At 37.0% G+C, this 144,179-nt stretch overlaps 2 protein-coding genes across 2 annotated transcripts; one reads left to right on the top strand and one right to left on the bottom strand.

The window, feature by feature from the left end:
- Positions 1-40,922: 40,922 nt before the first annotated feature.
- ABHD17B (abhydrolase domain containing 17B, depalmitoylase) lies at positions 40,923-80,162 on the bottom strand. The gene is made up of 4 exons (XM_054583024.1): positions 79,803-80,162; positions 47,327-47,796; positions 44,663-44,842; positions 40,923-42,436 (listed from the first exon to the last, which is right to left on the bottom strand). The coding sequence occupies exons 2-4, from the start codon at positions 47,791-47,793 to the stop codon at positions 42,217-42,219; spliced, it is 867 nt and encodes a 288-aa protein (XP_054438999.1). The 5' UTR covers positions 47,794-47,796; positions 79,803-80,162; the 3' UTR covers positions 40,923-42,216.
- Positions 80,163-80,837: 675 nt separating this feature from the next.
- On the top strand, positions 80,838-132,570 carry CUNH9orf85 (chromosome unknown C9orf85 homolog). The gene is made up of 4 exons (XM_054583264.1): positions 80,838-81,022; positions 113,169-113,275; positions 131,411-131,524; positions 132,000-132,570. Exons 1-4 carry the CDS (start codon positions 80,921-80,923, stop codon positions 132,145-132,147), a joined length of 471 nt encoding a protein of 156 aa, XP_054439239.1. The 5' UTR covers positions 80,838-80,920; the 3' UTR covers positions 132,148-132,570.
- Positions 132,571-144,179: the final 11,609 nt, after the last annotated feature.

Raw genomic sequence — 144,179 nt, 5'->3', positions numbered from 1 at the left:
TAAATAATTGAATTAAAAAATTAAAACAAAAGATTTTTTTCCTGAAAGTTTGGGCCAAAAACGTGAGTGTGTATTATATACAACAAAATACGGCACTCTCCTGAGAAACTAAAAAAAACCTTCCTAATTTCATGTAGAAATTACTTCTATGGTTTCTATTATTTTGAACCTTCTATTTGCTGCTTTCTGAAATTTGACTGCTATTTTAGAAACTCTTTCCAAAAAAACCCCCAGATTTGGCTACATAGCCCAGCTGATCTTGCCCCAGCTCCTTCTCAGAATCCACTGTGATTGCTCCAAGCAGACTTCAAATTTTCCTCACTGGGCCAACATGCCATGCAGCCTGCTTTTTCTCTTGGTTTTCCTAGCCACTCTGACTAGTTAAAAATTAATTTCAAGTTGAGGCAAGCCAAGTGTCTTTCATTGACACCAATCAGAAAATATCTTCTCTGAATGTGCAACAGTGTCTTCAGAGCAGTAAGATAGAAGGAAAGGGAACTCATAGAGGATAAAGAGTAACGAAGCAAACACATTTATCCTGTGCTTTTCATGTGCCCAGGGACTCACTTACGCCTCACAACAGCCCTAGGAATTAGATATTAGCATCCCCATTCCAGGTGAAAAAGCAGAGGGTCAGGAGCAACTTGCTTGGTTGGAGTCACACAGCCAGGAAATGATGGAGGTGGAGTTTGAACGCAGGCTAGTATGTTTCCAAACTCTTTACAGTAAATCAGCCCACGCTCTCTCTCAACTGTGATCTTAATGGTATTCAAATGATAGAGTACCTCCTAATGCAAAAAAATTAAAAAATGAAATAAACAATTCCTACAAGATGGTGTAGTCACATGTTTGGAGAAAAAGACATCCATTATGTAATTCGCTAAAGAAGTGTTGAATGACTAGGTGTTGTTATTAGGGTATTACATTTCAATCATGAAGACCCATCCCAAGTACAGTAAGTGATGCTTCAGTATTTGTAATAACATTTTCCAGTTTTGTGAATTATGATTCTTGTAACATAAGAAAAGAGAGAAAAATTTAATGGATGAAGGAAGTTCATGCAGAGGATGTGTAGTACATCACATTTGGACGATTTATAGAGTACATCTTAAGGCCTCTCTCTCGCCCACTGCCCCGATATATTATTATATAGAACTTTTCTCTAAAACCAATCTCCTTATAATTGATCGAGTCATTTTTCATGGCCTTTTTAAAGGTTCTTGTTCTTCACCTCCCTCCTCTGGCTTCTTTTCAAAGCATTTTTCCAGTCCACTTACAGTTTAGAACAGATGTAGATGCTGGCCTGCTCCCAAAATCTTGCTGCTAAATCATGACTCCTCCATTCCCCCTGGACTGAGTAATGCCAAAGTAGAAAATGACTTCAACCCACGGCAGAATCTGTGTTGCTGCCAATCCAATTTAAGCCCAAAAGAATCAATTCTATTTGCAGTACTTTTTTTTTTTTTTTTTTAAATTTTCAGTCCATGCCGAGGATGTACAGTACATCCCATTTTGACAATTTATAGAGTCCATCTTAAGGCCTCTCTCCCGTTCACTGCCGCAACGTTGTCAGTTGTCAATTCCCCAGACTGGAAGAGCAGCAAGAGCTACGTCTGCAGACAATCTGAGAAAGCAGACTAACGAGAACTCAATGAGAAAATAAAATGGGTCTTTAAGAAAATAACTGCAAATCATGTAAAATGTGACTAAGTTAGAGTATATGACCCAGAAGATTAATACAACATAGCTCTGGGTTCTCGCATGTACTAGTGTCAGCTGAATCACTTTCCCATTACTGATGAGTGCGGGAAACTGTACTGTGTTGATAAAGAGCAGATGAGTAAGGGAAGGGCTGTCATTAACTCAGCCGACATTGTAGCAGAACTATTCCAGAAAACCCCAGGCTCAAAAACCTGTAGCATGCAACAAACAGCAGGAACACAAAAGGAACCAAAAAATATCGCTACAACCTTCAATTCCAGAAACATCTGGTGAATATCCACCAGGAAAGGCCTTGACGAGGTGCAGCTGAACATTATTACAGAGCAAGCAGAGACATCAGGTAGTATCCTGATGGCAAGTGTGGGGCATCAAAGAGCCTGTCTCTTCAGGGTTCTCTCTTTCACTTGCTTCAATATATTTAGACTCTTTGAGCTCTGACATTCCCTCCAAACAGGCTTGTTGACCTCATTCATTTAATCACTCACCAAATATTTGTTGAGTTTCTACTAGGGACAGGCACTGTCCTAGGCACTGGAACTGAGTATCAAATAAGAAAGACAAGGTCCTGCTAATGTAGAGTGTTCATGCCAGAGGCATACTTATGTCTCCAACAGGCATGATTTTAAGCAAGAGATCTATTTCATCAGTGAAGAAATTATTCATTCCTCACAAGCGGTATTCCAAAGTGAATGTGTTTTACTGCCAATGTCAAGATTTTTCTCCTCCAAGGGATCCTTTTTCTTTTAAGCCACAAAATGTATTGTTTTGAATGGTAGTAAAAAGAAGTGATGAAAACTTGGAACTTAAAGAAGGGTCATTCATTGCTCTCAACTGTGCTAAGCTTGTCCTACCCTAAAAATCTCCATAGACTGAAAACATAAGAATTCAAAGGGGACACACATTCCCTAGTGGGGCACACTGATCTCTGACTTATCTACCTCTCAAAAAATGACTTGTTTCTATTAACGTTCGATGAACTTTGGCAAAAGAACATGAAGAATTTAATGACATGAACTGTCTTGATAGGAAACCTAAGCCAATGGAACAGAAAATAAAATGAAACTAGAGTTAGGGAACAGAATTTGCCCTTCTAAAATATGCCTCTTTGACATAAGGATTAGCTTGGGCTGATAATTTTTGAGAAGCTGCAGACACAGGAGAAGCTCTGAAACAGAGTAGAAATTGCTCTTTTGTGAGGGAATTGACACTTACAAGGGAAATCTCCATTTGTAAGTGTGTCTCCCTCTCTCTAGCATGAAAAGAAGGGTGAGACTCTAAATCTCCAGAAACCATCATTTTGGAGAAGATCTGACTAAATCTGCATCACAACCTTACCCTTGTTTATCTTGTTTTTTGTGGTAACCTCTCATAACCGAACCCCCTCCACTATGTTTCTTTTGTTATTAGCTAAAGATGGTATCTAAGGTGGTGACCTGGGCCATTTCAGGGAGTACTCAGTTTTCCTAGGTATCTACCATACATATAGGAGGTATCTATGTTATTTAATTTCTGATTTGTTTTTCTTGTTAATCTGTCTTTTATTACAGGGAAGTGTAGGGGAACAAAACTAATTTTTCTTTGACCATTCTAGGTTCTCAGCTGAGACCCCCTCCTTATATACCATCTTTAGTTAATGACAGAAAGAGACAGCTGGGGGTAGGGGCAGGGCAGTTGTGGAGGGTTATCAAGAAAAGCCTGGTAAGCAAGGGTAAGGTTGCAATTCAGATTTAATTTGGACTTGCTCCAATGATAGAGTTTCTAGAGACTTAGAGTCTCATCCTTCTCTTCCTGTTAGACAGAGACACCCTTAAAAATGGAGATTTCCTTTATAAATATAAATGGCTCTCACAAACTAGTAACTTCTGCTTGGTTTTCAGAGTTTCTCCTATGTTTCCTGTTTCTTAAAGATAACCAGCTCAAGATAATCCTTATTCTAAAGGCTTCAGAAGTCTCAGCCAAAAGCATAGAAGAGTAGAAAGAAAATCATTTTTCCTCCCCTGCTTAACTTTCTTTTAAGGGATATTGGACTAAAGTGTGCTCTTTTTATAGATGAGGAAACTGAGTCTTCCAAGAGGTAAAAGGACTGGCTCTAACACACAGACTCAGAGTAAGGGAAGGAGGTCACTGGGTTGGAGGGAGCTTTATAAATAACAGCGATGACCACCAGATTTCAGCCCATCCCCACCCCATCAGCAAAGGCTCACTTCCTCCTCACGGGGAAAAAGCTTTGAAAACAAGTCAGGAGCCAAGCTTCAGCTGAGAACAACAGGAAGCAGCAGCAAATAAAATGTTATTGTGGCCACTTCAAATGGCAAAAAATGACAAACCAGCAAGGCCTGGCAAATAAAAATATTTGAGCACAAGAGGACAGAAGTTGGGATTTCAGGCTCTGGAATGCCATACTAAATAGAAATGGGGGACTCTGTTTTGCAAGAACTCTGAGTTTATTAGAGGAAACAGACTAATTACACTACATGAAAAAAGGGCACAGGAGTCAAAATGAGAAACACAGCCCAGGGGAGTCAGGTGATTAATTCTGTCAAGTAACACAGGCATTGTACAGGAGGAAGGGACTTTATCCTGCGTATTGAACTGTAAGTAGGAGTTTTCCAAGTACACCGGTGGGTGAAGACCACAGTACTATCCGTGGAGAATGAGTTCTTGTGGTATCATGAGGAAAAGGATTTCCTGAGACATGCACGGGATGATAATGTTCCATAGTAAACTTTATTATTTTTTTTTATTTTATTTTTTATTTTAGAGAGAGGGTAATGGAGAGAGAAAGAGAGGAGAAACACTGATGTGAGAAAGAACATCGATTCTTTTCATACCCTAGGGACCGAACCTGCAGCCCAGGCATCTGCCCTGGCCGAGAGTCAAACAGGCGATCTTTCAGTTCACGGGACAGTGCCCAAACAACTGGGCCACACCAGCCAGGGCCATGGTAAACTTTATTGATGATGTAAAATTAAGGGGGTTCCTCTCCTGACTTCCCAATGTCCCATCTCCATCCACCTCACCATGGAAAAGGTCCAATCTGGTCTTCAGTAGGGTCTGTACAAGGGCCGCTGCCTAGAATTTCTACTCCATATTAAAGTCCAATCCAGTTCGGCATCCAGCTAGCTTAGCGTGCGTTTTCAGCTGCCGTCAACGGCCGTGCTGCAGGATTCAGGCTCCCTCCTGGAGCCTGCGTGTGGAGGTCGCGCAGCCATGGACCACGTGGCTGCCAAGGCCGCATGGCTATGGAGAGAGGACTTGCGAGTGCATGGGAGTGCATGGGGCAAGTGCAGGTTATGAGCAAAAGCGGGGGTTCTTGGGGGAGGGGGGGTGCTTCTTGGTTCCCCTGGGATTATATTAGCTTGGGCTTGGAAAAGACCAGAAGCTTTTATAAACTGGCCAATGAACTTCCTAAGCTTTCACAGGCTTTTTGATGGGTCCACGCCCCCTAGAGTGACAAGCCTCTTTGGTCAAGTTTCTCTCTCTGTGCCCTCCAACAATCTGGGGTGTAGGGGGGTCCACGAGAGGGGAAGATGAATCCCCTTGGCAGAGCACAATGTTGTGGTCCCCAGGAGTGTGAAAAGCTGTAGCTTCCTGGTAAAGCAAACAGGCTCATGCTCCCCCTTTTATTAAGCTCGATGTCTAAGTCCTTTTGCTCCCCTTAATAATTAAATACCTGCTGTAATATTAGCATCCCAACTTAGAGAACAGCAAGTGCAAGGATAATGAACTAAAATCACATAATATGGCCCTGACTGGTGTGGCTCAGTTGGTTGGGCATCATCCCAAAAGCAAAAGGTTGCTTGGTTCAAGTCCTGGTCAGAACACATGCCCAGCTGGGGTGTGGGCAAAACAACTGATTGATGTTTCTCTCTCACATCAGTGTTTCTCTCCTCTTTCTCCCTCCCTTCCTCTCTCTCTAAGAGTAAATAAAATATTTTATAAAATAAAAATTAAAAAAATTAAATCATATATTACAGCTGAAACTTAAATATTAAGTGAGAAAAACAGTAGGAGACATGTCTGAAGAAGTAGGTAAGAGTTTTGGACATTTTTCTGAGGAAGTCAGTGCAATGTTTTTGTTACCATACAGAAGCTTCCTTTCTTTCAACGTGACCCTTTCTCCCTTCTGTCTGTACACTCCCTTCCTTAATCATTAAACCCTTAGGGCATCAAATTCTGGTCAGTATCAAACTGTCTTAAGAACAAAGCTTCAGGTCTATTGGCCCTGCCAAGACAGAGTAATGATAATAGCACAACAACAACATGAATAATTTACATATTTTTATGCTCATTATGTGCTAGGCACTGTTCCAATGCTTTAGATGTGAGGATTAACTCATTTAGCCCTCACAACAACTTTATAAGGTTAGTCCTCTTATTAACTTCATTTTACAGATAGATGAGGGGATAAAAAGATACCTTGAGGGCAAAGATGGTGGAATCAGTTTCTGAGGCAGTAAGGTCAAGAGAGTAAGTAGACTTTCTATAAGCCTCCAAGAAAAAAGCAAGAGAAATGTCGAGGTCATGGGTCATGGGATTGTCTAAGAAAATTTGGAATATTTGGCCTTCATTCATGTCAGAAGATGGCTTGCCACTCTTCAAGCCTCCAACCTTAGCTCGAATACAGAAGAGCTAAGATTACATTAATTTTATATGTGCGTAATGCCAGAAAATTTAAATATATTAATACAGTTTTAGCTTACAGAGAAGAAAAATTAAACCCCAAATACCAAAGAGTAAGAGGTACTTTCAACTAAAAATTCATTTTAAATTATATGAACTAAAATTAGATATGGAAATGGCAAATCAGCTTTATTTTTATTTTAATATTCAAAGTAGGTTTAAATCCCTGAGATGCAAATCACCATCTCCCAGGTGCCCCCTTGTGGCACAGTTTAGTGATTCCCAAAGATATCAGATGGACATAATTTACCTAGAGAACTTTACAGAAATAGTTTTCAGGGCTCGGTCCACAAATGATTAGAGCAGGGTAGGGGGAGATCTGTGCTTTTGAAAGCTCTCCAAAGCAGCTCTGAGGACAGCCATTGTGGATACCAGCAACTTACTCCTTTTTTTTTTGTTCACCTGAAATAACTTCCAAAACAAAATTTTTAGAACCAGAAGGAAACTTAAAGATGATTTTGTTCCATTGTTTAATTGCAAAATGATTAAAAGCTGTGAAAAGGCTGAAATTAAAGATACGAAATGGCTTGCTCAAGCTCACAGGGAATGTAAACGGCAAAACCCGGAGCAGGATCTAACATCTCTTGGCTCTAAATTCAATGTGATTAATTGGAACAATTCTGTCTAATCCAATCCATCTCCACATGTTTATCCCTCAACTCACAGAGAGCTCACCTATGTCCCAACACTCCACATCACTTCTGACTAAGGAGAGCACAGGCAGGGTTGCCAACAGATATTCTTTGGAGAGAAACTTCCTTTTTTAATATTTGAAGTATCTTAAAGATTGATTTTTCAGGAAGCCCCAGGAATTAAGCAGGATGAAATAGTCCCTGTAGGACAAGCCACTTGAAATGGCAGAGTTTCTTCTCTTCTCCAAGGTTTGTCTATGTCTGATATCGAAAGAATGTTACCCAGGAACCCCTCCCCACAAATACCGAAGTATGGTCTGTCATTTCACATTTGAGTTTTGCTTCTTTGGATCTTGAAATTTGAAGGTGCAGCTGAAAATGCAGCTTCCTGGGAAGGGTAACAAGAAAAACCACCTTCCAGTCTGCCCTAAGGGAAGGATTAGTTAATCTGCGGAGCTGTGGGCTGAGGCATGGGAGAGGCAGCTGAATGAGGAAAGGAATTCGGAAAGTGGGGAAACAGACCTGACAAAAGTTGTCTGCCTCACTAGTTTGCAAGGTTTGGTTCTGTTTTTCCCCAGCACAATTAGGGTTCTGCCACTCCTTTGCCTCTCTTCACTCTCATCTCTCTCAGTGCCCACATCTACTTTGAAATGTTCTGGGCTTATGTAAAACCTGTCTTTTTCAAAAGTCAGACCAGCAGCAGCCTGGGTATCCCTTGGGAGCTAGTTAAATATGCAGAATCTTGGGTCGCACACCCAACCTACTGAAAGAGAATTGAAATTTAATGAGATCCCCAAGTGATTCACATGCACATTAAGGTTTGAGAAATTCTGCTCTAAAAGATAAATTGCAGAATCTTGTGGCTCTGAGAGAAACAAAAGGTTGCTTAGGCCAGCTCACAGTTTTCTGGACTGTATTACAATTTAGGGTTTTATCAAAAGCTTCCCTGGTTCCAAGAAGCATAATTATGTTTTGCTAACATTGTTGAATATATAAATATTTTAAGCTTGAAGACTGCATCAGAACTCACTTCTTTTCCTTCCTTTATATTACACACTTAACTTCACCTACAATGGGCATTTCTTTCTAAATGCAATCAGAGAACTAGTTCAAGCGTTGTCCTTTGAAGCAGAAAATGTGAGATGTAAACAGCTCTCCGTCTGCAATGAAGTACATGGACTGCTGCAAATCACTTGGTTTTCTTGACTGTTAGTCACTACATCAGTAACATGGAGACACTATTGTCTTGTATGTCTCCCAAGAATAGTAAGGAAGCAAAAGAATTCTCAGTCTCTGAAATAGCACAGCTGATTGATTACTTAGTGGATCCAAACAGAATTGGAGAAGCCATCTGTGACCTTCCTCTCCACTATTTAGTTTCAGGCTTATCTCAAAACCTTCCATTTCTTTTATCCTCACTGCCACAAATCTGGACCAAGCCACCTAAACCAGTGACCTCTGGCTCTCCTGGCCATCATCATTTACCCTGAAACTAGAGGGCTTTTTTCAAAAGACACAATTTCAGTCAAAAAATTTCCCTACCTAGAACTCTTCAGTGGTTTTTAAGGGTTGTTAGGAGAAAGTTCCAAGCACTCATGTGACTTGTGACTCATTCTGCCTTCAGATCTGGCCCTTGCCACCTTCCCTGTAATTTTTTCTCTTGCCACTCTCTAGTTATATCGGTTTTAAAAATCAGTACTCACAGAACATCATCAGGAAACAACTTAGTATCTTTTTCCCACTGTCCCTTTAACTTTTCATGTGACTGTCTCTTCTCTCACACTTGGATGAAAGAGCCAACAGTTTTAATGACTTTTTGGTTCCCCCTTGGGTAACAGAAAGCATTATGGTCACTTCCAGTGTTATGGCACATTCTTAGTTCAAAATTTCAAAATATCTATGGTTATATACTATATAACAATGACAATACCACACTTGATTTAAAATTAAATTGTGGCTCTGGCTGGCGTGGCTCAGTGGATTGAGTGCTGGCCTGCAAACCAAAGGGCCATTAGTTCAATTCCCAGTCAAGGAATGTTCCTGGGTTGCTAGCCGGGTCCCCAGTAAGGGGCGTGTGAGAGGCAACCACACATTGATGTTTCTCTCCCTTTCTTTCTCCTTCCCTTCCCCTCTTTCTAGAAATAAATAAATAAAATCTTTAAAAAAATTAAATTAAATTGTGTGCCTCCCCATGCTACAGCGCAATGTGGGCTGGACACTTATGGAGGAGGGGGATGGGACGTGGTCCTTTCTTCTCTTTTTGTACCACATGGTAGCAGTGTAAACTGATCCAAACTCTTTAGAAAACACTTTGTCATTTGCCTCATCAAGGTGAACATGTGCATACCCTACAATTCAACAATGTGCTTCTAGGTAACATTTACTTTGACAAACATACATGTGCTCATGTAAGAGTGTTCATGGAAGGTAGCACTGTTTGTGATGGTCAAAAACTAGACACAATCTAAATGGCCGTTGACAGAATGGGCAATAAATCATGATTTGTTCATACAATGGGATCCTGTACGGCAGCGAAAATGAATGAGCCACAGCTTTGTGTTACAAAATGGATAAACCTCATGAACATAATGTTAAATTAAAAAAGCGAGAAGAAAGAACATGTATGAATGACCCATGGCCATGGACAACAGTGTGGGCATTGACTGTGGGAGCGGGGGGTGGGATGGGCAGAGGAGGGCAAAGGCAGAAAATGGGACAACTGTAATAGAATAAGAATAAAAAATTAAAAAAATAAATAAAATAACCATTTTCCAAAAAAAAGCAAGAAGAATTGTAGACGAATACTTGCACTATAATACCCTACATAGAAAGTTTAAAAACGAAGTTAATAATATATTTTCTACATACATATACAAAACACATATTAAATCATAAAGGAAAAACAAAGGAAGGATTAACAAAACTTCAGGCTAGTGGTTACTTCTGGGTCAAGAGACATAATGAAGAAATATATACACAGCTGGCTGATGAGCACATTAAGTGTTTGTTTTATTATACTCTCTAGATTTATCTATATTCAATCTATATTTTATATATAAATGATATATCCACAAATGATATGATTTTATATATACAAAATATTTGATAAAACAAAAAGTACAGAGGTATAGGGTACTTATTTCTCCCTTTGTCATAATCAGTTGTCTGTTATTTCTTTTTTTTTTAAATGTTCGCCCGAGGACATGCTTATTATTTTTGAGACAAAAGAAAGGAGGGAGAGAGATGGGGAGAGAAATATTGATGTGAGAGAGAAACATCAATCAGTTGCCCTGACCGGAAATTGAGCCTGCGACCTGTCTGTCTGGTCCCTGGGATGACTTTCCAACCAACTGAGCCACCCAGTCAGAGCTGTCTCTCTTATTTCAAGGTAGGTCCTATGATTTCTTGAACATCAACCTGTTGCAAAGCCACAGTCTGAGTCCAGTTCTGGGGAGCCTTTTTGCCCACACACTAAATCTGGTATTAGCAGGGAAAATGAAAGAATAAGAAGCGTGTTCTTATTCTGGCTCTGCCATTTATCAGCTGTACAATTTTAGGAATCTCAGCTTTAGTTTTCTTGCCTAACAATGGGACTAACAATTCTAGCTTCACAGGGTTGTTGTGAGGATTAAATAAGACGAAGAAGCACAAAGCATTTAGGGCATAGTAAGTGCTCAGAACACGTTAATTTAAAAGAAATAGCGAAGGGTGTGTGTGCAGCCCTGACTGGTGTCGCTCAGTAGGTTGGGTGTTGTCCTTCAAGCCAAAAGGTTGACAGTTCGATTCCCAGCAGGGCACATGCCTGGGTTTTGGGCCACATTGAGAGGCAACTGATCGATGCCATCAATGTTTCTCTCTCTCTCTCCTTCCCTTTCCCTCTCTCTAAAAACAAATAAATAAAATCTTAAAGAAAGAAAGAGCATGTGTTCAAAGTGGTGTACGACTATCATTCTTATTTACAAACTAAACTAAGGCCTGTGTATTACTGCAGTCAATTCATTATTTCATTCAACAGACATTTGTTGATTGGTCACTATGCACCAGGCATTTTGATGATAGATCTGTAGTTTCAACCTTGCAAGTAAAAAAAAGGCATTTTTTCCAACCGCAGAGGTAGGCCTAATGAAGAGATTTCTAACCCACGCCTTGCATTACATAAGGATGGAGTTTCAGGGACTTAGGCTGTGGGCAAGTAAAATGTTTAATAAATAATGAAAATACGACCCTTGGCGCCAGTATGGTACTTAAGGCCATTCATGCTCCCTGCCATCCGCTGAGTCATTGCTAAACTGGGGAAACATATCCTGCAGCTACCTGGAAGGCTGGTTATGTCATCTCTGGTTGAAATGGATCCCAAAATATATGTCATCTCCTGGGGCTGTGGGGGTTAGGGGAGAAGTTTTAACTCCTAGGAAGTGAGATATTACTTTTTTCCAGTTTGCAGAAAAGACCTGTTAGACTCCATTCCCAGAAACTGTCTCCTGAATGACTTAAAGCAGTGCTAAGGAAACAGAACACCTATTTTTAATTGATTCTGTCTTTCTTTGAGCAGAGCTTCAAGTAGCCTAATAAATTTTTAAGTTCCCAAAGAGCTAGTTGCATTCAGAGTGACTCCAAAAAACATGTTCTAATTTGGGATACTGCAGACATGGCAGCCATAAATCATCACAAACAAAATTCCTGCTCTGACTAATTGGGGGCTAGATGAAAGGCCGTCCTCTTCGTCCTCCGCATCTGCCTCCTCCTTTTTCACTTTATTGGGTATCAGTTATCAAAATTAGGGATATGAATCGGATCCATCCTTCCATTAATAATTCAGACGTTAGGTCACAGAAGGACCATAGGGTTTTAGAGCTGGCAGCTGGGGCTCAGCGTGCCCGCCGGCATTTCCAAGGTCACCATCTCAGGCAAGGGGCTCTCAAGCTGTAGCGTGTAATGGAATCACTGGGGGGCTGGTTAAATGACAGGTTGCTGCGCCCCATCCTCTGTGTTTCTGATTCAGTATGTACGGGGTGGGGCCCAAGACTCTTCATTTCTAGCAAGTGTTTAGGTGTTACTGATGCCTCTGGTCCAGGGACCACAGTTTGAACACCGCTGTCTTAGTTAACTGAAACATGAGGCATAGAGACCAACCCTCAAGCCCTCTAGTATTTTCTCGAAGGGGGCTCTTCTATAGGATTTAGATTTTATGCTAAAGTTCCATAATCCAAGGTTTCCTCCTGAAAGGGGAGAATTGCATTGGAGTTAAAAGTAAAATCATGAGCTTTGGAATCAGACAGACCTCATTAAGGGATCAGCCAGTCCACAGTTTACTTTTGTGACTTTGAGCAAGTTGCTTAGCTTATTTGAATCCCAGCTCCTTCATCTGTAAATTAGGAATTATTAGTTCTTCTCATAATTTGAGACTTCTGAAGAATAGTTCAAGAACTGCTTGACAGAGCTTTAGGACTTTAAGCCATTAATAAGCATCTACATTTAGTTTCTTTTCAGATGTGGAAACAAATATGGAGGGGAAATGTCTAAGATCTCGCAACACATGGCAGAAAGAGGAGCAGCATCTTGGTCTTCTAATGACTTTTGTTTTAATCCTTTACGCTGGATGAATATTTCCAAACTACACATTTCAAAAACACTTTAATAGTGAAAGTTTATTCATATGGCAAAGATGTAGGCTGAGCACCAGCATTTTTGAGATCCATATTAGCCAAGCTCTGTGATTTAATCTACTTTTCAAAATACCATTTCATGTGCAATGTTACACTTTATCCACATACAGTGGAACACATAATATGGGAAGATAATAAAGAATTTATTATCACTGGCCAGATAGCTCAGTTGGTTAGAACATCTTCCCAGTACACTAAGGTTGCATGTTTGACCCCTGGTCAGGACACATACAGGAATCAACCAAAGAATGCATAAATAAGTGGAACAACAAATTGATATTTCTCTTTTTCTCCCTTCCTCTCTCTAAAAAATCAATACATAAACATTTTAAAAATATTTATTCTTTTCACCCTTAACTACTAAAAGAAAACATATTGCAAGTCCCCAAAATTGATTTTTATTTTTCCTTACAGTGGATTTTCAAAGAGTCTTTCTTGTGGCATAATAATGTTTTGCAAAAGGGTTGTGGCTATTTATAGAATTCTTGTCTTTGCTGTTAAAAATGAGTACATTTGAATAAAGAGAGTTTAGTAGGTGGGAAATCAATTTCCAAATGAAGGAGATAGAAGTTTTAAATGTATTAAGAAAATTATAGTAAACATTTAAAAGAAAAAAAATGCAACTCAAAGGACATTACTCGCTCAAACTGTATTTGTTTGGGATGTATGAAAATTAGAGTGTTTTAGAGTTAGTTAAAGTTAGCTAGAGTTAGCTCATCTAGTAGAAAACTGTATATTTTGTAACACTTATGTAATCCAAGGAATTTAGAACTGTCACTCTGAGAAGGGATATATCCACTTCGTGGGCACTACCTGGCCAATTAATGGTCCCCTTCTCACAACTCTTTAGTTACCTGTTTCGACCTTCAGTATCCAGATTTAATCAGTGCTGCAACATTTCCGAGACAGCAGGGATTTTCATTTGCCTTAGACAGACATTCTGATGTGTCACAGGTCAGCAGGGGAGTGAGGATGGTTTTGTTCACAGCTAAGAAACAGAATTGTGCACATCAGGAAATCGATCTTGTCTGCCCACCACCTGATAATTAATAACCTTCACTAATGGAAAGGTGCAGTCCCAGGGAGATAATGGAAAATCCCTTTAAAGAGCCAATTTGAGACCCCAGCCAAAATTTGCAATGTGTCCTCCTACCTCAGATGATTTAGAGCTCACTTTAATAGGCCTGAGTCTTTGAAAATTTATTATTTTGAAGTGATGATATAAATTATGTATGAGTATCAATTGAGTATTCAAGTATAATGGATTTATGGAATACAAGAGAGTGTTTCTTTTGAGATGCTGCTACACTGCTATTGTTAGGTTCAGAGCCCAGCTGATTGCTTATAGGGAGCCTTTGTGCAATTTGAGAGAGGCACTTGCTCTGGGTGATGCCGCCCTGTGGGTACATCGTTTGGCAGGCAGAGCCTGGGCTGGAGCTGAGCTCCCTTCTGTCCCATTGGCTGGGTGCCTTTGTGTAATGCACAAACCACACTCACTTCCTTAAGTGGCAGCCCCAATTGCTACTTGAAATGTGTGCCAGCAGAAAGGATTTTAAGGCCTGAAGGGCTTGTGTTGGTTGTTAGAGAGTGCGTTTGAAATCTATAAATGTGATGGTTTCTTCTCTTACCTCAATTCAGAAGTTATCCTTTACAGATAGTTAGTTAAGCTCTAAAATGCCCTAAAAGCAGATGGAGCCTTCATGATGGAGAACAGACATCCTCCCTCGGCAGGTATGTTTCCTGAAGAAGCACAGCTGGTGGGGCCATGCTTCCCAAACCAGAAGCAAACAACCCAACGCCTTTGAAGTTTAGATTTCTAGCCCCAGAACTGGCTCACTTGCCGCCTGATACACTGACCCTGGAAGAGGAAAATGGTACTGTGTTGAGAGTGGAGCTAAAACCCTTTATATCCATCCAGATGGACTGGGACTTAGGGGTGGTGGGCATTAGTAATAAAAAGTATGTGGACTCAAATGTCCACTTTTCTTTCTGGAATCACTGCCTTTTTGTGTCACAGCAGTGAGAGCAGAAACACAGAAATTCAATGCTGAGTTCCCACTTCCAGCACACGATGGAGTAGACACACGCCTCTCGGCTCCTTGGCTAAGAATAGCTGAAGGCCCTGGGCATGGTACGGGGGCGGGGCAACAGTGGGTTAATAATAATAACAATAAATAATACAATAATGAGTAAATAAATAAGAATACAAGAATAAACTGTGTTTCATGTACTCACAACTGCAAACCTACTTTTGCCCATCCCTATTTGGAAAAAATATATAAGAAGACCCTAAAAGAGAGAGAGAGAAGGCAAGCCTGCTATGGATTTCAGGACCTAAAGAACCATTTGGTGACGTGGGTCTTCTTGCCTCATGTAGCCCAGGCTGGGTTCTGAAGAAGCAGGCAGCCTGGAAAAGCCAACAGGCACAGGTTAAAAAAAAAAAGAAGAAGAAGAAGAAGAAGGCCCCAAGAAACGTCAGTTCACTCTTGCCATTTGACAAGGAAAGGAGTAGCATACCAAAACAGATAACTTTTAGAAAATAACTGCTCTACTCCAGCCAAATACCACGGAGGGGATAAAAAGAGAATGGAAAGCCTAGATTCTGCTCTTTCCCAGCTCTCAAGGCACTCCTCCTCCCTCCTGGACTGTGTTGGTTTAGGCCTTTTAGCCCCACATGACAGTAACGAGAGCACCCCATCCTCTGTCCCAGGTTGTCAGTAAGGACCATACTGGGAGCCAGCACTTCCATGGAACCTCACTTAGGTGGTATCAGAGGTGGCTGAGTGGGAGGCTGGGACCCTTACCACGTTCCCACCGTAGCTAGGTTCCCCAGCCCTTGCAGTGTCAGCAGAGACCTGGGGGAAGCCTGAACTCTCACCTCGACCCAGCAATGAGGAGATGCCCTTCTGCTTCCCACGGTTCCCATGGAGACCTGGTGGGGTATCTGGGTGTCCACAACATGTAACTGTAATATAGCTAGACGTCACCACCCTTCCTATGCTGGTATGGTGCTAAAGCAGAAGATTTCAATGTGATTCAGAATCTCATAACAGAATAGCAAAAACATCCCAAGATACAACTGAAAATTACTCATATCAGGAACCAGGAAAATCTCAACTTAAATGGGAAGAGACAATCAATAGATAGTGCTTAATACCAAGATTATGTAGATGTTGGGATTCTCTAACAAGGATTTTAAAGCAGCTATCATAAAAAAACAAAATGTTTCTGCAAGAAATTTCAAACGCACTTGAAACAAATGAAAAAATTAAAATCTTGAATGAAAAAAGTGAATTTGAAGAGTGAACAACAGAAATTACCCAATCTGAACAACAGAAAGTAAACAGGATGGGAAAAAAAAAAAATCAGCAATCAGAAGATGAAGGGGCCTGTGGGACTGTGAAAAAAGATGCCATATTTGTCTTCAGAGTCCCAGAGGAGAGGAGAAAGAAAGCAAGGGTGAAAAAGAATTCAAAGAAACAAATTTGGCAAAAGACAAACTTACAGATTTAAGAGACTGAGAAAACCCCAAACAGAGGAATCTAGCACTGAGCTTTCTTTGGAACCAGCCCTAAAACTGAAGTCAACTACACAGTTAGGTGAGTCACATTAAAGAAGAAAAAAAAGAAAGAAAGAAAGGTTGAGAACGTTGTTTTATAGCATCACTGCCATAGCATTAGGCAAAGTACATTAAAAATAAAAAATTTGAGGATTGATGGCATAGTTTAGAGAATACATCTGCTAACCAAACACACAGTAGTACAAATCATTCAACTGGTGAATCATTAAAGTGGTTTGGGGATAATTTTTGAGGACAGACTGGTTTTCATAAACCACCAGTATGGCTCTTCTCAAAACTTTCTTTTTTATTTAGTTTCTATCATCTTTTTTTTAAACCTCACCTGAGGACATTTTTTCATTGCTTTCCGAGAGAGTAGAAGGGAGGGAGAGAAAGAGAAAGAAACAGGGACTGGCTGCCCTCTCATGCACGCCCTGACCAGGGATTGAATCTGCAACCCAGGCATGTGCCCCGACTGGGAATCAAACCCCAAACCTGTTGGTATATGAGTTGACTCTCCAGCCAACTGAGCCACACTGGCCAGGGCTATTTTCTATCCTTTTTAAGCTGACTGAGCGCAAAATCAGGATGCAAGCATTTAAAAATAAACCCACTGCTATTGACTTAATGTATTTAATAGTGAAAATTGTTTAAATTTAACACTCTAGTGAAACTACCACTCAGAATTGTGGGTTTTTTTAAACTAAATACAATAACCACATATACTATTAATTCCATCTGGAAGGAAGACCATCCTCTTTGCCAGCTTCTGGAGTCAAAGGATCCAAAAGGATACGATCCCTCTGACAAGTTCTTTAAACACTTATTTTTCAATGTGTATTACAAAACGGCATAGCTAATATTCTCAAGCAAATGACATGAAAAGTGCTTGTTGGTTAATAAAAGTCTTTATTCAAACAGTGCTTCCTTCAGTCCTCACAGCAACCCAACAGGAAGAGATTCAGAAGGTTAAGGTATGTGCTGGCTCTCCCCTCCCTGGAGTGACTGGTGACACAAATGATAGAAATCTGATACCCTGTCCACCAGCCACTTTGGTGTCTCATAAAGCAACAAACCCCATCTCATTTTCAGTTCTTAGATACTAATCTATGGGGAAAATATCACCTGATTCTATTTTGATCAAACTAAAATCTTTTGTTAAATGACATAGACAGAAATAAATAAGAATATTTAATGTTTCAGAATAAGTACCCTTATCCCAAAGCTATGTTTTATTCAATGTTTAATAGCTTTAGTGATGATACTTCTTGATTATTTTCCCTCATTTTAACAAACATTTGTGTCTACTATGTGCCAGGTACATAAATACTTTTGAGGAGACTCAAGAAGTTGGGGGAATTTGTTGTCTTGCTCGGTATATTGAGTCTAGTAACAGTGTTAATCTTATATTCTCAGTAATCAGAACTTTGGGTATTTGTGATTCTTTGTATTATGCTCTTTAATTTTTTCTTCCCAAAGCTTCAGAAATCATTACTCATTTTGTGATCTTCTGATTAGTATCCAGAACACTTCTAAATACTTTCAACCAACTTGATGAACAGTTAAAAACTCCAAATAAATCTTTGTACATGTTGTAAAATTTCACCTCTCCATTCCCATCCAGTCATAATGGCCCAACTGGAAATTGTCTGAGCAAGAACCTGTCAATCTGTTATCCTTCCCTCCGCTGAGAATCAAAACTCCTCTCTACTACATGTCTATTTCTCCTCCTCCTCCTCCTGTTTTTTCTCTTCTCTCCTCACTTTTGTCCCATACAAATGAGTTTTGCCATTAGTATTTCCTCTCCCCATTCTTGCCCTAAGAATTTCAAAAACACAAGAAATTGACCACAAGAATTTCAAGAACAGGCTGGAATCCTCAGGGTGTATGCAAAAGCCTTTCAGCACTGTTGGATGAGTTAGTTTCTCATCCTGTTCCCAAGAGGTTAATCTGGGAGAGCTTTTAGTCCCATCCATAACAGTGTGACCTGAATCTGCTAAGGTTTGTGGCAAACACTTTGATTTGAATTTGATTTTATTTGTTGGCATCTTCTTCAGAATCTCTTCATTCTTTGATACTGTGTTTTAAAATGCTAAGGCTTGGACACGGCTCATTGTGTTTGAATTAAAAATAAGATATAATCTAATGTCATATTGGACATGATAGTATAAAGGGACTGTCCTTGCATGATCTCTTACTTTATTTACCAACAAAGTCAAAGCTTGGCAATAGAAGAAAATGTATTCTCTTGGCACTGTGCCTACAACATGCTTCTTAGAACCACTTTTTTTAATGGAAAGGAGGGCAAAATTCGGTGACTTAAATAAACACCTGGCTGGCCCCTTCCCACTGTCACAGCTGTGCCCGAGCAAGCTGGAACTTGCTGAACTTCATGACAGATCAACAGATCCATCAGTAATTTCCTAATAGAAGAGATTTCCCTTTTCACCCTGAGTAATAAGCATGGATTATTTGGTGGTTACTGTTTATTTTTATTCTTCAAGTTAGAATGATATTAAGAGCTTTGTAAAATTACCTATGGTTGACTTAAGAGAAAATTTTGAATGGAATTTAAATGAAGATAAAGAGAGGGAAGAAAGGGAAGAAAGGAAAAAGATAAGGGGTAAAATTGAGAGGTTAAAGATGAAACATGGTTTTTAATGTGTTTAAAGGGAAATGTGGAAAGAAAACAGCTATAGAAAATAACATAGAAGCTATGCTAAAACTTCTTAGATAAAAATTAAGGGTCTCAATCCACAAAAAATATGTTTCTTTTTTTTTCTGATTAAAAAGAAACAATTTGAAAAAAAAAAGACTTCTGGCCAAGATGGAGGTGTAGGTAGATACGCTTTGCCTCCTCACACAACCAAAAGAAGGACGACACATTTAAAAACAAAAAATAACCATAATTGCCTGAAAATCGAACAGTATGGACCTCTGACAACCAAGGAGCTAAAGAAACATTCATTCAGACTGGTTGGAGGAGCAGAGACCAGCAGCTGGGGTGGAGAGGACCTGCGGCAAGGCGGCAGCTGGAGGACCGGGCAGTTCTACATTCATGTGTGGATAAAACAGGAAGACCAGGTAGGGAGTGAGACAGACTACACAATCCAGGGCCCTGCATGGGAAAAGAAAGCCTCAAAATTTCTGGCTGTAAAAACCTGTGGGGATGTGACGGTGGGAGAAATTCCCAGCCTCACAGGAGAGTTCCTTGGAGAGACCCATGGGGTTCTAAAATATACACAAACCCATCCACCCAGGAATCAGCATCACAAGGGCTCAATTTGCTTGTGGGTAGTGGGGGAAGTGACTGAAAGCCTGCAGAGAGCCAAACAAGTGGCATTGTTCCCTCTCTGTCTCCTCCCCCACACTCAGCCTCACAACGCAATGACCTGGGTTGCCCCGCCCTGGCGAATACCCAAGGCTCTTCCCCTCACAACGTAATAGGCAGGCCAAGACAAAGAAATGTGGCCCAAAATGAAAGAACAGATCAAAGCTCCAAAAATAGAACTAAGCAATGAAGATGTAGCCAACCTATAAGATGCAGAGTTCAAAACACTGGTGATCAGGATGCTCACAGAAATGCTTGAGTATGGTCGCAAAATGGAGGAAAAAAGTGAAACTCTGCAAAGTGAAATTAAAAAAAATATACAGGGAACCAACAGTAAAGGGAAGGAAACTGGTACTCAAATCAATGATTGTGAGCAGAAGGAAGAAATAAACATTCAGTCAGAACAGAATGAAGAAACAAGAATTCAAAAAAATGAGGAAAGGCTTGGGAACTTTTGGGACAACTTTAAATATTCCAACGTGCAAATCATAGGGGTGCCAGAAGGAGAAGAGGAAAATCAAGAAACTGAAAACTTATTTGAAAAAATAATGAAGAATTTCCCCAATCTGACCAAGGAAATAGACTTCTAGGAGACCCAGGAAGCTCAGAGAGTCCCAAAGAAGTTGGGCCCAAGGAAGCACACACCAAGGCACATCACAATTATATTACCCAAGATTAAAGATAAGGAGAGAATCTTAAAACCAGCACGAAAAAAGGAGAGCGTTATCTATGAAGGAGTTCCTGTAAGACTATCAGCTGGTTTCTCAAAAGAAACCCTACAGGCAAGAAGGGGCTGGAAAGAAGTATTCCAAGTCGTGAACGGCAAGGACCTATATCCAAGATTACTCTATCCAGCAAAGCTATCATTTAGAATGGAAGGACAGATAAAGTGCTTCCCATAGAAGGTAAAGTTAAAGAAGTTCATCATCATCATCAAGTCCTCATTATATGAGAGGTTAAAGGGACTTATCTAAGAAAAAGAAGAAGACCCAAAACTATGAACAGTAAAATGACAACAAACCTACAACTAAACAACCTAAAACAAAAACAAAAATAAACTAAGCAAACAACTAGAACAGGAACAGAATCACAGAAATGGAGATTAAAGGAGAGGGGCAGGGGGGAGAATGGAAGAAAAGTTATAGGGAATAAGAAGCACAAATAGTAGGTACAAAATAGACAGGAGGAGGTTAAGTATAGTATAGGAAATGGAGAAGCCAAAGAACTTATATGTATGATGCACAGACATAAACTAAGTGTGGGAGGAATGCTGGTAGGATGGGGGTGGAGGGGGCGTGCAGAGCAGAAGGGAATAAAGGGGAGAAAAAAATGGGACAACTGTAACATCATAATCAATTTTATATAATCAATATATATATAACATCAATTTACCATGGCTGGGTAGCCCAGTTTGTTAGAGCATGGTACGGATATGCCAAGATTGTGGGTTCAATCCCCAGTCAGGGCACAAAATGAATCAACCGATTAGCCCTGTCCAGTGTGGCTCATTTGGTTGGAGTGTTGTCCCATGGACCAAAGGGTTACAGGTTCAATTCCTGGTCAGGGCACATGTCCAAGTTTTGGATTCGATCCCCAGTTGGGGTGCATCCAAGAAGGCAAACAATTGATCTTTCTCCCTCACATCAGTGTTTCTCTCTCTCTTTTTCTCCCCTCCACAACCACCACCACCTTCACCTTTTTATAAAAGCAATGAAAAAATGTCCTAGGGTGAAGATAAAAAAAAAAAAAAAGAATCAACCAATAATGCATAAATAAGTGGAATAACAAATCAAGGTTACACTCTTTTTTTTCTCTTTCTCTCTCCCCCTCCATGCTTCTCTCTCTCTAAAATCAATCAATCAATAAATTTTTTAAAGCATCAATGAATCCTTCTTAACATGCTTTTGAAATAGCTGAACAATCCATAATCCATATACAAAAACAAATCAACACACTTGCAGGTAACATTTAAGAGCCTATCAGCAGTATACTGTGTATAAATTCCATTAATTCCTACCTCCTCTGTAATCAGGATCTGCAGTCATTTATCTTTTTTTTTTTTTAGTGCTCAGCAGAGGATATGTGTATTATTAGAGAGAGAGAGAGACAGTGATGAGAGAAACATCAATGGTTTCCTCCCATATGTGCTGTCACAGGGGATCAAACCCACAGCCTAGGTACGTGTTCTCACTGGGGATGGAACACTTGGGTATACCAGGCAATGCTCCAACAAACTGAGCCTCCCAGGCAGGGCTGCAGCCACCTAGCTTCATCTCTAAAGCGAAGAACATAATTTTGGGCAAAAGCTCATTTTTCATATCTGCATTTTCTTGTATGATTTATAATCAAGAGGTGACTATTTTCTTGTGAACTCTGAGAATGAACTATTTTGGAGAAATACAATCTGCTTTAGATTACCTCCACTTTTTCTATGATATCCTCTATCAAATGATGAGTAGATATTTTTTTTTCTGCTTTTATGTGTCATTAGGTAATATGTGTCATAGCACACATTATCAGCCTCAAGTAAAGTGGCATTAGGCATGGAAATCAATTGCCCAATTTATTTCTTTATAGTTTTGATTTTCTTCTCGTTTTATTTTTTTCTTTAAATCCTTGAACATATTGCCCTGGCTGGTGTGGGTCAGTGGACTGAGTGCCAGACTATGAACCAAAGGGCTGCTGGTTCGATTCCCAGTCAGGGCACATGCCTGGGTTGCAGGCCAGATCCCCAGTAGGGGGTACGCGAGAGACAACTACACATTGATGTTTCTCTCCTTCTATGTCTCCCTCCCTTCCTCTCTCTCTAAAAATAAATAAACAAAAAAAATCCTTGAACATACTTACAAAAAAATGCTTTCTACTCCTTGTTAGCTAATTTTATCACTTCAGTCATTTTTGGTATTATTTTTCTCCTGGTTATAGGTTAGAATTTACTATTTTTTGGCATGTCTAGTTATTTTTGATTGGATGGATATTATAAATATATTGTTGAGTGTTGACGTTTTGTTGTCTTCTTGAAAAAGTAGCAAAATTTGCTTTGGTAAGAAGCTAATTTACTTGTAGATCACTTTGATGCTTTTGAGGCTTGGTTTAAAGTTTTGCTATAATGGGTCTAGTTTTGCCTTTATTCTAGGGCCAACAAAGTGTTAGTGCTAACGTGTAACCCCACTCAGATATCCTTTAATGGTCCCAAATAGGGAAAGAAGTTTCTCTGACCGGGACAGATGGAATTCAAATGTCTCCAAGTCCTGTGTGAACTCTTAGCCTTCATTCTTTGCCTGGCCTTGTGGAATTTCACCCTATATACAAATAGGGTAACATTCATCCAAGAAACCAAGGGAGATTTTGTGAAAATTTCTGGAGTTCCTTCCTACAGTGCTCTGCCCTGCCAATTCTAGTCACCTCAGTCTCACCACACAAGGATTTCTGTTTCCTCATCCTAGTGAAATTACTATGCAACATTTGAGTTTCCTCTCCCTTTATTGCAGAGTAAAAATTACCATCAAGTAAGGTTGCTGGATTTAACAACAACAAAAAAAAACCCAATACCACATTTTTACACATAATTATAATAAAAAATATGCATTACGTATCTGAAATTCAGATTTAACTAGACATCCTGTATTAAGCCTGGCAAGCCTACTCCAGGCAGCAAACCGAGAAAATTGTGGGAATCACTTCCATTGTTTTTCTTCTCTTGGGAATTACAATCTTAATCATACTGTGGTCCCATTATCTGGACAGAGTTGTTTCATATATGTTGTCCAGTTTTTTAGTCATTTACAGTGGGAAGGCAGTTCTGTACGTTACTCCTTGGCCTGAAGTGGAAGTCCATAGTCCATCTTCAAGCAAGCAGGCAAACATACAAATAGGACAGGTGCTCTACCTGGAACTGATTGGGGGAATCATTAAGGGACAGTAATAAATGTGTCATTGCCCTAGCAGGGTAGCTCTGCTGGTTGGGACATTGTACCAATACATCAAGGTTGCAGGTTTGGTCCCTGTTACCGGCACAAGCAAGAGGCAACCAGTGAAATGCATGAGTAAGTGGAACAACAAACTGGCGTTTTTCTCTGTCTCTAAAATCAATTAAAAAATTTATATTAAAAAAACCCAGTAAACAAATGTGTCATTTCTACTCATCCTGCAATATGTTATGTAGAGGTGCCCATGTGGGAAAGGCTCAATTCTAGTTCAAGCCATTTGCTTTTCAAAATTCATGTTTAAAATCACCATTTGTTTGTTTGTTTGTTTTATGGTCTCCACAAGCTTAAAATTTACCTCAGTTTTATCAGTTCTAGACAGTGTCAACCTATCTCTTTGGGAAGTCACAAAGATTCTGCAAGGTGAATTCTGGCCACTTCACACATCCTGTATTGTAGGAAGACCATTTCAAATATATCCTCAAATGCCCTATGCAGGCATCTTCACAAGAGAGAGTTCATTTTGTTTACATAGATTATTACAACACTGATACTCATCTCTTGGGGAGTTCAAAGAGATAGTGTTCATCAAACAATAGTTAGGAGGCATGGTAGAAACAAACTGACTTGTGAGGAAGGGGGCAACTAATATTTATTGAGTATTTACTATATGCCAAGTTATTTCCATTCTGTGGTGTGCTAGCGCCAGCCTGTGCCAGCTCATAAGGGCTTGTGAAAGGCAATTGTTAAATTTTCAGGAATCTTGCCAGCCCTTTTTTAAACTGTTGGAAGCTTGAAATTGACAGCAGAAGAAATAGTTATACCATGGCAATCATCATAGGCTACAAATCACGGCTCTTCAGTCAGCTCCAAGAGCTGATCGTTAACCATTTACTAAGCACAACACTGCGATCACATTTTTCATTTTATTTTATCCTCCAAACAAGTCTGGAAGGTATGTATTAGAAGGTGAAGTCTAAAGATAGAAAACAGAAACATGTTACGTAAGTAGCATGTCCAAATTTTCCCAGGGAACAAGAAACAAAAAAACCAATTCTGTAACTCCATGTTTTTCTACTTATATTGTTACACTTTTGAGCCAGGAGATGTAAACAGAGTTGTTGTCCTAACACTAAGTGTAACCTTGGACCAAAACCTTAACTCTCCGAACCATCATTTCTTTATCTGTAAAGCTGAGAGCCCTGAATTGCTTAATACCCAAGGCTCTTTTGGATGCAATTGTCTCCATTGTCCACTAATTCTACATCTGTCCTGCTATGGCAAGAGGGCTACAAGCCCTTGCCAAGCAGCTGTTAGGACGATGGATTTATACCCCTAGAGGCTTCTTGGGACATAACGCTACGATACTACCAGGTTTTCTTTGCTCAAATATCCAACATCTAGGGAATGTAATAGAGGAAATGTGTGTAGCAGGTAGATATATTGAAAATTGGCAGGGCAAGTAACCTACTATAAAATTAACTGTTTTGTTTTTCTCAGCCTTTGACTAAAAGTTACCCACCAGCACCTTCTGGTCCCAAGAGGAAAACCAAACCTATGTGTCACTGAGGGGTTCATCCCTGAGGATGACTGTGTAGATCTTTGTTTTCAAAGAATTCAGTAAGGAGATTAAAAATGAAGGAAGAGTGCTTCAAAGGTAGAAGAGGACAATAGTGCCACTTTAAAAGATGGATATATTCCTAAAATCTGGGAGGAATTGCAGATTTGTAAGATTCAGACTGTCTATGGGTTGTTTATGAGAAAGACTGTGTATTTGCCTATATGAACCAGGCACTAAGTACCTTTCCCTTAAGGCTCCAGTAGAGTTACTAATAATGGGGAACCAAGAGAGTAGAGCTTCTAGAACAACCACTAGTCTTTGAATGGACTGAAAAGTAATTTCTGAAGCCACCATAGACTGAGAACCAGGATTTAGTTTAGAAAAGAGGAGTTCTGAAGATTGGCTGTTTAAATTTGGTGATTAGACCTTAGACCAAATTTAATCTGGTTATCATAGGGAAATGTGTATCTGTTATCTACAAATAGATATAACTTATAGTGCGCAAGTATAATCAATGAAGAGATTCCATGATTAGATCTGTATTGCAGAGTGGGGGAAAATGATCTTAAATGCTAGCATCATAACATTTCTTAGGGAGTATTTCAGCTCAGGCTTTCCAAGAAGCAAATGGAATTATACATGCAATAGATTTACTGGGGAGAAAGATGTGAAGGATAAAAGTGGGGGGACTGGAAGGGATAGAACAGAGTAGGGAAGGAGAGCCTTCAGGCTGTGAAAGGGGAGTAGGAGGAAGAATTTGTAGACTGAACCTCTGACTACAGCACAGTTCTGAGGAAGGTGGCCAGGTCAGTGTGGTGTTCCTGAGCAGAGTTCCATGTCAGGCAAGAATACTGGCCACTCTAGGAGCCTCACAGTGTCCAGTCACTGGTTGCCACAGTGGAGACGAAGTTTGGCACCTGGAGGCTGTTTGTTACATGTGATGCTGGAGCAGCTTCTCTTAAAGGGAGATCAGAGGCATGCACTTCCATGCCCACCATGTTTTTAAAAATTATGTTTTTAGAAATATACCCTGAGGTGCTGCTTTGGAGTGGAAGGTGAGGCCCTGAGACAGCTCACCAGGATAAAAGAAAAGTAAAAGAGTGGTAAAATTTCCACTGGTAGGATCAGAAATTTGGGAACATGATTCAAGAATAAAAGAAAGAGTGCTGTACACCTAAACCAAAACATGATAGTGTTGAGTGCAAACTGTAATTGAAAAATAAAATAATAAAATAATGGAATAAAGGAGAAGAAGCCTGAACAACATGAAATGGCTAAGGGATGTTTTACAGATATAGGAATATCTAATATTCAGAGTTAAAATTATAAATCCACTCTGTCATTCCAAACCTTCAGTAAAATACCTCATGAGAATGTGTGTGTCTGTGTGTGGTATGTGTATTGGAGAAAGAGGGGATGTAAATCAAGGAAAAGGGCAATTTCTACCTCTGAGTCAACAAGATACAAAACAGGGACTTCGTGCATGGAAAAGAAGGACGATCCTTAATTAATTAATTCTGTAGAAATAGGAGTTCAGAGCCAGGGTTGTCATAGAGACCCTAACCTCCCAGAAATTGACAGAAGCCTTGGGGAGAGCCCTGGAAATTCCACAGATTGTTCACAACAGCACTGAATCAGTCTTGTCTGGCTCTGCTGGGGTCCGTGAACATTGACAGCCGCTGCAAGGCCTTCATGGTTATAGCCACTGCCAACCCACAGAGCTATATGGAGATGAGAAAGTGATAAGAATACAGAAGAGAAGCCAGGAAATTACACTGCTTGCCAGGGTTTCTCTACCTCTCTGATCCCTCTGTCTCCTAGGCAGTTTCTAGTATGATCTTGCTAATCTCTCTTTCCTCCTTCTGTGTGCCTTTTCTGCAGCATATTGCCCTTCCATGGTGTGTCACATAAAACCCTACTTCAGATCAGGTAGGGAAGAAATCGTATAAAGTTCTATACATTACTTTTTCTGCAGACAAATTCTTTAACTTAAAAAAGATTTTATTTACTTATTTTGAGAGAGATAGGAAGGGAGGGAGGGAGAGAGGGAGAGAAATATTGATGTGTGAGAGATACATGGACAGGTTGCCTCATGCCCCTAACTGGGGACGTGACCCGCAACCCAGGCATGTGCCCAGACTGGGAACCTAACCGGCGACCCTTTGGTTTGCAGGCTGACACTCAATCCACTGAGCCACACCAGCCAGGGTTCTGCAAATTCTTTGTTTTAAATATAACTGATTTATTAACATTGCTCTCATAGCCAATCATCTGCCTCAGATGTGGAATGCCTTCTTTCTCCACTTACTCCAATATCAACTAGTATCTTGAAGCTTTCCTCAATTAATAATTACAACAATAATTTCTGTATGATTTTCTTTCTATAGATCAATCCACCTAATTCTTTCACATGTATTATTTTATTAGATCATTGAGAAGACCCAGTAAAGAAGGCTTAACAGCTGTTGTGCTCCAGCCACTTACAGATCAGGACATTGAGGTTTAGACAAGATTGCATGAAGTCACACAGCTAGTAAGAAATTTTATTTCTTTGAATTTTAAGAATTAGGCCTGTGTGCACTCAAATAGTTAAGAGTGAGGGAGTATAAGTGAGGCAACAAATGCATCTTATTGGAAACATTAATGGAATATTTTATACATAGTCATTATACTCTCTTTTCAGTAATAATAACAATCATTAAAATTGAATATAGCGTTGCGGTTTTAAGAACTCTTTCATGTGTATCATCTCATAGGTTTATCAAATAGCCCTTTGATGTAAGCAGCATTGTGCAGATGGAAAGCCAGATATAACTAGTAACTTGGTTGCCTATGTTACATTGAACACTTAAGGGTGAATAAATTTTATTCCATGAAGATTTCTCATAAACTTAAATATACTTCTTTCCTTATACTGAGTTTATCATTCTAAGTTCCAGTTTTTCCTATTTTGGGACTTTGCAAATTTTTTTTGATGGGGGCAGTCATGGAAGTAGAAAAATTTTAGGAAGTGTGGGTGATGGAGAACATTTTTGGATCCTACTTTAAAAACTTCTTTCTCCTAACTATACATGCTATGAACAGCATTTTAGAACCTCATTAAACACACACACACACACACACACAAACGTATCAGTTGATGGAATCAGAAAATGAAAACCATGTACAGATGAAGTTTAAATCAAATAAAGTTTGTAAATTTATGCACACTTTGTCATATTAGGTAGTAGAAGAAATATTTCCTTCATTAAGTAGTTTCAGTCAAAGTGTTCCTCCTGCCCTTTCTCTAGGTTCTGGTGAGATGAGCTTTGTTCAACAAAGTCACCACTGAGAAGTATTGGGAGAACTCAAGGGCAGTAGGAAGATTTTATTGATTGACTGATTGATTGATTGATTGATTTTTTTTTTTTTTTTTTTTTTTTTTTTAGGGAGAGAGCAGAAGAGGGGAAGAGAGAGAGAGATTGATTTGTTTCACCTATTTTTGCATTCATTGGTTGATTCTTGTATGTGCCCTGACCAGGGATCAAACCTTGGCACACAGGGACAACACTCTAACAAACTGAGCTACCCAGCCAGAGCCCAGCTGGAAGCCGATTTTGTATTTATTAGCTTGTGTTTCTGGGTAACTAAATGAACAGTAACTCTGCCTGGACAATCCTTTCAATGGGATCGTCCCATATGGGTTGAACTGATGTTTTAGAAATTCCTCCATGTAAATCCACTAATTCTTGGATAAAGCAAAGGAGTGACCCTGTGGTCAAAACGTTATAATAAAATAAAATAAAAAATAAAATACTGATTATGGTGTGAATTTGGTCAAGGTATAATTTGTTGTAGGTTATATTTTTGTAAAATAAAATAAAGTAGGCTGGCCAAGCTGGTGGCATAGGCAGACATAGCTGGCCTCTTCGTACAACCACATAAAAAATACAAATAAAATATAGAACAACCATTACTCAGAACCATAGGAAATTGAGTTGAATGGAAGTCTGACAACTATGAAATTAAAGAAACCACATCCATCCAGACTGGTAGGAGAGGTGCAGACACGGGATGGGCTGGTCTCTCACCCACGTGTGGTGGATAAAAATTCGGGAGAGATATCTCAGGAGTGAGGCCCCACACCAGGCTCCCCAGCCCAGGGTCCCAATGCCAGGAAGATGAGCCCCTACAACTTCTGGCTGTAAAACCCAGCAGGGATTGAGTCAGTGGAAGAAACTTCTTGATCCCCAAATAGTTCTTCTTAAAGCACCCAAACACATGCTCACCTACTCAGACTCATTCCCTGAGGTCTAGCACCAGGGCGGCAGCTTGAAGGGCTCCAGTGGCATACTGGGAGAGGTTGAAGTATCTGGCATAGGGACGAGCAGAGGCCATTGTCCCTTTTCTGAGCATTCCCCCAACAGAGCCATGGAGCTGGCAGGCTGGTGCCATATTTCAGACTCTATCAACCTGTCTGAAATATCTTGGAGATCCCCAGAGACTCCACCCCACCCAACTTACTGCCCCACCCAAGCTGCTTTTCTATAGGAATGGCTGGTCTGGGCTCATGCTTCACAACTTCCTAGAACCTATCAAACAAGCAACAGTGAACTCCAGGCCTCAGTGAACTCCAGGCCGACACTAGCAGCAGCCAGATTAGTTTCACAGCTTGGCTTTGCCTGAGAACCTCCAAACCTGGCACAATAGCAGCCATCTCGGATCCTTTATATCTCAGGAATGGTGGTCCTGGGCAAAACGCAGATGGGGGCTGAACTTGGCCTGTACCACCCGGGAAACCCCACAGCCAGTGCACCCAGTGGGCAACTACAGACCACCTTGTAGCACTGCCACCCTGCCCCTGCCGGGACTGATCTTCCATGGAGGGTAGAGGTTGGTGGTAAGTGGTCACAGCCAATCGTGTAGCTGACTGGACTGGGTAAATCCCTCCTATTCATCTGCCAACAGCAACCAAGGCTCAACTATAAGAGGAGGGTGTATTCAGCCCACACAAAGCGGGCACCTCGAATAGGGGAGGCTGTGCCACTGGACCTACAGGACACCTACTGCATTAGGCCACTCTACCAAAACACAGAGTCAAAGCAACTCTGACTAATACATAGAAACAAACATATGGAGGCTGTCAAAACAAGGAGACAAAGAAACATGGCCCAAATGAAAGAACAGATCAAAACTCCAGAAGAGCTGAATGAAATAAGCAATCTATCAGAGGCAGATTTCAAAAACACTGGTTAAAAGGATGCTCAAGGGACTTAGTGAAGACCTCAGCAGCATAAAATAGATCCAGTCAGAAATAAAGGATACACTAATTGAAATAAAGAACAATTTACAGGGAAACAAGTGTAAAGTGGAGGAAGTCAAGAATCAAATCAATGATTTGGAACATAAGGAAGCAAAAACAACAAATCAGAACAAAAAGAAAAAAGAATCCAAAAAATGAGGGTAGTAGAAGCAGCATCTGAGATAACTTCAAGAGGTCCAACGTTCAAAGGTAGAAATGGTGCAAGGATCAAGAAGCATAATTGGTAGGAACAAAACAGGGGAATGTTAAGAACAGTATAGGAAAGGGAGAAGCCAAAGAACTTACATGCACGACCCCGGATGTGAACTAAGGGGGGTGGGGTGGGGCACAGATTGATGGAGGGAAGGGGGCATCTGGACGGAGGGTGACAAAGGGAAAAAAATTGGGATGACTGTAATAGCATAATTAATAAAATACACTTAAAAAAAGGAAAAGGTATGATAAGAAGTTGGTCAAGGGATATAGTTTTTTCTGGGTCAGGTCATTTTTTAATTTCATTATAAAGGGAAATATATTATGAAATTAAAGGGGTTTGTTTACATTTTTAAATCTTCTATAACAGATTAAGTATTGTTTATTATCATGCTAGTAATTTATTAAAAGTTAAACATCAAACCTCTAATAAATTAAATGTGAATAATTCATTCTTATATCAGTGTTGAAGCACTGTGATTAAAAGAATGTACGCAGGATGTGTTTTTTTTTTTAATTTTCAGAGAAGTGAGCACTAAAGACTTGCCACTACAGATTAAATCTTTTCCGAAACCACAGGATTTTCATTTCAGCTGTCCCAGTGTTGTCTTGCCTCCAGCATTTCTAGTTTAACACTCAAAACCCAGAACACAAAGGCGGTATGTTTGCGGACAATAGTACACATTTAGAACCAAACTGTCACGAGAGCAGGGCAGGGCTGGACAGGACAAAAGGTACTTTTGCTGTGGCTCATCCAGCTGTTACCACGTTCCTGGCTGTACTATCGTTTTAAGGGTTGACACATAGGGACTTTTTGGTTGCTTTAGATTCTACCAGTCATTTGAATATGGCTAAAGTAAGAAATGGGCCAGCTTTCATTACAGACTCAAGAGTGTTCTCTGCAACTTCATTAGTAAATTGACACATTATGAAAAATAAAAACCCTAAAAATTATCTAAAAGTAATTCATGGCTTGATCCTCTTAATTTCTAGATATTGTTATCCATCTTTAGAACATAAACAGCCATATATATACATCTCTATATATATCTCTCTCTATATCTAGAGAGAGAGAGAGAGAGAGAGATTTTTTTTTTCCTTTAGAGCACTGAAAGAATTCCCATTTAGGATTTAGGATTTAATCATAGTATATCTCTCAGGTCAACAGAACAGATATTATTGATATTCCCCTTTAACTGATAATGTAACTGTGGCTCCAAGAGATCAATTAGTTCATCTAAGTTTTCAAAAGCTACCTACCTTCCATTCTTAATTGTGCTATTTTCTTTTCTAATGTAATACTTTAAAGATACGAAAGGGACATATAAGGTCACAGCTTCAAATTATGAGACTATCTATTGACTTAAAACTTTGAAATAAACAAAAATGAAGTCTTACCTCTCTGGAACATTTTCTTCTCATACAGTATGAATTCGGTTGTCAGGAAACTTTCAGTTACCAAAGGAAGGGTAGCTATACAGTTGACTCTTGAACAGCAGATATTTGAACTGCCCACATCCACTTAAATGGAGATTTTTTTTTTTTTTTCAGTAAATACACCTGGCCCTTCATATCCCAGGTTTTCCATCTGCAGATTCTACCAACCGCAGATAGAATTTAGTACCTTCACATTCCCAGCTAAAGATTCGAAACCATGATTATGAGGCACGATAGTAAGAAGCTAAGAAAATTCCCTGGCAAGTGGAATAGGGAAACTGAGACAGATAGCTGAACAAAGTGGCCAAGCAATTTACAGCCAGATACAGACGTTCACCTCTGTGGAGATAACATTTAGACCTCCGTTGCGTTTCAGTTCCAGGCCCAGAAAAGCAGCAAAACCAAGTGGGCAACTCCAGCCCCAGCTGCAATGACTAAGGATCCTCAGCCCTGTCACTGACCAATCAGTGGAGACAGTGACCCTGAAAGGCCACACCAGGAAAACTGAGGAATAGTCTGATACCCTCCCCTGAGACCTCCCCTAAGATTCTGGCCTGCAAGAGAGAGAGAAAGTCTCAAGGCAAAAGACCCAGGGGCGAGCTCTCCCCACAGGGAGCAGCCCTTGCCATTCCCTTTCCCCTCTTCCCTCTCTTCTTCCCCCACAAGAGCACATCTCCAAAACACTAAGGCCCCCGAGACCTGAAATCAGGGGAGTAGTGAGCAGTGGTGTCTCATTCCAGGCTAATCGCTGAACCTGCCCGAGGCCCCCTTTTCTCTGACTTCCCAGTGAGCGAAGGCAGCCCAGCCTGGGCTCTCCTGTTGCTCTTCCTATGCTAGGCCCTTCCTTGCTTTACTTTCCAGTTTTAATAAATGCGCCCTTATAGTCCTCACAGTCCCCTGAAATCAGGAACCCACACACTATTGGCCGGCCCTAGGCAGACCCACTCAGGGCCAGGCCCCCTGTCTGGAAACAGTTGAATCTGTGGATGTGAAGGGCCAACTGTAGTTATGTTTTGGGGAGTCAAAAGTTATATGGGAATTTTTAACTGAGCAGGGGGTCAGTGTTTGTTCTCCCCCCACACCCTTTGTTCAAGGGTCAACTAACTGTAAGAAGGAACCGCATTCTTTGTTTGCCCTTCAGAGGTTTGTAAAAAGGTAGCAGATGGCTTATTGGAGGGCAGATCTGTAACGTGGAGGGCCTGTGCCTCTGGCGGCCTTACATTCTTTCTCTACAACACTCTGCGTGACAGTCTGTTTAGAGAACTACCTGGAACAGGGAGGATTAAAAAGGATAGTAGAGCTCTCTCTTGCCCCCTCTCCATGCAAACACAGAGTGAAAGCTATTGTGAACACAGTAAGAAGGTGGCCATCTACAAGCCAGGAAGGGAAGTCTCACCAAAAGTGGATCTGCCAGCCCCTTGCTCTGAGTCTGCAAGCCTTCGAAACTATTACTGTGGAATGTATGATGTTTGGAAAACCTGTCAGAAGATCCTCTTGATAAGCAAGTGACTAAGATATAGGGGTGGGCAAAAGTAGGTTTATGGCTGGAAGTATGTGAAACAGTGTTTACTCTTATTTATTCTTGTATATATTTTTTCCATACGAACAACTGTAAACCTACCTTGCCAACCCTATATATTAGGAACTTTATGCATGCGTAATCAAGGGCCCAGTACAAAACTAAATAAAGAACATGGGATAAACTTCCTCCTGCAACACAGCCTTTAGAATATCATTGGGCCTTTTCACCAGAACAACCAACAGCAGCAGCCCAGATGTAAGCACAGAGTCCATGGGAGAATCATCAGACATGATAGCAGGTACTTTAGCAAACTTGGAGCTGGCTGAAGAGACTTACACTTTCTAAAAAGAAAGGGCATGGGTCCCTGATCACAACCAATCCAGGATATCCTCCTTCCAGACCTCTCTTATTTGAGGGAAAAATAAACTCTATCTTGCTTATGCAAAAAGAAAAGGGGGAGGGAGGTGGTGCTGGTACAGTCCAGCCGGCTTTAAGGAGGTGAATTCTGAGAAACAACGGGAAGGCCTGGAAAGACTGGTGCAGCCAATCTCAACTGGTTGATAGCTCTTGTTGGGTTTTCCTCCCATGCCCTTTTGTATTTTTTGCCATTACTTTTTGATTATTTCTCTTGGGCTCTGAGGCACAAAATTGCAGACCAAAGTAACCAAAATAAAGGCTTAAGAAATGCTGAAGAGGTAAGACTAATTCTTAGTCATACTTCCACCATTACAGCTGTTTCCAGCATTTCAAAGCAGTTCCACACTATTTACTCACATTCATGGTCCTTTAAAACAAAAAAAAAAAAAAAAGTTGTGCTCCAGTTATCTCATGAATTGCAAAATATTCCTTAATGGATAGTGTTTGGGCTGTTACTCTTACCTACCCTGCCTTTCTCTTAATTATGAATTATTTTGGAGGAATTTATTAATCCTCAAGCATATTGCATTATTTCCCTTATTCAACCTGTTCCTTCATTTTCAAGATCAATCTAAATTTGATTCCATATTCCCTAACGTCCACAACTGCTCAACTTTTTCTCTTCATGATTCTAAAAAGAACACTTTCAAATCCATCATCTCGGTCAATGAGGCCTATTAACCAGTTGCTAAGCTCAAGGACAATTGATGTATACTACCACTTCATGTGTTCCCTGTTTCTCAGACTGGACACGTCATTGAGAATCCACTGTTTCAACACTGGCAAAAGTTGGAGATGTTATGTTGCTGTTTCTTGGAAACTCATGACTTTGTTTTTTCTAATAGAAGTATATAGAAGACAACAACACTATACTTCCAAAGAAGTCAGCTTTTAAAACCCAGCCCTAGAAATCTCAATCTTCTGGAGAGACCCAATCTCCTGGGCAGCCAGTAACTAAGTTTTACCTCAGGATGGGTAGCCTTGGTCTTGGCTATCTGGCTGTAGTTCACAGAATAGCCTCTCAGAGCCTTAAAGCAGAGCCCTTTTGCTCTCAATTTAGACATAATTAACCCAGTTACCTATTTCCTAGATCGTCTGAGTAGAAACACAGAAATAAAAATGCAGAAGAAACAAGCTCACAGTAGTAAGCAGTGAGTTAACAGTATGAAAGGACAACTGAGCAGCCTGGGACCTATTAACCTAAGAGCAGATGGCTAAGTCTGTAATCCATGTAGCCCTTGAGCTGAGAATACCAGAAAGGAGAAAGAGAAAATATATTCCAAGGAAAAATGCAGAGACCCACATGTAGACACATTGCAGTAAAAATGCTGAAACTCAAATACAGGGAGAAGAACCTTGAAAAATGCTAGTAAAAATGTGTCACTTAATAGGGAACCCCATGGAAGCCAGGAGGCAATTGGAAAACATTCAAGGCGCTCAAACAAAAACACTGCCAACCAATAATCTTTTTTCTTTATTGGTTTTAGAGGAAGGTGGAGGTTTGGGGGGGAAGGCCACACTGGGTCCTTTGTCTTAAGAGTTTTTATGTTTTCTAAAGGCTGGGTCTTTAGGGGATGTCTTGGGGAGGGTCCACGCATCCATGCATTCATTGGTTGCTTCAGGTTTACGCCCTGACCAAATCAAACTCACAACCTTGGTGTACTGGGACAATGCTCCAACCAACCGAGCTGCACTCCAGGGGCCAAACGAGATTCTCATACCCATCCAGCAAAGCTACCTACTTAAAAAAAAAAAAAGGAGATTTTGTTGCTAGCCACCTCATCTTATAAAAAAATAGTAAAGGAATTTCTTCAGGCTGAAAGTAATCCCAGACAGTAAGTAATAAAAAACTGCAAGAACCAAAGTGAAGGTAATTATGTAACTGTAAATGCCTATTTTTAAGATTTAAAAAGCATTAAAAAAATACGTATGCAATACGTCGTTGGGCCTATACATACAGAAATGCAATATATGTGTAATGTATTTGTCAACAACAGCACAAATAAGGTGAATATGAGCAAAGATATAGTGGGCTTAGGAAACGACTACACATGTTGAACAGGTGTTAACAGTGCACTGCTGGATTCATAACATCATGTAATATGTAAGCATTACCTAGAAAATACTTTCATTAGACTTGATACTCAGTGAGAGCAAACTTTAGATATTTTACAATTTGTTATACCTGTTGCCAAACAAAACAAAACCAAAACACCAAACAAGAAAATAACATCATCCAAGTATAAGGAATCTTCTTTTGGCGACTTCTATTTGCAGCTCTGACAGCCATGCTAAAAATAAATTTTGAGAGTTACTTCTCCTTGGTCTATGCTAAGATCCTATGATTTCTGAGGTCTGGACTGAAAAAGTTTTTTGTCCTTTTATAATCATTAAAAGTAACATAGAAAGATAAAAGATAACTTTCTAAGGAAAAAAAAATCAACCCACAATTCCACTACTTCGACATTTTTCATTGTATTTATTCTCTTTTGGTTCTACTCTATAGGCATTCACAATTTATTTTATGGAAGTGTACCATTAATGTACAGGGTCTGGCAGAAGTAACGCCTGCTTGACTGTGGTTGGTAGGCTAATACTATGGGTGTATTAACTTCTAATTTGAACGTTTCACCCAAAGTGTCATATGGTGTGCTTGAGTGTGACATTGTTGTTAGAGAATAATATGCTTATGATTTTGTAATAAAAAAGGGGTGTTGAGCCAGACCCTGGATATTTATACTTTTTCACTTGGTATTAAGACACTTTAGAAAGTTTCATTATCATTCTTGAGAGCATCATATGTGTTCAGGGATAATAAAGTATTTCCCCATGTCTCTCTGACCTGTCCATTCTATTTTGTAGTGGTGTACCTTGGAGGAGGCTTGGAGCTGACTTCCAGACTCAAAAACAAACAAACACCCAAATCTTGAACTGTGGTGAATGTAAATGGTCTGACTTTGACCAGTTTTAAAATTGTATTTACATAATTTAAAATTAAATGCTTAAATACAAACATAAGTATCATCTGAATGAGATTTATAATGCAAAATGATAATTACAAGTTTTGATTTAAAGTCTATGAATCCGCCAGTTTGCAGATGATTAGGACAAGAACAGTATATTTAAAACTTTTGACTTAGAGTCCCCTTATATCCATCCATAAACCTACCCTTTTTACCTCTTTAATATGCTGCCTTAGGCAGTAATTTTAGAAAAAATTCAACTCTGAATTAATCAAGTAGTACATACAGTAGCTGAAATTTACATTTTATCAGCAGATGCAAAGTATCAGATTAAAGACAGCAGTTCCCGCCATTTTCCTAATATAAGCATCTTTTTTCTTAAATCTTCACTCAAGGATGTTTGATTTCAGAGAAAGGGAGAGAAACATCGATCAATTGCCCTCCACACACATCCTGAGTGGAAATTGAACCTTTGGCATAAGGTAAACTCCAACCAAGTGAGCCACTGGCCAGAGCACTAATAAAACTTTTTAATAGATATTATATTTTGCAAGTTCAGTACATGGCCTACAAGAGGAAACAGGAGTAAAATAATTTCAAGTCGATCTGGCTTTTAATGGAAAAACCAGTTTAACAAGGTTTTGGCTCACTGACATTTATAGCTCTTGGCGGGGGATGGGATGGGGGGAAGGGATTGAGCAAAAAAAGGACTCATGTCATGGACAGCAGTGTGGTGATGGGATAGTAAGGAGGGTGGGTGGAGGTGAAACAGGGTTTAAGGGGGATAAATGGTAATAAAAAATACAATAAAAATAAATTAAAAAAATAACGACCATGCTTTACTTCCTGGTTTTTGTTTTCCAAACTGTAATGTCAGGTGGGTCATTTCCAGGCTAGAGGTACTATTTGCTTCCTTTCTCAGCATTAGTTATTCAACAGTTCAGTCACAGGCACCACCGATTTAGAGATGTACTGACTAGACAAATGACTTCTCTCTCCGTTCTGCACATTTAACTCAAAAACACAATTCCAAATATTATAATAGTTCCCTTTTTGGGCACAGGACATTTGGGGTGTACATTATTATTAGCAGTATCACTAGCAATATGCTATCATGGTATTTGAATATATAGCCTGTTTTAAACCAAAGCAATTAACTAAAAGCTCATCCATCAGCAATTAGTAGTAACTTCTCTGATACTTTAGTCAATGTACTTGCTTATTCTCAGGTTGTTTATAATTTGTAGTAAATGTGAAGTAAACACTTGGTTATTTGACTAGCAAACATCTTCACTAGGTTTTAACACAACCAAATAGCTATTACTAAGCTTAGTAAAATAGTGCTGACTACTTAAAACATACAATTCATTAGTTTGAGAAATGTGAAAGGCTCAACCTAACAATCTACCCTTCACTGAATAAACCTGCTGGTATGTAAGAGCCATTTAAATAAAATTACGATTAACAAGAGAACAAGTAAGTTTATGCTGTACTATAGTTCAAAAGGACCGTTGGTGTATCAGTCCAGATAAATTTGGTGAGGATGAGATAGTACAACCATTGACAATTAGATTGCTAGATGGACCTTAGAAAAATCACTTTTCTTCTTTCCTCACCTGTAAAATGAAAGGATTAGGGAGATTTGAATTTTATCTGGCTTTCCATACCTGTTCTTGAAAAAGCGGTTCTCAAGTTTTTGTCATTAAGAACATCTAAACACATTTATCAAGCTTTTTAAAAGTTAGCAACAGAAATCACAGAGAAAAAAATGACCATCATATGTATTCTTTAAAAAAAACATTTTAGAGAGGGCAAGGGAGAGAGAAACATCAATGCCAGAGAGAAATATCGATTGGTTGCCTCTTGTACATGCCCAGATGGGGGACGAAACCAAGGCATGTAACCTGACCCAGAATCGAACTGGCAATCTTTTGCTTTGCGTGACAATGCTTAACCGAGCCACACTGGTCAGAGCTATGATGTATGTTCTTAGATAAGATATAGAACTGATAAATTTGAGTAAGTTATAAGGCTGAAAAGTAAAGAGATGATAAAATCAATTTATTGTTCTTACTGTGCTTTTTGCACTTGTAAAGTATGGTAGGAGTTAAATAAACCACTAACCATTATTTCAGGACTAGTGTTAACGTCCGAATTACACCATGTTGGTACACACAAGAGCCAAACACAAAAACAAGTTATCTGGGTCTACTCTAGCCAAGTTTATAAAGTGGTATGAGTTATTACATGAGTGGGGTTGATTTTCCTATCACATTAGAAACGTAAAGATACTAACCTATCATTTCTATCACTTCATTTATTGTGAGGACACTGACAGCCCAGGAAAATAACTTGCCAAAGTCACAGAGCTAATATTGTCAGTTGAAGAGACAGCTCAGATCTACCAATTTAATTCTTCTACATCATCACACTGTCTTCTAGACAGGGTAAGCAAAGTTCTAAGGAGGTAGGAGAAACCTAAATAGAATATACAATGTTTTCTTAGGGGGAGGGTGTAAAGATTTTCTTTCTTTCTTTTTAGAGAGGAGATGGAAGGGAAAGGGACAAACATTGATTGGCCTCTCATACATGCCTCAACTGAGCACTTGGCCTGCAACCTAGGCATGTGCCCTGACCAGGAATCCAACCCATGACCTTCCAGTTTTTGGTCAGGATGCCCAACTCACTGAGACACACCAGTCAGGGAGGAATACACAATCTTTATAAAAGGACCCTTCAACAGGGCCCATCTAATTCAACTTCATATTTATATCTGGAATTTCTTTTGTAGCTTGACATGCCATTCAACTCTGTTCTGCTCCAGTAGTAAGACACTCATTAATCCTTCAGAGGCAATTCCTTTACTTTGATGGACAAATAACCATATAGTTTTTACACTGAGTTCTAATCTACTATTTTGCAATTTTCACTTTGTTTTATTGAGGGTCAAAAAGAATTGTACATCACTCAAAAATTTGAAGATAGCAATCATTCTTTATTCACATAATCCTTTAGTTTCTGTGTTTGTTTATAAGACTTCTTGGTACAACAGTCCAGGATTTGTTCTAGTTTGTGAATATCCTTTCACTGAATCCTGAAATGAAATTAATATTGCAGATATTGCTGCACTTTATAAGATTATCTAGCCATGACAAATTTTTCAGCACCCTAAGGTTATACCAGTTTCTGAACAGTAGTAAGATCTGCAAACTCTTGACAAATGCACTTTATTTTTTTATTAATGGCTTTTCTACTGTTTCTAGGACAGTGATCAGAGCCCATGATACCACATATAATTGTGCATCTAACTAGTTTGCCAGCATCATGCCATCCTTTCCATTTGAACTCTGGCCAACCTTAATTTTATATGCCATTCTTCTTCCAGTCTTCCACATATTATTTCCCTCCGCCAGGAATGTTTAGGTTTAGTCATTTCTTAGTCATCTTTGAAAGCTCAGTTCAAAAACTACTCGATGAGGCTCTTTTCCTTGCCCTTCGCCACAATCTCCCCTCACAGGAATACACCTTTTAACTATTGTAACACCATATTAGTCTCCTTCAGTTCTTACCCAAATAGTAATACTTGTGCAATGAGGTATGTCTCCTCAGTTATGCTGTGAAACCTACAAGGACATGGCCGATGTCTATTTTTATCTGGTTGAGGATTTTGCACAATTTAAACATGCCATAAATATTTGTTGAACGAATACAAAATTAGTATGATCAAAATTTTGACCTTCCCAGGTTGAAAAAAAACAACCCCCCCCCAAAAACAAACAAAACCATCCTAGCTAAACTTTGGGGTGTATGTTGTACAAAGAAGGAATTATATAAGCCCCAAGGCAATCTTGAGAAGGAATCACCTCTCCAAAGGAAAGATAGAAAAAATTTAGGAAACTAAAGAACTGTGTTCTATTAAGATGAATTGTAACTCTTTTCCCACTCTTTCTATAAAGTGGAGAGCATGGAAGAAGGCAAACAAGCACAGCTGAGTGGTATATTCGTTGTTTTACTGTTAATTTGACACATCTGAACCAAAGCATTCACAATACTTGATATACTTTGAAGAGAATCATATACTAGTCTTAGACATAACCACAGGACAAGCAGAACAATTAAAACTACATAAGGCCTTAAAATATATCCACAGTGTGTATTATTTCAATATTCATTCATTTACAAATTAGACTACATACCATTAATTTAATTTTTATTTTTCTTTCATTTTTTAAATTCAGGCATGATTCATTCAAGGAAAGGCAACTTAGTTTTTTGTGTGTGAACTTTATTTTTTACTACACTGGTTAATATAAAAGTTATGAATTAAATGTTTTCTTATCTCCTGCATCAGGAGTGAATCCATGAAATTCTCAGATAGTAATCCAAAACAATAGGTTCTATTCTTAAAAATAGCCAAAGTGAAAAGGGACCAAAGCCAGTCTGTTTGTGGTCTTCAAGAACATCAATGGATTTTCAGGTTGTCTATTTATAATGAAGAGTACTGCAATTTTAAGAGACTGTCAAAATTTAAAACAACGTCGCATACAAAAATCATTCTCGAAGCTCTAAATGCCTTTTAAATAACTAAAATAAACAATTTAAGTAGTTGCCTCACAGTACCAAACTTACAAATCAAAACTAGTTAAAATTCAGTGCTGTCATGACCTCTCATTTACAAGGTAACTAGTTGGTAAATTAACAGATGGCATAAAAATTAAGACTTACGTCAGTATTTTTTAAAGGAGAAAATGTATGATAACCAGGGGATACAGAAAATTCAATGTATTTTACAATAAAATAACTGTTTATACCTCTGTCCCTGTACAACAGGGTTTAGGTCACCTCTAGTGAAGTTGTTTTTAGTATTCTATAGAGTACTTGAATTGATTTAGATATACAGCTTTTTATTGAAAGAATATTACATTTGTATACCAGGATAAGATTTAGTACACTGAGATGTTCTAAAAATATTTATAAATTTGTTTCTCATATGCAAAAGCATTTGGCAATACTTTTACAGCATTTGATTTTTATAGAATTAAAATTTCATACAGTACTCATTTGATGTTTAAAAAAAAATTCACAGAAAAAATATAAATTACACAGCCTGACTGCATGATACTGTTATTTCCAGTTATAGTTCTGGTAATTAAAACCTTCATTAAGTCTGTTAACAAATCATTACCTGTACATTTATGAAGGCAACTGACATGATTTGCAAACAAAACCTTCAGGTTTTACATTATTTACCAAGGAGTGCAGTTCAGCAAAAGAAAACCCGGTATGCAAATTTACATAATATTTTACAAATTTACCAGTTCCTGTGACACAAACTGTTTCAACCTTTCAAGGTACTGTCCATAAAGTTCCACATCATTGTGACCAGCCCCTTCAACCCACAGAGGCTCCACAGGTCTCTGGCAACGCTCAAATAATGCTAGGCCATGTGAAAAGTCAATGACTTCATCTTCAGTCCCATGAATTATTAATACTGGAGAAGTTATCTTAGAGATTTTGTCAATGCTGTAGGGAAAAAGGAGGGGGGAAAGTCAGTGAATTATCTATGAAAACAAAACAAATTTTCTTGTGCTATATCAGAGAGAGAATTCAAACACCAGAACCTATCCAGAAGGAATGGATGCCTCTTGGATTTCAAATATTATTAAAAAGTCACCTTTATAATACTTTCTACCTTAAGATTATCTGAGAAAGTTAATTACTTGCACTCCTCTGCCTTGAGGAAACCGTTCATTGGTTACTGTGCTAACTTCATACCTCTCTGCACTCATATACGGCAGCATGTTTTTTTTGTTTTCGGGGGATTAACTCACAAAAATAGAGCAAATGTAACAAAACATACCAAAGTTTTGGAGCTGAAAAAACGGATAGAAGAAAACACAATTTTTAAGAGGACAGAAGGTAAAGAACTAACCCAATATATTTCAATACCCAAGAAGGCTAGGAAATGAAGGGGCGAGGGGGAGAGGATATGAAGGTGAGTGAAGTCGTCATTCCTCTACTTTTTGAGGCAGAGTAACTGCTCTCCATCTAAAACTGGAAGGTTTGAGGATTAGGGGATTGCCAGTCACAGCCGGGGGCAGAGATATCAGAGGCCCAGCGAGCATGTACATATTGGCTACTGTGAACCCTTTTCCCCTAGTGGGCTTCCAGAAGGCCGGCACCCAGGGCTTCATCCACCAAGGGGGAGTTTTAGAGTATTCTTTGCAGAATATATTCACTTTAAGAGTAAAGGCATATGAATACTGACATGGGGGCTGGGAATCCCCAACTAATTGGCTGGAATAGATCACTCTATAGTGAATCTCACAGGCAACAAGTCTCCATCACCTGCTTTCAGATCAGCACTTTAGTCGCTGTCTTACTGTGTATGAGCAGGCAACCAAGAATTATCAGGCATCAGTGGAGAGCGCTTTATTGTGAGATCAACACAATCAATTAAAAAGGTAACTCAAACGGGACATAAATTACACAGAAAACAAATCTTACAAATAACAACTTTTTAAAAAAAATCATTATTGACAGAGAAAAGGAACTGCAGCCATAAATGAGGACTGAATCATGAAAAGTAGGAACATCATCAGTGAAATTACACAAGGTTGCATTTGGTAAGGAAAGAATGTTTGGGTATATTATTTACTGTCAAATGTTCGATGAAGGAATTGTAACAAAAAATTTTAAGAAATGTATGGTCTCTTTCTAACAGTTAACTGTGTTTTCCTCTCTGTTGATGCAATAATGAAAGAGGGAGCTAGACAAAGATTTATGTTTTATGGCAATAGCATTACCCTAAATACCTCCTTATCATTTCTATTATTCAGCTATACAGAAGCAATATAAAGCACATTCCTTCCAACTTACCATTATCTAAACCAAAACCAAAATAAAAGCAAAAATAAAAATCTCCCTCCCATAGCCTGCTCTGGTGATAAAATCACATGTTCCCACAAGCTTCCCTGCAAAAGTGACCCCTTACTGGCTAATGGTGGAAAAAATGTAAGAACCAAGTGATGACTTGGTTTTTGGCCCATTTATCATTCACAAAAAACATCCTTTGTATTGTTGTTAATTACGCAAAGAAAATAAGTTTGCCAGCCTCTTACTTCTTGAGCTGGTGGGAACTACCATTAGAAGTAGCCCTTCTTCAAATTTGTCTAACACTTTAATGTTTGCAGACTTTGTGCTGGCAATACTTACCCTAGTTCCTTTAAGACACACACACACAAAAAATTTTTTTTTTGCAATTCATTTCTTTTGTCAACCAGATACCATTAGACATCATTAACTCATTTTTATGCACATGTTTTATTTTCCCTCTATTGTTTTTTTCCTCCAGGATTGTGTCTCACTGAATGGTATCACCATCCCTTAGCAGTTTAAGTAAGAAACCTGGGAATTACATTCAAGTTCCTTTGTTTAGCATCCTATATCCAGCCTGACATTTAGTTCTACCAATTTTATTTCTCAAATTCATTATCTTGTCTCTAATACTAGTGCCACTGTCCGGATAAAAGGCCTTTAGCACTTTGCATCTGGATCACTATTGCTCAAACGTTTCAGCTTCCTGACTGATGTTCTCCTACCACCTGTTTCACAGGTTAAATTTTCACAATTTCTATGTAAAATAGAAGCTCATGGTGGAGTAAGTTGTATTGTGCATACCTTAAGTGATGAAATAAAATTCCCTCAAAAGGTTCTTTAAATTCAAGTATTTTGAATATTGATACTTACTTTGGGAATGCATCAAAACAGTAAGTCTTCTTGGTATCAGGAAATGCAACTCGCATTCCTGAGGTCAAAGGAGAATGAAGAATAACGGCAGCACTCTCGTATCGAGCAGCAAGATCCACAGATGGTACTGTCCCTATACTTTGGCCATATATAATCACATTTTCAGGGCGAATGCCATATCTACAAAGTTTAGAAATTTAAAAAAGAGTTGGATTGGTATGAAATGTTCAATCATCCCTAAGCTTAATCTAATATAACCAAGTGACTTAGAACAATGTCAACAAATTTACATTTAAAATTTAAGTTTTTAGTCATCACTATCATATTTAATGCTATAGTAAAATCTATTTTCTTAGCTTATTTCTTGTTTCACTATCATCTTTTGGAAAAATTGTTAAAGTCTTTTAAAATTTCAGTCTTAAAAATGGATATATGTATTTAAATATAGTATATTGTTGACTAAATTTGGAAACATTAATCACCAATATTTTAATGACTGATGTTTAATGGACAGTGTTTATTTTCTATTCAATGTAAGAAAAGTTCTTTATTTCTCAAACATCAAAAGTGAGTAATTTTATTTTTTAAAGTTGGTCATAGTGATGCAAATGTGACATACGGTTACAGTATGGAATAAATACATGTATTGTTTTAGCCTTTACTTACCATAGAAATGGACTAGTGATTGAAAAGATAAACAGATGAATGACAATTCCAATGACACGATTCAGTCAAAATCTCAGAGTATTCCTTTACTCTTTTTAAAAATGCTTCAGATTTAAGTACATAAACTCATTGACTCAGTAATATTGGGTAAATACTATGTTCTAGGCACCATTACTTGTCTACAGTATAACTGTCCAAATGTAAACTACTGCAAAGTTAAGTGAGCTGCTACAGGAGCTAATCAATATGGGGTTAAGGGTGCAGATGTGCCTTTCTGCTTTAGAGGTCTCATGGGCTGTCACTTCGAGCTGCTTAACAGCCATCTGAACAACAGCTTCTAATCTTTTGAAAAGGTGGTAGAGCTTTCCAAATTATCTGAGCATTCGCCAGGAAAGAATAAGATCAACCCTGTGTGCTCCCTATGGCCCTTTCCAGGGCATAGGCCTACGTGGACTATCCAGGTAACACACCTTCCTATAGTTTCTTCTAATCAGTCCTATTCAAGCATTTGGGTATGTCCCAGAAAATGGGTTCCATCTACTCCAGAATGACTCTAAATGTAAGTAAACTCAGAAATATTTTCTTTACAACAGACCTAGCTGCGAATACTTTATAGGAATGAAAAAATTAGGAAAATGAACATTTGTAGCATCAGCATTACTCTTAAGGCTGCACAGTTGCTGTTAGCTGAGTAGCAGCCTTATTGGTGGCAACTATGGGTTTTAGGCTAAAGCTGGTAATGGACAAGGCTCCAGAGCAGCAGAGGCAGTTGCCAATTTCACATCAGAGGACTCAAAGTAATACCAGAATTTCAGAATACTACAAGTTAGAAAGGACGATGAAGACCATCTAATCTGGTTCAGCTGCTTACTGAACAGATGTTCAAAGTTGGAGAAAGTTAGTGATAGGCCTGTAATTAGAACCCAGGTAAGCTGACTCTCAGTCCGGTGTTTTATCTATTACAACACAATGATTTCAATATTTGTGGGCGAAGGAGGCATAGTAAATATTATTGATTCACTTATTCATGATAGATCAGAAATTCGTAAGCTTGGGGTTATTACTGATTATCCTAAAAAGGAGATCACTCAGGTAATAATTACTTTAGTTCATTATTTACTTTTGCCTTCCTGGTTACTTAAGCATGAACAATAAAATAAAGGCTATCTGCTCTAACTTAGCTAGTCCACTGAAGCTATACTCTAAAAGAGTTAATTACGGCATATAAATTATATCTCAATAAATCTGTTCTTAAAAAATATATCACAGTTCCCTGACAGTTATTTCGCTATAATACATTAACTGGCTAATTCTGAAAGTGGACACTCATTTTTGTTTAACTTACACTAAGATATTTATTTATTGTACACTAAATGATGAGAAAATACAGTTCAGTCTACAAAATTGCATTATTTCTCAAGAAAATTTTTAAGTATATTGGTGACTAGAAAAAAATTAATGCAATTTCTAGTTCCCCCCAAAATGTATTGTTATATTCAAGATATAACTGACATTGTAAGAGAATTCACTTAAACAAATTATTATAATATTACCTTTTTTTCACAGAACCTCTCCAAATTTAAAGTGAAATTTCAGTTTTATAGAAACTTTTAAAATAGTTCCATTAACATATCTTTAAGTCATACCTTCTTGGAGGTAATTACATAAAATAATGCACACCCTGGCTTGGTATTTGACAAAAACAATCCAGCCTCTTACCCTGTTAATGATAGATCAAGTCAATGAGTAATTATCTAAATCACCATTTTCTCTCATTCTTGTGAAAAGTCATAGCTTTGAATAAACGTTTTTATATCACACTCTAATAAGTTAAATTACACTCTCATTTTAACTTTTTGTAAGTATATAGTGGTAAATATAATCTGTACTTAGTACTTTGAGATATAAATTATAAAAAAAGCATTTATTCTATTCCAAAACAAGACAATTTTAGTTAATCACACTAAGTGTAGAAAATAACTGCTAATCACCATTTACCTTGTTCTAAGAGCCAGCCAAGCAGCTTCTATGTCTGCATAGAGGTTCTTCTCCGTTGGTTTCCCAGAACTCGCACCATATCCAGAATAATCATATGAGAATATATTACAGTTAATCCGTGATCCCAGTCCTATGTAAAAACTGCTCATTTGACCAAGATCAACAGCATTTCCATGTGAGAAGAGTAAAGTGTATTTGGCATTGGGTGAGCAACGCACAAACATGCAGGCAATTCTGTTGCCTTTACTGGTTCTAGTCATGAAACACTCAATAGCATCTTTTTCTCTAGAAGAGTACTGCCAGTCAGCTCGTTCTGATAGGTGTAAAGTCCAGCGGCTTCCACTTTCATCACACATTAGTGTGTAAGTTGGATCAGGTGGCAAAAATGCTAATTTTGAAGCAATTTTCCCTGGACAAGGTGGACAGCAGAAGAGGCAACATAGCTCACTAAATGAAAGATTATTCATCTTCTGAAAAAGAAAAGGAGATAGCAAATGTTTTAATCACTGAACGTGGATTCTGCATTCTCATACAACAGAGGGTTAAAATAAAGACATCGGTGGTCAGTGTCTACTACTATTATTTCAAGTATCTTCAACCAAAACAGATTTTGGGAATCTTGGTAGAAATACTGTAAATCCTGGGATGAGGCAAATATTGCTTATCAGGAGAGAGAGAGACTCAAATACTATATGATATATTTCAAATAGTAGTGACTATATTTTAAAATATTTATCCAAAATATGAAAAATAATAAAGGCTGAGGTAATATTTGTTATTTCTCTACAAATGACACAGGAGGTATGAAATATTGTTAGCACAGTTTGTAATTTCCCTGAATCTCAGTGAAACTCCTCAGAATCTCATGGAAAAGCTAGGAATCTAACATGATACAATAAATATATAATAGCACTTATGAAGCATTTACTATTTGTCAGGCATGTGAGAAGTGTTTTTTATATATATTTCCAAGTTTAATCCTCAAAACAATCCTGTGTTGGTTCCTCACAGTAAGGCAGTGGTGGAATCCGGACTTTAACACCCAGCTCAATCATTGTCCCCTATCACTGAGCTGTACTATCAAGGTCTCAGAACACTATTTTTACCAGAAACTTATCCTTTTAGCCATTCTGCCAGATGCCCAAATAACCTATAAAACATTACAAAAAAAGTAAAGTCTGGTAAAGGTGAAATTTCCTAAATTGTTAGATGAGAAGGAACATAAAGGTTTGTGGCGGGGGGAGGGGGGTGCGGGGGGGGGGGCCGCATGCGAGGAGGTGAAATCCCAACTCTACCACTTACGTGTGTGCCCTTGGGCAAATTATTTACCTTTTTGACTCTCATTGTCTTGGTAAGTGAGGCCAAGTCTACACTGAACAGAGTGGTTGTGAAGAAGTACAATGACACAGTTTAGGCATGTTAAGAGTGACGGTCAGGTAGTTGGCTCACTTAGGGATAGTCCATTTTCTGCTATGTCTTTTTCATTAATATTTAAAAAATATTCACTTCATAATAACTCAGGAACAAAAATAAATACTTGTTTGCCCTACCAGAATTTCTTTCTATAATGTCTATTCTCAAATTCCTATCTTTTTTTAGCAGTAAAAGACCTTTGCTTAGTTCTAGGAAAAAGCATTCAAAACAAATACCTTCCAGAGGCTTGGCTAATTTTCACCAAAAAATCTAAATACAAAGATAAGAAAAAATGTACAGAATTATACCAAAAAATGAGAGGAAATCTCCTCAGGGGTGACTAAAAAGGTGAGACTATTTGGGAATTGAACTGGTGATCCTTTTGGTTCACAGGCTGGTGCTCAATCCACTGAGCCACTCCAGCCAGGACTTAAAAAGGTGAGAATATTTAGGAAAAGAAGAATGACCTTTTCACTCATTACCGAATCAAAATCCAGTCTGTATTGCTCATTACAAATTTGTTTATTCCCTACTCTGCTAATATGGTAGAAAAATGCAGAAACGGCGCAGATAGAAACAATGGTTGGAGCGACACAGAAGGCTTTAAAAGATAAGTAAAGGAAGGGCAGAAAAGTGTCTCCTGGATACTGGGAAACAATTTTACTATTTTCCCTTTATTCCTTTTTGGCCCTCAAAACAAATATAGCCAGAATATGTTAATGTCTTAGTCTGACTGCAACAGGAGCCAGACAAAAATGACAACTAGTGCTGCATTCCCTCAAGTGGTGTTATGCCGAAAAGGATTCCGAGGGCGTGTCCAGGGCTTGTTAGGCAAAGAGGAAAACAAATCTAAGAGATTCTATGAGATATCTGAGTTATGACAAGTTAATATATTTTCTGTAAGTTAGCAATGGATCAAAGCAAAACAAAAAAGAGCAGCAAAGTATATCCTTAATAACCCCCAATCAAAACTCTGGAGAATACCTACCTACATGAAGAGGATTAGAAGAGTTAGGGGGTCACTTAAGAAAATGTTGCTGGGGCACCAGTCACCTGACTTGTTCAGAATGGAATTAATATCGGTAAGCTTAAGACTTGACAGAAAAACATGAATGTAAGTATGACTCAGATAAAACCACCACAAAATTATAGTTTGTAGGACATACCTTAAGTATAGTTATTTATTACAGGTGTCTACTTTTGAATATTTATCGCCATGTTAAATCCAAGCACAAATAAATAGAAAATAAAATAAGGGCAGACAGCAGCAAAAGAACAGAGAATTTAACAGACCCAAAAGATGATTATTAGAAAAGGCTTCCACTGCTCCTAATGACAAATAGCATTCACCGAGTACTTACTGTCTGGCATTATTTTAGACACTTTTCATATATTAACTCATTTAAATCTTTTCAACAACCCCCTGACATAGGACTATCATTTGAGGAAACAGGAACAGAGTAGTTATGTAACCTGCCAAAGGTGACATAGTTGGTAAGTTATCCAATAAATGGAACCTGAACCCATACTCACTATTTTGTGGAAAGAGTACTCAGATAAGGCTGATCTAGAGAAAAGCAAAGGGACAAAATGCTAAATGAAAAAGACCTACAGAAAATTAAAGAGACAATGAATTAAATGACTTTGATGAAATGCATGAACTTCCTGAGTAATAAAAAAAGACAAAAAGTCAATTAAAAAATAGACAAAGAATCTGAATAGACATTCCTCCAAAGATTTAAAAATGGCCACTAAGAACATGAAAAGATGGTCAACATAATTAGTCATCAGGAAAATGCAAATCAAAACCACAATGATACCACTTCTTACCCACTAGGCATGGGATAATCAAAAAGATCTTACCAAGGGTTGATAAGGACCTGGGGAAACTGGAACCTTCCTACACTGTTGGTGGGAAGTAAAATGGGGCAACTAATTTGAGTAACAGTTTGGCAGTTCCTTAAAACTGAACCCAGAGTTACCATTTGACCCATCAATTTAACTCCTAGCTATACACCCAAAAGAAATGAAAACACGTCTACGCAAAAACTTGTACCTAAATGTTCACCGAGTTATAATTCATAATAGCCAAAATAATTACCAAATGTCCACCAATCAATGAATAAACAAAATGTTTACAATGAAATATTACTCAACCATAAAACAAGACTGAGGCATGCTCCGAAGTGGATAAATCTTTTTATAAAGATTTTGTTTATTTTTAAAGAGAGGGGAAGGGAGAAAGAAAGAGGGAAACATTGACCTTCTTGCACAGCCCCAACAGAGAACCTTGTGTGCAACACAGGCATGTGCCCCGACTGGAAACCGAACCACCAGCATTTGGTTAGCAGGATGATGCTCAACCCACTTAACAACACCAGTTGGGGTCAAAGTGGATAAATCTTGAAAAAATTATGCTAAATGAAAGAAGCCAGTCACAAAAGATCACTTATTATATGATTCTATTTATATGCAATGTCCAGAATAGGCAAATAAATGCAGACAGAAACCCATTAGTAGCTCTACGGCTATGGTGGCTAGGATGGTTGGGCAGCAATAGCTACAGAGTATGTGGTTTTTTGGGGGGGGTGAGAAAATGTTCAAAAATCAATTTGGATACTGGTTGTACAATTCTGTTAATAGCATATTAAAAACTACCAGCCCCTGCAAACCTAAAAGTTGCCAGTTCAATTCCCTGTCAGGGCACCTGCCTGGGTTGCAAGCCAAGTCCCCAGTAGGGGGGTACTCGAGAGGCAACCACACACTGATGTTTCTTTTCCCCTCCCTTCTCCTCTCTCTAAAAATAAATAAATTATCCTAAACCTCCTGCACCAAATTGTGCATTTTAAATGATCAGATTGTGTTATATGTGAATTATATCTTAATAAAGCTGTTAGGGGTAAAAAAACAGTCTTTGGTAAGCCTAAGGTAACTTTACAAAGAGTGGGCAAAAGTACCCATGTATTTGTTGGGTAGCTGGGAGGTTTCCCTTTCAGGTATTAAAAGACTACATAAAGATAAAGCAAAGGCAGACATATTGGTGATGGCACAGAAAGAAGTAGATCTAATAATAGAAGACAACTTATAAACAGATCTATGCATAAATGAGAATCTTCTATCAGGGTGTCCAACTGGAGTTTCCAGGCCACGCTGGAAGAAGAGTTGCCTTGGGCCGCACATTAAATACATTGTGACATGTAATCACAAAAACAATTTCATGTTTTAAATGGATTTATGATGTTGTGTTGGGGCACATTCATAGCCATCCTGAGCCTCATGCGGCCTGTGGGCCGCAGATCAGACACTCCTGAACGATTTCCCAAAGCAGCAGGGAATAATGGATCGTTGACAAGATGGTTCTGGGAAAATTTACCAGATAGAACATAAAGTACAAAGGGATTATAGAACTAAAAGACAAAACTAATATAACTTACACACTCTCTCAGCTTCATTTAAATAAAGGATTTCTATGCAGTGAAAAATGCTTAGTCTGAGCGCAACAAGAGCCAGAACAAAAATGACAACTAGTGCCAAACTCCTTGAAGTGTTGTTTTGCTTGTGAGGATTCTGAGGGCATGTCCAGGGCTTGTCAGAGGATTAATATTAAAATATAAGGAACTTCTGCAAAAACAAGGGGGGAGAAAACCCCCCAGGTAACTCAAGAGAACAGATGGGCAAAATATATGAATGGGCAATTTACAGAGAGATAAACAAGGCTAACAAGTATAGGAAGAAAGGTCATTCTCACCAGCTGTCAAAGAAATGAAACAAATAGCACCTCAACACTATAAGAAAAATGAAAATTAGAAAACTAAGTAACATCAAGTGCTGGTGAGAATGGAGGAGGAGGGAGACAATTTTTGGGAACTGCTTGGTAAGCCACTGTATTTACCTATGACCCAAAATCCCATTCAAAGAAATAACTGCACAGGCCCTGAAGTAACATGTACCAGGGTGCTCACTGCAGCATTATTTGTATCAAGTGTAGGAAGCAACACAGATTCCATCACTGGGGAAATGAATGTAAATGTGTTGGATGCAGATAATGGAATATTATGCAGAGTCAGAAAGAGTACTTTGATGGCTAGAACTCAAACATATAGTGCGAGGTGAAAAAAAGGAATAAACAGATCCATGCTACTATTAATGTAAATTAAAAACAGAAAAATGTTATGTATCTTTAAGGACATGCATATGGATGTTTACAGAGGAGGAAAGGAAAAAGGACACTGAAGGCAAAAAATAAATAACAAGTAAAACAAGGGCAGGGTCTACGTTCATTGAGTATGATAATGTGCCACAAACTAGACTAGATGTTCCAACGGGCAAAACTCTATCTGATTGCTTACCACTGGCTGCCTAGTGCCAAGCAGGGTACCTGACACATTACAGGGTTTCTAGTATTTTTTTGGATAAGTGAGTTAGTAAATTAATAAGATTAACTCAACTCTCTGCACCTAAGAAGCCCCCTCAAAAGAAGAAAAGACGTTTACCAAATTACATGTTAACAAAGGAAGCAAATATGTTTTATGAAAATTATTTACGTTTCTTATAGGGTCATAAAATAGAAGCAGTCCAGTAAAACCCTATAAACCTAAGTTTGGGTTTGTGGGGAAAAGAATTGCTAGGTACTAAAATCATTCAGTGTGTTACGAAGCTCAGAATAGACTAGTCTTTCAGGGAGAAGGAAATCTTGCCTTTCTCAAAATCGTTCAAAAATGGAAGGTCAACTCAAAGTTAAACAGATGGCCCATTGTGAAAATTAAGGTTTTCCTTTTGGCAGAGGACTCAGTTACTTCACTTATAGCATGAGGAATTTCCTAAAACTGCATGAAATAATTTAAGAACCTGCTTCTCCTGCTAACTTTTCCTGCTCAATGACAAAGGAAAAAAAGGAAAAAAGATGAACATCTGAGTTCTTTCTCAGCAAAACAGGAAGACTAGTGTTTAAAAAAAAAAAAAAAAAAAAAAAAGGCCCTAAATAGAATGACCTACTATATCTCCTTCCTCTCTTCTGACACAAAAAATTACTGAAACAACCCCTGTCAATTCCTGATGCAATAACACTTTACTGGGCGGGGCAGTGGCGGCAGTGGCTGGGGGGGAAATCTCCCTTCCATCTCCTTTTTAATAGTTTCTTGGTAATGGAGATCGATTCATATTACTAGATCTACAAAGGATTCTTTTAGGATTCCTTTGTAGGAAAAAAACCTGATTCTTTTAGGATTCAAGATTTTGTTGTAATGACAAAACTAGTACCCAACAGTCTTTTAAAGATTTTAGAGAAAACATTTAAAAATACTTACATCTTTTCTTTATGTTGTGATATTTTGATATCTATGCTCTAGCCAATTTAGCGTATAGGCAGTTAATGATAAATCACTTAAGTTGTGATATACTAGAGTTCATGTTAGGAACCATATTCTGAAGACCAGGTGAATTATTTTTAATTTGACTTCCCTCATGAATAAACCTGGAGAAATAATATTATGTATTCTGTTTTGTAGAATGTAAGAATTTATTATGTTACCTAGAGAATCTGCAACTACCTCTAATTAGCTATAGGTCCATTTATTTAGAAATCAGGATTCTAGAGGTCTCAGATGATTTGGCAACACGTTCCAGAGATTATTTTTTAAGTTATAAACAATCTCTGAGCATTTAAAGACAAAAAATAATTGAAACTGGGAAGACTGCACCCAAATGTAAAGATTGATCCATTTGCTACTATTAAAAGAAAAAAAAAAACACATGCAAAGAAAAAACAAAAACAAACAAAAAATATATAAAAACCACACAAACCCACTTTTAACACTTATTTTTGGTTATAAAAATTAAAGTGTGCTGTATTTAAGATAAACTGACAGAAGAAACCAGAAAAATTAGATTTATAGCACCAGAAATGGAAAAGTGAGGTGTGTTTATTGACAGCAAGAGATAGCAAAGATCAGAATGAACTAAAGTCAGAATTCACAGCAGAGAAGATATTCAACTATGAAAAAGCATAAAAAGAAATCAGATTTTAGGTCAGTTCTGTTCAAAGGGTCCAGAAGCCCAACATAACCCAAAAGAATGACCCAAAAGAAACCACCATACTTCTACCACACAAAGATGGTCAGTTATATAACAGCTCAGTAGCCTTGGGGTATATCTATACCAAAGCAAGGAAAATTAGGCACAATCCAGCATCCTTTGAGAATACCAAGCAAGGTAGGCACTGCCATCCTAAGTATGTATGTGACCTGTGGCAGCACTTACATTGGTAAGTAGGAAGCATGACTGTAACAGGGTCTTTAGAGAGCCATATACGTTACCAAGTCTAGTGAATACAGAAGCTAAATGATCACTTCATAACAAATTTGGTAACATGTTTTTTCAGTCAAGATGGAGCATCCAAAACATTTATAATGACCAAGATTTCCACTTAGTGTAACTTAGAAACTAGGTGTTTAATATGATGCTGTTTTTACACATTTTCTACCTAATTTGTATATGCGTTATATAGAAATGCAGCTTGTGCAACTTTTTTTCTTTGAGGTAGGCTTTATCTCTTTCCTCTTTTAGACTATTACAGAAATCAACAGCAGAAGCATATCACTGAGAGATAACAGGACATAAGTGAGAGATTTTGCTAGGAAAATTCAACTCTGAAGACATACCACATTATCTGTGCTACATGGGAATGGAAACTTAGACTTAAGAAAATTTAAAAGCACCATATTTTTAAAAATTTCAACTGAAGGGAGAAATTTTGGCAAAAGCACGCCTTTAAAAAAAGATTTTATTCATTTATTTTTATAGAAGGGGAAGGGAAGTGGGAGAGAAACATCAGTAGCCTCTTGTTCGCTCCCCAATCTGGAATCCAACCAGTTAACTTTCGCTCATCGGAACAAGGCCCAACCAACTGAGCCACACAGGTTAGGGCAACATTTCTCCTTTGAAAAGGAATTATGTCAGTTACTTTTGAAGGTAGTTACAATTTTTTAAATACCACTAAGATTCTAGAGATACCAAGCAAGCATCTACTAGACATATTAAAAACTGTTTCAACCCTAGTGTTTATTATGAAGGGTTTTTTTTTTTAATTAAAACTATTTTTTGTAAACTATGCCCCAAGCGAACCAATTTGGATCAGAAGTCCTACATTGGTCAACGTAGCTATTCCTTTCTTTTTTAAAAATAAGTCAATTTTAAAACATTTATTGACTTGAGGGAGACACAGAGAGACAGAGAAGGACATTGATTTGTTGTTCCATTTATTTATGCTTCACTGGTTGCTTATTGTACATGCCCTGACCAGGGATGGAACCTGCAACCTTGGGGTATTGGGATGGCACTCTAAACAACTGAGCTTCCTTGTCAAGGCAATGTAGCCAGGTCTATATATAGTTTTCCTCTCAGTTTCTTAACACTCACTGCACACTGTCTAATACAGGATCTCCGGACTACATATGGCTATTAAAATTTAAATAAATTAAAATTACATAATTCAGGCCCTAGTCACCTGGCCACATATAACTAGTGGATACCCAGTTGCACAGTGCAGAATGAACATTTTCATCATTGCAGAAAGTCCTATTAGGCAGTGCTGAACTAGAATCTTTCAAACCTAGGCAATCAAGGACCAGAGCTTACACGCTTCCTATCCATACTAGCTTGAAATGTTGGAGCCTTACTGCTCTTCCCATTAAAGTACATACAGGCAATTTTTACAGATGCACCTGTTGAACACTGTACACCACACAGGATTAAATGAGACTGCCTACCCTATTCTGTTTTAGAAGAATGTTAATTGCACAGAATATTACAACAGCTAACTCAATTCTAAGGTAAAAGCCATTTTATTAAAAAGGGGCAACTCAAATCAATTACTCTATCTATACATTTTAATGCATGGTCAAAGGGATTCAATGGTTCTTGAAATGTTCCCTGTAAGCTAGACTTTCAAGTAAACCATAAGAAAATGTAAAAACATTTGTGACTATTAGTCAACTAATTTCTGAACACAGCGCACTGAATAAGAATCCTGATGATCCACTTAACCAATGCCCTAACAAGTGAATCAAGTCTTCCATGTCAAGCAGAGGGACAGGTTGTCAATTTTTGCATATGTTAATACCACAGATTCCTTTCAAGCTTTTGGTGACTTGGAAAGTGCAATTAGCTCAGCAAAGTTACACCTCTACATGCTGCTGAGTGTAAGCTACAACACGGACACACAGCCAATCCCCCATCAGTTTTTGGTACCTATATGGAAAGACTTTCCAACACATGCTTACTATCCTCACAGTTCACCGAAAAGCTGTCGTAGTACATTGGTAGAGACATTCCAAAAATACATTTTTCTCTCATTTATAAGTAAATCTGCTTCTTGAGAAACTTTTCAGGTGAATACTTACTCAATATGTTTCACATCACATAAAGTCATCCCTTCCTATCATCTAAGGGGAATTGGTTTCAGGACCCTTGCGGATGCCAAAATCTGCAGAAGCTCAAGTGTCTTATATAAAATGCTACTGTATTTGCATGTAACTTCCACACATCCTCTCATATACTTTAAATCATCTCTAGATTAATTATAACATCTAATACAATATAAATGCCATGTAAATAGTAGTTACATTGTATTGTTCAGGGAATAACGACAAGGAAAACAATGTCTGTACACGTTCGGTATAGATGCCACTATTGCAGGCCTAAGTACATAGCACCCTTTAGCAACAAAGTAGTATTTTTTCAATTATTTTCAATCCCTGGGTGAATCCCTGGTTGGCTGAAACCAGGTTCAGATGCAGAACCTGTCTACAGCACAATATAATCCAGTGATTCTCAACTGGTATGCAGCAGCACATTGGTATATTTCAAGAATTTTTAAAACATGTAATATCTGACTATTTAGTCAGGGGAGCTGACCTTTTCCTTTTAAATTATTAAAAAAAAAACCCAAAACAACAATAAAAAACCGACAACAGCTCCGATCTGTGTGGCTCAGTTGGTAGGGTGTAGTCCCTCAAAGGGGAAGGTCTTTGGTTTGATTCCCAATTAGGGCACATGCCTGAGTTGCAGGTTCAGTCCCTGATCAGGGTGCTTATTGATCCAGGTTTCTCTCTCACAATGATGTTTCTCTCCCTTTCTCCCTCCCCTCTCTCTAAAAAAAATAAATTAAAAAAAAAAAGGAAAAAACCAACAGCCAATATGACAATAAATGTTCAGAGGGAAGGAAGCAAATTATACCTAATTATACTTTTTTTTAAAATGATTTTTATGTTTTTAGAGAGAGGGAAAGGTTGGGGGAGAGAGAGAGAGACAGACAGACAGACAGGTCAATTGGTTGCCTTTTGCATGTCTCCAACTGGGGATCTGGCCAGCAACCCAGGCATATGCCCTGACTGAGAAACGAACAGATGACCTTTTGGTTCACAGGCCAGCACTCAATCAACTGAGTCACACAAGCCAGGGCTATACCTACGTTTTTTTGGTTTTTTTTGGTCAAGTTGGCAAAACACTTTTTTTTGGTGTGCCAGAGAATTTTAGTAATGAGTTATGTGTGCCATGAGATGAAAAAAGCTGAAAACCACAGATATAATCTTATCAAAAGACATGTAAGTTTTGGAAAATTTAAGGGTTATCGATAACTATAAATGATGAAAATTTTTTCCCCAGAAAGATGGCTTTTATTACTGGTATCTTGGTTTGACTTTCTAAGTTATAAACAAGATAATAAAACCATTTACAGTCAACATTACATATGAACAGTTGTTCAATCAGCCATTCCCTAGCAAGTAGTAAAAAAAAAAAGCTGTTCCAATACAATAAAAACTACTGAACAACAACAAAGCTTTTGTTTTCATGCAATTAAATATGCTATAAGATAAACTGCAGGGTCAAGATGACACAGTAGGTAAACATGGTTCACACCTCCTTGCACAACCACAGCAAAACTTACAACTAAACTACAAAACAACCACACCAGAACTGTCAGAAAATCAGGCAGTATGGAAGTCCGACAACCAAGGAATTAAAGAAGTCACGTTCATCCAGATGGTTAGGAGGGGTGGAGATGCAGAGACACAGAACAGGCTGTCCCACACCCACATATGGTGGGTAAAAATTGGGAGGGATCCCTAGGGAGCGAGGGATCCCAGGCTCACACCAAAAACACCCAGCCCAGGGTTCCAGTGCCAGGAAGGTAAGTCCCTATAACTTTTGGACATAAAAACTAATGTGGGTAGAGATGACAGAAGAAAATGCAGGATTCTCTGGAGTCTCCTCTTAAAGGGCTCACAATGGACTTAGGACTTACGCAGACTCACTTCCTCTGGGCTTAAGCACCAAGACAGCCCTGGAAAACCACCAGTGGCATACATACAAGGAGAAACTGAAGTGTAGGGCATCAGGGCTAGTGCCAGAGGAAAGCTTCCTCCTGGACAAAACTCCAGAGGCCAGAAGGTGGCACTGTCGCCTTTCTGAGCCCTCCCCTACACGCGGAGCCACAGAGCAGAGACACCAGTGACACCTTATTGGTTCACGTGGTGGACATCAACCGGTTCACATGGGTTCCCCGACCCTTGCAATTACCTACGTGCCCCATCCAACTTACCCATGTGCTTTTCTACAACAGGCCACACTACGAAGCCAAGGAATCAAAGCAGCTCTACCTGATATATAGAAACAAACACAGGGAGGCTGCCAAAATGAGGAGACAAAGAAATATGGCTCACATGAAAGAACAGAACAAAACTCCATAAAAAGGACTAAAGAAAATGGAGATAAGCAATCTGTCAGATGCAGAGTTCAAAACGGTGGTTTTTAGGGTGCTCAAGGAACTCACTGGGTTTTCAACAGCATAAAACAAGGACATAGGCAGAAATAGAAGTTACACTAAGTGAAATAAAGAAAAGTCTACAGGGAACCAACAATGAAGTGGATGAAGCCAAGAATCAAATCAATGATCTGGAACATAAGGAAGAAAAAAACATTTAATCAGAACAGCAAGAAGAAAACAGAATCCAGAAAAACAAGGATTGGCTAAGGAGCCTCTGGGACAACTTCAAAAGTAACAACATTCAAATCATAGGGGTGCTGAAAGAAGATAAAGAGCAAGAAATTGAAAACTTATTTGAAGATATAATGAAAAGAAAATTTCCCAAGTTTGTGAAGGAAAGAGTCATATAAGTCCAGGAAGCATGGAGAGTCCCAAACAAGATGGATACAAAGAGGACCACTCCAAGACACATCATAATTAAAGATAAAGAGAGAATCTTAAAAGTAACAAGAGAAAAGCAGAGGGTTACCTACAAAGGAGTTCCCATAAGACTGTCAGCTGATTTCTCCAAAGAAACTTTGCAGGCAAGAAGGGACTGGCAAGAAGTATTCAAAGTGATGAAAAGTAAGGACCTACAGCCAAGATTACTCTATCCAGCAAAGCTATCATTTAGAATGTAATGGCAGATAAAGTGCTTCCCAGACAAGGTAAAGCTAAAGGGAATTCATCATCACCAAGCCATTATTATATGAAATGTTAAAGGGAACTATATAAGAAAAAGATCAAAACTATGAACATTAAAATGGCAACAAATTCACAACTATCGAACAACTGAATCCAAAAAACTAAGCAAACAAGTAGAACAGAAACAGAGTCATAGATACGGAGATCATTTGGAGGGTTATTAGTTAGAAGGGGAAAGGGGAGAATGGGGGAAAAGGTACAGGGATTAAGAAGTACAAATTGGTAGGTACAAAACAGACAGGGGGATGTTAAGAAAAGTACAGGAAATGGAGTAGCCAAAGAACTTATATGCACGACCCATGGAACTATGAAGGGGGAATTGCTGGAGGGAATGGGGGATACTGGGTGGATGGGCGTAATGGGGGAAAAATGGGGACAACTGTAATAGCACAATCAACAAAGTATTTATTTAAAAAAAGATAAACTGGAGCCAGTCAAAAGAGAAATGTAAATGGTGATAACACAGCAACCACATTCAAATAATTATTAAACAAGTTGCAGTTTTAAGATTGCAATGTTACCTTTTAATATAGCAAATTACAAAAGTATTACAAGACATGGTTTAAAAAGTTTCAAATGACATAGGAAGTTACAAAATAAAAAATTAGTCTCCTCACTAGGCTAAAATAAGGACTGGTTAAAATTATTTTTAGAATTCAGTTCCCTAGATATTCTAACTCAAAAGACCAGAGGTTTACATTGAAGAATCTTCTCTGAAGAATCAGACTAATCTGAAGAAAGATCCAAAGATAGCGATATGGGAGGTTACGTGGAAATTTGGGGGAATGGGAAACATGTGCATAATGATGGTGGTGGAGAGCTATATTCTCTTTTATAAATGGGATGTCAACCATAACAAGTAGCAATATTAATACTGTTATCTAGAATATGTACCTAAACATCCAAAAATCCTTAAAAAAAAAAAAGAGGATATATTAAGGAGATGAATGCTCGGACTTGCCAATTTTTATAACGAAGTTTGTAGAATCAAATGGCTTATTAACCACATGCTTGTATGAATTTGATAAAAATAAAGATTTAAAACAAAGACTCTTCTCTAACCCCAACCAAAACCAAAGCCAGCTCAATCCTTGAAGTTACAAATTTGGATCACTGCTTTTCAGTTGTTGTTTAATACTGTAATGAAGTCTGTCCAGAGGTATCTAGTCACGTAATATGAAAAGTACAGACATTTATTGAAGAAGATGCAAGATGCAAGAAACATTTTACATAGGACAATGACACCTCAGTCCCCCTCAAAGTAGGCACCTTGGACTTCACCCAGTTCCCCCCATCGCTATCAGCTGCCCTGTGGTATTTTCACAAATGTCATCAGTGGTCTGAAATCTCCTCCCTTTCAAAGGTGAGTTTAGTTTTGGGAAAGCCAGAAGTCACAGGGTGCCAAATCTGGGCTGCAGTGGGGCTGAGTCACTTGGGTGACTTGATGTTTTGCCAAAAAACTCTGCACGAGACGCGATGCGTGAACAGACACATTGTGATAAAGCTGCCATCATCAGTTGCCCGTAGTTGTAGCCTTCTGAATCATCTGAATAGTTTCCACAGAGGAATGTTCAAGCTTAACACAAAATCCAACGTGGACTCGTTGCTCTACTTGTGCAGTCATTTTGAATGTAATAGCCACTCAGTACACATGCTCACTCAACAACATCTAAAGACCCCACTGCCTAGTACAGTGAAGTTTTCATTGTTCACAAATGCACATTCCAGTCCATTCTCCTTGGCTGCCAAGTTACACTGATGTCACACAAACTGTTATTATATTAACAAGGCTGGACTTTTTCTGGACAGACCTCGTATACTGTCTTCTCTCAGGGTTGAATGATCTGTTTTTACTCTCAAGATTTTTCTGCCTTTTGCAGAATACCAATGTGGAGAATCTCAGCTACGCTAACTTTAATCAGTGACAACTTAGAATTGTTCTCACTGCTGCTCCTTTTGTCCTCTTACACTAACTCTGTCTAAATTTAGGGATGAGTGAAGGTTATATAAGCCAATAAAAGGTCTGTGAGGCAGAGCAGTGCTATATTACCTTCCTTTGCAAAGTCAGCAATTTGAATGCACCATGCCCTTCAGCCTCTATTATGCCACCTTGTCATGTTCTAATGCAGGGGTCCCCAACCTTTGGGCAATGGACCCGTTCTGGTCCAGGCCTGTTAGGAACTGGGATGCACAATGTGAGTGGAGCGTGAATGTAACACACTTGAGTCATCCTAAAACCATCCCCCCACCCCTCGCCACATCCGTGGAATAATTGTCTTCCACAAAACTAGTCTCTGGTGCCAAAAGGGCTGGAGACTGCTGTTCTAATGCTTAATGAGTTGTTCCTTACTAATATCCTCTACCCAAAAATAGTAATGCTCTAAGAACTGACAACAGACAAACCCTTATCTGGATGGTTCTGAGCTAGGTACTATTTAAACAATTCCATGTAAAATCAGTTAATGTGCTGTATCAACTTTGAGTCAAACCTGAAAATTATCTTACATAAACAACAGTACTACTAAGGAGGTATGTGGTTCTATGATCTCCTGAAACCCTACGCAAAGAATCTAGAACAGTTAATATCAGTTACCTGAAAACTCTCTTATGAGTTTTACCACAAGTCTTACCACATACCCAATCTGAAACAGTTGCAGTACCTTAATTTCTTCAGAGGTATTTGGAAAGCTAAAAGAATGCTTCCATTTTGCACCGAATTTGTGGTTAGGATGAGTATCTCCTATATTGCACTGAAGCATTTCTGTCACAAAAGGAGTCAACCTGGATCTTAACCTACCTATACCTGATATCTGTAAATGCTCATTCTGTTCCAAACTTCACTTCTATATAATATTCTAGGCTCTAGACAGGAACTTCTACTCTGTACTCCTAATTTCAATTTCTTTTTTTCCTTTTTGGCATTGTACACAATCCAGTTTACAATTCTGGTAGCAGACTTCTAATTCTTGGCCTTGGTCTTGACCTGGGCATTAAGGATTCTCACTAGCACTGTCACCTACACTGTGGAGGTTCCAGAGAACTTGGTCAAGACGTTATAGTCTATGTCTAAAAAAAATTCTTAAATCCTTATTGAAGGAAGACTTACAGGTACTGGGGAATTTTCACCTGGGAATATACTGAGATGCTGAATTTTTGGTAATCCTGCCAGCTTTTCCTAGAGGAAGACCTGTAAAAAAGGTACTAAGATTATAATAATATCAAGTGAAGATATTATATATCGAAGTGAAATATGCACATGACTTGTACATGGCATTGGACTTCCTCATAACATGGGACTACCCCCTCCCCAATTACATTTAAAAAGGCAAATGTCAAGATTAAAAAGGCCCTGGTCAGGTGGCTCAGTTGGTTGGAGCAGCATCCAGTGCACTGAAAGGCTGCAACGTCTATCGCTGGTTGGGAGTGTATGGGAGACAGTCAATGTTTCTCTTTCGCATCGATGTTTCTTTCACCCCACCCGCTTCGTCTCTCTAAAAATCAATAAATATATACTTGAGTGAGGACTTTTTAAAAATACACATATTTCTGTTTTTGGAGAAAGGTTCCACTTTCTAAGCTGAAGAAGCTGAATCAGGTTAGGAAATGTCATATATCTCTCTTCCAGCAGCCTTGGATCCAAATATATAGAAAACTTCTTAGAATCAGGCTTATTAGGATGTCTACTGGTAGGTTCCAAGGAGAAAGTAGCAACCACCCCCCAAAACCTCCAAACCCTTTGGGTCTCTCATAAGAGACACATCAATTTAAAAACAGAAACAATTTTGAGTTCCAATTAATGCTAATAGACTGACAGGCCCCTCGAAAATAAAGATTAACCCAAGAAAAATGACTGAACTCTCCATTCACATTAAGCTGCAGCTCCATGAATAAGATTAAAATTAGTAACAGTTGGTTTAGAGGGTCTTCAACCAATCTGTATTATTATTTTCCTGTAACCCTGTTTTACATGAGATATGAAGTCACCCAGCAAAGAAATTATTTCCTAAGTTATACATCCAAGGCTATAACAATATCAAGGGCTGGAGGAAATCCTGTGTCGCCTGTCAGAGGTGAGGAAGAAATGCTCACTATCATTTATTTTAAAAATCAGAAGAACATATAAAATTTTAACAATGACTAGTATCTGAATTTAACAATGTATAAGGTCTGGTACCCCCTACTCCACCTTCACCCCCAATTTCATTAACTAGCCTCTGGTATAGTATGAAGAACCCCAGTCTATGAAGTAGGAAGGCTGGATTCTAGTCCATGGTCTAATACTATAACTTGCTCTGAGGCATCAGTTAAGTAACTTTTCCTTACTGAACCAGTTTCCTTATCTCTAACACAAAGGTTTGGGTTCATTAGGACTTGAATTAAACTCTAGCATATAGGCTTCTTAATTTAGAGTATAAAATATAAAATAGATAAGAACAAAAGGAGTGTCTAAATAGATGGAAACAAAGTAATAATTCATTCCTTTCAAAAACGTCTTTGAATTCTTAGGCTTTCCTCTCACTGAATGTATCCAGGCTCTAACCTTTCCTTTTTCTGCCAGTTACTTGATTCTTTTAGAAGTTACCTTGCACTTTAACCATTTGTTCAGAGATTCCGTTTTGAAAGAAAAGAAATTTCAGCTGCCTTTTTTGTTATGGTGACATCCTACCACTTTATGGAAGTGGTGGAATGTCACTTAAGGAAATGGTCCAAATTTGCATTCAAATATTAAACATTAATTCTCAATAGGCTCCTGCACTAGACCAGTTCTGAGATGTAACCCCTTAAACATGTTTAGTTGCTGAAGGGGTACAATATAGGTTATTTAAATTAAGCCAGTTTTATTCTACAGCTTATTTAATAAAACAGTACAGAGAAATAGAACAGACAGATCTGTTAGAACATACAAGAAAAAAAAAATCAGATGTCTTAGTAATGGACCAGACTACAATTTCAACGGTTTCTATAGATATTATTTTGAAAGAAGTATTTTATCAATCATTTAGGACAACAAAACCACAGAATTGCATGATAGGCAGCATAAGAGCATATTCCTCGTATCTATCAATCCCTTCACCACATATAGTAGCTTTTCAGTAGGGATACAGAAGAATTTATGGCATTTATGCAGCGTCAATATAAGTGTAGTTTTCCTTAACAAGGATCACTACTTCTTTTTACATAGATTGTGTAACAAGCCAGTCATTCTTTACTAATAATACTGCTAGTTGGTCTACCAACAGTTATAGTTTGACTATCTACATAACCGTCCATCCCCACCACTTCCTTTTCCTCTGGTTGCCAGCTGCCAGGTCTTCTTAGTTATACTCATCTGCAAGCTGAAGTTTGAAGAACAACCACGCCTCCTAGAAAATGTGTAACAAACACTTGTCACTGTCAGCCGTGCTTATTAATTCTTTTCCGGGACTCAAGAAGCCAACATTTTACCAAGATTTCTTCAAACACTGAAGTTTTACCTTTTGCATGAGTGCATAACAAGAACTAGAATAATTATTTCAAAGGAAAGTTTAAAAGCCTAAGAAAATAAAAACAAGGTATTAAACAGTTTAGGAATCAGTTTTAATTCTTTAAATCACTTACTTAACTGCTGAGTCTTGTTTCTTCACTTGGACACATAAGGCAACTGACCTAATGTTTGTTAGTCTCTTTTAATTCTAATTCATGAGCTCTTTTTGTAAATTGGCACTCAGTATTTTAAATGTATTATAATGAATGCTACATAACTTAATATTAATAAATTAATGCTCTAGAGGGTCTTTTCATTCTATGAAAAATTAAGTGTTATATAAGGGGGGGTAGGTTTTAAGTTTCAGAAATCAGACAAAAGTAGGTATCAATTAGGAAAGAGTATGTGAAAGTTAGAATTTTAGAGTGAGATATAATTTCCAAAAATAGAAGGAAAACCATCAAGGCTAGGAGAATAACACATGTAAGAGTATGGCAGTGAGAAAGAACTAAGCAAAGAGTCCAAGGCAGAAAGGAGGAAAAAATTAACAAATGAATGATCATTTATATTGCAAAATGTATAAACCACATCCTTCAGTTAACCATCAATACTTGACTACACTTAAAAGTATTTTTCTCCAATTTGGTAACATGTAACTTTCTACACTGTGAAATAAAGATATTGTTGATTTACTTGATATTTCCATTAATATTTTGTCTTATATTCCTCTTTTAAAGACACAAGTAGCAAACAATAAATATTGTAGACTCTTGTTGTCTTTGAGACACAGTTTCTGAAGTGTTTTAGAGAACACTATACTGACGCTGTATGCCAAGTAATGCAACCAGAGAAAAGAGGGATGTAAGGAAGGAAAGAAACGTTTTGGTAAAAAAAAAACAAACAGTAGAGGTAACTGACTTGAAAAGAATGTGACAGCTAGTCTTAGTAGTCTACATGTCTAGTGTATCTCTGGTATAAATATTTGGGATGAGGAAGGAAAGCAAGCATTAAAGATCATCCTTATAAACCTCATCAACTGGGTTATTAAATACTATCTTACATACTATGTTAGGCATGAAATATCAAAGTCATCTGTTTTTTTTTGGCATCACATACAATTTTAAACTTTTGAAAAGTCTTGTTTCATATCATATGTATCTCATTTTAATAAAACAAAGGAATAGTAGAAACTGCACCAACCTAGGAAATTGAGGTTCTGGTTATAATTCTATTTAAAGTGAATTTATAAGCCCTTCCTTAATGGTCTCGATTTTAATGTGAGGAGACTGAATTGTAACATCTAGAGCTTTCTCCCAGCAAGAATATTTTACCATACTAAATCCTCCCTTCTCCTCTACAATCTGCCTAAATTTTGGGGGCACCTTATCTTATATTCACATTATCTTTCTTTATATAACTAGATGGCTCTCTTGTTCTCCTTGCCTTTACAGGAAATCTTATTGTATGTTCTATTAAAAGTGGAATCTAAAAAAGACATTTGTAAAGAAAAAAATAACACCTGTGGGAGCACTACTAAGAACGAGTCAAAACAGTATCAAATAGTAGGTAGTTTTCATTGACCCCAACTCCTTAAAGTTTAAATGCAAAAAGGATTTAATTGAGAAATCATTCAATTTCTGTCACATTTAACTGCATACTGAACACATATGCAAGTCTCTTGGTTTACTGAGGTTATGTTTTCTACCCTTTTGTAGTTCCTAGCCTTTAAAAACAAAAGGACTCATCAGGGTTATGTAGAATAGGACAACTGAAGGAACAACTCAAAATGTGTGAGTAAACAAGAAATAAATTTGAGGGGGTGTTAATTTCTTCCATTCATACACTCTCAATCTATAATTTCTTTTCTATGTAGCCAGCCTGTAAGGTAACCTCCTGTTTAAGGACTCCTTGATGGCTTCTTTCTGTACTTGGAATAAAATCAAATTTCTCCACAGGTCCTTCCTTAAAGGCCTTGAATGATCTGACCTTTGCTTAACTTTCCAAACTTATTTTGATACCCTCCCTAGAGCTGCAGCCTCCCTTACTATTTTACACTTTCTGGAGATCATGAAAGCTATTCCTACGTTTGGGTCTGCACAAATGCTTTACCTGACCTCTCACTAATCCAGTTTCAAAAAAAGTCATTTTTTCAGGGATCTTGTTAATTCCAAATCTAAACTATGTTATTCTTTCTCACAGTACCCAGTTCTCCTCCTTTAGTGTACTTGCAAATTGTGCTCCCTGCCATGTATTCACCTACAGGCTTATTTGATTATTGGCTATTGTCTTTACTGTATCAGGTCAGTGACCATGTGTTTTCTTTAGCAGTATTTAGGCAATACCTGATCAAAAAAATCTACTAACTAAATGAAAGAAGAGTAAAGCAAGTAAGAACCTAAAAACCTGACAGCATATAAACTCAGATCATGCATCCTGAATCGAAGGGTCGTCACTGGTTCGATTCTCAGTCAGGGCACATGCCTGGGTTGCAGGACAGGTCCCCAGTAGGGGGCGCACAAGAGGCAACCACATATTGGTGTTTTCCTCCCTCTTTCCTCTTCCCCTTCTAAAAATACATAAAATCTTCTAAAAAATGGTGATTCTTAAAAAAAAAAAAACCACAAACCCACCTGAGATAATGCTAAATATACTCAAAATAAGTTTGTTGTTTTGAACCAAATTAAAAACACTAATGAATGTAATTTATGGCTTCAATCTTTCTGGAAACCATGCTAAATAACAAAGTTGTGGTTCTAGTTACATTATAGTCCACAGATTAAAAAAACACCTTCTGATACGCTTACGGGGTGGGCAAAATAGGGTGTACAGTTGTTCTTATGAAAACTAATACAGTAATTATTTACTAATACAAGAAAAAATGTTTCATGTACTCAAAACTGTAAACATATTTTGCCAACCCTATATAATCCCCAAGAGATAATAAACAGGCCATTAGGTTGAGAGTAATTACAATTCACTAACTGGAGATATGTGTTATCTGGTTAATGTCAATTATCTGCAACATATAAAATCAATTTCCTGATTACAATGCTGTAACACTATTTTTATATATATTAAATTATATCATGAGCATACTTCGACAAGGCTGGAAAATCCTTTTTTTAAAGGGTTATTTGGATGGTGGACAAAAAGAAGAAAAAAAAAAGGTTGAAACCCTTCCCAAATGATTAATTTGGGAGGCCATTTTAGAAAGCCTAGTATTCATGAACTATTTTGAAGAGATAATTTAAGCTTTGTATGGGCAAAACTGAACATTCTCATATGTTTGAGAGTTTATTTTGGGATCGAATGTGTATCCTTACAGCATTTATTTTGAAAGGATTTGGAAATTTAAAATAAACGAGTGATTTGTTTTCTGTAGTCCCCAAGTGCATCATCCAGTCCCTAAGTGGTAAGTGATAATGCCCTAACACCACCACCAAAGCAAATATGGTTTTAAAAGTGCCTTGCCTTGCCATCTAGTTGGGTTGACCAACTGTAACTGCTGAAGAGCTCAGATGGTAGCGATTTATCCTAGTTCAAACTTAAAGGTAAACTACCCAATGACTGGGGTATTCAAGAGGCCAAGAAAATAAGTTCTTTCCATTTTCACGACCAGCATCAACATCAAGGGATATACTAGTGAACACCACGCCAAATCTCTCCATAGCCTCAGGACCTAAGGGGAGGAGAATGCTGGCAACAATGGTGGCTGTAAGCCCCTAAACATTGATTTCTGCTCCCCCTCCCCGCCATACTCCTTTCCAGTGCCATCACAGGCAGAAGCAGAACTTCAGATTTAAAGAGAATAATAATATGGACCCTAGCTCAATTTTTCAATCTGGCAGAAACCTATGTGTTGATTAAAGATACACTGTTATAGTTGGCTGGCACTATTTATATTTCCTTAAGTAAGTAAGTTTCTGCATACAGGATAATATTCCCCAAATAGGACAAGGAAGGATAGTAAGCAATGTTACAAAATACTGCTAGAACAATTTGATTTCTTCCTGAAAATATTTAGATTTTCAATGTCTTTCAGATATTTTTAAAATAAGACATAATACATGAAACTCAAAGTATCAAATTAACAAAAGGAAAAGTTGAAGAATTAATACTATGTATTTTTGAGTTGCTTCAATTTTAGTCATTTTATTAATTTCTTAGAAGTTTGGTAATGAGAACCCTTAGAAATCAATTTGCAGCTAAACAAAATATGAAAAGTTTCTAGTATGTAAAAAATACTATATTAATTTTAATGTACATTTTTATATATAAAGTTGTTATTTCATGAGTTTTTGTTGCCAAGAGTGACCTGAGGGCTAGTGCTAGTTTATAAATTTTTATGCTTCTTTGGTGAAGAAAAACTAAGGACAGAAATAGTTGGCTTAGTAAATTTAAAGGTTATCCTTTTATTCCGAAATCATGTCCTTCATACTTTTTTCCAACATTATCTTTTCGTGAAAATAGAAAACTTCTGTAAGAAATTAAAAATGGTAAGACGTTAAGTTTTAATTTTTCCTCACAAAACTTAAGTTGGTAGCCTATTATTTTCCCCTCCATTTTGGAAATTTGGTTCCTCCAAGTAAAAAATTTTAAAACTACTGGCCTTTGGAATTAGACATGAATGCAATCAAATCTCAGCTTAGTTATCTTCCAGTTGTGTGACTTTAGACAATTTTTTTTCCCTAAACCTTAATTTTCTTATCTGTAAACTGTAGAGTTGTTTGGAACATTTTATGAGACATGATTCAAATTCCTGGCGTATCAGATGCCAAGGAAAAAAAAAAAAGTTCTTTTTCTTAAAAAATTATTTTAGATTACAGTTGATGTACAGTATTATTTTGTTCTTTAACTTGGAACACACAGGCATGTATTTGATAATCTTTCTGGATGCTATCAATCAATTCATATTCTAGAGGGTTCCAATCCCTCTAACATCTTCAGAGACCATGCCCAATCAGTTATCTTCTATGTAGGTTTCTTACATCTTCAGCCTCTCCTGCTTTACTGGTTTATCTCTTCTGTTCATAAACATATTTAAGACTTTAAAAACAACAACAAAAAAAGGTGTGTGCACCTACATTCTACCTACTAACTCTGAGTGTCCTCCAGAATCAAACTCCCCACTATTCCCCCATTAGGCTCCAAATGAATTGTGAGCTAACATCTATCCTCAAATTGTTAATCCATTTAGGATCACTGATAAATGACCTCTTACAATTTCAAAATCCACTGGGCATTTCTCAGTCTTCAATTTAAAAAAGATTGCTTTGTGGCATTATACACTATTGTCCTTTCCTTCCTTCTTGAAAATAAATTTCAATCTTCATTTTTCTGGTGACTTCTTCAAAGGTTTTATTTACTTATTATTTAATTAATAATTAAAAAAACCTCTCAGATTGGCCATTTTGTCTTATCTTTTGTTTAACCCACTCAAACCCATGGTGGCTTCAACTACCACTTTGATCAATCTTTTGTATTCCAGTCATTTTACTGAAGCCACACTCATGGCTTCAACTACTGTTCATACAGTAATAATGCCTAAATCCAGAAACTTAAATCTCTAGCACAGGCCTTTATTTAGGCTGTAGACCCTGATAATCTCCTTAGTATTATCCTCCCTCCTCCTCTCTTCACTCTTCTCATTTAATAAAGGTCTATCTATCCCCTAAGTATCTCCATCCTCTCAGCCACATTTTAGCTCAGCCACTTTTCATTTGTTATAAAATCACTGGCTAATCTCTCTCATACCTTTCTAATCCACACAACATTGCCGCTGGGTGATGTCACTTTCCTGATTAAAATCTTTCAATGAACCTTATAAAGCCCTCTTGAATAAATCTAAATTCTTCAGCATACCATACATGATTCCCTCACCCTCTCTGCTTCCTGGTCTCTATCCTTTTCCTGAGCACTTCCCTGTTGTCAACGTTAGAAACACCCTAACCTGTAAGAATTTTTGAGTTTTATTTGAGCCAAATTGGCAACTGCTGGGAAGCAAAACCTCAAGTGATTGAGAAAATGCTGCAGAAATCGAGTTTAACCACTTATGTTATATATCAGAATAAAAGGGGAAGAGATAAAGGGGTTACATGAAATTCACTGGTGATAGATTGGGGGAAGTGAAGCTGGGAAATCTCTCGAATTGGATACAAAGTAAAAGGAACAGACACATAATTCTTTTACATAGGAAGGTAAAGGATAGTTGACAGCAATTAACATGATAATGACAATAAGGGGGTTTGTGGTCTCTGCTCTGGTGGGGTGACTGTGCTTTGAGGGGACCAGAAAAGAAGAAATTACTTGGATATTCCAAAGGTTATGTTATCTTTGATGCAAAAAGACAACAGACAGGCTCTAAGGTGAAGACTGACCTTTGCTAGGACATGATACCTACCTTGAACTGTTTTAGTCAGAAAATTTTAATTTCAGACCACCATCCTATGTGGTTACTTTTAGGTCTCTGAATTTGGAAGGCTACCATGCAGGCCTCATCTGAGTTTGCCAGGTTTAGTATACGACCCTTTTTTTGTCCACACTATTCATTCCTCCTACTGAACATCCTGTTCCTCAATAAAACATTCTTGCTTTTATGCCTTTGCACACACTGTTGCCATCTCTGTTGGTAAAATCCTCCCTCGTTTATCACCTCTTCCTACAAATAAATAAAACCTCTACTGCTTTTTTTTTTTTTTTTAAACTTCTGTTTAAGTTTTACTTTTTTCTCTAGGGGGAAAAAATCTCCTGAACCATTCTTACACTGACAATATAATCTCTTCAGTGAAACTGTGTGTGTGTGTGTGTGCGCGCGCGCGCGCCTAAGCATATATTAGCTCATGAACCATGTTTTCTCATGAATTCTAACAAAGAAATTGAAAGCCATTTTAACCCTTGGGGATTGTATCAGAATGTCCTTAATGTATAATTTTAAAAAGTCCTCACTCCTATTAACTTTATTGCCATAAATATTTATTAATTGAAGTTACATTGAGGTCTGTTAAAAACACTGAACAAAATGTAACCTGTAGCATTTCAAATATAAACTTGACAAACCAGGTGACTGATCAGCATTATTTTCTTGCTGATAATTTATGCACAGAGAATAATTTTTACATTTGGAGTTGGGGGTGGCAAAACCAGGGAGTGAAAAATTATCAGTACACCAAGCAGGATAGTAATCAGAAACAAAATACCTAGGTCACCATCTATGGATGGTATATTAGGGAAAGTATTACAGGTATTATTTCAATTGATTTTAAAAACTTTTAAAATCAATCTTCTAAATTCAGAAACCAAACAAGTTTATTGAAACTTATAAACTGATGATGTCTTCTAATTCTGTTCTTGGAGACACTGGCTTTACTTCAGGTTTGTTGGGACTGGAATGAAGAATTGCCTACATCAAGTTTAATGAGGTTATTTCAACTCCTTTGTTATTCATCCTGACCTACATAAAACATATATTTATTTTCTTAATGCTGTGTGACTACATCTTAAAAATAAATCTTAGTTAAATACTCCAAGACAGCCATAATGAAAAGAATCTCTGCAGCACTATGTATTTTTAAGGGTAAAAGCCTCTAACTCTATTGCCAATTCTAATATCACCTCCTTAGACCCTGTGAAAAATTTCACGATGGAAAACTGAAAGTAACAACTATTGGTTGGTTGCTTGTTTTTTTCTGTAAGATGGCTCTAGGAGAGCTCAGTTGTCTTTAAATTCATCTGAAACAATTTTGTTAGATTGTATTGTGATAGCTGTCATCAGCGTGCATTTTTTAAAAAAAAAATCAAAATTGGTGAATTTCTGTATAGCTACTTTAATACTGAAGATGGAAGAAAATATGCAATATTTTCGGCATATTGTGATTATTTCAAGAAAGATAAAAATGCCAACTGAAATGCAAAAAGATTTGTGCAGTGTATGGAGAAGGTGCTGGACTGATCCAAAGTGTTGAAAGTGGTTTGTGAAGTTTCATGCTGGAGATTTCTCACTGGACGATGGTCCACAGTGTGGTAGACCAGTTGAAGTTGGTAGCGATCCAATTGAGACATAGACAGAGAACAAACAATCAAGGTTGTACTACCTGGGAGATAGTTGACATACTCAAAATATCCAAATCAATGAAGTTATTGGTGAAAATGAAAAATATGCCTTTTATGGAAAATAAAGCCATATGGACTCTTTGGTCAACCCAATAAAATACTGTTGTCTTAATGATTTTCCAAAGGCCATGATCTGACAATATAACATAGGCCACACAGTTTTGGTTTTATAATTTAGAGTCAATTTTAGCAATATTGAAGAAAAATGGGGAACACAGTGAAAATATAGTCAAATGTAATCAGATTTGATCCAAATTCTCCTTGATGTTCTGTGTCACTTTATGCCATTTAGCAGCTTGATTCCTTCAAGTGCGAGATGATACCTATCTACTGCCTCCATTACAAAGATGATGTACAGTGATTAATAAGCTAATATCTATAATATAATGTGGAGCTCTGGTATAAAGACATTCTATAAATACAAAACATTTTCTCAACAACTCTGCATAAGATGATCTTCAAATAAAAACAGGTGTAAAGTTACTTTACAAATGACTATGATAATGAACTACATTACCACACTGACTGGTTCTTCTCATTAATATTTCTGAATATGGGTGAGATAAATTTTATCAACTAAAGACACAGATTATTATACACTATGATAAATACTATGAAAATATAGAGTGCTACATGGGAACTGGGTGGGGGGGAGATGCTTTCACTTATTATCTCCTTTATCTTAATAATACTTTCCTCAGCTTATCATCCTTTTACACATGAGGAAATCAAGGCTTCAGGTTGTTAAGTCAATTAACCTGTCCAAGTTCACACAACTTAAATGGGAGAGCCAGGAACACAGGTTTAATGTAAAGATTACATTCTGCCCACTCTTCCAAGATTTGCTAATGTTTTCTTCATGTACGGCTTAATGCCCTCACTATACATCTCAGCTCATTCTCCCCTTTCTCAATGAAATCTACTCTAACCATCCTATTTAGTAAGTCCCCCCTTACCCTTCTATACTTTTTCTTTAGAAGTATTTATCATTTCCTAACAAATTTATTTATTTAATTGTTCACATTGCCTATGGTCCTCCACTAGGTGGTTAAAGCTCTAGGAAGTTAGGGATCTTGGTTTCCTTTACAGATGTAACCCCACCCCTGGCATAGTGACTAATTCACAGTAGCCTGGCCCATTTTTCCTTTCCCACTTTTTCACGTTTACCTGTATGCAAAAACTTGTTAACCATTCTCGCTTTTGATTCTTAAGAAAACAGGGCCTACATCTGAGCCAAATTAACATGAAAATACTTAAACTTACTCTGAAATTATGTTTAAAAATTAGGGTCACTAAGTATCATTTTTAAAAATTGTAGCCAGATAAAAAGTCATGAGAAACGTGTAAAATAAACTGTGGAATGTGGAGGATACAACAGATAAAAAATCGATACTTAAGAATGCCTGCTCACTTTCTATGTTTTAGAGGCTGAAGGGAGGCATAGATGAAACAGAGGAATCAAAAGTACTTTGAATCAGTGGTTCTCAAACATTATGGATTTCTTCTTAAAAATAATTTTTTTTGAGAGATGGGAGGGAGAAAAAGAGGGCGAGACATGCCGATGCAAGAGGACCACCGTTAGGCTGCCTCCCGCAAGCACCCCACCAGAGAACCGCAGCACCTTGTGCTTTGTGGGACAACACTCAACCTAAGTAGCCCTACTGGGCAGGACTCAAACCTCATGGATTTCAAAAACCAGTTACACTAAAATAAAAAACAAAAAACAAAACAAGTTGGAGTGACAATTGCCAAATTTTAATTTTACAACAAAAGGACATTACATATGAAATATGAACTAGCAAGTTCATCAGAATATATTAACAGAGAAATGACAATTTCAGTATAAAGGCTAGTCATTTTTACTGAGCAAATTTAGGTTCACAAACACTTCATTAGATAATAAGAGTTTTTTGTAAATTTAAGATATAGTATGAAAAAGTAAAACTTTTAAAAGAAGCTTTAACAGAATCTATAACGTCAAGATGGAGAAGACTTCCTTTAACAAGAAAAAGCACAACCACTGGAGATTAAATTTGACATTAAAATTAAGAATATCTAGTCATCAAAAGGCACCATATTTAAAGTGAAAAGGAGTGCTAAAGACTAGAAAGATATTTGTAAAGCCCTCCAAGTATTGTTACCAGAATACATGAAAAGCATTTACAAATCAGTAAGATAAACAACCCCATTAAAAAAAAAACAAACCCCAAGTAATTCATAGAAAAAGAATATGAATGGCTAAAAATAAATCATAGTGTTCTCAATTACAGTGCTAACTGGGGAGATGCAAATAAAACTACAGTGAGGCACCATTTCATATTCCTTAGAATGGCAAAACTTAAGAAGTCTAAAGTATTTGGAAGGTGGGAAAATAAGACTGTCTTACCTATCACTGAGACAGTTTGGAGAGAAAACTGGTAGTTACCTAATAAAGCTGAAGAAGCAACATCTACCTGTGTTCTAGAAAGCTACTACTACTAGACATATCCCAGGGCACTCTTCCTCATTGCTGTCTTTTGTTTGTTACAATGAATGGGGGGCACTAACTGAACAGATGCCTAGGATGCCAAGCACTCTTGGTGTGTAGAGATAATGCAGCCCCATGTCCCATGTCTTTTGAACATTCTGCTGGATATTGACTTAAGAGAACAGGGTGAGAAAATATAAGGTCAGATATTTATAAACAGAGCTTAACACAGTATATGTGTTGTTTTAATACAGATGATTTTTAAGAATGCATCCACTGTTTAAAGAAATCACCACACTTTTTGTTTAACACTGAAAATAGTTTCAGGAACTTATCATCAATAACAGTGAATACCCAATTCAACACACCTGTTTTAATCTGCATTTGTAGTTGTCCTGTTCATGGTGATACTACCCATTGGTGCAAAGTAGCTGACTACTACTATTTCTGGCAGTGCTTCTTAGACTTAAATGTGCAAACAAATCACCTGGGAATCTTGTTAAAATTCAGCATCTGAGTTAGTAGGGTAGGGCCTGAGCTTCTGATTTAACAACCTCTAAGAAATCTGATGCTACTGGTCTATCAGACTTGGTAGCGAGATTTAGAGTGCGGTTAAGCCACAGCATGATATTACTTTGCTGTAAATTACATCTTATATTTTATTAAGTACATTACTTTCTTTAAAATATGAATGTTAGTTTATTATTATGAATTTTATTTTAGGACAGTATTGGGAAAGTTGCAAAATATTTCTATAAAAATGAGATACAGGGTCAAGGACCACTGACCTACAGAAACATGCACCTAAGTAAACGTATACAAGAATATTCCCTACAGCATTGTTTAATAGGCAAACAATTGGAAACAACTAAAATGACCAACAGGAACTTGGTATAGTCACATAATGTGGAACACATACCATAGTGCAGTAAAAATAAAGAAACTAGAACTACTTGAATAAACACAGGTAAATCTTGGCAAACTGAGCGAAGAAAGCCACAGGAACGATGTATTAAGCTGGGGTTAGTGGTGAGGAATGGGGGAAAGGCGGTAGTAGGATTTAAGAGGGGTATATACAGTACCATGAAGACACTTCAGTTTGTTTCATAGTTTTATTTCTTCAAATTGGTAATGGGTACATGGATATTCATTATGTTGTATGTTGCCAATGCTTATATTGCTATATTATTTCTCATTTTACCTGAATTGGCAAAAACTTTTGGGTTTAGACAGGTGTTTGGAAAACACTGCTCCACAGGCAAAGGGTTTAGGACTAGATGTCAGAAAGCTCAGCTTCAAGTCTCAATTCTACATCTTACAAATTGTGTAGCTTTGGGCAATTCAAATAATTAACTTCTCTGGGCTTTATTTCATCTGTTAAAAAAAAAGTCATAAAACATCATTTCCCCCTAACTCACAAGGCTGGATTTGAGAAGCATATAGGGCAATGTATGTGAGAAATTTTTAACAGGGTACAAGAGGCAGGTATAATTTTTGTGCAGTAAGAGGAAATATGTGGATACATGAGAAATAAAATCTACCAGTAAATAAACCAAACAAGTTAATTTGTTACTCTCTTTTCTTGGCATCTCTGATTCTAAAGATATAACATGAATCTTAACATGGAAGAAACAGTTTATCAATTCCTCAATGGCATATAAGTAAGTACTTTCTCTACAACTGTTCATTTATGCTAATTCTTCACCAGGAAATTGAAATTTATAATACCAAAACAAAGGAGAATTGCACTAAAAAGTACCCTTATTTAACTAAAACAATCAATGTCACTTAACTAGAGTGTTGATTCTCACTGACATTTGTATGAAGTGAGCAGCTGGCATATTTTATTAACTCTAGATCACAGATGGAGAAACTGACTCAGATGTGGGATACCTGGCCTGGAATTGCAGACCCATTCTGTGTCCATTAAGCTACCAAAACATTATTTTGTCATGATGCTTTACAGTAATTTTGTCACAGGGATACTGAAAGTTGTTAGATGTCATTTCATACACATTTCAAAATGGGCAAAAATACTCAACAAAACAAGCCACTTACCTACTACAGTACCATACAGTAAAGGACAAAGTTAAAACTGCCTAGGCCTGCTAAAAATTTAATCCCATCCTTGCCAATTAACCTTATTAATACTAGAGTAGGAGAAACGAGTGGTTAAAATATGGGTGAGCGTGCTATTGATTTCCTCCATCTTAAATAATATAGCAATTATTAGACAGCAGGGACTTTACATTTTTTATTAGCGAAAACAGAGCTATCTCCACTGTTTCAAGTAACCCACCACCCTCACTCGCAAAATAGAAATTTACCAACAAGAGTTGAACAGCCTTAAATTAGACCACTGCAATTATGACTGTTACATTGGTTATTAGATCAGACATATCACCCAGCTTATGCTATACAAATATGAAGAGACAAACTGTTTATGAAGAAAAGTTCGTTTTAAGTCTCCCTGTTAATGTAAACGAGTGAATGTTATTACCACATGTACATGACTTTTTACTCAAATTCATTTTGTTAATTGAAGCCTTAAAAAAAGAAATCAATGAATCATCTTGCGTATCAACTGTTATATAGTACAGAAAGTATTAAATACGAATAACCTTTTCATAAACAGCCAAAATTTAAAGGTCACCCTTTCTGTATTCCGTTATTCATCCTTTCTTTTACCAAATCCACCTCACACTGACTTAAATCAAGGCATCGTTAAAAAAAAAAAAAAAAATTATGCCCAGGCACAGGCAGAAATTTCACCATGGATTACCATGAACATTTTTTTTTTAAACAAGAAACGGGGTTCTCTTTTACAAAAGACCTTCACAATAATGCAATCTAACTTGACAGAACTTTCGTTTCAGAATTTAAAAAAAAAAAATCCAAACATAAACTCCAATTATCCGATTGAAAACCCCTGACGCGTCTACCCCAGAGTTCGAAAATAGGTAAGATTAAAGTTCGTCCATCTAGAGGAAAAAAACCCCTATGGCCCGACCGAAATACACAAATCACTGAGCACCCGGCAGATTCGATCTCAAATCGAGGCTGACACACGAGGGCATTCAGGAGAAAGCTCTCGGGCGCCGCGAGTCTCACAGTGAACCTGACCTCACCTGTCGGTCTACTAGGAGAAAAGCCAAGGAAGTGATATGAGACCCTTCTCGACAAGGAGGACCTAAGAGACCTTTTCCTAGCCCGTCAGCCTGTTCCTCCCTGCCCCCAGATTCCCGCAGGCTCGCCTACCACAGGGACCCTATTCTACCTTTCCCTTTCAAGTAACCACCGGAGAAGCCTCTCCAAAACACAGACCCAATCCAGAGGGGCTTCCCCGCCTTGTCCGGCGTCGAGTGGGATCCCGGTCTCCAACAACAAAGACGCCTCCCGCTCCCCTCCCCCCGCCCAGCCGGCGGCTTCTAGTCCCTACGGCGCTGCGGCTCCAGGCCTAGCGCCCCCTCCCCACGCCGGGCCGCAGCGCCCCAGCTCCCCCCGCCTCACGCACCTGCACCTGAGGGACTGCAGCCAAGGTGTCTGGCAGAAAGGGCTGGGAGAGAAACTCTGCGACGCGCTGTCCTCCACAGGGCGCGATCCGCGATGCCGCCGCCGCCGGATTCTCCCAGCCTGTAGACGGGCCCGGCCGAGGAGGAGGGACGAGGGCTGCTGTCCCCGGCGACTGGACGAGTCAAGACGGCAGCGCCCGAGAGGGCCCACTCGCGCTCTCGAGTCCCGCCTCCTCGAAACGGCCCTGTTCCGCCACACGAGCTCGTGTTCTGCTGACTAACGGCCCCGGCGCAAGGCGCTGGAGCTGCCGCCGCCGCCGGCTGCTCTCGGGCCTTAAGTCCCGAGTGGCCGTGGTCGCAGCCGCTGCTGCTGCTGCCGCCGCCGCCGCCGCCGCCGCCGCCACCACCGCCACCACCACCGCCCTTTCTGGTACTGCAGACACCACCCAGACCTAGCCAGGTCTTTCTTCTCTTCAATTCCCCTTTCTTTGCGCTTTTCAGCCTGGCAGCCGCTGGGCTCGCCCTCGTGGCGGGAGGAAAGCTGGAAGGGAAGCGACGAAGACCAGCAGAAGACTTGCTAAGCCAGGAGTTGGTCACTGACTGGATGAAGATGCCAAAGCTGACCCGTGCTCGAGCCTGCAAGCTGGCCGGGGGAGGGACGCAGCCTAGCTTCGCCCGACTTCCACCAATCACAACTCGCCATGCGGAGTCGGGAGCCGGGAGAGGCTGAACTGAGTCGGCAGGAGGCGGGGATTGCGGAAAAGAAGGGCCAATAGGCGTACAAGTTCCCTGTACCTCCGCCTTAATGAGCTGCCCAGTTCGGACCAATGGGGTAATTCTCGCCTCGAAGAAAGGGGTATTTATTTGTGGTGTTTGATAGAGAGGTGAAGCGGAGGGAGGGAGCCCTGGCCCCGTGCAAGAGCATTGAAGTTGCAGACGGGCTGAGGGTGTCCTTTGACCTCCGTAAGGAGTCACGTGGGATGACGGGGGCGGGGCGGAAAAAAAAAAGCTGGATGAGTTCCTTCCGGGTCAGTGACGGAGGCGTCTACTCTAAGAGGCAGTTTCTGGCAACTGGTTATTTGCATCGTCCTTGTCCGAGCGCGTGGTTGTGATTTCGGCGATGAGCTCCCAGAAAGGGAACGTGGCCCGTTCCAGGCCTCAGAGGCATCAGAATACGTTTAGCTTCAAAAATGACAAGTTTGTTAAGAGTGTTCAGACTAAGGTAGGAACCTGCCTGTTGCACGAAATCTGACTCCAGGAAGCAATGAATGGTTCAGGGGAGGGGAAAGAGGAAATGAAAGTACTTGGCGAGGGCGATTGTGGACCGTAGCCCAGAGTTAGTTTTGGCTTCAGTGTAACCCTTTTCAAAATGGTATTCCCACAGCCTTTCTTTGACCTGGATGTGTTGTCTTATAAATGCATTTGGCAGTCAACATTTAAATAATTGCACAAAGAGTGAATGGGACCCTCATCAAACCTAAAATGTAAGTAAGTAAATTGAATTGTTGAATGCCCCCGTCTGGATCATATACTTGCCATAGGAAAACGAGGATTATGGCACGAGTGTCAGATTATGTACGAAGTTTATGCAGCAACCATTTCTTGAAAAACCCTAAGCCTATAAATTTGTAGGAACAATGTGAAGGATTAAGCGCTCTTAGCCCTAGTGCCCTCACCAACATAATGGATAATAGTAGGCTATTTTGTAAAGATTATTTTGAGGATCAAATTGTGTGATTAATATAAAAAGCTTGTTTTGCTTTTTATAAGTCACTTACTTCTGTAGCAGGTTTTCTGTAAACTGGAAGAAAATTCAAATTTTCTACATAGTCAGAGGTGTTGGGTTGTATACAGCTAGTTTGCTGTAGGTGTCTGCCCCTCCAACTTCATAGTCATAAGGAGAGGAGACAAATTGAAAACAAGGGTATCTTGGGGGCCACCATCACATCAGATAAACCTGATATTCACACAAACTGTAGTTCAGATTTACTAGGTATGAGGCTTAAGTGAATTATTTAATATTTAATTTCTCTAAGCTGTACTTTAGTTTCAAATGAGAAACCTGGCAGGATTGTTGTGAAGCTAAACTAAATGATATATATAAATGGTCTAGATCATAATGTCCAACAAGTGATTAAGCTCTCAACATTGAGAAATGTTGAAAGCAAACCCCTTTTCCTTTCCTCTTTCAGTCTTCACTAACTCTACAAATATTTAATGAGCACATTCCATGTACAGAGCCCTGTGCTTAAGTACATACAATGTTAAAAAGAGTTGACTTTGCTTTGAAGGAGTTTATAGTTTCCTGAGTCATTGGACAATAAGCAAGCACAAAGATACATAGTTACAAGTTATAATAAATTCTGATGAGGGAAAGACAGTTCAGTAAAGAGGGATATTTTCAATTAAGTGCTCAGGGAGTCTCTTCTGTATCTTAGGTTCAGATTCAGGAAGAAAAAACCAAAACTGAAGCAATATTTGGAAAGATAATTCCCAAGTTCATGCCTACTGTGATACGTGAACCTGAATAAAAAGCTGTGCTATTCCCAATAGATGTCCGTCTGGTCCTGTGTTCTTACTGTAAGTTTTTGCACAAGCATTTAAATCTGATTGTTTTTCATCAGATGATAAAGAGCAGTTTTAAATAACTATTTAGCTACAGTGTACCATACTGTACTTCTTGTACTTAGGTACAAGACTTCTTGAACTCGCTTCTTGTGCTAGCAGTTCTTCATAGACTTCTTGTACTGTTCATTTTCTTGGTGTTATCTAACAGCCATGTTATTGTGGTCTTAAATCTTTTCATGAGTCTCAAGTTCAATCATTAAGTTTTAATTTTGTTCATAACTTTTATCATTTATTCCTTTGCTTCTTTTTAAAGTGTGAGGAAGCCTCATTTGTCCATTGGTATAAACATCAGGTGCTCTGTTATTGGAGGTAGAGAGAAAAACAGCAAGAAATATTTTACTGAGGAAAGATAATTAGGTTGATTGTTCATCTGTCTAATGGAGGACTAATAATTGGCTGCATTTATAGCAAATTCTGGAGCCAGCTAGATGCCACTATCTACAGCCAAGATTTTGTCAGAAGCATCTGACTCTGACTTCATTCCTATGCTTTATATCAGAGAGCTATTTGATTCAGTGACATTTAACAAAGAAGGAGTGATAAGAAGTGAATGATTCTCTGTAACTCTCCATATAGTATTGTAGTAACAATTGACTACATGTACCTCATTATTTTGTAGGAGTCCTGCATGATAGTTCTCCTTTTCTGCCAAGCAATTTTTTAGGACCTCACTGAAATTAGAAGATGGGTAATGACAGATGTTTTATTGGGAAATGTGTATGTGTAAAATACCCATTCCCAAAAGGGCAGAAGTGATAGCTGTCTTCATGTACTAGAATATTTTCTAGAGGAAGAGAGAAGCTTGTTCTGTGCCATTCCAAGTGGTCAAACTTGGACCAGTTTCAAACTAACAGGTAAACTTTAGCTTAATATAAGGGAGTTGTCTAATAGTGAGGAGCTTGCACTGGGATTTTTAAACTTTTCCTTCTCTGGGGTTTTTGGAAAGAGGCCTCTATGTCCGCTTGCCTGCAGTGCCTTCTTGGGACTTGGAGAGTCAAAAATAGGATTAAATCTCTTCTAGTCGTTTGGTACTAAAATGCAGATATTACCAAGACAGCCTTGTGATTCTTACTGTAAAGGCAGTGCTGTGTAATGAGAAGAACAATAGATTAAGAAACAAGAGCCACATTTTGACCCCAGTTCTCTCATTTATTTTGCTGTGTGATGGTAAGTACTTTACCTAAAGCTATCAGTCTGCAATATGGGGTTAGTACTATCTGTTGTTTTACTTTCCTCTTAAGATTGCTATGGGGAATCATTAAAAAATATTTTTCAGAAATAGTGATACAAATATGAACTAAACATAAAATATATGATATAATTTATGTGGACTTGCAGTGGCTCAAAGCCTAAAAAAATTAGAGAAGAAATACATACTTGCTGAATGTTGAAATAATAGAAAAATAAGCCGTGGCTGGTGTGATTCTGTGAATTGAACGCTGGCCTGCAAACAATTGCATTCCTAGTCAGTGCACATATCTGGGTTGTGGGCTGGGTCCCCAGTAGGGGGCGTGCCGAGAAGCAACTGATCCATGTGTCTCTTGCACATTAATGTTTCCCTCTCTTTCTTCTTCCTTTCCCTTCTCTCTAAAAGAAAATAAATAAAATCTAAAATAATGATAATAATAATAGAGTAATGAATAAAGTATAAAAGTGAAAGTACCCTTTCCCAGCCATATTTCTTTTCAGGTACAGTCACTGTTTACAATTTGATGTGTATATTTTTACACATCTGTAGGGGTGGGCAAAAGTAGGTTTACAGTTGTTTATATGGAAAAATAATATAATAGTAAATAGTACAAGAATAAACTGTTTCATGTACTCACAACTGTAAATCTTTGCCTACCCCTGTATGTAATAAAATTCATTTTTCTTTCTCATTTAGTAAAGTGGATGTATCAAAACATAGAGATTAAACTAATTCTTTTTAATGGCTGTGTAATATTCTATAATACATGTGGAGTAACTTAATTACCTTACTTTGTTTTTTAAGAATTTTTGTTTGTTTTTAAAGAGAGGGAAATGGAGGGAGAGAAATATCAATGCATGAGAGATACATAGATCCGTTGCTTCTCGCACACCCCCAGCTGGGGATCTGGCCTGCAGCCCAGGCATGTGTCCTGACCAGGAATCGAACCAGCGACCTCTTTGTTTGCAGGCTGGTGCTCAGTCCACTGAGTCACACCAGCCAGGGCTAATTACTTTAATATTAGTAAAGTTTTTCACTATGACAAATAAAGCTGCAGTAAAGTTCTTGTATCACATATTTGTTCCACATCTGTTATCAAACATCGTGCATCTACTTAGGGGTATAGAGTTGAGCATAATATACTGACATGACTTTAATTGAAGCTTATGGTTTGGTGGGCAAGGTGGCAAGCATTAATCAAGTAATCTCTAGAGTATGTTAACACAAGTGGCAGTAAGGGCTATGCAGGAAAGGTCTAAGAGAACCCTGAGAGCACCTGACAGGAAGACTTGGTTAAGTTTGGAGGGTTAAAAAGGCTTTCCTGAGATCTGAAGGATACAAAGCATTTAAAGAAATAAAACAGGAAAATCATTTATCGTCTTCTGAAGGGTGCTATTTGTTTTCTATATGTAGTCAGCATTGTTTTTACTAGCATTCCTAAAATGTTAGTGCCCTAGGATTACCTGATCTTCTCAATAAGTCAGGAGTCAATTTCATGGTCAAGTTACTTTGGAAATATTATAGACTAGATACCACTTTTAGGGAGTCATAGTGTACAGTAGCATAATGCACTCAGATGTTTTGCAGTTAAAAAAAGTTCAGTCAACCAAAACTTGCTTAGCTGTGGAAACCTTTGGTTTACCTAATGCCTACTGAACTTAACCAATTTTGGGGGGAGCATTCGGTTTTGGGAAATTCTTGTCTTTACCTTGAGATGGAATAGGAAACTGAAAATCTAAGGCTCTCTATTCTAAATAGTTTTAGAACTTTTGTTAATAACAGCTAATATTTTATACTTAAGTGTGTTAGTAGTCACTGTGCACATTTGATACACATTATCTAATTTGATCTTCAAAAGAGCCCTAAGATAATGCTGTAATTATCCCATATTGCATACTGGGAAATTAGAACTTAAGAGGTGAATGATGTGCCCAAAGTTACATCTATCTGCTGCCTCTAGTGCCCTGACCTGGAACCAAACTGCAGCCCAGGCATGTGCACTGACCAGGGATCAAATAGGCAACATTCAGCTTTGTGGGATGACGCCCAATTGAGTCACACTGGTCAGAGCTCAATCATATATTTTTAGATATTTTATTTAATAGGCAATGAATGACAACTGAAACTAATTTGTCTTGATTTGATCTGAGTGTTAAAGAATAATGGAATAGTACTGTACTCACTATTGAGTCATAAAGTTTTATAGTTGTCAACATTTGTTTCTACATGAAGCTAAATATTGTACTACACTATTAGAAATATTCTCAGAATTTTTCATCTAGGTAAATTAGTTCACCTGAGAGAGAAAGAAACTCATCATTTATATTAACTCTCCTCAAAGTAGTTTATTTTGCATTTAGAAAAACCTAGTAGGGAGTGGTGCAGTTGGACAAAGAGCCTCAGGGGTGAGAGAGTTAAGCCACTGTGACATTTGTTCTAAGCTGTAGGACTCTTTACACGCCTGCGCAAGTGTTAATCTGAGGTCACAGACAGGTGTACAGAGAATCCTGCTGTCCCCACAACAACCCTGCTGTCAGCTCGCTTCGTCTTCAACCGTCCTTGCTCTTTTTCTCACCATTGACTTTTGTGAAAGGAAGAAATGAAATGAGAAGGGGATAAAGAAATAGCTAACATGCCTAAGATTCCCTACTGATATTTTCCTTACCACTCTAGGTCAAATAGCACTTAAATATAGTAAATAAATTAAATAAACTTTCCTTTTCTGAACTTGCCTGATATGTACAAGGCCTTCTACATGAAGGAAATAATCACTAGGACTTCGTAGTTGCTAACTTAAGCAGAATGGGAATTTATTGGAAAGGTACTGAACTGTTCTCACAAAGCTTAGAAAGGTGTTTATTTATTTGATTTGGATCTTTTATTTTCCCCCTTGGTCCAAGATTCCCAAGTGGGCCTTTGCTACTGGGGAATTTCACTCTCGTTTGGTTTTGTGCATATCCAACTTGATGCAATCTTCTAACCTTTTTAATGCCCCCTCCCCTGACCATTCCAATTTGCATCCTGTAGTTGATAGTTTATTACCATCAAATACAGACATAGTGTTGAAAATAAAATTTCTTTCACTTTCTTGCCCTACCTGACTATGTTTCCCTGTAGTCCTTAAGCAGTGGTGTTTGTTGAACTGTCCCCCGCTCCTTTGGAACTCTTTCTCTCATTTGCTGCTTTAGCCTCTTTCGTCCTCACTCAAAACCCTAGCTTTCCTGAAATACATACCATCAGAGTGTAATCCCCTCAGATCTGTCCTTGCTTTCTAGTTATACCTCCTCATTTGTACCTGGCTCACTGCTTTTCCACAATTCCTGTCATCATATTTAGTGATTGCTACATTCACATGGATAATCCACCATTTGATCTCTCAGCTGTAAACCCACTCCCCTACCCCGCGACTTTGGAAATATGTTTCCATGGTCAAAAATCTTTAAGCTCTATTATTGCTTATAATTGTTCCACTTAAAAATTTTTAAAAAATACTGACTGCCGTCTCTTACTTGGTTTCCGTATTCCTCAGGTAGATAGATAGTCTGGCAGAAGTAAGTCTGCTTGAGTGTGGTTGGTAGGGTAATAATATGGGTGTAATAATTTATAGTTTTAGTTTGAACATTTGACCTAAAATGGCATATGGTGTGCTTGAGTCTAGTACTGTCATGTTACAGAATTACATGCTTATGATTTTGTAATAAAAAAAGGGGCATTATTTATTTGTTCTGGACCCTGTATTTTTAACTCCATTGAGTACTATTTACCCTTCCGCTTTCCCCTGTACCTCATTCATGCCCCCTTTTCCCACCTTATCCAGCTTGGAGTGCGTGCTCCATTAATAACTGCTTTTTTTCCTTTGCATATATCTCAGCTCCCTTATCCTTCTTTCCCTCTGTGGTATTTGCCTGGGAAAATCCTAACCCTGCTTATATCCAGTTTTCTATTATTCTACCATCACATATACCAAACTACCTGCATCTGTACCCATATATGCTGCCTTTCTGTTAAAGTGGGTAAAAGGCCTGTATCTCCCAAGTCTAGTCCTTCCACTTGAACCTTGGAGCTTTCTCCCTAAAGGACTTAAGTCTCCTTAGTTGTTGCCCATGTTCTCTTGCATCATCAATTTTTCCATCTCTAGTGGGTTCAGTTTCTTAAAAAGATTCTCCTTAGGTAGAATCCGTGTTCTTTTATAGTTCTACCCTGTATTTTCTTCCTCATTCTAGAAAAGCTCCTGGTTCTCCACTTCTTTACATCCCATTGTTTCTATCCCTATCCAAATAGTTTTTGTACCCATCATTTCACCAAAACCACTCTTGTCAATGTTATTGATTTCCCTTTCCAAATCCTTGGTTAATAATGCTCAGTTCTCATCTCATTCACTTGGTCAGCATCATTTGCCTCTTGGTCTCCTGAAATAATTTCTTCTTTTAGCTCAGTCCACGCTTTTAAATACTGTTTTTACACTAATACCTTTGAGATCTGGAACTCTAGGCCAACCTGCTCCTGATCTGCAGTTATTGTTAAACTACCTACTTGACCTCTATTCTTGAGTATCCAAAAGGTATCTTACATTTAACACGGCAAAGAATGAACTCTTCATTTTTCTCTCTCAGACCTTTTCTCCTCTAGTGTTCTCTAGCTCTGTAAACAACTCCATTATTTACCCAGTTTCTCAGACCAAAAATACAAGAATCACCCTTAGTTCTTGCCCTTTTCTCACATTGTGTGTTGAGTTATCAAAACTGTGAGTTGATACATTGTTAATTTTCATAACTTCATTACTTCCTGACATATTGTTTGTTTACTAGTTTGTCTTATTTATGGCCCACCGTAGAATATGATTTCTATGAAGGAAAGATTTTCTTTACATTCTCAAAACCTAGATCAGGAATTGTTCCATAGGAGGCATTATATAAGTAGTTGGTGATTGAATAAAGTAAATAAATAATTCTCATAATATGTTAAATGCTGTGATGAAGGTAGACCAGGGAAGTACCAGAATAAATCAGAAATAAAGGGAGAGATGGAATAATTGGTAAAGTGTTGTCCTCAAGGAGTTAGTACATCTTGGGGATGAAAGGGTCAAGGAGAAGCTGAATGGAATCAGATAGATGAATAAAGGAGGAAGAAGAGTGGGTGCTGATGATTTTGTACGTTGTGGGTCAGGAAGTTGACGGAGTTTAATCTGAAAATGAAATGAAGAGGATTAGGTAAAATTGTTGTTGGGCTGGGGAATGTTTTGAAAATGAGGCTTCTCTTTTATTCATTTTTGAGGGAAGAATTTGGACACAAATTTTTGCAGTGATGTTTGAGTGAATGAATAAAGGTTCATCTATTTATTTATTTAGTTAGTTTTCTATCATGGTTACAATTTTATTTTATTTTTTTCTAATTTTTAATTTATAAATCATGTTTATTCTATTACAGTTGTCTCTATTTTTTCCCCTTTATTCCCCCCCACCCATCCCACCACCATCCCCCTCTCCCACAGTCAATTCCCACTCTCTTGTCCATGTCCAGGGGTCATTCATACATGTTCTTTGTCTAGTCCCTTCCTCTTCTTCCCACCATTGTCCTATTTCCGCCTCCACTCTGGTCACTTTCAGTCTGCTCCATGTTTCCACGTCTGTGGTTTATTTTGTTCATTAGTTTATTTTGTTGAATACAGTCCATGTATAGGTGAGATAATATGGTAATAGTCTTTCATCAACTGGCTTATTTCACTTAGCTTAATATTCTCCAGTTCCAGCCATATTGTCACAAAAGGTAGGAGTTCCATCTCTCTCTCTATCTTTCTTAAATGCTGATTGATTTTATTTATTTTTTAAATGTGAAAGTTAATTATGAAATGTTAAAAAAAAACCATTATAAAGTCTCAGCAATTAAACCAACATGATATCAGCACAGAAATAATCAAGTAGATCAATGAAATATAATGAACATTCTAGAGACAAACGTATATATCTAACAATACAATATATGATTAAGTTGTTATTTAAAATCAATGGGTAAAATATGGCTCATTAAACAAATAAGGTGCATGGACCTCTATTACTTGAAATAAAACAAATATAGAGCCCTATTTCACACATTATACAAGAAATTTTCAGGTGACTTAAAAATCAGTATGTAGAATCTAAGGAGTTCTTTTTTTTCTTTTTTAAATTTTATTTTCATTTATTTTTTCAAATACATTTGTCTCTGCCTCCCCCCCACCACTTTCCCGTGCCCCCTCCCTCCTTCCCTCCCTCAGCTCTTCCCCTTTGGTTTTGTCCAGGAGTCCGTGCTATAAGTTCCTTGACTTTCCACTTCCCTTCCTTTTCCCCGCCCCCCTCCGTCCTTCCCTCTTGTCTCTGTTGGTTTCTTTTCCTTTCAGTGTTGCTGGTCTTGTTTTCTAAAGGTTCATCTTAAAGAGGGAAGGGCAAAAAAGGCTAGGAGTCTGTGAAAGATTTTTTTCCAAAATAAGATTATAAATAGAGATTTATGCTTATTTCTAAAATGAACATATTAAATTATAGGATGGCAGAATCTCAAGACTAAAAGCCTCTCTTATGTAATAGGCTTTCTGGTTAGAAGACTATGGTTAACTAAGACCTTTCTGCCAAAAAACATAGCCAAATGAGCCATGACCCGTGTGGCTCAGTTAGTTGGGCGTCTTCTGCAAAGCAAGATGTCTCTTTGAATCCCTGTTAGGGCATTTGCCTCGGTTGTGGGTTCATCGCTGGTTGGCAGGGTACATGTGGCATGAAACTGATCGATGTTTCTCTCCCACATGAATGTCTCTCATTCTTTCTCCCTCCCCCTCTCTAAAAATAAATAAATAAAATCTTAAAAATAAAATAGAAGGATAGCCAAATGGACAGATATCAAGCTATGAATTAAAATTCCAGTACTATCAATTTAGGCCATCATTCTTTTAAATAGTTGTAGTCTGTTTTATTTTGGTTTTGGTCAGGTTACTTTGAAGAATAAAAATGTTTTCAAGTGTATGTATTGATTGGGTAGGAAAATTTCTTGTCAGTTGTCAGATTTTAGATGTTTTTGGATTTTTGGCTGAAGGTATCAAGTTCTTGTTTAAGACTGGCAATAATGGTGTGGTAGAAGACATTGATCTTGGAATCAGGATTTGGGTTAAATTCTCTGCTGTTTACTGGCTGTATGATCTTCAGCAAATTTCTTATTCTGTCAGCATCTCAGTGGGTTTAGCTGTATTGTGAGAGTTCAGTAAGGTTTATGAAAATGCTCACATGGTACCTGGCTAGTCCATTCCTTCATCTTAACTAAGATGTTCATCATGCTCATATGCTACTCCCTCAGTTAGTGACTTTCCTGATGAATCCTGTTGGAATGTCTCTCTCCTTCCCTGTGGCATTTATTGCCCTCACCACACATATGGTGCATGTCATATTAGTTACCAGTATGTGAGTCTTGGCCTTTTCTCTCACATATACATACAGGCATATTATCTATCTCTTAGAGAACAGGGACTCAAGCATTTTGAAAGTACTCATGGCATATAATATGCACCTGTAGCAGCAGTTCTATCCTGTGGGGTGAAGCAATGGAAATCAAGATTGCCATTGTACAATGGATTATTGATCTTTGTTAATTCACCTGTCTTTGTTGAGTCCCTGACATTAAGAAGATATGAATTCTTTGACTAGTAACTTCTTCAAAAGGTGGGGAGGAAAGGTAAATATGAAGCATTTTCATTTAATAAACTTATGTTGAAGTATAAAATACGAACATAGAGAAAAGTGCAAAAATCATAAGAGTTCAATGAATTTTCATGAAGTAGACACAGTCATGTAACCAATACCCAGATCAAGACAATGTCACTGTCCTCTTCTAGTCACTACCACTCTCTTCCTCAACTGTAACCATTATGTTGATGAATGTGAAATATTTTATTTTTTAAGTATATTTTATTGATTATGCTATCAGAGTTGTCCCAATTTTTCCTCCTTTACCCCCTCCACTTGGTACCCTCATTCCCTCCAGCAATTCCTCCTTTACCCCCCTTAGTTCATGTCCATAGGTCGTACATATAAGTTCTTTGGCTCCTCCATTTCCTGTGTTATTCTTAAGCTTCCTCTCTCTATTTTATACCTATCAATTATGCTTAATCCCTGTACCTTTTCCCCCGTTCTCCCCTTCCCCTTCCCAGCTGATAACCCTTCAAATGATCTCCATATCTATGATTCTGTTCTTGTTCTAGTTATTTGCTTAGTTTGTTTTTGCTTTATAGATTCAGTTGTTGATATGTGCGTTTGTTGTCATTTTAATGTTCATAGTTTTGATCATCTTTTTTCTTAAATAAGTCCCTTTAACATTTCATGTAATTTTCATGTAACTTTCCTATGTCTGGGAAGAGCTTTTTCTGCCCTTCCATTCTAAAGGATAACTTTGCTGGGTAGAGTAACCTAGATTATAGGTCCTTGCTTTTCATCACTTTGAATATTTCTCAACAGTCCCTTCTTGCCTGCAAAATTTCTTTTGAGAAATCAGCTGATAGTCTTATAGGAACTCCTTTGTAAGTAACTCTCTGCTTTTTCCTTGCTGCTTTTAAGAGTCTCTCTTCATCTTTAACCCTTGGCATTTTAATTATTCTGTGTCTTGGTGTTGTCCTCTTTGGGTCCATCTTGTTGGGGATTCTCTGTGCTCCCTGGATTTGTGTGTTCATTTCCTTTGCCAAATTATAGAAGTTTTCTTTCATTATTTTTTCAAATAAGTTTTCAATTTTTTGCTTTTCGTCTTTTTCTGGCATCTCTATGATTTGGATATTAGCACATTTGGAGATGTCCTAGAGTCGTCTTATACTCTCATTTTTTTTTGAATTCTTGATCCTTCATTCTGTTTTGGTTGAAAGCTTATTTCTTTCTTATATTCCAAATCGTTGATTTGAATCCCGGCTTCCTTCCTGTCCTTGTTGCTTCCCTGTGGATTTTTCTTTATTTCACTTAGTGTAGCCTTCATTTGTTCTTTTATGTTGTTGCCGTACTCAATGATTTCTCCGAGCACACTGATCACCAGTGTTTTGAACTTTGCATCTGATAGGTTGGCTACCTCTGTTTTGTTTAGTTCTTTTTCTTGAGTTTTGTTCTGTTCTTTTGTTTGGGCCATATATCTTTGTCTCCTCAATTTGGCAGCCTCCTTGCATTTATTTGTCTTTGGGTATTAGGTAGAGCTGCTTTGACTCCCATCTTAGTGCACCTGGTAAGTTGTATGCATTGAAGCCTTAGGTATTTGCGATGAATATATTCCATCAGCAGTAGAAGTCTACTGTAACTTTATAATAATCTGATCTGGTTTTGAAGGTCATTTGGTGATGTAGGCCATTTACAACATCGTGGATATGAAACACCAAACTAAGCTTGGGATTATTTTAAAAGCTTTTTTTTGTTCTGTAAAGATTTATATGTTAGTAAAAGCTCAGCTTTCTTTTATCAAGTGGCTGACTTGTTTTTAAATTACTTATATCACTAAAGTCATCAATTTGAGTAATATATTTGACATCCTGGTATATATCATATATGTGAATGTTCTATATACCATCATTAGCCTTTAGTGCAAGAGTGTATAGAAATTTGATATCATGTTTCCAGTAAACTTGGAAGCTTATAGGATATGAGCTTTCTAGTTTGTTTGTCTTTTTAAAGATTTTATTTATTTATTTTTAGAGAGAGCAGAAAGGAGGGAGAGAAACATCAATATGTGGTTGCCTCTTGCATGCCCCCTATCAGGGACCTGGTCTGCAGCCTAGGCATGTGCCCTGACTGGCAATCAAGCTGGCGATGCTTTGGTTCACAGGCTGACACTCAATACACTGAACCACACCAGCCAGGGCTAGACCTAGTTTTTAATAAAGTTGAAATAGTCATGTGGGCCCTGGCTGGTGTAGCTCAGTGGATTGAGTGCTGGCCTGAGAACCAAAGGGTTGCTGGTTTGATTCCCAGTATAGGGCACATGCCTGGCTTGCGGGCCAGACCCAGCAGGGGATGTGCAAAATGCAACCACACATTGATGTTTCTCTCCCTCTCTTTCTCCCTCCCTTCTCCTCTCTCTAAAAATAAATAAATAAGCAAACAAACAAATAAAATCGTAAATAGTCATGTGGGGTAAATTACTATATGTCATCTATATTAAAACATTGTTGGTTTTGCATAATGGATGCTGCTGCTTTAATTTAAATTATTACTGAACCATGGGCAATTCTTTGACACTCATGACAACTTCAAGGGCAACTATTCTCTAGTAAATTTAAATAGAAAACTCCCTTGTTTACAGTGGCAATTAACTCTAATCTTAAGGCTTCTCTAGGGACACCTTTATTAAAGCCTTCTTTTAGCTACCTAGTAAGAAAAATAAAGTCAAATTTTATTTAGGCTTCTAATTCAAAACAGTTGACTAGAAAAAAAGCAATTATCTTTTTGTTTCCTCCAAGTTTCAGTGAAATAACAATAAAAAATAAAACTTCAATATTAGAAAACTGAAAAAACAGAAAAGAACATTCAGTTTAAGATATAAAATAGATAGGATTAGATTGATGCAGTTAAACAGTTTATGAATCTGTAATACAATACAGATGGGAGTTAAGATTTTTCCAGTAAAACTCTAGTTTTAATATGTGACCAGAAGAGGTACAAGGAATTTTTGAAGGAAGATGGGTTGCTATTCTAAATTAAGCTTGTATATCACATTAGACTTTGATCTGAAACCTTTTGAGGACCTTACTTGCTTAAGATTTAACAGTGGTCTTTGAAAACATAAAATGCCTTTCCTATTCTGTGACACCTTTGCAAATTCGCTGTAAGTAATGTTGATACAGGAATCCCTCCTGTTGTCCCATTGGGTGGGGGCTGAATGAAACCATCATTTTTTTTTTTTGCATCTGCAAGGCTGCCAATCAGCGCTGAATCTATGCTGATTCCCCCTCTCTCCAACTACTTCTGAAAGCCAACTTTGAAAAAGCCAGCCAGTTAATCTCTTATTTTAAACACCATTTAAACTCTAGCAAATATTGCTTGCTCTCCAAATCTACTTCATGATCATTACTTTCATCTCTCCAACTAGATTTTAAGCACTGTGAGGAAGAGACTGTATCGTAAATCCTATGAATCCTTGAGATACCTAGTGTAGTGCTAAGTACATACTGATACTTTTTCAAATTGTTCCTATAGACAGCAGAGAAATAGCCATGATATGTGCAGTATTTAATTCTAACCTGTGACACATTTTATTGTCTGGCGTGTTGGAAGAAGTCCTAAGCTCGGAGTCAGGGCAACATCAGGAGCAGACTCTTCAGACTCCTGGTGTGGCTACTGAGTCACTCTCTGTATAACCATGGGCAGGTTATATCAACTCTACAAATTAGAATAAAAATAAGTATCAGTGTCTTTTTCTTCCTTCCACACAGGGATGATGTGAGAGTAAAATGAGAAGTATAGGACAAAATCAGATTTTTAAAAAAAAATCTGTAGAAATAAAATGTAGTAATATTTTGTTATAGGTGATTTGCATTTGTCATTCAGAATATATCTTAATTTTATCCCTTAGCTTTTTATGTTTTTGTCATCAAAAACATCTTTGTTTTACTTTTAAGAAGGAATAACTACTGTCAACTGAAGTTAGGTAAGTCACGTGTGAAAACTGAGCTCTAAATTAAATGAATCATGGCACGAACCTAATTGTTTCCTGATGTGACTTGACCCCTGGAATCAGTTGTCAGTGTACATAGTTATTCGTATGACATGTTAATGTGACCAAAATTAGACAACTGTGTATCTTAGAAGAAGTTAACTAGCTTCAGTATGGCGATTGTTCTTATGCTCCCTCCAAGCAAATGACTTATAATATTGATTTATTTTAAAAAGTAAAATCATTTGATTTGTGGACATTACCTATTGCTATAAATCAAAGAGTTAAATCCATTAACTCCTAAATATGCTATTAGGAGGAAATGAATATTATTATTCTTTTTTGTTTAACATTGTGAAACAAAGTCAGTAGTTTGTCTCTTTTAAGATCACTAACTTGGGGCATACCATTCCGGTTGGACAAGATCTCAAAACATGACTAACTTTTAATGAGTGCTAATAAAAACATGTGTGCTACCTCATGACACTATACAATTGCTGCTTCAGCTTTTTGCATTCCAGTTAAATTGTACATAGTTAGCACATGTGGCTTACCACTTAGTTTCCCTTTATTGTTTAGGCCTTAGTGTATTGAAAAATCCGTGAGGAACATGATAGAAAAATAAGACTTCCTCTTAGAACATTGCTTAGCAAACATAATTTTTGTTTCCTAAATGAAATTTTCTAACTTTAAATTTTGTCTTGTGTTTTTAAAACAAATAATGTATAATACTGCAAGATTACCTTCGGAACAAGCCAGTGGTTTTGGCCTTCTGCAAAACAATATGCCAGTGTTAGAATTTAAATTGAAACACAGTACCATTGAAATGTGTACTCTGCAAAACTGTGAGCTGTTTTTTTTTCCTTTAATATTTAGAAAACCTTGAAAGCTGTAAGAAAACACTTTCTACTTGTCACTTTAATAGAATGCCTTAAACTGAAAGGCATCTTTTTATGGGTTCTGCCTCTGCTGCTCCTGATTAATTATGTGACCTCAAGCAAATCTCTTAATTCTCTGAGCCTCAGGTTTCTCATCTGGAAAATGAAGATAATTATGCCTGCCCCTAGCCACAGGAATGTTCTAAGAATAGCAGCAGAGAAAATTTTTATAAAGGATTAGGCATGAGGTTTATAGGTTTATGATAGTAGTCTTTTGTGTAAAAATTATTTGGTTCATTTTATTTTTATAATTAAAACCAAAAAGACCTGTTTTGTAATAGACCACGTGAACAACTCTTCCCTATGCGTGCTTTTGTATAGACACCTGGCCAAAGTACAGGCATGTCTCATGTATGTGAAATCACTCAAAGATATGAGGAAGCAAAAACACATTGACCAGGAACCGTAAACAACCAGGCAGAAAGTTAAATGATAAGTGTAGTAGATCTCTTGAGAAGATAGAGATACATTATTTACCTCATATGTTATTTACCTTTGTCTTTAGTTTTGATATAAGCATCCCTTGTTGGGAGAGAATGTATCAGAACCTTCCTTCTCTGTCCTTCTCCAAAATAATTATTACTCTCCTGTTAATTAAGATATACTACTGTCTATATTTGATAAGAGTAACATGGGAATGTGAATAGTAGAGGCAGAAAGAAAGATAATTGCTGATCTAGAAATTACCCTGATTTCCTAGCATGTTTATAATTTTAGGTTCCCTAGGTAATTAAAATGGATCTGACATTTGCCTTTATAACTAAGGCAGGGTGAACACATAGGAAAGAACGAAGAAAAAATAACTTTCCAGCTTTCCATGTGTTTAGATTTGGCTTAAATTCCAGGACAAGGAATAAAGGCCAGAAACTACTGACATAAATTCCATTTCTCTTGACCATGAGGGAATGAGAGTAGAAAACAGATGGTTTCTATACAGTGCATACGGTGCCTGAATTAAGGGACTTGGGAAATACAGAATGAGAAATTAGGGGAAGTTATGTTTTGGGGTGATGTCTTTTGATACAAAATTTTGGAAAGACTTCTTAAATTAGCATGCAAATGTTCTAGTCACAGCACTAGGTTTCAAATGTTTCTTTAAGTTACTTGGTTGGAAATCAGAATGCATCTTCTTGAAGTGGTGCTCTCAGTGGTCAAACTAGAAATCAGTCTGAGATTTAGTTTCTAACATTGAGGCAATATGGAGTAGTGAGGCAGAATAACAGCATTTGGAGTCAGAGAGCATAGTCTTGAGCACTGGTTATATTTCTTTATAGATGTGTAATCATAGGCATATTATTAAACCTGTGTGGTTTTGTTTCTTCTTCTGTAAAAAAGTAGGAATATTATTTATCCTGTAAGGTAGTGGTTAGGAAATGACATAATTAACTGAATATTAACTTATATGCAGAAGATACTATATGAAAAATTTTAAACAATATCCAACATTTATTTGGTACATACATTTACCAAGGAAAACATAACTGTAAGATAGATACTCTTGCTTTATAAATGAGGCAGCAGGCACGGAGAAGCTCACTAACATGGAGGTGTGATTTGAAATTTATGCCCAAATTCACAGTTAAACACTATGCAGTGCTCTACAAACATCTTTGTAGCTGCCAACCATGTGAACGTTTTAAAAAATGTTTTTATTTTAGTTACAGTTGATGTACAATATTATATAGGTTTCAAGTGTACAGTAATTAGATGTTTATATAACTTATGATCACCCTGATAAATCTGGTCCCCATCTGACACCATAAATGGGTATTATAATATTAACTGATTATATTCCTTTTGGTATACTTTACATCCCCTTGACTGTTCTGTAACTATACCAATTTGTACTTCTTAATCCCGTTACCTTTTTCCACCCATCCCCCCAATCCCCTCCCATCTAGCAACTCTCAAAATCTCTGTATCTATGAGACTATTTCTGGTCTGTTTTTTTGTTTATTTTGTTTTTTAGATTCTACATATAAATGAAATTATATGGTATTTGTCTTTGTCTGACTTACTTCACTCAGCACAATGCCCTCTAGAGCTATCCATGTTATTGCAAATGGAAAAATCTTTTTTTTTAATGGCTGAGTCATATTCCATTGTATATATGTACCATTTCTCTCTCCATTCATATTGATTGACACTTAAGCTCTGGCCTGCAAAGTTCCTGTTAAGAAATCGCTGAGAGCCTTAATGGAGCTCTCTTGTAGGTAACTAACTGTTTTTCTATTGCTGCTTTTAAAATTCCCGCTTTGTCTTTAACCTGTGGCATTTTAATTATTGTGTGTCTTGGTACGGGACATTTTGAGTTTGTCTCGTTTGGGACTCTGCACTTCCTGAACTTGTGTGTGTCTTTTTCTTTTATCAGGTTAGGGAAGTTTTCAATCATTATTTCTTCAAATATGTTCATAGGTTCTCAAACCCTCACTCTCTCTTTTCTCTTCCTGGTACCCCTGTGATGCAGATATTGTTACTTTTTATGTTATCCCAGAGGTCCCTTAGACTTTCCTCATTTTTTAAAATTCTTCTTCTTTTCCTTTTATTTTCCTACTCGCATTGGGTGTTTTCTGCTACTTTGTCTTCCAGTTCATTGATTTGCTGATGCTTTGTCTAATCTGCTGTTGATTCCTTCTAGTATATTCTTCATTTCAGTTAGTATAGTCTTCATTTCTGACTGGTTCTTCTTTATAGTTTCTATGTCCTTTTTTATACTGTTGAAGTTCTCAATAAGTTCCTTGAGCATCCTTACAACCATTGTTTTGAACTCTGTGGTTGTTTGCTTGTCTCCATTACATTTAATTCTTCATCTTGAGATTTCTCCTGTCCTTTCTTTGGGAGCATATTTTCTTGTCTCCCTGTTTTGACTGCTTCTCTGTGTTTGTTTTTGTATATTAGGTAGATTTGCTACATCTCCAGTCTTGGTAGGGTGACCTTATATAGTAAGTATCCTGTAGGGCGCAGTGGCACACTCTCCCTGGTCACCAGAGTCAGGTACTTTACATGCACACCCCCAGTGTGGGTTGTGTGCACCCTCCTGCTATCCTTACTTGAGCCTAGATTGCTGCTGGCATGTCAATGGTGGGGTTGACCCCCTGCCAGTCAGCTGCAAGGACCAACTGTGAATATAGTAGACAAGGTGCTGTGCAGGGGCTAACCCCATGGAGCAGAACTTGACTATATAAATATTATTTATTACTGTTTTCAACCACACTAACCTGTGGTGTTTCAACAATTATGATCAAAACTTTCTAAGGAAAAATGTCACCTCTTTAATAGTAGTACTCCCTGGGGCAGAGATGAGAGGAAATATATTACTGTCTCTATAAATGTCCATTTGCAGTAGCTGTCTCAGGTCATGGTTCTTAAATTTTGGCATGCTTAAGAATTATCTGGAAAACTTGTATAAAATGAAGAATTCCGGTTGCCAGAGGTTCTTAATCAGTAGATCTTGGGGTTCAGCCCAGGAAACATCACTCTTGACAAGCTTCACAGGTGATTCTAACATGCATGGTCCTCAAACCACGCAAGAAAATACTTTAGAAGATGGCAGCCAATGTACACATGGCTCGCCTCTTCACACAACTACATTAAAATTACAGCTAAACTATAGAACAAAAATCCTTCAGAACTTTCAGAAATCGATCTGAATGGAAGTCCTACAATCATGGAATTAAAGAAGCAACTGACTATGAAATTAAAGAAAAAACCATATCGAGACTGGTACAAGGGGTGGATACACAGTGTGGGCTCGGCCCACAGCACAGGGTTCCAGTGCCAGGATGATAAGTATCCTGGCTGTAAAAACCAGTGAGGACTGAGGCTGTGGAAGACAAACTTCTGGAGTCCCAGCCAGTTCTTCTTAAAGGGCCCATGCGCATACTTGGACTCACTGCCTCTGAGCTCCAGCACTGGGGCAGCAGATTGAAAGGCATCAGAGACATGTGGGTAGCAACTAAGTTGTGTGGCATCAGGGCAAGAGCGGGGGATGGCAGCTTTTTCCAAACTTGAAGTGCTGGCGGAGGCCATTGTTCTTTCTGAGCCCTCCCCTCACAGGGCACCAGGACTAGCTGGCAGGTGCCATATCTGAGACTCCATCAACCTGGCTCACACTGTTTGCCCCACCCAAATTTCTGGCCCACCCAAGCTGTTTCCGGTGGCTTTTCCATACGAAAAATTTATCTTGGCCCATGCTTCAGATTTTCTTAAATTTTCTCAAACAAGCAACATATGGCTTCAGCAAACGCCATACCTCTCCATGTAAATTGCCCCAGGTCCATCACTAGCAGTAGCTGGCTTCGCTTCACAGCTTTGCCTCACAGCTTCGCCTCACTTGGACACCTCCAAGCCCACCACAAATAACAGCCATCTGCAGATCACTTTGTAGCTTATGCTTTTGTGTGACTCTGGACAGAAAATAGGCAGTAGCTGACTTTGGATGTACCAACAGCAATCAAGGCTCAGCACAACAGGAGTGTGTACACAGCCCACACTGTGAGTACACAACTTGGGTAATAGACGAGGCTGTGCAACTGGACTCTGCAGAACACCTGCTACATTAGGCCACACTACCAAGATTAGGAGATGTAGCATCTCTACCTAATACATAGACACAAGGAGGCTGCCAAAATGAGGAGACAAAGGAACATGGCCCAAATGACAGAACAGATCAAAACTCCAGAAAAAGAGCTAAACAAAATGGAGCTAAGTAGTCTACTAGATGTAGAGTTTAAAACACTGTTTATAAGGATGCTCAAGAAGCTTAGTTGAGGACCTCAATAGCATAAAAAAGATTCAGTCAGAAACAAAGGATACAGTAATTGAAATAAAATAGAATTTACAGGGAATCAACAGTCGAGTGGATGAAGCTGAAAATGAAATCAGTGTTTTGGAATGTAAGGAAGCAAGAAACAAGTAATCAGAACAGCAAGAAGAAAAAAGAATCCAAAAAAATGAGGATAGTGTAAGGAGTATCTGAGACAACTTCAAGAGTACGAACATTCATATCATGAGGGTATTAGAAGGAGAAGTAAGAGCAAGAAATTGGAAACCTATTTGAAAAAATAATGACAGAAAATTTGCCTAATTTGGTGTAGGAAATAGAAATATAAGTCCAGGAAGTGCAGAGAGCCTGAAACAAGATCAACTCAAAGAGGCCTGCACCTGGTCACATAATTAAAATGCCAAAAGTTAAAGACAAAGAGAATCTTAAAAGCAGCGAGAGTAAAGCAGATAGTTATCTACAGGGGAGGTCCCATAAGCCTGTTAGCTGATTTCGCAGCAGAAACTTTGCAGGCTATAAGGGAATTGCAAGAAACATTCAAAGTGATGAAAAGCAAGGCCCTACAACCAAAATTACTCTACTCAGCAAAGCTATCATTTAGAATCAAAGGGCAGATAAAGAGCTTCGTAGACAAGAAAAACTTAAAGGAGTTAATCGTCACCAAACTAGTATTATATGAAATGTTAAAAGGCTTCCTTTAATAATAATATCAAAAATATGAACGATAAAATGGTAATAAAAATATATCAATTAATTATAAAAAAACCCAAAATAAACAAAAAAAAAAAGCAGAACAGAAATGGAATCATAGATACAGAGAACATTTTGATGGTTGCCAGATGAGAGGGGGCACAGGGGGATGGGTGAAAAACGTGAAAGGATTAAGAAGTACAAATTGGTGGTTACAGAATAGTCATGGGGATGTGAATTCCAGCATAAGGAATAGAGTAACCAAAGAACGTAAGCATGATTCATGGATGTGGACAAGGATTTGGGGATTGCCTGAAGGAGTGGGTGAGGCTGGGTAGAGCGGGGCCAAGGGGGAAATACTGGGACAGTTTTAATAGTGTAAATGATAAAATATAACTTAAAAAATACTCTAGTAATTTCCTTCTCCTTATTTAATACTCAGATTGATGGTCTGATCTACATGACTGTCTTCCCAAGGATTATATTCTCTTGGTTTGTGCCTTTAAGGTCTATGTTGGGAAAGTGGGAGAGGGAGGGACTGTTAATCCTGGAAGCCCACCCTCTCTGAGTTCTTTCTTGCTCCAGAGCATTCCCGCATCCCTAACCACAGGTTCTCAAGGTGTGGTCTGTGCAACAGAAGTTCCTGAGTTACAGAATGACAACCTCAGAAAATAGGGCCTGGAAATCTGATTTTTAATATGCTTTCCAGGTGGGTCTTATGTATCCTAGAGTTTGAGAACTAGGCTTAAAATTCATTCTTCCCCAGAGTCTAGGCTTTGCCCCAAGTCTATCCTGGGATCTTTTTTCAACCATTTACTGAATCTAGATAATTTCTTCATTTTTATTATTTCCCATGTCTATGTCCGTCTATTAATCATCCCTGCCACAGCCAAATTTAGTGTTTCAGTATATCATTTCCACATTACTACAGCAATTTCCTTACTGATCTCTATGCTTTCCTCTGTCTCTTATTGCTGCTTAGGATATTGTCCAGTCAGGGCCCTTCCTTCTTTAAGGGTCTTAAATCCTTTAGCTTGGCAAACAAGTTCTCTTATAATTTAGCTCATTCCTCCCCTTCTCCTCACACTCTGTTCCGCTGCTCCTCACTGCTTGCAATTGCCAGAAGGGCCATATACTTTCTCATGCTTCTTCCCTGAGGCCTTCCCTGTGCATGCACTTGGGCTTTCATAGGTAGAGAATGATCCCCCAAACCCTTTGTTTATCTGCCATAATAATTTCAGCAGTGCCTGTTTCCTCGCTCAAGGGCAAGGGCCTTATCTCTTCATCTTTTTTTTTTTTTTTTAAACCTGTATTCCTAGGTCTAATATATGCCCAACCACCCACTAAGCTGATGAGAAATGAGGACCTGATGTTGGAAAGTGGCAGGGATATGTGTAGAAGACAAAGTTTGGGACTTGTGGAAAAATTGATTTGTCAGTATTGGCGTTTTGGTAAACTGAGAGTCACAGGTGACCTGATTTTGTGCTAGGGCCTACAAGAAGACTTTTTGGAGAAAGGGGAACAGATTTTATTGCTAAGATGGTGATTGCTATTTAGTCCATGAATTTGAGGTGTTTCAAGGATTTTCCTGAGGAGGAAAATGGATATCTCACATGACTTCCAGAGAGACGTTATGACTAGGGTCATATCAATAGTTTTGGATATAATCCTCATTGAACTCATTGCTGAGGCTATAGTTACAGGTTCAATTTACCAAGAGTAAAAATAATGTGAATTAGAAGGGAGTACTGAACCAGGGACCTAGGTTGAAGAGACAGAGACAATGAAAATGAGTGAATGAGTGAGTGAGAAATGGATATTTTTAAGGGGGAAGCAGAGGAAGACGTTAGCAAAGGCTCTTAAGAAGGAACAAATGGAGTTGGGGTTACAATCCTACTTTGTAAGGTGAGTCTTTGTTCAGGAAAGACAAAAAGTTCCTTGATAAAACCATTAACATTTTGGTCATTTACGGCAGAATTCTGAGAAAGAAAAGGCTTGCTTCTCATAGAACTGCTCTAATAATAAAGCTATTTCCATTTAGAATTGTTCTTGGGTTACTTATTTACTAAAAATATCCTATAGTTAATAATGAAGATGCTTCAAAGATAATTGAAAACACATTATGTTAAAATATCAAGTAGCCATGTTTTAAGTATTGAAAGGCAAAATTTTCCTTGTCAGATTATTCCTTCCATGTTCTGCTTATAATGTTTTTAACATTGCATTGTGGGTCTTTCCTTAAAAAATGGTTTTTAACATTTATAATATGTCAGTTTGAATTGTACCTTTTAGAACAAAATGGAGAAAATTAAAAACCTTCGTACCAGATTGTTCTTTGTTTCTACTGTCCATACATACCTTTTAAAAGATGTGATTAATCAATGCAGTGATGTGGTTATTAATATCCTACCGAAACATTTGCTTGCTAAAATACACACCACCTACTTATTTTAATTTTCCTTAAAAATAAATGAGTGAACAGAGTATTTTGGGGGGAAAATGCTTTCTTAATAGGTTTCCCTACTGCCGGAAGAAGATATTGCAACAGCATGTTTCTGCTCGTAGGCAGGTGTGGCTCCATTTCAGTGTCTGTTTTGCATGAAGGTTGCCAGTGAAAACCTCCTGTATACTTTGCTTGGCTGCTGAAATAAATCAATAGATACTTTGGGTAGATTCTGCATAAACCCTCTCTGTATAATTGCAACTGACAATAGCTCTACTCCCTTATAGAGAGAATAGTCCTCTGTTTCTGATGGTCACAACTCATTTTATATTCAGTCTTTGGATGGAAATGCAGTTGTTTATCTTCCCAGATGTTACTTGTTAAAGATTCCAGCAATAACAGGAAAAAAAAAAAGTGGGAGAGGGAAACAAATATTATTTCTGGACTAGAAAAAGCTCATGTTGTATATATATGGAACAAGAGGAACATTTAAAGTATTTCTAGTATATATTTTTCCTTCTTTTAGTTTGATATTGGTGTTTTATGGAATTAGGAATATAGAGTGAATAGAGGAAGGTAGACTAGACTTCAGGGAAAAAAATTGACAATTTTAGCTTGCAGTAGAAATATACCTCACTCTTAATGCCTTAGGTATCTTTTGATTAAAACTTTATATAGTAAAAAAATCAAATACTGGTAACTCAAATATTTATGTTTTTATATATGTATGTATGAATGTGTATATATCAAGTATTACAGGTAGTTAGGATAGTATTTTGCTTAAATGAGAATTGGCCTGATTTTTTTGTGAAAAGTTCTTATAAATATTGATATCCAATCTCTAATTAGCTTTATTGAACAGATGTAGTTTCCTTAAAAAATAAATATAAAAAGTCTATAGTAGTTTTATTTTTATATATTTTCCTTAAGTGACTATAAAACCAATTTTACTACTAGAACTTACTTCAAAAGTATTTTTGAGCTATTTATATGACTAGCTCATTCTGTGAAATAATAAAATACATAAAGATGGTAAGACTCAGTAACTTATCCAAATAAAGTATTTCTTATATGAGTACCTAATAGATATTCAAACTATTACTTCTTATCACATTATACAGGAGCTTGTAGATTTGAAAGTTTTAAATGCATAGAACTTACTATTGACGTTTTGGATTATATAGGTGTGGTCTATCTAGTAAATGTAATATTAATTTGATTATAGCAAAAATACTTTTAATTCCCTTTTTTAAAAGGAAAACGGCAATGTCTTCTATCCTTTTTAAAATTTTAGCTGCCTCACTTAAAAATCAAAGCAAATTTTTATAGATGGTATTAGGAAAACTTTACTTCTTCAATATCCAAATAATTGTATACTCAATTCAAGAAAGGGACAATTATTCTTTAACTATGAGTTTTTGCCTCTGATAAATTCCTGTAATTTTTACTGTCTTGTTGAAATGGGATCACAACTTTTTATGTGCAAATATAATGTAATGAGAATTTGCAGGCTCATTAGATGTTTCCTGATGCTTATAACATAATGCATTTTAAAAATATATATTCAGTCAGATATTGGAAACCACAAAACTGTCAAATTATAGGGAATAGGTTCAGTAAGTTACAGAGTGATTCTGGGAGAATTAATGCAGTCAATAAAATCATGCTTTCAAAGTATTTATGAGTATATGTATATTAGTATGAAAAAATTAAGGACAAAACAAGTTGTAAAACTACATGTACAAAAGCAATGCAAATGTCTGTAAATATATGTGCTTGAAATGCTAGAATATATAGAATCTCAGTGATGAGATGTCATTTTTCTTTATATTTTTGTAAAATTTCTATAATGTGAATACATATATAAAGACTCATGTTCACATTGAAATTTTATAAAAATACAGATAAAGAAAAATGTCATCACTGAGGGACATCTGTAATAGTGTCAACAATAAAAATAAGGAAAAAATTATAGCAAGTTTTTTGGTTGAAATCAACAAACTGATTCCAAAATGTAAAGCAAAGGAATTAAAGAGCTAAAACAATTTTGAAAAAGAACAAAGTTGAAAGATGCACAGTACTGATTTCAAAACCTTAAAGCTACAGTACTCTAGAAAAGGTAGCACTGGTAAAAGAATAGATGCATAGATTAATGTGATAGAATATTGCGTTCAGAAATAGACCCACACATACTTAGTTTTTGACAAAGATACAAATGCAGGTCAATGTTGCTGGAACTTGGACATACATATATAAATTAAAAAGAAACTCTGTCAGTATTTTGCAACATATACAAAAATTAACTCAAAATGGATCATTGACTACATGTTAAACCTAAAATTACTGAATTTCCAGAAGAAAACTTAGGTGAAACTTTTCATGATTCTTTAAAGTCTCCTTAGACTTGAAATGAAAAGCATGGTGCATAAAAGAATTAATTGAAAATTTGTTTTTCATTGAAATTAAGAAGATCTTAGAAAAAATAATGTTAAGATAATGAAAATAAAAGTACAGTTTAGGGGGATATATTTGCAAAGCACTTATCAATAAAGGCTTTATATGCAGAATATGTAGTTAGCTCTCACGTGTCAATAAGGGACAGTCCAATTAAAAAAAGCTAAAGATTTAAACAGACCCTTCACTGAGGAAAATACACGATGGCAGTAAGTACATGAAAAGATGTTCAACATGTTAGTTATTAGGGAGATTTAAAATAAAACCATAATGAGATAATTACACACATGTATTTGAATGGCTAAAATTAAAATATATATATATATAGTTTGAATCATTGGAAGGGATGCAGAAAAACAATCCTCATGCATGGCTAGTGGGAATGCAAAATAGTACAGCCATGTTGAAAAACTGTTAGTTTCTTGTCCTGGCTATTGTGGCTCAGTCGGTTGGAGCGTTGTTCTGTAAACCAGAAGGTTACAAGTTAGATTCCCAGTCAAGGCACATGCCTAGGTTGCAGCTTAGGTCCCCATTCAGGGAGCATGCAAGAACTGATCAATGTTTCTCTCTCACGTTGATGTTTTTCTTCCTTTCTCTCTCCTTCCTTTCCCTTCTCCCACTCTCAAAAATCAATAAACATGTCCTTGGGTGTATAAGAAAGAAGACAGAAAAACTGTTAGTTTCTTACAGAATTAAGCATAATATAATCATATAGCCCAATAATACCATTTTTAGACATTAACCCAAGAGAAATAAACACCTGTTCACATTCACGTCAGTTTTTGTGTGCAAATATCTTTTAGCACTAGACTAAAGACTAGACTAAAACTAGCCCAAACTAGAAACAACTCAGAATGTCTCTCAAATGGTGAATGAATAAACATTATAGCACATCCATACAATGGAGTACCATTCACCAATGAAAAGGAATGAGCTCCTCAAATAGTTACATACTTTATCATTCCATTTACATGACATTTTGGGAAAGGCACAACTCTAGGAGCAGATTTAAAAATCAGTGTCACCTGGGGAGTGGTAGCGGGAATTGACCGCAAAGGGGCATAAGGGAACTTTTTAGAGTGATGGAAGTATTTGATATTTTGGTTATCAGATTCACAAAACCATGCAGCCTTACTCTATAGAGATTACATCTCAAAACTGGCTTTCACTGGCAAACTAAAAAAAAAAAATTAATTAGTTAAGAGAATGATAAAGTTAACATTTAAAATAATTTATTCAGTCAAAGGATACTGAATGGATGTAAAACCATGAACTGAAATATTGTTGAACAGTATACTGAAATGACCCCCATAGGTTATTGCTAATCTAATTTGAAGAGATCTGTGCAGTCCCATTTTAACCAAGTGATCAATCAAATTTCTCATTGCTGAGTAGGCAAGAACTAAACATTTTGTGCCTTCTGACTTAAAGTAATATGAAGTTTACAGCGTCAGCACTTACATTGTGAAAGATGTTAAACCTGGATCTAATCAAGAGTTTAAATCTAACTTCCATTTTACAAAGCTCATGCGAGAACTGATCAATATCTCTCTCACACATCGATGCTTCTCTCCCTCTTTCTCCCTCCCTTCTGCACTCTAAAAATAAATAAATAAAATCTTAAAAAAATAACACAGTGTAATAGAGGAGACCCTTCTAGAGCACAAGAAAAGTAATAGTCAAATAGTATTTGAACACTGATTTGGGGGGCAAGGGAAGCAGTTGAGAAAATGTCAATGTAGACTGGCTACATTGGAGTTATTTTTCATTTTTCTGAGGTGTGGTGATGGTATTGTGGTTAAATAAGAGAAAATACTTGTAGGATATGTATGATGAAAAGATGAGAGAGATGTCTTGATGTCTGCAACTTACTTTATATGCACATAACACATAAAAAGCAAAGAGGTAAAATGTTTTAGCCGCCTCTAGACAATGTATATATGGCTATGCATTAGTATTATTGTTTTAACTTTTGTGCATGTTTGAAATTTTTCATAATAGAGGAGAATATTTTTAGACTAAGTTGAATACTAGTTATTGCCGGTGTCCTTCTGATTTGCAGTGCATTGCTGTATATCCTGTGAATATCAGGCAGCTATATCTACATTGTATACCCTTGAGAATAACTTTTTTTTTTTAACCACCCTGTTTGGCATTATATAACATATACTTTGAGAACTGGGACAGAAAACAGCCCTGTGAAATGCTTTTGCATTGTAAGAATGTTTTTGAGACCATTGCTTACTATATTGTATGGTGGGTATCCTTTTTAGAAAAGATGAAACCTTGGTTTCAGTAACAACAAAAGTTGTGCTGTTGCCCTGACCGGTGTGGTCGGATAGGCAACCAATCAGTGTTTCTCTCCCTCTCTTTCTCTCTCCCCTCCCCTCTCTCTATAAATAAATAAATAAGATCTCAGAAAAAAGAAAAAAAAAGAACAGTGCTGTTTCTGAGAAACCGGATTTTGGCATGTTACAGACATTGAATTAGGTAGGAGCAGAACTTGTATTTTACTGGCTGTCAGAAAGTTCAAACCTCACTTGTGGCCCATCTCTAGCAAGTGCACTTCCCGTCAGCACTCCTTACTACTACTTTGTAATTTTCTCTACCTACCCTCATTCCCCCTCGACCCTCCAATCTAATTCCTTCACATATTTTTTTGCTTGTATTTTTGTAAGATACTTTCTGCCCAGCAGTGTGCTAGCCATATTAAAGGGATTTAAAATAATGTAGCTATTGATTTGAAAGACAGTCAGATAAGTTGTTGTTCCCAAATCCAGACTCTTATCCTGTAACCAAATTTAGACTAAGGGGCTGTTAGTAGAAAATTTTAAAATCTATACATTTAATATGATAAAATGAGATATAAAATACCCAATTTTGTGGGGAGGTTTGATGTAGGGAATTACATGGAAATGGATTTTCAACAGCAGTTAGAATTGGCAGTTTCCTGCCCTGGCTAGTGAGGTTCAGTGGATTGAATACTGGCCTACAAACTGGTGACCGGTTTGATTCCTAGTCAGGGCATACACCTGGACGGTAGCCCAGGTTAGGGGCCTGCGAGAGGCAACTGAAGGATGTTTCTCTCTCACATGGATGTTTCTCTCCCTCCTTTTCCCTCTCTCTAAGAATAAAAAATAAAATAAAATCTTTTAAATTTTTTTAAACTTTAAAAAAAAGAAATGGCATTTTCCTTAAAACTTCATTTTTTTTAATCTTTTTTTTTTTCAGTTTAATGAAGGAAGTAAAATACACCATTGTTTTACTTTTAGTATTTGAGTTATGATGTACCAAAAAATCCTAATGACAGATTATATTACTTTTGAACGGTATTCAAATTCCTTTTCCTCTATAATAGTATTATCCTTCTGTTAAATGATACCTTTATATTATATAAAATATTTTTCAGCATCAGCATGTTGATACAGATGTTATGTTTACAGGTTACTCCTGCTATCTTCTTGGGAGTTGAAGTCCTCACCCAATTTCTTTTTGGAGTTGTTGCATTATTTTACCAACAGTGAATTGTCTGGCAGCAGAATATTTAAAGCAGAGAGAACATTTACTATAAAATATGTTGTATGAATTAATGATGGCTAAGACATCTTTAAGACTGCATATATATTAAGTAGGAGTGTCTTTTGATACATCTTAAGTTTATCTAATGTTTAAAAAGTAAGTATTCACTTGATAACTAAAGATTTAACTAAATCTTTTTTAAGATTTCTTAAGTTCAATGGAATCTTCCACTGAAGATCTTTTTCTTTTAAAGATCTGGAGAGTAGGTAGTTAAATTAAATGGTCTTTCAAGATTTTGTACTTACAGAACTAGCTTTTGAATATATATTTGGATATACTTAAATCTTAAGCTTCATAATCTTAATATAAAGTATCTTTTACCACAGGGGTCCCCAACCTCTGGGCCACGAGCTGCCCTGTACCAGCCGGGCCTGTTAGGAACGGGGGCGGCACAGCAGGAGGTGAGCTTGAGGGTACTGTGCTTCAGTCATCCAGAATCCATCCTCCCACCCCTGTCAGTGGGAAAGCAGCCTTCCATGAAACAGGTCTCTGGTGCCAAAAAGGTTGGGGACCACTGCTTTAACAGGAGGGTGACACTGTTGTGAGGGAAAAGGAATTTGAATATCATTCAAATATCTTGAATATCATTCAAGACTGACTAATACAATCTTTCACCAGAATTTCTTTGCATATCATAATTTTTTTTAGAAATGCTAACATTAGAGAAACAGTGTATTTTATTTCCCTTCCTTAATTAAACAAAAAAAAAAAAAAATCAAGTTTAAAAAATAAAATTTTCTAGCCCTGGCTGAGTAGCTCAGTTGATTAGAGTGTTGTCCTGATATGCCAAGATTGAGTGTTTGATCCCCAGTCAAGGCACGTATGTGAACCAACCCAATGAATATATCAATAAGTGGAAGAACAAATTGATGTTTCTCTCTCTCCCTCTCTCTAAAAATAAATAAATACATTTTTTAAATTAAATTCTCAAGTAAAATTCCAATTCTAACTGCTGTTGAAAATCCATTTCCATGGAATCTTCTACCATGAAGAGTATGCCAAAATTAATTGCCCTAACAGTGTTAGTTGTAAACATCATTGCCATGTTTTTTTTGCCCCAGGCAGAAGGATTCCTAGAACTAAGACTTGGCTTTCATTGCTCCCATCTCTGGAATTCACTTTTTCTAGTTTGCCAAAATACAGTAAACAAGATGTACAATTTTCTCTCTTCCTGAAACTATTTTTAAGTGAAAGTACTATACTCATTTTGACTTCCATTCATTTCTTAACACATGAAAATCAAGTCTGAGTTTTAGTAGTGCCTGTTAGTCATGTGAGCTCTGTATAGCATCTTCATTTATACTGCTTCACACATCACTCACAGGACAAGTTCCCACAAAGATCTGTTTTGTTCTACTGTCGATCCACCTAAAGAAACCAGTTTCAAAACTATGTGCAGCTTTGTAAATCAAGATGAACTGGTCAGAAATCTGATACAGAAACAAACAAGAGACCAAATAATGCTTCCTCATTAACAGTGTTAGATATAATAAAACTGCAGGTAAAGAAATGGTCTGCATTCTAAGAATATTCTAGTTAGAAAGTTTATATTATAGTTGATTCATTAACTTGTTCCCATTGTTAGACTTAAGAAAATAGAAGTAATGCTTCTAGTAAGATACTGTAGGCAACGGGAGGGCAGTGAGAACAAATGATGAAATGTGAACTTTAGTTCTGGGTATTTTTTAGCGTAAGAAGAGGAGTTTGATACCAAGCACAGATTTCCTTCCTCTGGGCATAGTTAGCAGACCAAAGTAAGTAAGAAGGAATATACTGGCATGTGGAATTTATTTTCCCAGGGATTCCATCTAGATCGAGAAGAAAGAAATACTCATACGTAGTTCATAAGTAACAGAATTATGTTTTCAACACAGTTAAATTCAAACATAATATATTCACAGCTTAATTTATGGTGCTTGAAAATACCCTTGATATGTTTTCTCTCTGAATAAAAGTTTTGTAAAATTATTTTGCCTTCTTGTTTAGAACTTTAAAGAGTAGCAAGCACTGTTGGGAAATTTTTTTCAGGTGATCACTAAACATTATACTTTTTTTAAACTCAGAATCAAATAACCTTCCAAAGAATCTGTGGGTTTTGTGATGCTTTTTTTCTTTTTCTTCTTGAGAAATGAAAAAAGCAAAGAAAACTTAAAATGTCCTCTACTTATTATTCTAACAGTAAGTAAAGTCCAGGCTTCCACTGCAAGTAAGTTAGAGATTTCTCAGAGTACTTAGTGAAAATACTTACTCTGGGTCCTGAATCAAGTGAATAATTTTAAATATGGGGTTTCCCCCTCCTACAGCCCTTTTCTCACCACAGATATTTACATGTGCATATTTATTTTCTGTGTTTAAGTAACCAGATTAGCAAAGTTACTTTTCTCCATTAGAATTTATTTATTTTAATAAAGACATTGCAGGATAACTTTTCTAAAACATTTTTTTTTTTTACATGAGAATACAAAAGGATTAAATTGAATGGTTACATCCCTTCTCGCTTGCAGCTGCTTCTCCCTGGCTCTCCTTTCTCAGCGTTCATAGTCTGTATTCTCCCCTGCAGACAATTTCGGACCATCTCATGTCTAAGTCTAACTTCTTAGTTCTCAGTTGTAAGATTTGAATTGTCAAAAGAGTAGTCTTAAAATATGAGGCAGATTTTCTTCTTTATTACTGCATTTTTATTGAGGTATAACTTACAGTAAAATGCACCTATTGTAACTCTACAGTTTTAGTTTTAACATATGTACACATCATAATCAATGGTGAGGACTTCTGCAAAATCCGTCTGCCAGCAGGTTAAACCGTTTCCTAGAGACGATTCTGAGCCACACCAGTTAAGAATCTTTGGTTTGTAAAGAACCAGACTGAGTAATGTATGTGAAAATACATAATCATAAAATGTTAACACAGATTAAAATTAGGTTGCTATTTAAAAAAAAATAGCATTTCTTGTATGCCTTTTTCATGGTGTTTGTAATGCTGGCTCACAGGTGAAATTCTCAATTTGCTTTTCTTTTTGTTTTTAAGAAAATTAATGAAAAACTTCATGATGGAGTATGCCGGCGCTGTAAAGAAGTTCTTGAATGGCGTGTAAAATACAGCAAATACAAACCATTGTCAAAACCTAAAAAATGGTGAGTTAATAACGTTTCTTAATTGCCTTACCAGTATTGTATGTACCATAGCTTATTTCATTCCACAATTTTCAAAAATGTATTAAAATAAGTATTAAGGTAGATGGAGAAAAGATTTAATTCTTCCATGTAGAACTTGTCTTACATGCTGAATCCTGCTTTGTGAAGGCAAATAGATTGAAAAAGTAGATTGATCATTCCCTCCCCCATTCTTACATAAATACATAATATACCATTTTTATAGACCTTTGCTTATAAAAAGTGTGTTAGGGCAGACAGGAGAATAGTTGTTTTGCAAAATCAACCTCCCACTGATGAGTTAACAACATTTACTATGGATCATCTTTCCAAAAGGGTCTTAATGAAGCCCATGAAGGTTACTGAAATGGCTTAGATGAAGTATAAATAAATTGGTAGATTGATAATTTATAATTTCATTCCTTTGAATACTTGGGTTTCAACGAACGGATACTGGACTTTGTTGCTCATCCCTCTGTTCCTCAGCCTTTCTCTGTAATTCTGGGATTCTGTTTGAGCAGCCTTCTGTGCATCCTGGTGCTGCTTCGTTCTCTTCTTTAGCTCAGCTGAGTAAGACCTATGTTTGGGGATAACAGCTGGCTAAGTGATAAATTTAAATATAAAAGTTAGCATTAATATATGCGACGGTGTTTTTACATTATGAATTTTAATTTGGTAGTTTATATATTAGCTATTGAGAGCACAGTTGTTCACTGTTGCTTTATTTTCCTTTTAGTTTTTGAGTAGTGCAACTTCCTTAAATGTATTCATTCGTCCTTCACAGGAGGAAAGTTACTTAGTTTGGAAGGTTAATCTAAAAAATAAATATGATATAACCTTTGTCGTTTATTTGTTTTGAAAAATAATGCCAAACATTTTACGAATCTAGAAATAAAGCTATAGTGTCATTTGTTTCCATGAGACTATTTAGCAGTTTTGAATTTTTTACTTTGGACAATTTATTTTGCTTAAGATGCTTCTTTTTAATACTGAAAGGTAAAGGACTCAAGGAAGGATAGATTAACTTTAGTTAAGCTATTTAATTTTGTCTCTTTTGTATTACACTTTAATAAAAAATTTGTACTACTTATAGGGATAGTTGACCCCCTTTTATATAGATAAATGTTTCTCTGCTGTTTTAAGGTTTTCTTTGTGTTCTTCTAGCATTTCCTCCTCAAAGAAAACACTTTGAAACAAATCTGGTGACTTTTATGCTCACTGGCCCAAATTAGCATTAGGAAAACATAGCACCTGTTTGTATCCAATGCTAGAAATCCATGAATGAGTTAATGTGTTCTCTACAATTGAAACTAGGAACTGGTTGTGCTAATAAAGCATGTAGTTTTAGTTAATAGGCCTAATATATGATTTGTAACATCCTGAATATTTTCAGCAAATATTTATATGAAAAATGTATTTAGAAATCATCACACTCCCCTTTTCTATTGGTAGTGTTATTTCCTAAAAGAGCTTAAAGTATAGGTAACAAATATTTACTTATCCATAGAGTTGAATAGAATAGTGTTATAACAAAGGAAATTATTTAAAAACATTCCTGCCTTATCCATTACTTGCATTTTAATTTATCTTCTATATGCTGCATCCTGTATGTTTATCTTCTTTATGAATATGCCAGTATATAAAAGATTATAGTATTATAAAGTTTGCAGATACATCATTTTCTGTAGAATTCCTGAACTTATTTGTGACAGTTACTGGATTTTCCATTTTTTTGTGTGTATACTACTATGGTCTCAATATTGTTACTGCTCCAGAAGAATTTGCACTCTCTAAATCCTGGAAGTACAAATATTCTCTTCAGAAGGAAACTCATTATTAAAAGAAACAGTGTTAATAGCAAATCATATGTTTAGTTCCAAAAAACATGTAACACAACAACCTTTAAGAATGGTTGGCTACGGGCACATGGACCCAAAGGCCACAAACTGTGTCCTATCTTGGCGTCATTGAAGAGTCAGGGAAGTTCATGGTGATGTTGCCACTGTCTTGGCAGTATAGTGTCACCAGGGGCCTTTGAATGATCTCAGGAGCTGCTCTTTCACATCACCCCGAAGCAGATGAGGTTAGCCATAGAATAGCTCGTGAAGAGGGCAAAATCAGAGAAATGAAATATTGTATAAATACCAAAATATAGATAACACGAAAGTAAAGCCTGAAGGAAGATCTCTAGGAATAAAGAAGCCTTAAATAATGAAAAATAAGTGATGGCTAATGAGAGACTAAGAAACTACCAGTCAAAATGTGATCTAAACATATTACTTAAGAGGATACCTTTCTGGCCTAGAGTGTTATAAATTTCAGATTACGCTGAACCGGTGACACTTTAGGCATTTTAGAAAGCTGAGCGTTGGAACTCCAATCCAGAATTGAGAATCTTTAGAAAGTATAACTCCTCTATATCCACCTTGCTTTCTCTGCGTATCAGGACTTGACCAACACTGTAAAGGGATTTAAATCCATTGATGAAAGGGCCTGATGGTAGTGAAGGGACCAAGATTCTGCCACCCTGAAGCTGCTTTTGAGAGTATAAATTTTAAGCCGTTTTTTAAGAAACAAAAGGCCCAGAAGGAACCTTTGATGCCCTCCCCCCTTTCCTGCCAAGAGATTCAGAGAACAGCTCCAGGAAGGAGATCTTAAGACATTCCCCTTAGCCTCATTTGAATTAAGTATGGTAAAGAAGAGAACTTCAGGCAGGTGCCAGTTAGCCCCATGCCTGCTGTGTCCATTGTTTCTGAGTCACCTAGCACGGATTTTTCTGCCTTGGGTGTTTTGTCTCCCTCAACTACCTGTAAATTGCCCATTCTCACTTCTGAAATCTAATAATCCGTTACCCACCCCCCTTTTCACCTTTTTCCAAAAATATCTTACATACCCAATGTTGCCTCACTGTCTTTTGAATTTTCCTGGATTCATCATGTCTTTGGAATCCCCCATGTGCATGAATTATACTTTTATTCCTTCCTGTTCATCTGTCTCTATTAATTTTGTTATTAGCCCAGCCAGAAGCACTTAGAAAGTGGGTGGAAAAGTGTTTATATTTTTTTAGACTCTCCACGGTAGCATAACTTGTATTGAAATTTTAACTGTTTTGTTCAAGCTAATCACTTCTAAATCAAATTTTTTCTTTGTTGGGATTTATACTTATTTATATACAGCTTTTTTTTTTTTAAGTATGTATCTAGAGAAATAGATTATATGTTCAGGTACGGAAATGGGCACCTAGAAACTTCTTATGCCTTTTATTTTAGGTAACTAAGCAATCCTTTTCTCCTATTAATTTAGAAGTATGGTGGGCAAATACCCAAACTCGTGTTGGCTCTCTAGCCTGCTTCGTTTTTCTTCTTTCCCATGAAGGAAAAAATCCAGTGATAATACAGTGCTAGCTAATGTTTAACATGGCCATAGTAGGAGAAGAGAAAGGAGAAGCTGGTATAAAACAACAACAGGCCACAAATAGATTAGAGTCTGAACTTAGGATTGGTCCTGTAAGTCCTCCGTATCAGTAGTTCTCAACAGGAAGCGGGGAGGGTTTTGCTCCCCCCAGCACCGCCAGGTACTTTTGCCAATGTCTGGAGACATTTTTGATTATTGTGACTAGAGGATCTGGGAGGGATGCCACTAGCATATAGTGGGTAGAGGCCAGGGATACTGTTAAACATCCTACAATACACAGGACAGTCCCCACAACAAAGACATATCCAACCCAATGTGTCAGTAGTGTTTTGGTTGAGAGATCCTGCTATGTATAAAATTAATGGATATTTACAAGGTCAAGCCACTGTAATGTCATATATGTGATGAGGGGCTAAAAAAATACATAAATACTTTTCCTCTCAACTTCTATGTTTTTCTAGGCTGAGCTAATAATAAAATTAACAAAGGCAGATTAACAGAACAAAACTCTAGTTTTTAATACATGTGCATGGGAAATTCACATAGTTGTGAAAATTCCAAAGACAGGCAACACTGGGTATATACGATATTTTTGGACAACAGAAACATGGGAGGGTATGAGGTGGAGTCTCAGATTTTAGGTGTGAGAATGGGTGATTTACGGGTAGTTGAGGGAGAGGGGAACACGGGCAGCCATGGTCTCTGTAGGCAACTCGGAAACAATGGGACACAGCGGGTGAGGGTATCTAGCGAACAAGCCTGGAGTCTTCCTGACTAACGCTAGGGTGAGGATTCTTAAGGAGATTAAGCCAAGGCTCCCTTCTCAAATCAGGTTTCTGTCTGAATCTCTTGGGCAGAAAAGGGCGGGGGTGGTTAAGGTTTCTTTCTAAGTCTTTAGTTTTTCAATAAACAATTTAAAATCAGTATCCCAAAAAAGCAGCTTCAGAGAGGCAAAACTTCGGTCCTTTCACTATCTTAGGTCAGTGTTTTATGAACTTTTCAGCTGTAGAATTCTTGAATAAAACAAAAGATTACCCAGAAGGTCATTAAATACAACAGGCCAAAACAGAACTTTCCTGAATGGGGAAAAGGGAGCCCAGACCTTAAATGCCACAAGAAAAATGTGATTGAAAGTCTATTTCATCCTAAAAATAATTCAAGTGAAGAAGGGAAGAACTGGTGCAGTAACATGCCTTGGAGCCAACATTGCCCACGGACGGCCAGCCTACCGGTTTCATGACATGTGGGTGCTGCTTCATCCTTAACACACTGCTTTTCATGACATCTTTTCATTGAACAAAACCACTCCCACCGAGGACCTGGTCCTCACATGTAGGTATTCTAACTGATAATTTTTAACTTGAGTGCCTCTTGGTTTTTATTTCCACTGACTACCTTAGGCAGCCCTTATCTCTTCATATTTCATTGCATTAAATAAATAAATTCTCTCTCTCCTCTAGTCACACACCTCCATTGGTCTGGAGTTTGAATAAATTAATCTTTTTTAAATGGCTTGATGCACATAAATGTGTTAAGGGTTCCTGTGGGGAAGACTGGGGTTTCTAGCAGCAGGTGGGGAGCTTTGTCCTCAGAGAAGTTCTGCTTTTCTATGTCTACTATAGGGTGTGGAGGAGTTATGTGGGGGGGGCGGAGGCGGGGAATAACACTATTTGGGAGAAAATGAGATAGAGGGGGGATGAGCTGTTGCTAAACAGATCATGCCCCACCCTACGGCTTACCTCTAACAATATGCTCCCTCCTTTACTACAGAGTTGTTTTTATAGCCAAATTAGCCAAACTAAAACCTTCATGATAATCTTTTATACATCAACCCTATTCTTTTTGAAGTTATCTATCCATCTATGTAACTATCTATCTGTCTGTTTTTCTGGTGGTAGTAAAAAACACATAACATAAATTTACCATCTTAACCATTTTAAGTGTATATAGTTAAGTGTCTGTTTTTCTGGTGGTAATGAAAAACACATAATATAAAATTCACCATCTTAACTCTTTTAAGTATATATAGTTCAGTAATGTAAAGTATACAGTATACTCACGTTGTTGTGCAACAGATCTTAAGGACTTCTTTTCATCTTGCAAGTTGGGAACTCTATGCCCATTAAACAACTTCCTGTTCACTCCTGCCAGCTTTTGATAACCACCATTGTACTTTCTGTTGCTATGAATTTCACTACTTTAAATATCTCGTGTAAGTGAAATCATACAGTATTTGTCTTTTTATGACTGGTTTATTTCAGTAAGCATGTCTGAAAGGCTCATCCAGGTTGTAGTATGTGACAGAATTCCCTTCATTTTTAAGGATGAATAATATTTCAATGTGTGTGTGCACCATGTTTTTTTTAATTCATTCATCTGTTGATGGACATTTGGGTTTCAGTAGTTCTACGTGTAAATTTTGAGGACTCCATAGGTTTTCCATGGTGATTGTACCATTTTACAGTCCCACCCACAGTGCACAGGGCTCCAGTTTCTCCACACCCTTGCTAGCATTTGTTAACCCATTAACTTTTGAAGGAAAAATGTACTGTACTTACAAAATTCTGCTTAATGAAGAGTGTCGCTGCAGTCATTTTTCAAAGAAAGCAAATGGATGCAGAGAGAGAGCACCAGATGTGTTCACCAGCGTGTGGTAATATTCGTGGCGCTACCTTGCGCTCATTCTCTGGCACTGCATTCTGTGCCCATCAGTTGGCATTCATTTGTTGTTTTTAGGGCATAAGGTAAGACTGTACAGGAATACTAAAATGAAAACAAGAGAGATAGATTTAGGAAATTTATAAGTTTAATATAGACGAGTGCTTGCTATAAACAATGTTTACACAAAACACTGTGAGGAAAGCACCTGAGAATGGAGGGAATAATGATCAGGAATTTCCTGTTTTCTTTAATAAACAATACAGATAATCTTGAGCTGTCTCTGTATGTATTTGGGAGTGTTCCACATAAATTGTCATTTGTTCATTCATCTGCTCTTCTAAGTTTTCTTTTCCTCTTGTTACATAATCTTGATCCATGAATATTAATCAGTGTTGTGTTTCAAAACAAAGACTTCCCATCTGCTTTGAATATACTACTTAAAGGTGGAGTTGGAGTTGTCATTACTGTGATCAATTGCTCACCTGTGTATGAAGCCTACTTTTTGGCATTAATTTTGATTGATACATCAAGTTTTGATTTAAAGTTGCCTAGCCTAAAGTGTAATGATTTTGACTTTCTCTTTTTCTAAATTATCCTTGGTCAGAGGTGAATTATTTTGTACTCTTTAGAATTATTCTAGCCTTGGCCGAGTAGCTCAATAGCTGAGTAGAGCATCATCCCAATATACCAAGTTTGCTGGTTCCATCTCCACTCGGGGCACATACAAGAAGCAACGAATAAACATAAATAAGTGGAACAACAAATCTCTCTCTCTCTCTCTCTCTCTCTCAACATCAATAAATAAAAATTAAAATTAAAAATATGTTTAAAAAAAGAACAAAACTTAAAAAAAATTATTCTAATCAAATTTACTGCTGCAACGAAAAAAGTTGGTCTAATCTTTCCATTTACTTTTAAACACATCATTTAGGGACACAGGAAAATAAATGTAATTTCTACTAAAAATTTTTGGAATTTAGGGACATTGTTTTCTTAAAAGCATTTTCTGAGCAGCGTATACTAAGGAAATAATTCTCTAGTATTTATTCCTTAGTTTCAGAATCTTTCTATATTAGCATAGATTACTTTGAGCCACTGGAGGAAATGTGTTATGGAGTTCTGTCAGTGTTAAGTTTCTATTATTTGCACACCGAAGGTGGAGTAGCACAGCTCACTGTTTACAGAAGCACTTAGTCATCACATATGTGAGACTATTACAAGTGGAGCTTAATTATGATAAAGGTTAAAGTGTAATAATATGACCAGGAAATGAAGGCAGTGCCAGAGAAGTTGTGGCAGAGTAAGACAAGCCTTTTACCCTAGTAAGGACTAAAAATTTAAGTTCTTTTCCTCAATGGTATTTATTGAGTATATCGCTGGTTCTCAAACTTTTAATCTCAGGACCCCTTTACACTTCAAAAATAATCATTTAATAAATAATATGAGTATAAATAACATGCCTATTAAGGGTTAATATTAATAACTTTTTATGAGAAATAAATTTTGAACCAAAAATAGTGAGATAAATGACATAGTTTTATACTTTTACAAATTTCCTTTGTGTCTGGCTAGTGTAAGTGTTATAGAACAGAAAGAGTTCGCCCACCAGTGCTGGCAGAGCCCAACACTGAACCTGACAACCACAGCGGAGAAACACTGGTTATTTTATTGATGAATTGTGCCACCCAGGAGAATGGGGAGCTAATGCTCAAAAACTCAAACTCCCCAGTGTCAGGTAGGTTATGGATTGTATGGGCCAAAATCACTAGTAACCCTGGGTTAGGGGTTTGGTTTGAGCTAGAAACTAACTGGTTGGAGGTGAGATAGGATAATCAAACATTTCTCAGGCCTTGAGGACAGGTCTGCTCCAGTGTCCTTCCATCTGGTTGCAGGGTAAAGTAGCCAAGGAAGTGGTCAGTTCACCTTAGGGTGCAGGAGCTGATTGCTAGAACTAGGATTTAAAGCTAAATTTAATCATTGTCATAAGGACCCTTGGGTTTCAACAGGAAAAAGAAAATAAACTTTAATAGCCTTTTCCTGATAATTGTAGCAATTCATCCTTGATACTAAACCAAATCTCAACAAATGGCAATTTCCTACAATGTAGAGTCTGAAATACATCAGTGAACACTAGATGCTATTAAACTAAATTGCTCTGTCTTGTGCTTTGAATAGATCTTTCTTTTATGGATGATTTTGTACATAATGCATTTGCTCATTTGGAAAATATTAGTTCACTGAGTTATATAGACCTTCCAAATGTTGATGTGTTTTATTATATGGTATAACAAATCTTGTCACAATCATGTCATTAAACAGTATATGGGTTTTTTATTTTTGTTTTTTAACTGACTGTGGAGGTGCCACTATCTTTGTCCATACCTAACATGCCCACACTTTTAGTATCCATTATAAGAATGAGACTCAGAAATTTAAAGTGACTTCAAAGATTATATAGCAAGGACATGCCAAAGCTGGGCTAGAATTAGAATCTAAGTCTCTGTTTCCTAAATGAGTGTCATTTTCAATATATTTTCTAGTATTTAAAGAGGTCTGTTGAAAACTTCAAATTTTGTCTCTGATTTTCATCCTTAAATAGTGAACATTTTTTAACGTTTAATTACTTTTTATTTTGTGTTTTGTAAAAGGGTAAATATCTTTTACTTTTAAAATAGTATTAAAAAAAAGTCTATTACTGTCTTCGTTAATAAAGATGGTTTATATTTGACCACAGTTTCTGCTAATTTAGTTAGTTGTGGTATGTGAATGGTCAAGATTATTTGATTATTCCTAGGAATTATAGTCTAATGAGAAATTAAAGAAAGAAAAACATCATTATTTAAACATCTTAAGTTCTCTTAGCAATGTACTCACAAAATTTTCAAAATATAGCCATTTTCAAGGGAAATAAGGTAAAATTTACATTTAGGTGATTTTAAAGTTTTTCTTTATGAGGCATTTTGTAAGAAAAAACACTCAGGGGTGATTAAATAACTTAGTTATTTTAAAGATGTTTGAGTGTATTTCACAAGTTTTATGACAACTTGGAATGCATTATCATCATTAAATAACATCTCAACCATTTAATGTTAAGCTCAAGATTTTATGTGATAAAAACAAAATTCCAGAAACTCAATTATTTTCAGACCGTATCTCACTCTTCTCCCTCTGAGGATGGAAAGCATGGATTAAGTGTTTTGATAGAGAAGATACGCGAAGGTGCCACTTTTGTGACAGGGAAACTCGAAGGTTATAAACATCTAAAAATTTACATAGTTTACATTTTCGCAAACATATCTTACGTAGAGAAGAAACATGTCATTTAAAAAAATGTTTGTATTTCCTTAAAAATAATAGCTACTTATTCACAGAGGTCCTAGCCTAATATAACGTGACTGGTTTTCAGAAGGAATTTAAATGTGAAAAGAGAATAATCTCTTTCAGCAATAGAATTCTCTCTCCAAATTGGCCATTACAGTCCCGCCGGCAGTGGGAACCCTGGAAAGCCCCCACTTCAAGGAAGTTATTACTTTGATCTGGTTAAGAGTTTTCAAGTGGTTGTGTGCATAAGAATGTCTTGAAGAGATTTTTTAAAAGGCAGATCCTTGGAACCAATCCCCAAGATTCTGATTATGTAAATAACGGGCGTAGCCATTAATCTGCATTTTAATAAGCTCTGCAGGTGATTGAGCCAGTGTTTTAGGAGTCACTGTTTTGAATAGTTGTGCTAGAGAATGTAGAATTTGTGATTGTTTGACTTCAGACTCCAAAACCGGAGATCCCATTTTTAAGCCTGTTTTACATGTAAATTTTAACATTGACAGTTCTGTAAATAGTTTTATCTCTTAATTAGCATTTTGAATACTTAAAGATTGATTTACCCTGGGAGTCCCTGGTGTGAAACAACTTAGATGTAGACATGAAAATATTATAATTTTTTTGAAGCCTCAGATGAACCTAACCAAGATAGACTTTGTTTAAAGTTATTTTAAATCTTTAAAAATTTAAAGCAAAAAAAAAAAAACCACTGAAAATTTTCTTAATCCAAACTTATTTTTCCATAGATTGGACTACCGATTGTTCATCCATTCATCAGTTGATGTACGTTTAGGGTTTGGCTAATTTTTGGTGATGCTGAATTAGATTGCTGTAAACATTTATTTACACGTTCTGCATGAACATATATTTTCAGTTTCTTTGAGTAAATGTCTAGCAGTGAGATTGCTGGGTTGTATGTGAAGGGCAGGTTTATAAGAAACTGTCAAACTTATTTCCAGGTGGCTCTACCATTTGCATCTCACCAGCAGTTTATGAGTTGCAGATAATTTAGCCATAAACTATATCTCATTGTGATTTAAATTTGCATACCTCTGATGACCAGTAATGCTAGGCACCTTTTCATGTGCTCATTTTATATCCCTGTTTCTTCTTTGAGGAAGTTCTGTTCATATCTTTAGTTCATGTTTGTATTGAGTTTTTTACTTGTTACTGACTTGAAAGTTTTTTATATTCTGGGTATATAAATCTTCTATTAGATATGTGTTTTGCAAATATTTTCTGTTTTTATAATTGGGTATGACTCATTTCCTGTTAATTTTGTGGTTCTCTAATTGTTCCAGCATCATTTGTTGGGGAAAAAACAGCAACAACAACAAAACCCTGTCCTTTCTTCATTGAATTCCCTTTGTACTGTGTTGGAAATCAATTGGCATGTGTAGGGGTTTATTTTTGGATTCCATTCTGTGTCATAGATCTTTGTGTTTATCCTTTCACCAATACCCGACTATCCTTTCACCAATAGTGTAGCTTTATGGTAAGTCTTGAAATCTAGTCAGGAGAATTTCCAACCTTGTTTTCTGTTTGAAAATTGTTTTGGCTGTTATAGTTTCTCTCCTTTTTTCTTATACCTTTTAGACTCAGCGTGTCAAGTTTTACAGAAAATCATTGGTCATTGCTACAATATAGAAATACAGTTTATTTTTGTTTACTGACCCTATATATTGTGATGAATAAACTCACTTTTTATTTCTAATACTTTTAAAAATAGATACTTAGGGATTTTATGTATGAAGACTGTATTATTTTTTGCTTTCCAGTCTGTATGACTTTTATTTCTTTTGACCTTTTTGAGCTGCCTAGGAATGATGAGGGCAGATACTCTTGTCCTGTTCCTGATTTTATGGGAAGGATTTTCAGTCTTTTGTCATTATGGCTATTATGATATTGGTTGTAGGTTCTTTGTAGATAATTTTTATCAGGTTGAAGAAGTTTTCTTTTTCTTTTTTAAAAATATTGTATTTATTTACTTTTAGATTTTAGAAGGAGAGAAACATCAATGTGTGAGAAATAAATCAATTGGTTGTCTCCTGCACGCCCCCAACTAGATACCTGCCGCAATCCAGGCACTTAACTCTGAACGGGAATCCAGTTGGTGACCTCCCGGTTCACAGGCAGGCATTCAGTACACTGAGCCACACTAACCAGAGCAGAAGTTTTCTTCGTTCATAGTTTACCAAGCCTTTTGATTATGAATGGATGTTAAGTTTGTCAAATGCTTTTTCTACATCTATTGAGATCATCATATGGTTTTTCTTTTGTAGAACACTGATTTGTGAATTGCATTTATTTATATTAATATTGAATTAATCTTGCATGCCCTTTGGTAAACTCTACTAGGTCATATATGTATTCTTGTAATATATTCATAGATTTGATTTGTCCTAGTTATTTACATCTATATTTATTAGAAATTCTAGTTTGTTATTTTGTCTTTGTTTTTTCTTCATAAGACCTTATCAAAAGAGTTAGAAACTGTTTCTTCCTATTTTGTTTTTTGGAAGGATTTTTATAAAATTAGTAATATTAATATTTCTTAAATGTCTGGTGGGATGCATCAGTAAAGACATTTGGGCCTAGAATTTTATTTGTTGGAGAGTTTTTAACTGATTAAATTTTTCTTTAATGGATAGAGGAAACTTTTAAGTATTTCTTCTTAAGCAAATTTTGATAATGTGTCTTTACAGAATTTGTCTATTTCAATGATGCTGGATTTATGAGTTGTTAGTAAAATTTTATTATATTCTTTTAATATTTGTTAGATCTGTAATGTTGTCCCCTCTTCAATTCCTGATATTGGTAATTTGTGTCCTCACTTTTTTTTTCCTGATTAGTCTAATTATGTGTTTAGGAATTATATTAATATTTTCAAGCTAGTCTGGTTTTGGTATTAATTGATTTTCTCTATTTTTCTGTTTTCAGTTTCATTGATTTCTGTTCATATCAGTAGTTCTTCCTTTTATTTACTTTGAATTTAATTATTCATCTTTTTCTATTTTTTAAGGTGAAAGTTTAGAGAGTTTTTCTTGTTTAATATAAACATGTAACTATATATATTTCCCAAGAACACTTTTAGCTCTATTTCACAAATTTGGGTATGTTTTCTTTGTCATTCAATCAAAATATTTTCTAATTTCCTCATGACTTCTTCTTTGACATGTAGATTCTTTAAAAGAGTTCTGTTTAATTTATAAATATTTGGGCATTTTCCATATATTTTTCTGTTACTGATTTCTAGTTAATTTCACTGTGGTAAGATATCATACTTTATATAACTTTACAAGATTTTTTTTTTCCCCTCTCTTTAATTTATTGAGGTTGGTTTTATGGCTCAGATATGGTCTATCCTGGAGAGTGTTTCATGTGTACTTGAAAAGAATATATTGCTCTTCTTGGGTGGAGCGTTCTATAAATGTCAGTTTGATTGACAGTCTTCTATCAACCAGGTGTTCTATATCTTTACTGATTTTTTTATGTTTTTTTGTCTATTTCTCCCTTTATTTACGGAGAGATAAGTGTTAAGTCCCCAGTTGTAATGGTGGATTTGTCTGTTTCTCTTTTTATTTCAATAATTTTCCCTCATTTATTTTAACATCCTGTTGTTGGGTGCATAAACATTTAGGATCGTTGTGTTTTGGGGAAATTGATCCTTTTGTTGTCATGTTAATTTATTTTCATTAGTGGTTGCGTGTATTTTTCTTGTTTATATATTTATATTTAAAGTGGTTTCTTATGTCTTTTATCTTTCACTTTGTTTTTCGTATTTCTAACATTTCCATTTGACTTTTTAAAAAGTTTGATTAAGATTTAATTCACATACTATACAGTTCATCTATCCGAAGTGCACAGTTCAGTGGCTTTTAGTACATCACAGAATTGTGCAGCAATCAATTTTGAAACTTTCGAATCTCAGAAAGAAACCCATACTCATAGCAGTCATTTTCCATTTTCCCCGAAACAACTCCCCCCCCCATTGCTTTTTGTCTCTGTAGGTTTACTGATTTTGGATATTTCATATAAACAATCATATCATATATACTCTTTGTGACTGGCTTATTTCCCTTAGAATAATTTTTTTCAAGCATACTGTAACATTTATCTGTACTTAATTCTTTTGTATCACTAAATAATATTCTATTGTGTAAGTTGTACATCTTACATATTCATTCATCAATTGATGGGCATTTGGATTGTTTCCACGTTTTTGGCTATTCCAGATAATGAATGCTGTTATGAACATTTCATGTACAAGTTTTTGTTTGCATATACTACATTTTCAGGTCTCTTGAATATATTTTAAAAGTGGAGGTCCTGGGTTATCTATATTTAACCTTTTGAGGAACTGTCAAACTATTCAAAAGTGATCAGACTGCCCTGACTGGTGTGGTTCAGTGGGTTGGGTGTCATTCTGCAAATAGAAAGGCTGCCGGTTCTGTTCCTGGTCAGGACACATGCCTGGGTTGTGGGCCAGGTCTTCTGTTGGGGGTGTGCAAAAGGCAGCCTTTTGGTGGTTTTTGAGCATATTGATATTTCTTTCTCCCTCCCCCATCTCTAAAAAAATTAATTTTTAAAAAAAAAACATTTTTTTTTAAAAGGAAGAAGCGGTATTTTATAAAGTGACCATATCTTGCTTTCCACCAACAATACAGGGATTCCAATTTCTCCACATCCTTATCAGCACTTGTTATTGCCCTTGTTTTTGATAATAGTCGTCTTAGTGGGTATGAGTGGTATCTCCTCCTGACTTTGATTTGCATTTCCTTAATGGTTGTTGATGTTGAACAAATTGTCATTTATTTACTGGCCTTTTTTTTGGGGGGGGGGGGGGGGAATGTCTATTCAGATGTTTTGTTTATTTTTAATTGAGTTATTTGTCTTTATCACTGAGTTATTAGTTCTTTATATATTCTCAATACGAGTTCCTTATCAGATATGATTTGCAAACATCTGCACAGGTTCATTGGGATATTTTTAAATTCTTGATAATGTCCTTAGATGCACAGAAGTTTTAAGTTTTTCATATTGAGGTATAATTGACATGAAATATTAGTTTCAGATGTACAATGTAATTATTTGATATATGTACACATTGTGAAATGATTATCACAGTATGTCCATTCAACATCCGTCAATACACGTGGTTACAAAGTTTTTTTTCTAGGTTACAAGAACTTTTAAGATTTACTCTCTGACAACTTTCAAATATGCAATATAGCATTATTAACTATAGTCTCTGTGCTATACATTACATTCTCATGACTTATTTATTTAATAACTGGAAGATTGTACCTTTTTATCCCATTCATCTATTTCATTGATATTTCACCTCTTGCCTATGGCAACCATCAGTCTGCTCTCTGTATCCATGAGCTAGGTTTTTTGTTTTTTATTCTTAGATTCCACATATAAATGAAATCATACAGTATTTGTCTTTTCTCTGACTTATTTCACTTACCATAATGCCATTGTGGTCCATAGATGTTTTCACAAATGGCAAGATTTCTTTAATTTTTATGGAAGGCTAATATTCGGTTATACATATATACCCTATTTTCTTTACCCATCAGTGGACATTTAGGTTTTTTCCATTTCTTGGCTTTTATAAATAATGCTGCAATAAACATGGGGGTTTATATATTTTTCTGAGCTTGTGTTTTCATTTTCTTCAGATAAATACCCAGAAGTGGATTGCTGGATAATATGGTGGTTATATTTTTTAATTTTTTGAGGAACCTCCATACTGTTTTTCAGTATGCTATACCAATTTACATTCCCACCAATAGTGCTCAGGGGTTCCCTTTTCCTTATATCCTTACCAACACTTGTTATTTCTAATCTTTTTTATAATAGTTTTTGAAGGAATTTCTAATTGTGGTTTTGATTTGCATTTCCCTGAGCATTAGTGACATTAAGCAACTTTTCATATACCTGTTGACCATTGGTTTATCTATTTGGAAAAATGTCTATTCAGATCCTCTTCCCAATTTTTAATCTCATAATTTTTGCTATTTTTAGAGCCCTTTATATATTTATGATATTAACCCCTTACAAGTATATGTTTTGCAAATATTTTTTCTCATTATTTTGTTGATGATTTCCTTTTCTGTGCAGAGCTTTTTAGTTTAATGCAATCCCGCTTGTTTGTTTGTTTGTTTGTTTTTTGCCTTTACTTTTAGTGTCAAATTCTAAAACAAATCACTGAGACTGATTTTAAGGAGCTTACAGCTTATGTTTTCTTTTAGGAGTTTTATGGTTTTGGGTTTTGCATTCAAGGTGTTAGTCCATTTTTAGTTAATTTTTGTGTATTGTTACAGTTGTGGTCCAGTTTCTTTCCTTTACATGTAGCTGTCTGGTTTTCCCAGTATTTATTGAAGAGACTGTTTTTATATTTTTGGCTTTATCGTAAATTAAGTGACCATGTATGTGAGGGTTTATTTCTGGGTTCTCTATTCTGTTTCATTGACCTATATGTCTGTTTTTATGCCAGTATTGTACTATTTTGATTACTATAGCTTTGTAATAGAGTTTGAAATCAGGGAGCAATGTGTCCCCAACTTTGTTCCTCTTTCCTCAATGTTGCTTTGTCTATGTGGGGTCTTTTGTGGTTGCATACAAATTTTAGGATTGTTTTATTTCTGAGAAAAATGCCATCAGTATTTTGGTAGGGATTGCAGTGTGTCTATACTTTGCTTTAGGTATTGTAGTATGGGCATTTGAACAATATTATGTAGATAGATACAGAACATTCTGTCCTAAAGCAACAGAATATATATTCTCAAGTGTACATGGAATACTGTCCAGGGTAAGTCATGTTAGGCCTCAGAACAAGTGGTAAAAATTTAAGAAGATAAATATCATACAAGCATCTTTTGCAACCGCAGTGGTATGAAACTAGAAATCAATTACAAGAAGAAAACTGGAGAATTCACTAATTTGCAGAGAATAAGCAACATGCTACTGAACAACCAGTAGGTCAAAGAAGAAATTGAGAGGGGAAAAAAAAACACTGGGACAAATGAAAATGGAAATACACCATACCAAAACTTATGGAACACAATAAAAACTATTCTAAAAAGAGAAGTTCACAGCAATAACTGCTTATATCAAGAAACAAGAAAAATAATAAACAACCTAACTTTACACCTCAAGAACTATAGAAAGAAGAACAAAGTTTGAGGTTAATAGAAAGAAGGAATTAACATAGATCAGAGCGGAAATAAATGAAATAGAAACTAAAAAGACAATAGCAAACATTAATAAGAGCTAGTTACTTAAAAACATAAAATTCAACCTGGCCAGGTGGCTCCATTGTTTGGAGCATCGTCCTGATGTGCGGGAGTTGTGGGTTTGGTCCCCAGTCAGGTGCAGGGGTCAACTGATGGGTGCGTGGATGGGTGGAAGGATGGATTGATCTCTCTTTCTCTCTCCCTTCTCTCTAGAATCAATAATTAGAAAATAAAATTTAAAAAATAAAGCTTTAAAAAACATAAACAAAATTGAGAAACCTTTAGCTAGGTAAAAAGAGGGGACTCAAATAAATAAAATCTGAAGTGAAAGAGATATTACAACTGATACCACAGAGATACAGAGGATCACAGGAGACTACCTTGAACAATTGTATACCAACAAATTTAACAACCTAGAATAAATGGTTCACTTCCTAGAAATATACAACCAACCAAGACTGAATCATTAAGAAATAGAAAATCTGAGTAGATGAATCACTAGTAAGAAGACTGAATCAATAATCGAAAACTCCCCACAAACAAAAGTGCAGCATCAGACAGCTCCACTGGTGAATTCTACCAAACATTCAAAGAAGAATTAACACCATCCCTTCTCAACTCCTCCAAAAAGTAGAAGAGGAAGGAACACTTCCAAACCCATTTTTACAACGTTGCATCATGATACTAAAACTAGACAAGGATGCCAAAAGAAAAAAAATTTATAGGCCAATATTTCTGATTAACATAGATGCAAAAATCCTCAACAAAATATTAGCAAACTATATTCAACTGTACACTAAAAGGGTCATACACCATAATCAACGTGCAGTTTATTCCAGAGATGCAGCGATAGCTCATCGTCTCCAAATCATCAAATGTGATATGACACATTAATAGAATAAAAGATAAAAATCATATGATCATCTTAATAGATGCAGAAAAAGCATTTGACAAAATTCAGCATCTATTATGATAAAAATTCTCAACAAAGTGGGTATAGAGGGAGAATACCTCAATGTAATAAATACCATATATGACAAGCCCAAAGCTAACATCATAATCAACAGAGGAAAGCTGGAAGCTTTTTCTCTAAAATCAGAACAAAACAAGGATACCTACTCTCACCGTTTTTATTGAACTTAGTATTGTAAGTCCTGGCCGGAGTATTAGGAAAGAAAAGAAATAAATGGCCTCCACATTGGAAAGGAAGAAATAAAACTGTCTCTATGTGCACATGACATTTTTAAGCCTTTAAGAAAGCAGATAAATCTCAAATTCTATTGTTATTTTGCATCTGTGAACTGTCATCTAGAAATGCTTCATAATTAATATAAATTTACATAAGGTAAATTTCTAACTGAGATTGATCTAGGAGTTTTGTTTTAGGCTTTTTATCTGTACATTTAGCTGCACTTCCTCATTATATAAAATCTTACATAATTAACACAAATTAATGTTTGATTTCATTTTCCATTTTTAGTGTTAAATGTTTACAAAAGACCGTGAAGGATTCTTATCACATAATGTGTAGACCATGTGCCTGTGAACTTGAAGTCTGTGCAAAATGTGGAAAGAAAGAAGACATTGTTATTCCGTGAGTATTTCTTTTATGTTTGTGTTTTACTGATTTAATAATTAATAAGTGAATTTTATTTAAGGAAGCATTCAGTAGCTCTAGGTTCTTAAGTTGCAGTATATCATACTAACATAGACTTTTTCTACCATTCAGGAAAAAGTCTTAATTTATCATTACAATAAAAGTGAAAGTTCATATTTTTGGAAAATTTAAATATCCTTGAAGTTCATATTTATTACTCCTTACAAAAAAGTTCTTATTATGTAATTGCCTTCCTTTAATGGACATTATGCATTAATTTCTTTAAGCATACTTTATTAACAATATTATAAATCATTGGATCTTGAGGAAAATTAGTCTTCAAGGATCTTTTTCTCTATACTTATTTCATTAGGCTTCTGTTAATCAGGAAATGTAGTGTAAAGTTTTTTTCAGTCTACACAGTTAAATAGTGAAAGCCTGAGAAATAAAGAGATTTTCTTTCCAACTTTAGGTTTAATAAAGAACCAGAAAACGCAGAAAGCATTGAAAATAATCCACGTCCCAACTGTAAAAGAAGCTGCAGAAGAAATGAAGAAAGTGATTTAGATTTTGATATTGATTTAGATGACTCAGAAGAAGATGACAATCAAGTAAATTAATATATTAAAAGTCAGTGTGGAAACATGGAATTCTGAACTTTTGACTTTGAGGATTTTACCCCAAACAACGAAATCCTAATGAAGAATTTGGAATAACCTATAGAAATGGCAACATTTATACATGGACAATCTAAATTGTGTATGATATGAATAATTACAAAACTTTAATTCAGAGTTTTCTTACAATAAATTATTAAGTAGCATATGCCAAAATGAGTATAGGGGTGTCAAATTCAGCTCATGGGAATTATTTAGAAGAATATACTACCTAATATCAAAGTAAACAAGATTGAGAATTGGTAGTTATGTAATAACTATCTCATGGAAAAATCAGATGACATTATTACTGCTAGCTTCAAAAATTGGTCATCAGTATGTACCTTTTGATAAATTGATATCAAGTAAATGACCCATATAACAAAAACCCCCTTACTTAATGTTTGGTTACTTTATAATTATTTTTTAGTAAGTTGAATAAGTATAGCAAGTATAGTTTTTTCTTTGAAAATATTTTTACATACATTATCATATTTTTTACCTTTGTTCTTTTGTGAAGTATACGTATAGAAAATGCATATAATATATATGTATAGTTTAATAAATAGTTATAAAGAAAACTCACATCTATTGCCCAGATGAAGAAACTACTCCTAAACAATGTAAATTAACTGCATCTAATTTTTGAACTCTTATTTTCTCTTTTTATTTCAAAAAAATCTTAAACCTAAAGAAAAGTAGCAAGATAATATAATGAACCTTTGTGTACTCCCACCTAGATTCATATGTTAAAAATTTGCTGTTTATTTTTTATTTTTTTGTATTTGAATAGATGGAAATAGATATACATTTTATTTGTTGAACCATTTGAAAATACTGTCAGGCATTAGTTTTGAACAGACTTAGTTATTTTGTATCTCTTCTTTATTTCACTATTATGAAATTGGTGAGATTGTTCCAGGTTGTTGCAAGAGCCCCGATTCATTCATTTGACATCTGATTCGTGTTTTATTCTGTTGTGTTTGCATACCACAATTTATTTATACTCCCTATTTGAGGGACATTTATCTCAATTTTTTCCTATTAAAAACAATACTGCTGTTAGCATTGTTGCATGTGTTTTTGTAACACGTCTTTTTTCTTTGTACACATTTTTGTGTATATGAATTTAGCAGTGGCCCAGGGCGTCAGGTTTATATGGCTTGTATTACTGTATAATGCTAACTTGTGTTCCCAGAAGGATTCCAGCAATGTGTTAGAGTTCCAGTGTTTCTCCATCATTTCCAGCACTTGGTATTAGACTTCTAAATTTCTGTCAATTTGATATGTGTGCAATGTATGTCTTTGCCTCATTCATTTTTATTTCTCCAATTACTAAGTGTGAGCTCCTTTTTATGTTTTGACTGATTTTTGGATATTAGATGATACTAAGGAATTGTTTTAATAATGTTATTTAAGAAATGCATACTAAATATTTAAGGGTCAATTTTCTTTAAAATATTTCAACATGAAAAAGTAAAGACAGATAACATTACAGTGGCATCAAAAACATGTTAAACAAGAGTAAATTTTAAATATACTCAAGAACTGCTGACAAAAATATAAAATCTTATCAAGACATTACAGAAAATGGAGGCAAAGACAGAGAAAGATAAAAATAAGTGGAGAGAGGTATGATGTTCATTATGCGAAAGTCTCACTAATCTAAGCTTGCAGTCTTACTGAACATTTCTTTTCCAGTTTGTGTGGCTTACCTGGCTGCATAAATTTACTTTCTGGACTATGTAACTTTTGTAGTTAAATAGCCAACTAAGTTATTATTAGTTCTAGAATAAGATTTTCCCACCGGAAAAAATTATAATTCCTCAGATAACCAAGAAGGAAATTTAACAAAGAGCATCACCTAGTGACATCTGCTAATATCTGCATTTCACTGTTTAGTACTAAGAAAGGTTGTTTTGCGTTCTTTTAACAGACTTAAGTTTAAGTATTCTATTTAGTTCATTTTTATTACTTTAGGAATTATCCTTTCTAATCTAAAAGGTTTGTTTTGTTTTGTTTTGTTTTTTGTTTTGTTAGGTACAAGAGCCCAGCATGGACCTAAATCCTGCCTTGGTCATTTAGTAGCTCTCTGACTTGATACAAATTAATCTTCCAGTGCCTTGGTTTCCATCCGGTTGATAGAAGGATTAAATGCATTAATATGTAAAAATGCTTAGAACCTAGAAGAGCACTACAAATTGATATTATTGCTACTATGAGTATATGTGTGTATGTAAATTAATTAATGAATATCAATTTGGTTGTTTGCCTATATTCTGTGAAAGAAAATGTGTATAGAAAATGCAGTATATATGTTTATATATACTGCGCGCACATGTGTGTGTGTGTGGGCCGGGGCGGGGGGGGATCCTGTTACTTGCAAATCCATGCTGTCTGGTTCCAGAGTCTGTGTTTTCTTAACTACTGCCCTATAGTACCTGTATCACATGTCAAAAGCATCTCTAAAGGTAAATAGAGAAAGCGATATTATATGGAGGACATGGCATGAACAAGTTATTTGGTGACTAAAAAGACTTGGCATAATAATGGTAATAGTATTCAACAATTGTCTTTGAGCACTTACGTGTACAAAACATTGTTCAAGATTCTTGTGGTACACAAATCAATAAAACAAAGATACCTATCTTTTTAGAGATAACCTTTAAGTGGATGGAGACAGACAATAAGCAGTAAACATAAGTAGATTATATATTAGAAAGTGAAAAGTGCTGTAAGAGAAAATAAGGCATGGTAGGGTGACTGGAAGTCTAAGGGCATGGATGGGGTGGAGAGGAAGGTGCACAAGCAGGTGGGAAGCAGGCTATGATTTTTAAATAAGGAGTCTAGAGAGACATGTTGAGGAAGAGTGTCCCAGGCCAAGGAAACAGCCACTATGAGGTCTCTAAAGTGAGCCAGGTTGTTCAAGGAACAGCAAGGGAGGGAGTGATTAAGTTGGAAAATCCGAAGAGTTACCATCATACGCTTTTAAAATATTTATGTTTGGTTTTCATGCATTTGACCGTGATTTCTAATTATGCTCCCTAAGGTTTTCTGAGCTCCTCCAACCTTTTGGTCAATGTCCTTAGGCAGGGTTGGGAAATTGCTGGCCATTATTTCCTCAAATACTGCCTTTTTTTTTTTTTTTTAATTCTCCTCTTTCTAGCACTCCAATTACATTTACTGTTGGACCTTTTTGACTGTGTCTCAAGTATTTCTCATGCTCTGCTTTCCTTTTTCCAGCCTTTTTCCCCCCTGTGCTTCAATTTTTGTTTTCTCTTGGTCTTTCTTTGCACTTATTATTAATTCCATTTCCTAGGTAATATATCTGATGTATTCAGTCTGCTTTTAAACCCATCTAATAAATTCTTAATTTCAGATACTGAATTTTGCAGTTTTAAAATATTTATTTCATTCTTTTTAAATGCATTTAATTCTGTTAAAATACTGCATGTTACCTCTCTTGTTCATCTTTTTCTCTATTTTCTTTGACAATTATAGATATTGTGAAGTCCTTGTTCACTTTTGTTTGCTTTTAATTGACTATTTTATCTCCTGATTATTGGTCACTATCCCCTGCCTTGCATATCTAATAGTTCTTATTGTATGCTAGAAAATGAGGATGACACATTATAGAGGCTTCCTCTAAAAATAAATTACTGTAGATCACCTTGAGCCTGTCAAAACTTGAACTTCAGATTTGTTAGGGGTGGTCTATTTCACTTTCGCACTTATTTCTAGAATTCGTCATTTCTGTCTCTCACTCCTCAGGTGTTGTCTTTGTTCCGAGGCATGTGTTTTCTGGGGTCTTAACGCCAAGTGCGTTCACCGAGGTATCACCACTCTGGGTGAGCCCAAACTCCCGCCTGTGTGACCTCTGAAGCCTCTGTCTAGCTCTGAGCCCCTGCACCTGTTCTCCGCTAGGACTCCTGGAGTCGTGCTCTGTGTGTATGCAGCTTAGGCGACTGAGGAGGGATCAGGGTAGAAGGAAAATCAAGAAAGAGTGTCCTGGAAGGCAAGGGGCACATGTATTGAGTGCTTAACATATCCTGGCGCTGCACTAAGCTAAACCCTTTACGTGATAAACTCATTGAATGTTTAGTGTGGCCTTATGTAGTAATAACTATCATTATTTACATTTATAGATGAGAAACTGAGGTTAAATATTTGGGCATACAGCCAAAAACTGTTAAGCCTAGGTTTTGAACCTGTACCATCATCTGATCCCTGAACCTGTTCTGCACGCTAGGGTTAGTGTGATAAAAATATGTGAGTTGCTGAATGGATAACTTGACTGTTTTCCATACCACTCTTCTAGGACTCCGTTGACAGGCCTGCTGTTATAATTTCACTCCTGTTATCTTAGACAATGTAGAGCTTTTTAATCTCTTTTTTCCTGAAGAACTGTTGGGTCACAATCATCTTTGGGGAGTACTTAGGTTTTTAGTTGTTGCTCATGCAGCAAATTCACTTCACTTTTTAAAAATTCTTCCCCCATGACTTGATTTCCATGTGTGAATCGTAACACCTATAATCTTTCTAATTAGGTGATGTCACTTTAATTGTGAGACCTACTTGCATAATGGAAGGAATATAAATGTTTGTAACAGTTCTAGGTATATCTGTAGCTGTATTGGGCAGGTAAGTTGTAGTGATTGTTTCCTAATACAGTAATAATTATTAGGAGAGAAAAAATAAAGTTTTTATATGTACTTGGTGCTTAGAAGTAATATGTGTGTGTGTGTGTGTGTGTGTGTGTGTGTGTACATACATATATATATAAAAAATGTAAGGTAAACAGCAGTGTTCTGAGTAAGCTTTTTTCAGGTGACTAGACTAAGGCTCAGAAGTTTAATAACCTGGCCAAAGTAAAAAAAGATAATAAATAATAAATCTAAGATTCAAACCAAGTATTTGTGGCACCGGAGCCTATATTATTTCAACCACATGTATGCAAGATTAAAAATATTTTATGTTCCTAAATGTTTTTTTTTCCTTAAGTGACATTTGTAACATTAACTTACACACACCTCTATCCCTTCCTTGTCCCTCTTTTTAGGTCTTTCCCTTCCCTAGTAGCATTAGCCTTGTACTGAATGATTGTCCAGGTCAAAAGCTACATTTTTAAATTTTTATGTATTTATTTATTTTTTATTGAATTTACTTGGGTGATACTGGTTTTATATAGGTTTTAAGGGTACAGTTCTGTAATACATCATCTATGTTGTATTGTGTGTTTACCACCCCAAATCAAGTCTCCTTTACCCTTTTCGGCCTCCTCTGGCAATCACCATACTTGTGGATAGGTTTTTGTCACTCATTATGTTCAGATTTTTAGTAATATTGACTGTTGAAGACAATTTTCCACAATTTTTACTGGCAGTCCTTATGAAGCAGGGGGAGTAAATTGGGATTACTTACTTAGCTCTATACTAAGGAATCCCATAATTCTGAGAGTAACTATACATATGGAAAGAATTACAAATCCCCAAATGTCATATGTAAGACATTTAAAGAATTGAAGTACCAGGCTTTCAAAAGATATTACCGCATAAAATTACACGTGAAGTTTTACCTTTTATTTCCATATTAGCTTGACATTTTTTTATAATCTTAAAAATGTTTGCTTTTAAAGGAAATAATTTACATGATTATAAATCATATAGTTGGTACTTGATGTTATTGTGAAAGTTTTAAAAAATAGATATAAAAATACAAATAATACTGAAGTGTTAAGAAGTTGACTGTTATATTTCACAAAAATTTGGTTTAGAAGTTTTTGAAACTTCTAGAAACATTAATTTGTAGTATATAAATTACCTTTTCCATTTTATACATTGCATTGATGAACCTCATAGGTACGATGAGCAAAATAATCCACACACAACGCTCCCTGGCCCATGGCACTCAGTCGAGGAGTGTCATCCTGTACACTGAAAGGTCTCAGTTTTGATTCCTGGTCAGGGTACATACCTGGCTTGCGGCTTTGATCTCAGGTCAGGGAGCCTGCAAGCGGAAGCCAATTGATGTTTCTCTCTCTCACTCCATCCCCCTCTTCCTCGCTTTCTAAAAAGCAATGAAAAGATGTCCTCAGACAAGGATTAAAAACAAACAAAAAACAGGAATCCATGTATAAGAGATTATATGCTTAATGGTCTCATTTATATGAAGTTCAAAAATAATGAAAATAATTTATGTTAGATAGACCAGCAAGGGGCATGAGGCAACCTGCTGGAGTGCTGAAATTGCCCAGATCTTGATCTAGGTGATGCTTACACAAGTGTATAGAAATAAAAAATTTAATACTTAAAATTTGTTCACGTTATTATATGTAAATTTTGCCTGAGTTTGAAAGTAATTTAATACTTAATTTAAAAAATTAATAGCATGCTGTCATCAAATACATGCCTTTAGATAAAGAAACATCCATCTTGACTCCAGGAAGAAAAGGAGATAAAGACACTCCAGGAGTTCAGGAGGCACCTCTATTTGAACGCTAAGCCTGCTTCTTACGAGTCATGTGACCCTGCTTCAATCTCTTTACCTATGTGAGGTTACCTTGTGTTTACTTTCCCTATCTGTAAAATGAGGACAGTGATTTCTACAGTATAAGATTGATGTATTAAATACACCCCGTATATAGCTCCTGGCCCATAGTAGGTGCTCCATGTATGGTGTTTATTTTCTTTTTAAGCTGTTTTTTCTTTTATGAAGAAAAATTATGGTAACACACAGAACAGAAATATGAATGACTGATACAGGAAATGCATTGGCCCTGGGGAAATTGCCAGGACCAGCTGAAGTTAGGACATCCCTTAGCAGAGGATATTACAGCATGTCCGCAAAGACAGGAAACATTAGATAAACTGATAAACTATTTACTCTTTTACATAGTACACACAGTATGTTTTCTGGTGAAGTACTCTAAATTTAAAGCAATAGGTCCATTATTTTGGAAAAAAAATAATATGCTAAGAGTGTCCAGAACATCTGAAATCACAGGGAAAACAGTATATTTATTATACTTCACCCAAAAGCATACTGACCATATATTTGGAAATGCAACTAAGCATTTACACACAGTTTTAAAGTAGATTTCTCCTATGTTTCTCGCCTCTGCAACACTTGTGGTTGTCAGCTGAACAAGGCAAGTGCAGCGTGAGTAGCAGTCAGTGGACAGTGACGAAAGCAAGACTTACTGAAACAAACAAGTATTTCTTATAAGTCATTTGGAAACGATTTTGGAATCCATTTCTTGGCAATGGAGACAGTACATTTCAGATCCTATTCAGTGATTGATTTATATGTGGGAAGTCCTCAACTGGTAGTTCTGGGAATACTTAATGATGCTGTGCCACTGTCCATAAAGTGGAGAGGATATCCTACAGACAATGAAAATCCCCAAGGAAGGAAGCCATGTCGGGGCATATTATCTCTGCATATAACACTGGACGTATAATGGAAATCATATGACTCGCTCCTTTCCTATGATCCACTTGTCAAGTACATTTTGCCCACACATGGGGCATTCCTGTAGTCCAAAAGTCAATCATGTTTTTCCCAGCTCTAAACTGATTGCAGAGATGACTAAAAACATCATGTAATTGAACCTAAAGTAGTAATTTTGCTTTTTTTTTTTTTTTTGTTTAATGTTGCATTAGAAAGCAAAACGAACCTACAACCTTTGTGTGTGGGGACGATGCTCTAACCAACTGAGCCACACCACCAGGGCATTCACAGTATTCTTTTTTTTTTTTTTTTTAAGATTTTATTTACTTAGTTTTAGAGAGAGGGGAAGGGAAGGAGAAAGAGGGAGAGAAACATCCATGTGTGGTTGCCTCTCACATGACCGTACAGGGGACCTGGCCTGCAACCCAGGCATGTGTCTTGACTGGGAATCGAACCATCAACCCTTTGATTCACAGGGTGGCACTCAATCCACTGAGCTATTCCAACCAGGGCCCATTCATAGTACTCTTGAAATTATACTAAAGATTCATTCAAATATGCAGATTTGTCACTTTTTGCTGTTAAAAAAGGGATGATAGCCTGGGAATGGTTGGGAACCACTGATAAAAGTATCAACCTACATTGTGCTGTAAATTCTGTAAAATTCTATAAAAGCTATTTTCACAATGTAGTGTTAATTCTGTCTCTCTATTTTTTAAATGCTGAGGTATAATTAATATGCCATAAAATTCACCCTTTTCAAGTGTATAATTTTATGATTTGGTAAATTTATAGGGTTGTGCAATTATCACCACAATCCAGTTTTATTAGTACATTCCCATTACCTCACAAAGGTCTATCTTGCTAAGTTTAAGTCACTCTCCATTTCTACCACCAGCCCCAAGCAACTAATCTTTCTCTGTCTATAAAATTGCTTTTTATTGCTTTCATATAAATGAAATCATAAAATATGTAGTCGTTATGCCTGGCTTCTTTCACCTAACACAACGTTCTGGAGATACATCCATGTAACATATATAAGCAGTTTATTAATTATATTCTTTTTGTTTTCTTTTTTCCTATTGCTGAATAGTATTTCATTGTATGGGCATACTGATTTTGTTTACCCGCTTCAATATTTTTAAATAGAAGGTTTGTTGTTTTTAAATCCTTACCTGAGGATATGTTTATTGATTTTAGAGAGAGGGAAAGAGGGGGACAGAGAGACAGACAGACAGACATCAATTGGTTGCCTCCTGTACACACTCCAACTAGGGATTGAACCTGCAACCGTGCCCTGACCAGGAATCAAACCCATGACCTTTTGTTGTACGGGCCAACATTCCAACAAACAGAGTCACCTGGCCAGGGTTACCCACTCAACTTTTAATTGTTTCTATTTGTGGCTATTATAGGTAATGCTGTTGTGAACATTTGCTTATGAAGTCTTTGGACATGTTTTCATTTTTCTTGGGTGTATATACCTAGGAGTAATATTCTGGATCATATGATAAATTTATGTTTAATTTTTTTTAAATGGTCTTATTTAAGAGAGAGGGGAAGGGTGGGAAAAAGAGAAACATCAATGTGCGGTTGCCTCTCATGCGCCCCCTACTGGGGACCTGACCTGCAACCCAGGTATGTGCCCTGACTGGGAATCGAACCAGCAGCCCTTTGATTCACAGGCTGGCGTTCAATCCACTGAGCCACACCAGCCAGGGCAATTTATGTTTGAGTTTTAGGAAACTACCAAACTGTTTTCCAAAGTGGCTGCACCATTTTACAGTCCTGCCATCAGTGTATGAGGATTCTACATTGAGTAGGTGGAATCTTCCACCAGTGCTTGTAATTGTCAGTCCATTTTGATTATTGCCCACTCTGGTGGGTGTCCAGTCTCATATATTTCCATAGTGACTAATGATGTTGAAACAGCATCTTTTCATGTAATTATCATTGAATGGTATATCTTCTGTAGTGAAATGTCTATCAGATATTTTGCCTGTTTTTAAAATTGTTATGATCAAGTTCTGAGTTCTTTATGTTCTATAAACAAATCCTTTATATATTTCTATAAGTTTGTGGCTAGTTTTATTTATATGTATATAACATGATAAATGTCTTAATTTAAAAATATTGTGCTTCACAATAAGAAATTAATAGTGTGGAGACATAATAATCCATCTGGTAGCTGTGAAGGCTTGGAGTCCTGAAGCCTGACAAATATGCACTGCCTCCCCACCCCCCCGCCAGCTACATACTGCATCGCTTATGAAACTTTTAGAGCAACTGTGTGTGCAGTTTTGCTTGAACAGATTTTTGGAAGTGGAAGACATGCAGAGACCATGTAGTCCAACACATTCCCTCAAGAGGTAAGTTAGTATGAAATTTTAAGTGAGGAAATGTTGTTTTCCTCTGTGGTGGGGTTAACGTGGACATGTCCTGCATGACTCTGGGGAGGGGAGGAGAGTGCCATTCCCCGAGGATGTGAAGAAATGGCCTTCATTACCTTTAAGTCAAAGTGGGATCCCAGGGATTGAGTACATGTGTATATGTGTGTGTTTCTGTGTGTGTGTAAATAAACATGGTTGGAAGGAGTAGTTCAGCTATGGACTTTATGAAGGAAATGAAAGACTAAGTGGGCCTACCTTCCATAATGAGAACTATTTACAGCAAATGATAAAAGTCATAATATGGGTTCTCATATCAGCCTCTGATCCTTCTTAAGAAAATGGTGATATACTCACTGTCATTGCAAGAATCATTTTGGTGCATTCTAGATCCTCTTTTTGATGTTTTTTCCCCCTAAGTTCTTTGGTTCACATCTAGATTGAATGCTTTTTGCTCTACATCAGGGAGTCCTTCAGTCTTTACTATTTTTTTAATTTAAAAATTAGTCTGTATCAGTTATTTTTCTATAGAAAATATTTTTTTATAACTTATGTGCAAACGTTCTGCACCTGTAGTCTGTGGCCAATGGAGTTTGTTTTCTCTCTTCTCTCTTTCCACTTGGTAGAATGGGAATCGTGCTAAAAGTATTTTCTCCACTTCCCCAAAGTATGAACACTGAAAATCACTGTGTAATGCCATTAACCTGAACCACTCCCCAACCCCGCCAGAAATAAGGTCAGCAGCGAAGGTTAATGATTATCCAATAAATACCTGATAAAAGATTGGACCATGGTCCCCAGACCTCGGTTCCATTAGAATCACTCGTATTGTATACTTAAAATGCAGACCCTTTCGCCCCACAGGCAAAGTTCCTCAACCGTGTTGATGCCAGGTAGTTCAGGCCACTAAGACAGGTCAAAATGGCTCAGCAACAAGGTCCAGGCTGTCAGTGCATTGTCATAGCAGCATGCTTAGCACAGCTAGGAGGATGGGCCCACAGACACTAGAGATGTTTAGGCACAGAGTTGTCTAAACCTCAGGTTTGGGCTAGGATGGGCAGGGACAAGCTGGCCATATTTGGAGAAATTCTATTGCAAGGGGCAAATGTGGGTGAGATTTACAAGTCATAGGGAAATACAGCAAAACAGACTAAATCTTGTGCTATGAAAGAGATGTGGAACAAACAAACAATTGGCCTCAGGATTGGGTGACTTGTGCCCATGTGGCCCATTTGGTGTGCAGCAGCTCAGCCTTTGGGAGGAAGCTGAAAGAGAGGAGGCCTGAGGGGGTGCTGGAGGGCAGACGCACCCTTCCCTGGGCAGGGATCCGAAGGAATCTCACCTGCCTCTCCCATCTCTCCTGTCCTCCTCAAACCTTGGTTCTAGTCTAAATGATCTTCTCACTTCCTCAGAATGCTTAGGTTTTTGCAAATAGGTTTATAGAAAAGAGTTACCCTCACCAAATCCGTAAACAATTGTTTTGTTTTTTGGGGTTTTTTTTTTGGTGAGGGGAAGTGGTGTCTATTTTAGCAATGCTTCAGATGACTTAATAGAGATTTCCAGTTGTGTGTCAAGTGAAAGGGAATGTGATGTAGGCTTGCTTCTAATTATAACATTGTCACCAACTAGGTTGATGACTCCAGCAAATCACTTTGGCCTGCTGGGCCTGCAGGTTCTCCTTGTTTAAAATAAGAGTTGGTCTAGATCAGTGGGTCTCGTCATGTGGTCCCCACACCAGCAGCATCAGTATTATCTAGGAACTTGTAAGAAATGCAGATTCTTGGGCCCCACCCCAGACCCACTGAAACATACTCCATGGTGGAGCCCAGCAATCTGTGTTTTAACAAACCCTCCAGGGGTTCTAATATTTGGCAAAAATTGGGGAGAATTAGTCTAGATTAGTTGCCAGCTTTTGGGCTCCACCTGCCAAAGATTCTGATTTAAATGATTTCTAGTGGGACCCAGACATTGTTATTTGGCTCTAATCAACATCTAGACGCTATCTGAGGATCCCTGTTTCCAAATATAAATGATCCCATCTAGACCTGCAGGCTTGTTAGACCATGAGGTGTTGCAATAATTGAGAAGGAAAAGCATTTTCAAAACTTTGTCATTGGATATGCAGAGGAAGAAAATGTATTTCTTCTGATGCGTTCTGTG

The sequence above is a fragment of the Pteronotus mesoamericanus genome, unplaced genomic scaffold (assembly GCF_021234165.1).
Source record: "Pteronotus mesoamericanus isolate MK-2021 breed Mesoamerican mustached bat unplaced genomic scaffold, CSHL_Meso_final contig_73, whole genome shotgun sequence".
Classification (NCBI taxonomy): domain Eukaryota; kingdom Metazoa; phylum Chordata; class Mammalia; order Chiroptera; family Mormoopidae; genus Pteronotus; species Pteronotus mesoamericanus.
The sequence above is the reverse complement of the archived record's forward strand: the minus strand, read 5'-3'. Positions and strand labels throughout refer to the sequence as shown.

Coding starts and splice junctions, on each gene's coding strand:
- ABHD17B (XM_054583024.1), bottom strand. CDS start 47,793: ATGAATAATCTTTCATTTAGTGAGCTATGTTGCCTCTTCTGCTGTCCA. Junction 44,843..47,326: donor TGGCTGGCTCTTAGAACAAG/GTAAATGGTGAT, acceptor TAAACTTTGTAG/ATATGGCATTCGCCCTGAAA. Junction 42,437..44,662: donor TGTTTTGATGCATTCCCAAA/GTAAGTATCAAT, acceptor TTTTCCCTACAG/CATTGACAAAATCTCTAAGA.
- CUNH9orf85 (XM_054583264.1), top strand. CDS start 80,921: ATGAGCTCCCAGAAAGGGAACGTGGCCCGTTCCAGGCCTCAGAGGCAT. Junction 81,023..113,168: donor TTAAGAGTGTTCAGACTAAG/GTAGGAACCTGC, acceptor TTTGTTTTTAAG/AAAATTAATGAAAAACTTCA. Junction 113,276..131,410: donor TTGTCAAAACCTAAAAAATG/GTGAGTTAATAA, acceptor TTCCATTTTTAG/TGTTAAATGTTTACAAAAGA.